Raw genomic sequence first — 121,896 nt, 5'->3', positions numbered from 1 at the left:
CGTCGGTGACTCCAAATTAACGCTGCTCTGAATTAACGGACGTGCTGGCAGAGCGGGTCTAGCGGGAAGAGTTTCCAAAGTGTGAGGTGCCCACGTGTCGCTGACTCCAGCGGCGGCCGAGCTGCTGCGTGTGTCCCCGGAAAGCTAGGGGCTGGGGAGAGGTCAAAGCCCTGCTCCGCCACTGATGTCTGGGGAGCCTTGGTCAAGTCTCCTGGCCTCTCCGTGCCCCCATCATTGGCCTGCTCTCTGCCGGGGTGAGGGTGAACACGGCAAAGGCTCCGAGGTGCTGGCAATCCCAGCGGGGGGATCGGTACCACACACGATCCGAGCCAAGGAGCGGCCAGACGGCCGGCGCTCTCCTCGGCTGCAGCACAGGCTGCCTCGGCCCAGCGGGTGCACCGAAAAGGACCAGGGGAACTCTGGTTCCCACTCTGCGCCTCCTCTTGAAGTGCCCAGTGGGGTCAGGGCTGCTCAACGCCCGCCCGCTGTGTCCCCGCAGCTCCTCACTCGCTGGCCAGCAAACAGCCCCGGTTCCTCTCGTCCTGCTCCTCGCGTGGTCGCTCGCCCCAGAGCAGCCCTCGGTAGAGCCCTGGGAATCCACGGCCACGGGTGTCAGTGCCGAGCTCGCCGCTCGTTACTACGGACGCGGATGCGAATGTTGTACCCACGCATGTCTCTAGCCATCGGCCGGGGTCGCCTGCAGCAGAGGGTGTGAGAGAGACACACGGACCCTCTGCTGCCTGGACTGGGGGCTGATCCCAGGCTGGCCCTTTGCCCCTAGCAGCTAACACTGGGGTGCCCCTCGCTAGATGCCACGTTAGCTCAAGCAGTTGCTGCTGGTCCCTTTGGGGCCGAATCTTGGGATGCTCCCCTCCTGATACTGGAGGGCGCAAACCTGCCTTCCCTGGATCTCCGGAGCGCTGGGAGATCGGGGCTGGCAGAAGAACGGCCAGGCTGGGTCAGACCAAAGGTCCATCCAGCCCAGCGTCCTGTCTGCCCGCCGTGGCCAGTGCCAGGGGCCCCAGAGGGAGGGAACCGAACAGGTAACGATCAAGCGATCTCTCTCCTGCATCCATCTCCACCCGGCCTGGGACACCATTCCTGACCCATCCTGCCTAATAGCCATTGAGGGACGTAACCTCCATGGCCAGCTGATTGAGGTGAGCGGGTCCGTCCTTTCTGGGTGTCTGTCCCCCGCCCCAGCGAAACGGGGGCCCTATTGGGTTCATGAGTGGATCAAATCAGAGAATATTTGCAAACATTTGGCTGGGCATCACCGCATGCAAACACCTCCCGGGGCTGAGTTGCGTAGCCCGTCCTGGGAGGCAGGGAAGTATTAACCCCGCTTTACTGAGGGAAACTGAGGCACGGGGCAGCTTGAGTGGCGTGTCCCTGGTCACAGGAATCTGTGACAGAACCAGGGAGTCACCTCTAGGGTTGCGCCATCAGAGGTGGGGACCTTGTTTCTCCCAGGGCCCAGAAAGCTGGGCTTGGTGGTTTGTTTCATGCCCTCTCGGAGGGAGCCAGTCCAGGAGGCAGGCGCTGGGGGAGGGGACTCTTCATCTTCGCCAGCCTTGTGTGGTGCTGTCCCGGCGAATGCTGGCTCAGCGTGACGCCAGGGCCCCGCCGTGCGGCTTTCACAGGGCGTCTGTGCAGCTGACCTCATTCCATAGAGCCAACCGGCTCGCGGGGTCAGAGGTGAGCAGGGATGATCGATCCCGGCTTTAAAACGCCTTCGGCTCGTTTTGTCCAGGCCCTTCAGAAGTGCGAGGGGCTGGAAGGGGCCCCGCTCGCGCCGGGGAGGGAGAGCGACAGACGGGGCGGGGGAGAGGGGAAAGTATTGATCAGGAATTGGGGGGCTGCCGAGAAAGCTGCTCTGGCCTGCGCGGCGGCGAGCGTAAGCTCTTCACGGAGCGACACCAGAGTGTCATGGCCCATTCTCCCATCGATTGGCAGCCCCCGGCACATCTGCTGTCCCTCCTCGCCGCCGGCCGAGCTCCTTCGAGCCCACCCTGCCCTGGCTGACTTCTCGCTCTGGCCCTTCGTGGGCAGCGGTTCCCCGCAAAGTCAGACCAGAGCATTTCCACGCTCCCTGCCAAACCGACCTGCAGGAAATTCCTTCCCTGCCCTGGGCCGCCCAGCGACGAGAAAGTGGATTCTGTGTCCCACTGCAACACATGGGGCACCCCCCTGGGATCCCATCTGCAGCAGTGGCTGATCTGTGGTGCTGCAGAGGAAGGTGAAAGAAGACCCAGAATACAGCTTGCTAAATGTGCCTCTTGGGGGAGGAGGGGGATGACATTCCTTCCTGACCCCTGCAGGCGCCGGGCTGCAGCCTGAGAGTGATTATCATCATTATTTTTCTATCCCTGGTTCTGTCACAGATTCCTGTGGCCAGGGGCAAGTCACTCAAGCTGCCCCGTGCCTCAGTTTCCCTCAGTAAAGCAGGGTTAATACCTCCCTGCTTCCCAGCCCCTGGAGGTGTTTGCATGCGGTGATGCAGAGGGTACCACACAGAACAGCACAGGGGATGCTCTCACACGCCTATGGTCTCTTTTAAGATGACCCTTAGTACCAGGGAGTGGGGGACATTCCCTGGGCGGCGGGTTACCCCATCACTGCCGAGTTATTGCACCTTCCTCTCCAGCAACTGGTGCTGGGTGCTGTGTTCAGGCGAAGATGCATTGGAATTGGAAAAGGGCAACAGAAACAATGAGGCGGATGGGACGGCTTCCATATGGGGCGAGATTAAATAAGAGACTTTTCAGAGATGTCTAATGGGGATATGGTTGAGGTCTATAAAATCAGGACGGGTGTGGAGAAAATCAACAAGGAAGTGCAATTTACTCCGTCTCATAACACAAGAACTAGGAGTCATCAAATTAAATTAATAGGTAGCAGGCTTAAAACAAAAGGAAGATTTTCTTCATGCAGCGCACTGTCAACCTGTGGAACTCCTTGCCACAGGATGTTGTGAAGGTCAGGACTTTAACCGGGCTTAAAAAAGAGCTAGATAAATTCATGGAGGTTAGATCCATCAATGGCTATTAGCCAGGAGGGGAAGGAATGGTTCCCATAGCCTGTTTGTCAGAGGCTGGGAACGGGCGACAGGAGATGGAGTTCTTGGTGGTTCCCTGTTCTGTTCACGCCCTCTGAGCACTGGCCGTTGTCAGAAGAAGGGTTGAAATTGGGAGGGAACCCTGCTCTCCCCCCACCCCGTTTGAAACAGCAAATCTTTGCTAATCCCCCAGGGTGTCTGGCGGACAAAGGCTCTGCGGCCCCTAATCCCACCTCTCACTAAAGACCAGGAGATTGTCAAGCAGGGGATCAGCTAAATGATGATTTAGCTCCAAGCTAATTTGCTCTGACAGCCAAAGAGCGGCTGGCAGAATGGACCAGAGCGGTCGCGGGAGAAAGCAGCTCCCTGGATGGCCACCGTGGGCCAGCTGTGTGAGTGCGGGTGAGCAGGAACCGAGAGTGGCCCAAGTGGCTGTGGCCATGCCAGACGCGTGTGCAGCTCCAAAGGGCACCGGGGGGGGGGGGGTTGTCAAGGTATTTGGCATCCCCCCGCCCCTGCCCCCAGGTGATTGGGGGTGCATTGGTGTGTTATTGTAGGGTCACTCATGTAGGCTGGGGGCAGCTTTTCATGTCTCTCTCTCCCCAGCACATCCGGGAAGGCTGTCAGCCCTCTGCACTGTGCGGCATGAGCTCCCTGCCCCACACCCTTGCCACAGCTGGGTAAACTGAGGCACGGGGGTGTGTGGGATCGGGAGGGGAAGTGATTTGCTCGAGGTCACCCTGGGGGCCAGTGGATGAGAGCCCAGGAGTCCTTGGCTGCCCCATTCACTAGGCAACGCCACCTGCTGTCTGTTGAACGGCCGAACCAGGAAGAGGCTGGGGGAGGAGGGAGAGCATGGTGCGGTGGGGAGGGGGCAGCAGCCCAACCCCCTGCATTCTTCCACCCCTGCCCGCGTCTAATCCACAGCCTGAATGGGGAATAATGGGACCCCTGTGAGCTGAGCCCAGCTTAGACACCAGTGCAATTCCCTTTGGAGAAGAAAACCAAATCCCTCATCTGGCCTGAGACTTCCCCAAGCCCCATTGGCTGCGGCTGCCCGGGCAGAGGGGGGCACAGGCTGCTCGCTTTTAAATAGCGCAGGGCAGAGAAGTGGGGAGAAGTCTGGCTGAGGTTCCCACAGCCCTGGGGCCTCTGGCGTGGGGAGAAGAGGAGGCCGACGTCCTTCCCGGGCAGGTCGGGAGAGGTGAGCGCGCCTGCGGGGGGCCGGATTTAGCTGGGATTTCGGGGGGTCCCTGGGGTGCTGCCGTCAGCAGAGCCCCCGGGAAGCAGGCAGCCCCAGGGAGATGCGACCAGAATGAGAGCTGCCAACCCCATGCCCGGGGGCGGTGCGCGTCTCACGGGCCTGGCTCCCCTCTGCGGGGGGGAGGGTGGAAAACAAAGCAGCCCGTGTGCCGAAAGGCAAGTGAGCAGTGTGGGGGAGGTGGGTGCTCCCGGAGGGGGGGTTGGAGTGCACTGGCGAGATACAAGCATGGGGTGGGGAAAGCCAGCACGAGCCTCCCTTCCCCCACTCCGCCCTTTGACCCTGTCCACCGACCCCAGCCATGCCAGCCCTGGTCCCCACCCGTCTGCTCGTACCCTCCCTCTGACCCGCATCCCCTGCTATTCCAGCCCTCCCCCCACAGCTCGGCTGGTCCCCTTTTGTCCTGACCCACTGGGGCTCAGAGAGGCGTGCCTGCCGCTGGCCGCCGTGTGCAGTCACAAGGCGGGCGTGAAAGCTGCCAGAGCAGAACAGGTGGCGCTTGGCCCTCGCACGGCGCTGGCCTGCACAACCAGACTGGCCTCAGGGCCCGGAGGGGCAAAGGGAAGGGCAGCGTTTTCTCCACGCGGCCGTTCAACGGTAGCAGGAAGCCGGCGGGAAAATTCTGAATCGGGAAGAAAAATCAAAACGTTCAGCAGAAGGGAAATTCCAAAAAATAAAAATAAAAATGTGGATTTGGACCCAAGGGGCCGTTTCCTCTCGATAACGTGGAAACGCCGCCACGTCGTGCGTCGTATGGAAATGACAGGGAAAGCGGCCTCTGCACTGCTAGTGTCAGGCCACGTCCATGTTTTCATCTAACAGACACGTCTAAGTGCAAGTCGCCCAGACCTCCGATCGCCAGAACGGGGCTGAAACGATTCGTTTCCATGTTCCCCGGCAAAACCGTCCAATCCGAGACGTTCCCCCCTCCGTTTAGACTTTGACATCCCTGCTTTTTCGGATGGAAAATGATTCCTCCCTGGGACAGATTTTCCACCCTCCCTAATTCACGCAGGGGGGAATTTGGCCCACGGGAGGGTGGGGACTCGGGCTGCCGCTGCCTGGCCTCAAAGCTGCCACCCGTTTTGTGGTGCTGAAAATGCATCTCTCCAGCGCTGATCGCGGAGCTCAGCCGCCCTGGGTCCGTCAACCCTGCAGTGGCCCCCTGCGGCGCCGCGGCTCCGAGCCCAGGTCACCCGATTTGGGCTCCTGTGAGGGACCTAAAAACAGGCCTCGGAGCCCAGGCTCCGGCCCGGCGGGAGGTCTTACACCGGGTGGAGTTCCACAGCTGAGGAAGAAATCAGTGGGAACACAGAGAGCTGGAGCAGTTGCAAGTGTCCATTTTATTTCATAACCCAGAACTAACTAGAACCAACCGGTGTGGCTGGGCTGAGCCCTAGTGACCTAAGTCAGTTACTATAACAACAAGATCGATCTCCACAACCCAATACACCTGGGGCTCACAGACGTGCTACTGTAGGGTGAATCGGGGTGGCTGCCCCAGGCCCTGCGCTTTTGGGGGCCCCACAATGGCTACCCCAACTGTCCTATGGACGGGAGGGACTGGGGGATTATGGGGCCCCGGTGAGACAGTAGCAGGGCCCCCCCCTCACCATGTGGGTGGCGAGAGCTGGAGCAGCCCAGCAGCCTGCTTCACCCCACCATGCCCCCTCCCCCGGCCCGCTGCACCCCGCTTCCCACCACCGCAGAGAAGTGGGGCACAGCAGTGGGGGAGGGGACACAGTGGGTTGGAGCAGGCTGCCTGGCTGCTCCAGCTCTCGCCACCCCCCAGCCCCCGTAACTAGGGTTGCCAGGTGTCCGGTATTCACCCCGACAGTCTGGTATTTTTGCCTCCTGTCTGGTAAAAAAATTCAGAGAAGACCGGACACCTCAGATTTCCAGGATTTTCTGAATTTTTCCCCGGCCAGGAGGCGAAAATGCCGGGCACCTGGCAACCCTCCAAACACTCAGCGCCCGGCCCCGCCCGAACCCAGCCCCCATGCTGACCTGGCTCCCCAAGGCTTAATAAGTCCTTGGAGTCCTTTTTGTTTTTGCTCAACAACTTTGTTTTCCCCCCCCCCCCCTTTTTTCCCTTCAACAGAATTTTTTCCCCGTGTTTTTTTTTTGAGGGGGGGAGGGAGCGTTTGGTATTTTTGTTTCAACCATCTGGCAACCCCCAGACCATGTTGCTGGGGGGGCAGGGGCGGAGCTTGGGGAAGGGTGGAGTGGGGAGGGGTGGGGCCTGCATGGGGGAGGCGGTATGTTTTGGCGGAGCACAAAAAAAAAAAAAAAAAAAAAAAAGGAATGCGGGATAATAAGAACGGCGATCGCAACCCCCCCCCCCCGCTGGGACTCCCAGGCATGGCCAGGCCGGGAGGCGGGGCCACATCACCGCTGGGAGCCTGTGATTGCGCAGAAGCCTGGTGGGGGCGGACTCCCAGCTGCTCCCCCCGCCCCCGCCGCCCCCGCGCCCCGCCCCCGCCAGGCTTCCGTCCGGTGCGCAGCCGGAAAAATCAGAGAACACCGGACATCACACATCGCACACTGCACATCGCACATTGCACACCGCACACCGCACATCGCACATTGCACATCGCACATTGCACACCGCACACCGCACATCGCACACTGCACATCGCACATCGCACATCGCACACCGCACATCGCACACTGCACATCGCACATCGCACATCGCACATTGCACACCGCACACCGCACATCGCACACTGCACATCGCACATTGCACATCGCACATTGCACGTCGCACATTGCACACCGCACACCGCACATCGCACACTGCACATCGCACATTGCACATCGCACATTGCACACCGCACACCGCACATCGCACACTGCACATCGCACATTGCACATCGCACATTGCACACCGCACACCGCACACCGCACGTCGCACGTCGCACTTTGCACATCGCACATCGCACGTCGCACGTCGCACATTGCACACACATCGCACACTGCACATCGCACATTGCACGTCGCACGTCGCACATGGCACATCGCACATGGCACGTCGCACGTCGCACATCGCACATCGCACATTGCACACACATCGCACATGGCACATGGCACGTGTCCGGTATTCTCTGATTTTTTTTACCAGACAAAGAGCGCAAATACCAGACTGTCCTGTAGAATACCGGCCACCTGGCAACCCTAGCCGCGGGCTCGGCAGGCGCAGGGGCATGGTGAGGGGCCCGTGTGTGTGGCCATGTGAGGGGGTGTCTGTGGGGATGGTGGGTACAGACACCGAGTGCGAGGGGGAGGGGGAGAAAAAATGTGGGGATGCATGACCTGTCACCTGCTGGGTGACCTGGGGTAAGTCATCGCCTCACTCTGCCTCAGTTTCCCCTCCTGCCGGTTGTGCCAGCTCCCTGAGGGCGAGGCCTCTCCTCACAACCAGAATACAAAGACCAAACAACTGTGCTGCCCAAATCTTTGTGTTAGGAAATCACTAGCTTGCTCGCTCCCTCTCCCTGTGGGACACAGCCGCCCCCGGGCTGTAACCCCAGGTCCCCCCACAGCAGTAACCCCAGTTCCTCCCCCTCCGCCCCAGGCCGTAACCCCAGCTGCTCCCCCCCTGCCCAGGCCGTAACCCCAGCTGCTCCCCCCCTGCCCAGGCCGTGACCCCAGTTCCTCCCCCCCAACCCCAGGCCGTAACCCCAGCTGCTCCCCCCCTGCCCAGGCCGTGACCCCAGTTCCTCCCCCCAACCCCAGGGCGTAACCCCAGCTGCTCCCCCCCCCATGCCCAGGTGAAACCCCAGCTGCTCCCCACCTCCCTAGGAGCAGTCGAACTGCCCTCTCTACCGTGACTGTTTCTAAAGCTGCTTTTTGTTTCCCAGGATTCTGCGGGGCCCCTCCATGTACTGCCTCAGTGGGGGCGCTCCCCCCCCCGGCTCCATGACCCCCCTCTCCCTGCTCTACAGCCTGCACCAGCAGCTGGCTAGGCCCTTCCAGCTGCCGCCTGCGCTGGCCCTGCCTGCCGTGAGCGCGGGGGATGGACTGGCAGGTAGGTCGTGGGGCGAGGAGCCGGGGGGTGGGGGTGGGGGTTGGCTTGGGGGCCAGGGCCTGGCTCGGGGCTGTGCAAAGGCCATGAGTGCCTCACTCCCCACCGGGATGGGGGCCGGTGAGGCTGTGCCCCAAGGACGCTGGGCCAGGCCCCGAGGCCATGATGCCATCACATAGGGGCTATCCTGGAGGGGGTCACAGCTGTGCACTGGACAGGGAGCTCCCCCGGAGCCAGAGGGCAGGTCTCTCACTGGGCATTGGTAGGCAGCCACCAAAGCGCCACAGGCTTTGCTCTGGGGGGGCCGGGCTGGCCGCTAGACCACTGGGCGAAGACGTGCTGCTGGCCCCAGGGTCTGAGCCAGCCCAGCGGCCCGGGCCCATGCGGCGTTGCTGTGGGCTGTGAGACAGCTGCCCTGCCCCACCCCAGAGGTGGCTGCCTAGCCGTGACGGGGGCGTGGTACCCGGCATGCTGCCGTGCTTTAGATGCCCTGGGACTATGTGTCTGTGGCAAGGCAGCCCCCACCCCCAGCCGATTTCCGTTCTTTCATCCCCGTTCCTGGCTCCCCAGAGCTCCTGCTGGAAGTGCGCTACGGGCTCCCCCAGAAGCAGCGCCGGAGCCGCACGGCGTTCACCGGCCACCAGCTGGAAGCGCTTGAGAGAGCCTTCGAGAGAACCCACTATCCCGACGCGGTGACCAGGGAGCGGCTGGCTGCGCTCGTCAACCTGCCCGAGGCCCGGGTCCAGGTAACCCAGTGAGCGCCCCGCTCCCTGCCCCAGGCTACCGCTGGGCTGTGGGTGGGGGAGGGACTTGCCAGTGGCTTCCAGGCCAGCTGGGTGGGAGGGGGTCTGGCTCCTGCTGGAATTTACCCTTTTGTGCCCAGGCGAGGTGAGAGCTCTCTGCTCAGCGCCAGGGATCCCACCCATGTGCGGAATACATTTTGTGATGTGCACTGAGGCATGTGTGGATGTGCACCACCAGTAGAAACACCTGTTGGCAGCTGTGGGCTCTCTGCTAATCAGCTGTGCAGCCTTTGACTCTGCCCAAGCGCTCAGCTCACAGGAGGCCCTGAGCTGCACCCTGGCCCACATGCTTCCTGCACCCCCGGGTGCTGCTGCACCCAGTGGTACCAGAGGCAGAGGTCAGCAAGGTGCATGCTTGAGCCCTGGGTGGGGGGAGAGCCAGGCAGTGGGGGCAATCCCAGCATTCCCTCTGCCTCCCCCGCCCCATGGGGCTGGCCTGCATTTCCCCTATAGATTGTGTTGGGCAGGGACCCATGTGTCCGTCTTGCCTCTGGGTGGGTCGGTGCCACCCTCGAGGGGGCAGAGAGCCCCAGCAAGCGTGTGGGGGGGGGCACATGCCTGGTGCTGGCCAGGCTGAGTCACTGTCACCCCTTTGGCTCCTCCCCTGCCAGGTGTGGTTCAAAAACCGCCGAGCCAAGTTCCGCAAAGGCCAGCGCCAGCAGCCGGACCAGGGGGAGGCCGCGAGCCCTGGGGGGCCAGAAGGCGCCGCAGCAGCAACCTCCCTGCTGGGGCCCCGGCTGCGGCCCGTGGCCGGCACAGCGGGGGCAGAGCATCGCTGGGCCGCGGCGAAGAAGGCCCTGGGCGGCGGGGTGCTGCCTTCCCCAGCACCCGGGATCTCGCCCCCGGGTGGGACGTGCTTGGGGGCGGCACTCAACGGTGGGGGCCTCGCCGGGCAGAGGAGCGACCTGAGACGGAGCCACCTGCCAGCGCTCGCGCTCCCTTTCCCGCCCTACTGGCCGGCTGGGCAGGGTCCCCGCGCAGGAGGGACGCTCAGACTCACCTAGCTCCCACCCTGCCCCCGATCCCGGGCCCGCCCGACCTGCCTGAAACCTGGGAGCCCCCCGTCGACAGGGCTGAGCCCCAGCAGCGTTGTGGCACTTGTGTGAACACCGCCGGGGCTGGAGCCCGTCAGCTGTGGGGCAGCTGGGCTCAGAGCCCTCCAGGCTGGCAGAGGGCGGGGGCGGGCGGTTAGCAGAGACGCTCCGTGCGCCACAATAAAATGGGTTTGCCAGCCCCACCCGCCTGCCTCCCATGGTCCTTCCCGTCCCCGCGCTCGTCGGTTTCCGGCAGCCGGGCGCCAGGCCGCACGGGCGCCCCACGGCTCGGGAGGGTGGGTCCTGGGCACTGGGGTTGCTCTGGCCCCAGGGGAACAGGCACAGGCCGCTCTGGCCCTGCCGCTGGAGCATTTGTGGGCAGCCAGGCACCCTGCACTGCTGTTGGCTGGGAGGCAGGGGGGCAGCGCCTGAGCAAAGAGATGGGGGAGGCCAGAGACCCTGAAGATCCCAGAGTGGGGGGGCAGGATCTGGCCAGAGAGTTGCAGGGAGGGGAACCTGTTTGGGGGGTGGAGGGAGGAGGGAAGTTCCCCCTCCCCCTGGGGGGACGATCCTAGTTCTCCTTCGCTCCCTGCCACGCAGCTGCCGTGGGCTGGCGGCTCCAGTCCCCGGCTGGCCGGTGCCTCTGACACACGGGGCAGCAGGCCCGGTTCTCTCCACCAGGGGGTGGGCATACGCAGGTGGAGGGCTCGGCAGGTGACCCAGCGGGGGTAGCATGGAGGGAAACCAGGCAAGGCCCAGCCTGCAGTCCCGGGAGTGGAGCCCGGACAACGGTTACAGCCTCGTTACATCAACCGGTTGCCCAGAGAGACGGTCCCGGAGGAATCGTTCCTGGAGGCTCCTGGGAGCGCTGGGCCGGCAGGAGCGGGCGAAAGGGGGGGCAGCTTAGGCCAGCTGGAGTTGGCGGATGGGGGCCTGCATGCCCCTGGGAAGGCTGGGGAGGGGTGCCGAGGCCATGGCTCCATCTCGGAGCAGAGGCCGGAGGTGCGGGTGGAACCAGCATCACCAGGCCCAGGGGGAGGTGAGAGGGGCCCCCAGCCAGGGATCCCCCCATTTCTCATGATCTGTGCAGCCCCTAGGATGGGGGGCTGAAGGGGGTGAAAGCTACTCTCCGCTGGGGCCCCCTGCCCAGGGCTGTCTGAGCAGAGGCTGCGGGCTGGACCCCAGCAGGGGGTCCCCAACGCTGGGCAGGGTGTGCTGCTGGGTCTGGGGGCAGCTGGTTCCCCCTGGGACGGGTGTTGGGCCCCGCTGGCTCCTCCGTCTGAGGCTGGATGCCAGGCGCTGCCCAGGTCCCGGAGCACGGTCGCTCATCAGCCTCCGGGTGGGGCATCGGGCAGTCGCTCCAGAGCAGCTGATGTGCTGGGAGGGGGGTGAGCCGCCAGCCTTCCCTCCCCTGGCGGGTCCCCACCCACCAGACTGGGCTCCACGGGGGATGCTGCAGGGACGTGACCTCCCCCCCAATGAACCAGCCATGCCAGGTTGGGTGGCTACAGGTGGCGGAGGGACATGGGGAGGGTTTTCCGGAGAGCGGGGGACACGGCGGGGCCTGTTCCACTCATGGCTTGGTGTGTGGGGGGAGAGGGCATTGGGGGTGCAGGGTAATCACCGTGGCTAATGTGACAAGACTGACAAAGGGTGGGAGGGGAAACTAAGGCCCGGAGTGAGGAAGGGACGGGCCTCTCATCACCCTGCCAAGCAGCAGGACCAGGAAAAGGAGCCAGGCCTCCTGCGTCAGAGCCCCTCATGCAGCATCCACTAGGCAATGCTGCCTTCAGCCAGCACACTGGAGCAGGCCAGCTTCATCCCTTGAGCAAGCCGCTGTCACCATGGCTTGCATGTGCAAATGCCTGTTTGCACGTGGGTGTGTGCATGTTCTGGGCCTGCCGCCAGCAGCGGGGGAGGTGCTGGCCCCCAGATTTCAAAGGCAAACAGCTCAGGAGGGTCCGGAGTTCAGCCCACGTGTGGAAAATGTGACCCCGGGTGTTAACTGGGCTGTTCTGTCTGATTCGAAAGCCCCCTCTGGCCCCAGGGCGGGTCTCCGGGAGCTAGGACTGGGCAGATTGGGTCCGAGCAGTGCGGACTGTCTCGGCAGCCCCAAAGCACTGTTTGCACCAGGGCCGCCCGTGCAACGCACGCCCCTGCACACACAGTCAGGCCTGGCCCCCGGCTGCGATTACACCTCTCTCGGGCCCCTCAGTACCATTGTGCCACGGGCGCGGGCAGAAAGGCACTCGTCAGAGGCCATGCGGTCCTGTCCCCAGAGTTCTCGGGCACCACGGACTGGGCTGCGTGCTGAGCAGAGCCAAGACCCGCTCAAGACCTCCCCGGGGGCTCTCGGACCTGATGGGAGGCAGCCAGGTGGTGTCCCTGCTTTAACCACTAGCCCACGCTGCCTCTCCCGCTGGGACTAGAGCCCGGGCGCCCTGACAGTGGCTTGCTCCAGCCCTAGACGAGGCTGCCCGTGTGTTGTAAAAGCCCAGGTGGGATTTCTCCAGGCGGGGGCTGGTCACGGTGCGGGGGCCCTGCAGGGAGAGCGTCGGCCGGGCTGGCTAGTTCGTGATGTGCCAGCAGGGGGTGATGGTGGCCTCGGCATGAAGGAGCCCGTCTGGGCAGGTGCATCCCACCTCTGGGGCAGCGTCTCAGCCCCGTGGCCAAGCGCCCTCGCCCGTCTGGCCCCTGGCAGCAACGCCCCGTGGCACCCACCCGGCACGCGGGGGCGGTGGGCACAGGCAGAGAACCAGCCGGCTGCGTTGCTTCTCCAGCAGCGTCTCGGCGCCTCGCCCAGTTTCTCTGGCCCCCTCCGAGGGCGATGCAGCGAGTGCTGGGGTGTGACAGGCAGAGCCTGGCGTGCCGTGGTGGCTGGAGGGCGCCGGGTGGCAGGACGCCTGGTTCTCTGCTTGACTCTGCAGTTGGGTTCATCCTGGGAGCTTCCTGCCTGGGCCGCCCTGCCCCCGGGGGAAGCAGGAGCAGGGAACCCTGGTGCTCCCGAGCGCTGACGAAAGGGCCCAGGCGCTGCCAATGCTCAGTCACAGCCTGACTCCCTCTGGCAGGCTCCTCCGCACTCCACCCACGTGCCAACTAATCCTCACCCGCTGGGGTGAATCAGCTGGGCTGGAATCTCCCAGGGCCAGTTTTGCTGCCGGGGGCCAGCCGCTCCAGCCTGGAGGTTGCTGGGATTTGGGGGGTCAACTGCCCCAGAGGGGTCACGTCCGCCTGAGGAACCCGCCTTGGGCCAGGGGAGCGAGGGAACCAGGAGGGAGGAGGCAGCTGGAACGTGGCATGAGCAATGGCACAGGGATGCGGCCGGAAGACGGAGCAGCTGGCTGGGTGCCGGGGCCGGGTGTCCTGGCAGGGATTTCGCCCAGCTGGCAGGGAACTTGCCAGGCAGGTTCCTAGTGATGCGCTTATGGGTGTCGGAAGCCTGGAAGGTGCTGTCTGACTAACCCGGTCCCGGGGAGGAGAGTGGGATGGCTCAGGAGATGGGTGGAAGGGCTTCTCCACATTAGGCCAAGCAGGACTCCAGAGCCGGAGCGCGAACAGGATCGAAGGACCCGCCATCCGCTCGCAGGCGTGGGATGTGGTGAGGGCGGTAAGTAGAGGCAGAGCCTTGGAGGGGGGGCAGTGACAGCCCCAAGCCCAGGAGGGAGAGGCAGGAGGAAGCGGAGCTGGGCCTGGGGGTGGTTTCCAGCTCCAGACGTGTGGCCAGGCAGGCGCCTGGGGGGCTCAGACCCTGGACGGGCCGGAGGAGAAAGAAGAATCGGTTTGGCTCGAGCCCCGGCCCAAACCTGCAAAGCTGGAGTTGGCAGCGGCAGAGCAGGGCTGGGGGCGACGGGAACGGCTCACGAGTGGCACAGGCCGGGTCAGGCTCCCCCTTCGGGTCCGGTCCCCTCTGTCTGACGAGCCCCAGGGATTTGGACGTGGGTCAGTCACCGGGCTGCAGGCTGACAAGGGCTGGTCCCTCGGCTGCCGCGTGAGTGACTCCAGCTGGCCAGGCCGGGCCTGTACCACGCACCCCCCATGTGCACGCACCTTTGGGGGCAGCCCCAGGCTGAAATCCTCGCTCCAGAGCCGGCGTAGGGAGTTCTAATCAGCGGCACAGCTGCCCCGGCAGCACCTCGTAGCCCAGCTCCTAATCCACCCGCACAGTCAGCAAAACTACCCTCCCCCGGGAGACTGTCGCAGTGACAACAATCGTGTGGCCACTGGGGGGGGGGGAGCGCTGAGGTGGCCCCCACACCCAAATCCCTGGGGCTCGTCCGACATCGCTGGCCGAGTGACAAGAGATCTCGCAAGTTTCGACCCTCCCTTGCCGTTTAGCTCCTGCTCGTTGCCCCGGCTGGGCTGCGTGGCCCGGCTGTGGTGGAGATACCTCCTGCACCGACAGAAGGGGGTTTCCAGCCCCCTGGCCCCAATGGCTACATCGGCAGCAGCTTTTCTCTCTCCCCGAGGGGTTCGGTTGACCCAGCTCCAGGGCTCCGGATGCGAAATCTGTCCCAGCCCTGAGCGCCGTAGCTAGGTCAGTCCAGTTTTGAAGCACTGATGGGAGTGGGGGGAAGCTCTTTAAAACAGGGGGGCGTGGGAGCCCGAACTGTGGCCGTCTCCCCATGATGCCCCTACCCCCGTGCTGCCCTTTCTCCTGCACCTCCTCTTCCCCCTGCTCACTCCGCTCCATCATCTTGCCCCTCCTGCGCTGTGGCTCCCTGTTACGGTCAGGGAAAAGTGTGTGTGTGTGGGGGGGGGGGGGGGGGCAATGGCTCCCAGGCTGCCCCTGTGGGGCACCCCTCAGTGCAGACCACGTGGCTCTGTGGGGATGATTCACATCTGAGGCTGATAGACACGTGTCCTGCTGTGGCCAAGGGTGGAAGAAACTTCCCTTTTGTTGCAGGTACTGTTGTATTGCCTGTATACGGGGGAGGGGGAGAAGTAGCGGGCTGGTGCAATAAGAAATGCAAGAAATATAAAGGTGGGGTGGAAGGCAGGGGCCTGAGGGGGCAGGAGTCAGGGGCCTGAGTATGTGTGGGGGATGAAGGAGTCGGGGTTGGGGCGCTCAGGGCTCAGGGCAGGGGTGCGGAGGGGGGCAGGAATCAGTGCTGGGGAAATAGGGAGGGTAAGGGAAGATGGTCGGGTGCAATGTTCTCGCAATTTTAACCCATGTGCAGAATAAAGTTTGTTATATGCACCAACGCAGGTGCAGATGTGCACCACGACCAGAAACACAGGCTGTGGGTGCTCTGCTAATCTGCTGGGCGGCATCTGAATGTCTCCTGGGCACCCCCCTAAGCGCTCAGCTTACAGGGAAGCCTGGTTGGGTGTGGGGGTACAAGAACCAGGCTGGGGTGTGCTGGGGCTCAGAGCAGAGCACTGGGTGGGGAGGTCACTCACTCCTCTGCCCCCTCCCTGCACCAGCCAGGTGGGAGCTGGATGCTCTCCGGCAGTGACGGACGGGGAACAGCAAACCACAAACGGGGTCAGTAGCAATGGGGGGGGCTTCAGCCCCCCACCCACCCTAAAGGGCACTCAGGGTGCATGTGGCTGGGGCAGTCACTGACCAATGGGGAGCGTGCTCCAGCCGCGCCTCCTCCTGCTGCAGAGCGCCCCAGCCCTGCGTTCATTCCCTCTCTTCCACCGCTGCTGCTGCCAATCCCAGGTTCTCTGCAGCAGCACGTGCTGCCAAGACTTGCACCCCCAACCCTGCCCCCCGCTGGGATTCCCCCTGGGGGAGCCGCTATGTGTGTGTTCCTTTGTCCGGCCCACAAGATTTCTGATCCGCAGCCAGGGCTCCGCACGCAAACGCGGCAGGAGCAGGGCGAACGGCACAGATCGGCTCTGCAGAGCGGCCCACGGAGGCCCTGGGCGAGGATGCGAAGGGTCGGCTCGCGATTCGGGCACCGACTTAGTTCAGGCAGCCAGAGGCGGCTGGAGGAGGGCAGAGAGCAGGGAGCGGTGGGCAGGTGGGGACCTGGGCAGGGCCAGGACGAGGGGGAGCCAGAACAGGGCCTAGAGCAGCAGTTCCCAACCTTTTCCATTCTGACGGTTCAGGAAGACTTGGTGACCCCAAGCAATTCAAAACCGGGGGGAGGAGAGGGGCAGAGCGACAGGGAGACACTTGGCGACCCTTTAGAAATGTAATTGTGACCCATATTTGGGTCGCGACCCATAGGTTGGGAAACCCTAGCCTAGAGGAAGGGGGGTGGAGAGAGGGTGGGGCCTCAGAGGAGTGGGGCGGAGCAAGGGCAAGAATAGGTGGAAGGTGGGCGGAGCCTTGGGGAAGGGCTGTAGTGGGGGCGGGGCCTCTGGGAGAGGGAGGGTGGAGCACCCCTGGGCAAAGCTAAAAGTCTGGGCCTATGTCTTCCTCCCCCGGCACCAAAAAACCAGGAATCAGATCTACTCCCCCGGCCCCAAAATTGCGAGGGCGCTTTAAAAAATCATGAGATTTGCAGATTGTGAGTAGGAATCATAAAACCCCAGGGCTGGAAGGGACCTCAGGAGTCGAGTCCGGCCCCTGCCCAAACAGGACCAACCCAACTCAGTCAGCCCCGCCAGGGCCTTGTCAAGCTGGGGCGTAAAAACCTCTAGGGATGGAGACTCCACCTCCTCCCTAGGGAACCCAGCCCAGCGCTCCCCTCCCCACCTAGGGAAACAGTTTTTCTTAGTATCCAGCCTAGACCTCCCCCTCTGTAACTTGAGCCCATCGCTCCTCGTTCTGCATCTGTCACCACTGAGAACAGCCTCTCGCCAGCCTCTTTGGAACCCCCTTCAGGGAGCTGCAGGCTGCTCTCAAATCCCCCCTCACTCTTCTTCTGCAGACTGAACAAACCCAAATCCCTCAGCCTCTCCTCGTAGGTCATGTGCTCCAGCCCCCTCATCGTTTTGGTCGCCCCCCGCTGGACCCTCTCCATTGTGTCCACACCCTTCCTGTAGTGGGGGGCCCAGACCCAGACACAATACTCCAGAGGTGTCCTCACCAGTGCTGAATAAAGGGGACGTTAACTCCCCAGCTCTGCTAATACCCCCTGGCTCCGTCTAGACTGGCAGGATTTTCCGGAAATGCTTTTAACGGAAAAGTTTTTCCGTTAAAAGCATTTGCGGAAAAGAGCGTCTAGATTGGCACGGACGCTTTTCCACAAAAGCACTTTTTGCCAATCTAGACGCGCTTTTGCACAAAAAAGCCCCAATCGCCATTTTCGCCATCGGGGCTTTTTTGCGGAAAACAAATCTGAGCTGTCGACACTGGCCCTCTTGCACAAAAACTTTGCGCAAAAGGGACTTTTGCCCGACCGGGAGCAGCATCGTATTTCCGCAAGAAGCCCTGATTTCAGACAGTAGGAAGTCAGTGCTCTTGCGGAAATTCAAGCGGCCAGTGTAGACAGTTGGCAAGTTTTTCCGGAAAAGCGGCTGATTTTCCGGAAAAACTGGCCAGTCTAGACACAGCCCCTGTGTGGCTGTAGCCTCTCACCCTGCCTCTGTGTCCCCTCCCGCATGTCCTGTGTTGGACAGAAGCTCTCTGGGGCCTCAGGGGAGCCTGGTCCCTCCACCCTCGCCCTTTGATGTCCCAGGCTGTCATGGAGCGAGAGCAGGCCCAGGGTGTCAGCTTTCTACTCCCGCAAAGCCGAGCCCCCTTTCCGGGTGTGTGTGTGTGGGGGGGGGGGGGTGGCTCTGGGCTGAGGCATTGGGTTGGGATGGGAAGGGGTGGGATGAGGGCTGAGGGCTTTTGGAGGGGGTTCCAGGCTGGAGCCGAGGGGTGTGAAGAGGACTGGGGCAGCGGGTTGGGGTGCAGGGAGGGTGTCGGGGCTGCAAGCTCTGGGCCGTGCTTATTTCAAGCAGCTCCCGGAATCAGGGGCACGTTTCCCCCTCTGGCTCCTATGCCAGGTAGAGCCCGTGGCTCTGTGATCTGCCTCATCCACAGGCACTGCCCTCCTAGCTCCCCGTGACCTTCCAGCCAATGGGAGCTGCAGGGGCGGGCGCTGGGGTGGGGGGCGGCATGAGGAGCCCCCGGCTACCCCTGTGCATAGGAGCCGTGCGGGTGGCAGGCAGGGAGCTGTGTTCTAATGTTTGTATGTCCTGACTGGTCTGCTTGGTGCTAAGGGGCCCTTTCTCCTGGGAGAAGAGCTGGCCGGCCGGCCTCTCCCCAAGAGACTTCGTCCTAAAAAGATAAAGTCCCCCCCTCCCCGCTGCCTCCCATTTGCTCCCAGCCTGTTACTGCAGCGTCGGAGCTCGTCGCCCGTCTGCTCCCCGCCCTGCCCCGCGGGAGGTGTTACCCCTCCCGGGGACAGCAGGCAGACCGGGAAGCCAGACCTGGCAGGTGACGCGGGGAGTCTGTGTCCTAGGCCAGGGTAACCATTGGACCATCTTTCCTAGTGGGTGGAGCTATGGTTCCTCCTGCCACCCCTCCTGCATGCCCCGGACTCTGTCCAGCAACAGGACTCTGCCCCCTGCTGGAGCCAATCTCCCTCTCTGACTTTCAGTCCGCCCCCGGGAAAACCCCTCTGATTGGCTGCCAGCCCCGCTGCCCAGCTCCCGAGGGAAAGACCAGCCAATCGGAGCTGCCGTGGGAGGCAAGGCAGGGCTCCGCCTTCCCCAGTGGAACCGACTGATGTTTGGGGAATGGGGGAGGCTTCCTGACTCAGGGCAGGGCAGAGCAGGGGCAGTTCTGGCCTGACCTCACTCCCAGGCTGCAGGGCCCCAGGCAAGGCCTGGGAGTACTAGGGCGACGGGGGGGAGGGGGCAGCCAGGGTAGGAAAAGGCAGCAGGTGACACGGGGAGCAGGTGACATGCTCCAGCACCAAAGTGCTAATTCCCCGAGTGACCAGCAGGAGGCGCTGTGGCGGCGAGTCCCGGCCCATTATACCCCAATTGTGTTTCTTGCTGTTATTAGCACAACAATCACTTACTACAAAGGTATCAGGGTTTGTACAATATGTTGGGTCATGTGGGGCCTTTTGGGGTTGGCAAGACTGTGCAGATGCTAAGGCCAGGCGGGGCCCGGTGATTATCTGGTAGGACAACCTGGGCAGCCTGGGCCAAAGGCCGTCCGTGGCGAATTCCTGCTTGCACTGGAGCAGATCTGTTAGGAACACAGTGCCCACGCCATGCCGTGCCTGCTGGAAGGAGCGTGCCATAAAAATTCCTTGCCGCCCCTACACTATCCTCCCTCTAGCCACTCCTGGGACCCCTCTCCCAACCCGCCCGCCTTCCCCACTGGCCTGCCAAGCACTGGACAATGGCCAGGGGCCCTAGTGAACACAGATCACTGCTTATCACGTGGATCGCAGCTGCCTTGCTATGACCCGGTGCCATTCCCTGGCCTGTCTGCCGTAGCCAATTGCTGCCTCTTGCCTACGCTCAGAGTGGAAGCTCTTTGGGAGCAAACTTCTGTGTTTGTACAGCGCCTAGTACCTGGGGCCTGGGCCCAGCTGCAGTGCTTGCTGCTGAGTGAATAGTAAGAGCCTGGGTGAGGCAGAGGGGCTGGATCAGGACAGCTGGGCGCCTATGGCGGGAGAGGGGTGCCTGGCTGTGGGGCAGGGTTGGCTAGTGGCGCTCTACAGACGTGGCACTGAGTCAGGCTGCGCACAGTGCCCTGAGGGGCTGGCCCCCGTGGCTGCTGGCGTCAGGTGGCTGAATACAGCCGGGGAAAGTCTATTGTGTAAAGAAAAAACAACGCCCATGTCCCAGCGGAGCTGGTCTGGGTAGGGAGCGGAGGGGGGGGCGGTTCTTACTGTGTCTGTGGGGTGTTACCGCAACCTCTCGCTCTTCCTGCTCCCGCCCGGGCAGGGAACGGAGACAGTTCGGTTTGAACTTCTGGGGCCCGGTGAGCCGGGCAGGTCGTGGGAGCTGCCTCTGCGTGAGCAGCCATGCTGGGAGGAGCCCGGCACGCCCTGCCCGGCCTCCCTCCTGCGTGCCGTGGCATTTAAAGGCACTGGGGGCCAGCGGCTCCAGGTGGCTCCAGGACACGGGAGGCAGCGGGGCTGTGATACGGAGCAGGCCCCACTGAGCCCCAGGAGCCGGGTAAGAGCGGCGGGCGGGATGGCGAGGGAGTCGGTCGTGGCTCGGTTGCGATTTGCCGCCCACCAGCGGCGTAACGAGGCCTTTGGGGAATGGGGCGGCGAGATGGAGGCTGGGTCACCGGCCGTGGGGACCAGTAAGACTCCAGCACGGAGCGGCTCAACCTTCTTTTGTTCCTGGAAAATCACAGAGGGTCTTGGCAGGCCACATGCGGCTCTTCCCCAATGATGTTTTGTAGCATTGTCTGTTGGTCTGTCTCTCCGTCATCTCCACCATCCCCTCCTGTCTGTCTGTCTAATCATCCCCCGTTCCCTTCGCCGCGGTACGGCTGCTCTGTCCGGCCACCCAGCGGCACCGTCTGTGACGAGGGGCCCGTGGCGGTACCGGCGCACCCAACTTGACTTTCCTTCTGCGCGTTCCCGGGCGGGAGGCTTTGAACAGCTCCTCCCCCGCCCTGCCCAGGAGAAGTCGGCACACGCGGCCTTTCCAGACCACCGCGCCCTGGCAGGAGTCCGGTTTGTCTCGCGTGCCCCACGTCTCTGACAACCGGCCGGCTGGCAAAATGAGGCCAGGAAATCCCGGTGGTGCCGCACTTCCTTGCTTGTTTTTGCCGTCTCGTTATTAAATCCGTTGCCAGGTAAATATTGTCCTTGCGTGTCGGCGCAGGGAGCAGGAGAAGCGAGTCACGGTCTGGACGAGGCGGGAGCTCGCGCCGACGTTGCGGGTGCTTCGTATGTTGCCCGCAAGCTGGCGAATCTCTCGCTGCTGTCCCGGTGGGAGCGCCGTGTGCCCGGGCTGAGGGAGAGCCTAGGCACAGAGAGGGCTAAGCCCCCGGAAACGCCTGGCCCCCGGTGCTGGGGGCAGAGCTCTCATTGCTGGCTCTGCCACCCTTTTATCCCCCCTCGGTGCTGCCAAGTGCCAGGCCCAGAGCATCCTGCCCACAGGATGGGTCGGGGCAAGCTTGTGCTCCCGGGGGAATAGCGCAGTGGTTTGAGCATTGGCCTGCTACCCCCAGGGTTGTGAGTTCAATCCTGGAGGGGGCCATTTAGGGATGGGATGTGAGGTGAGTCTGGGATGGTGCTTGGTCCTGCTGTGAGGGCAGAGGACTGGACTTAATGACCTCTCAAGGTTCCTTCCAGCTCAGTGAGAGAGGTGTAGCCCTATACTAACCCTCCTAGGGCTGGGGCACAGGCGGCAGTGGTGGTCACTCCCCTGCTCACTGTGGTGGTGGTGGCAGGGGCCTGAGCAAACTGGCTGTGTTTCCCTGCTCCCATGAGCTGGGCAGGGTGGAGTGGGCTGCTGGGGTGCTTCAGCTCCCACCTGAGTGGGTGGGGGACCCCTGCTGCTGCCCCACACCAGTCCCTGTGCCTGACATTGTTTGGGGAAGGGGTGGAACAGAGATGTGGTGGGGCCCACAGGGGCCCACAGCATGTGGGTTGCCCCCCCCGGGCAGGTCTGGCCACGACTTTTGGCCAAAGCCATAAACCCCCAAGCCCCCAGGTGCTCCGTGTTCTTTGCAGACATGAAAGGCGCTTTGCCCTGTGGCTCGGCTCTTCCCCTCTGCGCTGAGATGCAGGCCGGCTCCCAGTTCCTGCCTCGCTGGTATTCAGGACACTTTAGATCCTACAGCTGAGGCAGGTTCCGGAGCCTCAGGGCAGCTCCCAGGGAGGGGCGGCCCGTGGGGATACAGGGCTGGCGGAGTGCCCTGCCAGGCAGTGCGGCTACTGCCCTACACTGAGAGCAGCTTCCAGTCCTAGCCCTGTGACAAGGCTGCCGGGTGACCCTGGGCATGTCACTTTGTGCCTCGGTTTCCCTCTCTGTAAGGCTGGGATTAAGATCCTGCCATCCCCTGTGAAGCCCATAGGGACTGCCTGGCGAGACGCCCTAGCGGGAGCGATGGCTTCTTCTTTGTATTTTCTGGCCCGGTGATTCAGGGAACGTGCAGGGACTTTGCAAACAGCAGGGCCGAGCGGTAACGGGAAGGGCGTGGGGTGGGCAGAAGCATCTCGGGTACGTCTGCACAGCAGCGCTAGTTCGGACTCACACGGCCTGGCCTGCCACGTGCCGGCGAGCCGGAGAACTTCGTAGCCCCCATTGCACGCGGAGGAAGGGCGGCGGGGGAAGAGCGTGCTTCCTGCCGCTTCCTGCTGCATGAACAGCGCCACACGCTCAAGGTGCCTCGACTAAGCTCAGTGAGGAGCCGCGCGACTTCATTTCTCCCGCGCCGGAGAATCCCCGGGAGTCCCTGGGTCTCTGCGCCAGTTACGGTGGGCACAGCGCGGAGATCCTGCCAGCGCCCACGCTCCCTTCCTCGTGCACCGGCGTCACCTCCTCCCCTGAGCCCCAGACTGGGCCCAAAGACACCCCGCCGCTGAGGGTTTGGTGGCAGCAGGGGAGAGCCTGCTGCCCTGTCCCCCTGCCCTGGGGCTGCTGCCGGGCTTACGGGGTCCCAACTATTTCGAGAGCCAAGCTCAGCTGTGGGTTGTCGAGGCAGCGTGTCGTGCTGGGAGGCGCTGCCCCCAGGCTGTGTTCACTCCCCAGCACGGCACGCGGGAGGGGCCTGCATCCCTCGCGGGACAGGGCTGGAGGGGACCCCATGCGTGAAATGCCCCCTCCTTGGCTCCCTGTCCCGGCTGGAGAGGGGCAGACAATGGCTGCCCGGGCTGTGCTGCCGAGACCAGGCCGAAGGGTAAAAAAGCGTCTGTCCCGGGACCCGCATTGTGTAGGACCAGGGAGCTGGGGAGCGGGAGGGGGGAACAGTTGAAAGGTTCTGGTGGGAGCCGGAGGGTAATAAGTCCCTGGCGTCGCCTCTGGCTAGGTTAACCGGGCCGCACCATCCCTGCTCGGCTCCGGGGGCAGGGCAGCTCCTTTCTCAGAGCAGGGGCAAATCTAGCGCCATGTGACTCTGGGTGGGGGGCACTTTCTAACATGACAGCAGCCCGGGCCGCGTTCACACTCCCCAGGAGCTGGTGCAGCGCCAACGGATGGAGTCAGGCCAAGCACCTGCCCTGCGACACTCACAGTCTTATTGTCACCAGGGCACAGTGAGTCGGGAAAGGGGGACGGTCCCCAAGACGAGGCCAGGCCTCTGGAAGGGTTCGTTTCAAATGTCTCTGTCGAAATGCCTTGGAGTCTCATCACTGGAGTGCTGGCACCTGTCCCAGTCACTGCTCCAACCCTACCGGCAGGGCAGCTCTGGGCCTGTTTCACAGCGGGGAAACTGAGGCACATAGCTGCGGAAGTGACTTTCCCCAAATCAACCAGGAACTGAACTCGGCTTTCCTAACTCACCAGCGTGTGCGCTGGCTGGCAGGCCAGCCCTTGTACCGTCAGACACGCGCAGCTTTGGGTGTGGGGCGCTGGACCACGCCCCCCCTTATCTCTGTGCACGCTCCTCGCTGTTACCTGGAGCTGGGGCTGGGTGGGACCAGTGGCCGGGCACCGGGGCAAGCAGCTGAGTGGGACCCGAGCATCTGGGACTGTAGGCGGCAGGGGTGCAGGGCTAGCGGCTGGGAACCTGAGCAACAGGGGCATGTGGCCGGGACGCCCCAAACCTGGGGGTGCACCAGCAACCCCCATATCCCTACTTCCTGAGCCTATGCCTACCTTTGGGGCAGGAGCTGCCTTGTGCTAGGCTTTGTGGCTACGTCTAGACTGGCATGATTTTCCGGAAATGCTTTTAAGGGAAAAGTTTTCCATTAAAAGCATTTTTGGAACAGAGCGTCTAGATTGGCACGGACGCTTTTCCGCAACAGCACTTTTTGCGGAAAAGCATCCGTGCCAATCTAGACGCGCTTTTCCGCAAAAAGGCCCCGATCGCCATTTTAGCCATCGGGGCTTTTTTGCAGAAAACAAAGCTGAGCTGTCTACACTGGCCCTTTTGCGCAAAAGTTTTGCGCAAAAGGACTTTTGCCTGAACGGGAGCAGCATCGTATTTCCGCAAGAACACTGACAATCTTACATGAGATCGTCAGTGCTTTTGCGGAAATTCAAGCGGCCAGTGTAGACAGCTGGCAAGTTTTTCCGGAAAAGTGGCTGATTTTCCAGAAAAACTGGCCAGTCTAGACGCAGCCTGTGTGTGTCTCTCTCCTGCTCAGACCCCAATTCCTAGCTGGTGCCTCTAGAGCCACCACAGTGCAATAAACAACAGCAATAATAATGCAACCTGCTGTTAGTCCTGACTGGCAGCGCGTGGGCAGCCCAGAAGGGAGGGAGCCGTAAGGCTGGATTAAAATGCTGAAATCTCTTGGCAGACCTAGGCGGGCAGGGTGGTTCGTGCACAGGAGTTGGGTGGAAAAGACAAGGAGAGGAAGTTGTGGGAGCCGGGCCCCGCGGCCGGTGGAGCAGGATGTGCTTTGTGAGGCGATTAGGAGAAGCATTTTTCAAAAGCACCTAAGTGCTTTCCCAGAATCACTTTGGCAATCAAAGGAAAGGGAGTGTGGTGTAGTGGGTAGAGCATTAGCCTAGCGCTCCAGAGACTGGGGTTATAGTCTTGGCTCTGTCGTGACCTGGATGTGTCACGTCCTGGCGCTGTACCTCAGTTTCCCCAACTTTGTAGTATAGCGACAAGGAAGATGTGGGGAGGGGATGCCCTCTTCCCCTATGAAATGAATTCCCTATGTAGAGGGGCGTGATCCAGCTTGTGAGATGGGCCACCAGACTGAGTTTAAATGTGGGCTCTCTGCCATCCATTTCCTGGGTGAGCTGGGACAAGCCTGTAGTTTTCCTCCTGCCTGTCATGCCCGTGTTGCGTGTAAGGCTCTGTGCATGTACAGCGCCTAGCACAGCAGTGCATTGACATTGTTGGGGGTCTCCCTGCACTGCTCTAGGGACCCTGTCGTGTTCGGACCCTGTGCACCGCACGCTTGCAGCAAGGGGTTGCCTGAGAAGACCGCCTTTCGTGCTGTTTGTTTTTGACACATTCCTTTCCTCCTTCCGCGGCGGCGTTGGCCTCACTCCAGGAGGTGCTTGGACTTGCTGCTCACTGTTTGATTTTTTTCCAGTTGACAGGACTAGACTAGAGCATGTCCAGCATTTTCTGCCTGACGTTCTGGCAAGCTGAGTATTGGCCTGTTCTGACGTCTGTTTCCTTAGCTCTGGTGAGCAACTGGCTTTTGTGGGACTAGCAGGGTGGTAAATTCGCAAACTGCTTCTCTGGTCAAGTGGGAGTAGCCTACATCCCATACCCGTGCCTCTGTGCAAACACCAATTCTCTCTCATAGTGACTGCCTGGGACAAGCAGTAAGCCTAACAGAAGGATGCTTGTATTTCACTCAGAACTCTGTTTGCTGCCTTATACAGCCCCCAGTACCACCCTTCTTTCTGCTAAGAACCTGGTCTTTGTTCGGAACACGGTGCTTTATACCTGGGAGAGTGCACCATCGCCGGTCAGTGTTTATTTCTACACTGATCCTAGAGACGGTAGTCAGGTTTGCAGTCCCGTTGTGCTAGGCCCGGCACAAAGCCATTGAGATAGAAGGTCCCTGCTCCAGAGAGCTGCTGTCCGACAGACCAAAGCTGTGGGGGTGAGTGTGTGTGGGAGAAAGTGACATGCTCCCAACCATTGAGCAGACCAGTGGTAGAGCTGGGAACAGAATACAGATCTCTGGAGTCACATGTGCTAACCACTGGGTGACACTGCCTCCCCAGCTTTGACTTTGACAGGTGGACATGGTGCTGAAAATCCCCACACTTTCTTTTCACTTTTTCGGGGTCCTCTTTTCAACTGTCTTGGGAACATCCCCTCTGGGATTTTGGAAGAGCCAAAGAAGAGACGGTGGCCCAGAGAATCAGTCCTGGGTGGATTTTATCCTCAGTCGGGACTTTGGCACGATGAGGCTCCTGAGTGAGCTGGTGTGGTGCAGTGTAATCTCTTTGGGGCAGAGTCTGCCTCTCGCTGTATATGTGCAGCACCTTGCACAATGGGAATCTAGCGCAGCCAAGGCCTCTGGGTGTTACTGTCCATAAGTGATGTGCTGCAGGTCTGGGTGACAGCACTCAGAACGACGGGGCCACGTTGCTGCGTCCCTGTGTTGCGCTTTAAGGAGCTTACACGTTTCCCCCCTTTATTTCCGTCCTTCCCTGCCCAGGCTGTTGTAACAAAGCTCCGTAGCTCGCACACATACTCGCTCTGTAGAGAGGCAAGACTCACTGTCTAGCAAAGGGATTTAATTGCTCTCCCATCACCATAGGATCTGAGCACGTCCGAATTCGTAATGTTTGTAACCTCCCAGTACTCCTGTGAGGCAGGACCGTGCTGTTCTGCCCCCTGTACAGGCAGGGAACTGAGCCCTAGAGAGACAAAGGAGCTGGCTGCAGGCCGTCCAGGAAGTGCATGGGACAGCAAGGACCCGAACTGAGGTGGGCACCCAATCATCTGCCATTCTTCTAAATACTGTGGCTGACTCTCCTGGTGGCTCTGGGGCTCGGGGGTTGTACTCGGAGAGGAGCCGGGAAGGTACAGTGATCAGAATCTGATGCAGTTATGAGAGAAGGCAGAACATCGCGCCCAGTTCTGGGCCCCCCATTATGGATGTGGATGCATTGGAGAGGGCAACAGAAATGATGAGGGGGCTGAGGAACATGATTTATGAGGAGCGGCTGAGGGATTTGGGCTTGTTTAATCTACAGAAGAGAAGAGTGAGGGGGGATTTGAGAGCAGCCTTCAACTCCCTGAAGGGGGTTCCGAAGAGGCTGGAGAGAGGCTGTTCTCAGTGGGGGCAGGTGGCAGAACAAGGAGCAATGGGCTCAAGTTGCAGTGGGGGAGGTCTAAGATGGATATTAGGAAAAACTATTTCTCTGGGGGGGGGGAACACTGGGCTGGGTTCCCTAGGGAGGAGGTGGAATCGCCGTCTCTAGAGGTGTTTAAGTCCCAGCTTGACAGACCCCTGGCTGGGATGATGGAGTTGGGTTGGTCCTGCTTTGGGCAGGGGCTGGACTCGATGCCTCCTGAGGTCTCTGCCAGCCCTGGGGTTCTATGATCTGGCTCTCATCATGACCGACAGACACCTAGGTGAGGGCCTGGTATTTATTACAAATACCCCTCAAATTGCACATGAGATTTGTCTCCAGCTGGCTTTGTGGCAGAGCTATCGCTGCCCTGCGAGGAGTTTTTTGATAACAGAGTTGAAGCTTCTTGCCGGCAGATTTCCTGTGATCCACAGCAGCTGTGGGTGTCCTCCAGTCTCAACGCCGAATCCCCTTTAGGCTCACCTAGCCCTGCCCAGCCCTGTGTGTCCTTCACCAGGAGCCAGGTTCCAGGTGGCCCCTCATTGAGCTTTTTCAGCTCTATCCACAGTGCTTCCGTGTCAGGTTCACGTCACATGACAGGGACAACATCAGAGATGATTCTGTGGCTTTTAAACCAAAAGACCAAGGGGGCCGTGCCCAGAGAGCACAGCCCCATCCACAGGCAGGAGAAACAGACTGGCTGCGTCTAGACTGGCATGATTTTCCAGAAATGCTTTTAACGGAAAAGTTTTCTGTTAAAAGCATTTGCAGAAAAGATCGTCTAGATTGGCACGGACGCTTTTCCGCAAGAAAGCCCCGATCGCCATTTTCGCCATCGGGGCTTTTTTGCGCAAAACAAATCTGAGCTGTCTACACTGGCCCTCTTGCGCAAAAGCTTTGCGTAAAAGGGACTTTTGCCCGAACGGGAGCAGCATCGTATTTCCGCAAGAAGCACTGATTTCAGACAGTAGGAAGTCAGTGTTCTTGTGGAAATTCAAGTGGCCAGTGTAGACAGCTGGAAAGTTTTTCTGCAATTTGCGGAAAAACTTGCCAGTCTAGACGCAGCCATCATGTCCACCTCAGTGTTTTTCAACCTTTTTTTATAAATTACCCCTTTAAAAAATATATATTATAAGTACCCCCAGTACCTACAGATTTCAGACACACCATTTTTTTTCTATCATTGCAACACATTTGTTTAAACAACTTAATTGTAACTGGGTGGGGGATGAAATTTTTGGGCCTAAAAAGTACAAAAATAATAAAGCGCTGTTAAACTGAAACCCAAAATTCAGTTTTCTCCAAATTTCAGTTGTGTTGACGTATCCCCCCCCACCCCAGACTTCTCTTGAGTACCCCTGCGGGTATTCGTACCACTGATTGAGAAACACTGGACCAGTTCTCTGCTTCTTCCCACTCCTGTAAGAAGAGGAGGTTGGACCTTTCGGCTAGAACTGATGCAGGAGGCTGAGGGAGCAAGAAGTGCAGCAGCTAGGACGACACTCTGGAGATTTAAAAGGCAAATAGTCCTTTTTTGGATGGTCCGGGCTTTGGCACGGTTTCCTTGCTCAGTTGTGACTATAGAGAGTCCTGTGAATCCGTGGATCTGATCTGTGGCTGATGATGCAGTAGCGGTGGGTCATGTTTGCGGAGGCAGATACCGTTTTGTATCTGTGCAGGGCTCTATCAATAAAAAACTTGCCATCCGGAAGTATTTTTCCAAGTGCTGCTGTGAGGAGAAGAGAGAGGAGGCAACTCCCTGCTAAGAGCCTCACCAATTACAAGCAGTGGGTATAATTGTGGAGGAAAGCAGAGTTATTATAGGAAAATCTCTGTACTGCTATTAGGTGGACGACACCAGCTAGATACCTCAAGGCCGCATAAATTGTAAGAGAGACCATCTGTGTCCCGAAAAGTGAACAGCCTGAGTGGCCAAGACAGACGAGGACTATGACCCTCACTTTGCAGGCACAAAAAAGCAAAGTGACTTAGGTTCATTTCCCAGAGTCTTAGCCCAGTGCCTTTACCCCAGAACCAATCTCCATTTCTGCCCCCACCTGCCACATGGGCGCCTCGGCTTGAAAAATGTGAGTTGTTGATGGGAAATGCAGTGAATAAGCCACGATGTTTTTTGCAGAAAGATTTTCCTGCCTGTTTTGTGATCAGGCAGCGCTGGGAGGGCTGCAGTCACCCGGGGGTTAATGCAGAGCGAGCCAGGAAGCTCTTTGCACCCGTCAGGAAGTAGCAGCTCCTTGGGGAAGGGTTGTGTAACCGGCTCCCCCAGGAAGGCGGTGGCTCCCGTTTCCCTCGGGGTGTCTGGCTGAGCATGGGGTGTGCCCTGAGCACTGAGGATTCCCGCAAACCCTCTGATTTCCTTGGCGAGGGCTGCTTTGCTGGATCAGCCGCGGTCGCAGTTGCAGCAACAACCCACCCAGCAGCTGCTAATCTGGCCCCTTGTGTCGCTGACAGCACCGTGGGGCACTTCTGGCCTCGTGCCAGGGTACCCCGTCCAATTCACCCCTCTCCCAGAGGCAATACCCCTGCAGCCCACGGAGCGCAGGACCTTGCTTCATAAGCTCGCTGTGGCATCCTCCTCCCATAGCGACTGCTGCCCTGCCTGGCTTTGGGCTTTCCCGGCCCAGTAGCGAGGCCGCTTGCTACCTAGCATCACCCCAGCCGGCTCCCCACCCGCCCCGGCTCTCCCCCCACTGCTCCCCTGGGCCTCAGGGAGTCCTTCCCTTTCCTGGGGTCTGTGGGGCCCACCACCGTCTGGGTCCCGTCCCTCCCGCTCCTTGGGGCAAGGTGCCCTGCAACGAGCCAGGGGGTTCGTGATGCTTGCTGGACCGGGGCTTGCGGTACCAGCTTTGCCCTTACTACAAATGGCTGCAGCCCTCCCCATTGTTCCCAATGGAAGGCGAAGCTCCCCCGCTGCCCACCACCAAGATGGCCACCACCAGCCCCCCGGAAGATGGCTGCATTTGCCTACTGTGTGAAGCCAGGCTGCCCTCAACGAAGATGGCCGCTCCTCCTTCGCCATGTGTGTCCCAGGCAGGAGGCAGGGCGGATGGAAAGGGGGATGCGTGCCTGTGGGGGGGAGTGGGGCGCAGGGGGAGGCGTGGGGCAGAGGTGGTAGAGAAGGAAAGTGGGGTGGGGGTGGGAAGTGGGGTGGGGGCAGGAAGGGAGAGAGGGCGGGGGGGGCTTTCAGGGAGGGAGGCAGGGCAAATGAATACAGGGAGGCGGGTCGGGGGTCAGGAAAGGGAGAGGCTATGGAGGGAAGGGGGCTTAGGGGACAGGGAGGGGGACAGAAAGCTGAGAAATGGCAGGGAGGGGGCTTGGGGGGAGAGGAGACTGAGGTTACGGGGGCCACAGGAAGACGGTGACGGATGAGAGCAGGGGACAGTGAGGGAGGGTGTTGGAGACAGGAGCACGCTGACTGCAGGAGATGTGGGGAGCGGGTCCGGAGACAGAGGGGACTGGAAGTGGGGGCAGAATTGAAAGGGTGCGGCTGGGAGGTTGGGGAGGAAGGAGGCTGATAGGGCAGGGGAATGCCAGCAGCAAGGGGAGGGTACGTGGACTCTAGAGGAGAGGCCTGACTTGTTTGGTGCATCTTGAAGGCTGGATTTTTCACCCTGAAATAATCACATGGAAACTGGGACGTGGACAGCTTCCCTCTAGGGCTACAAAAGTCACAAGGAGGGTTGCTCCTACAGTGATGTCTCAGTATTGCAGGATTGGGGCTTCCTGTGCCCCCCATTCAGTTCCGCATTGTTTTAGCTCATGTTCGTGCCTAAACGCAAGACCCTGCCTGTGTCCTGTGCCGCTTTCGCTCTGTGACATCGGCATACAAGGGTCTGTGTTTACCCATAGCTAAGTCGATCCGTTTAACAGCCAGCCCTGCAAGCCCTTGGCTCTGAGGCCTTGTCTGCCATAGAAAAATTAGTGGATGCATCTGCCAACACTGGGGTTAGTTTCAGTCCTGGGAATAAATTAAAATCTTGGTTTTAATTTAAAAAAATGGTTTCCAGCCCTCCTAGTTGCAGAGAAAAGTCTTGGACATGTGACCTGTAGGGTTGCCAGGTGTCTGGTTTTGAACCGGACAGTCCAGTATTTGAGCTTTCTGTTCGGGAAACAAAGTGAGAAAATATAAATGTCCGGTATTTTCTAGATAAGATGTAATGTAGATTGTGATGTCATGTCAAGTGTGTCCGGTATTTTTGTTGAAACCATCTGGCAACCCTAGTGACCTGAGGACAACACAAGGCTAAGAAATCCAAATCTCACCATGCTGCTGTTGCTGTCAATGGGATTGCATAGGGGCAGCTGATTAGAATTTCCCAAACATTCCTGTTAATGCCATGTAAGTTGTCACTGTTGCTTGCCTTGATGGCATTGACAGATGCAGGCTTTACTGGTGACAGCTGCAAGGATGAGCAGTGGATCAGAAATAGTCTGTAGCACAAAAGATGGGCTGAAGGAATAGGGGGATAGGAAGTCTTTTTTCTGAAATAAATAAAACCTGTCCTGCCAGATCACACCAGGCTTTACGCTCCTGCCCTCTCCCAAAGAACTATCAATCTAAGGCGAAATGTGGTGGGGAAGGGTGTAGGCAGTTATTGACGAGCATAAGGCGGTAGCAAGGACAGAGGTGGGGTTTAAAAAAGGACTCCAAGGAGGAGAGAAGCAGACAATGGGCAGATGAAGACAGGGAGACTGTGCCAGGCAGAGGGAGCAGCATGACGGGAAGCAAGAAGCAGAAATGGGAAAAGAAGTTGAAGCAGGAAGGCAAGAGGCTTGGGGAGTAGGAGAAATTCACGGATTCTTAGATTCCAAGGCCAGAAGGAACCACTGAGAGGATTCAGCCTGACCACCTGTGTAACACAGGCTGGAGAACTTCCCAAAACAATTCTTTAGAGCAGATCTTTTAGAAAAACACCCAGTCTTGCTTTCAAAATTGTCTGTGATGGAGAACTCTCCACGACTCTCAGTAAGTTATTCCAAGGGTTAATTACTCTCACGCTTTAAAAAAAGATGCCTTATTTCTAGTCTGATTTGTTAAGCTTGAATTTCCAGCTATTGACAGAGCCCTGCGAGAATGCAAAACTGGTATTTGCATCTGCAAAAATGGTCTGTGGATATCTGCAAATTTGCAGGGTTCTAAATACAAGATGTGTTTCTGCATCTTTTACAGTCAAAGCCTCCCATCCTGTCAGCATGGCCTAATTCTTTGTTCCTAGATGTACACATTACAATTAGCCACATTAAAATACATGTTGTTGGCTTGTGCTCAGTTTACCAAGCAATCTACAATGCTCTGTATCGGTCACCGGTCCTTTTAATGATTTGTCACGTTCCCAGTTTTTGTGATATCTGCAAACGTTATCAGGGATGATTTTGTGTTTTATTCCTGGTCATTAATAAAAATGTTAAGTAGCATAGGATCAAAAACTGATCCCTGCTGGACCCTGCTGCAAAAAACCTGTTCCATTATGATTCCCTATTTATAATTACATTTGGACTTCCAACATGCCAGTCATCTGAAGAAGTGGGCGGTGCCCACGAAAGCTCATGATACCATCTACACGTGTTGTTAGTCTTTAAAGTGCTACCAGACTATTTGTTGTTTTTTAAGTTTTTTCTGTTACAGACTAACTCGGGTACTCCTCTGAAACTTTTCTACATTTGGTTACTTCTCAGTAAGCCAGATTTTAATCCATTTAACGTGGGCAGTGTTAATTTTATATCTTTCTAATCTTTTAATCAAAAGAGGGTGCAAGACTAGGTCAAATGCTTTACAGAAGTCTAAGTCTGTTACATCAACATTATTACAGGTTGAACCTCTCTAGTTCTGCACTCTCTGGTCCGGCAACATCTGTGATCCGGCATGATTTTAGTTGGTTGGATGTCCACTTATCATGAGTGTGGAAAGTTTCCTGCAGTTTCGTAAAGTTTGTTTACAGCCAGCAATCCTGGCGCTCAGTGTTCTGTGCTGTTTTTTAAAGCTCCGATTTACAATTAAATGTCTTCTAAGAGCCCAGCAAGCAGGGGAAGTGTTGGTATTGCTGCTAGACAATATTGACCTCCTGTGGTTTGGCAAATTCTCTGGTTCATCATCGGTCAAGTCCCAAGGGTGCTGAACTAGAGAGGTTCAACATGTATTTTTATCATCCAGATTTGTAATTCCATTAAAATATCAAGCTAGTTAACCAGGCTTTATTTCCTATAAACCCATGTTGATTGGCATGATTATAGAACCTTCCTTTTATTCATCATTAATAAAGTCTCATATAGCCACTCCATTATCTGGCTCCCGGTCAATGTCAGACGGACAGTCCAGAAATTACCTGGGACACACCTTTAACCAATTTTAATTACGGACACAACATTAGCTTTCTTTCAGTCATGTAGAACTTCTCCGGGATACCAAGACGTATTGAAAATCAACATTAACAGTCCTTAGTCAGCACTTTTAAAAATGGTTGGATGCAAATTATCCAGACCTGCTGATTTTAAAAAGTATGACTTTAATAGCTGATATATAACATCCTCTGGAAATACTAGTGAGCTAGAAAGTGTTTTATCATGTTAAATATTTCCCATATATATGGTACACATCTGCTTTAGCTATATTGTTTTGATACATTTCCATCTAATAATGGACTAATAACAGTGTTGGGATTTTTTTTTTGTTCCTAACTTACTTAAAAAACAGCTCCTTATTATCCTTAACTCTCTGGCCACTTCTTGTGTCCCTTTGCTTCCCTTAACAATTTTCTACAATTCCTATCTTCTGATTTATATTTATTACTATCAGCTTCCCATTTCTTTTACATATATAAAAGTCTTTATAGGTGCCTTCTACTTTCCTCTACACCATGTTGGTTTTTTTAACCAATACATCCTTCTTTCTCGATCATGAGAAGTGAGACTTGAGTCTTGAGTGGAGCTGGATTATGCAAGTAGTGCTTGGGTTGTAATTTGTATTTGTAATTAACTACAATTTTTATTTATAATTGCCTGTCATTATTTTCTTGGAACCAAACTTGCCATGTATTTTTTTTTCTATAGAAATGTTTTGTGGTCTTTCTTTGCCCCTCCCCCGCTTTTTGTTTTGTCTTTGACTCGGATTTCTTTTTCCCAGCAGCAAGAACTGTGTCGCACCACGTTTCGGGTGACAGTTAATCCCAATGCATATATGTACACACACACAAATACCCCACTTCCATTTCAGTTCTGTGCCTCAAATCCTGCCAGCTGCAGGTGCTTAATTAACTGTGGTTTTTTTAAAAAAAAATTGGCAGCAGCTGGGAACATTGATAGTTCTGAGCTGCTGAGCAATCCAAGCAGAAATAATAGCACACAAATATTTTAATACAATGGGGCTCAGAAATGCTAAATGCATCATGGATACACTGTAGAGTAGAACTTTCTCTGAGCACAAAAGGCCTCTTCTGAAGAGGTGGCCATGCCCAGCTCAGGAACAGCAAGGCCCTCTTTCTGCATTCCAGTGGGAGTCAGTGAGACACAAGATCAGACCCTTTCTAGGGTGCGTTTATTTCTGGAAAAACCCATGTTTTAAACAGAAGTGCTAGTGTGGGCACTGCCATCGCACAGCCTTGGCAGGGCTGCATGCCTCCTGCTGCACCTTCAGCGGGAGCAGAGATTGGGAGGAGCCACGGGTCTCTCTCCGATCCTTTTCAGACATCCTGCGGGGGTGGACCACTAGGAGGACCGCTGGAGCTGCGTGCAGAAGCTCAGATCTGACAGCTGTGAAGAAGAGGCAGGGCTGTACTGTATACAACTCGGATTCTTTCCTGAGGCTGCTTTCTAGTGTCTGGCTTCTACTGTCCAGCACTGCACTGTGCAGGGGGTCAGACTAGAGCAGTGGTCTCCAACCTTTTTACACCCAAGATCACTTTTTAAATGACAGACCAAGCCAAGATCTAGCGCCCCGCCCCTTCCTTGAAGCCCCGCCCTCTCTCTTCTCCTCCTCTCCATCACTTGTTATCCCCAATCCTTATACTGCTACTTTTAAAAAAAATTCCCACCATTCCTCGCAGCTACTCACCTGTGCTGTTGCTCGGTGAGTAGCTGCTCCTCAAATGAGGAAATCTAATGTAAATATACTGCGCAGGCGCGCAGTTCAGAGAGGGCTCAAGAGCTACTCTTAGAGCCTCCGAGATCTACCGGTAGATCGCGATCTACTGGTTGGTGACCACGGGACTAGATGATCATAATGGTCCCTTCTGACCTTAAAGTCTATGAGTCGATGCACGGGAATCACCTAAGTTTGGGTGTTAATTCACACCTTTGGGATTTGTAGGAAAGTCTCTACATCTACATTGCATCCCTCTTGCGCAAAAGCCTATGCAAATGAAGCATGGGTTAGCCTATTGCTGTGCTTCATTTGCATAATTAATTAGGGGCCGTTTTTACGGAAGAGGCTTTTGCACAAGAGCCATTCTTCCTGAAAAAATGAGGAAGAACAGTTCTTGCGCGCGGGGGGGGGGGGGGTTTGCGTAAAAAGGAACTGCGTGGACTGCTCCTTTTAGCGCAAAAGCCTCTTGCACAAAAACGGCCCCTAATTAATTATGCAAATGAAGCATGGCAATATGCTAATCCACACTTAATTTGCATAGGCTTTTGCATAAGAGGGATGCAATGTAGACGTAGCCTCTGTCTGTGGATGCTTATTTTGAAGTGTGTCCTGTTTTGATAACAAAAGGGGTGAATTAAAACGGATTTGCTTATTTTGGTGCAAGCTTGGTGCAAGGACTCTAGCTGAGCAACAGAGCGCGGACTTCTCCCAAAGTTTGGGTGAGTTTGGCTCTAGGATTGTCAGATGTTGCCCTTCCGCAGGGGCGTTGTGAGTGTCTCTCTAAAGTGTTTTTTGCCCACGTTATGTTAGGGGCAAACTTAGCATTGAAGTAAATCGACCTGTGTTGTAATCAGAGTGAGGGGCAGAGGAGAAAAGTGGGGAGGGGGAGAGAGAGAGAGAGAAAGAAAGACTGCTGGAAAAGAAGAGAGAAAAAGAAGGACAGAAGAGAGGTGACCAAGTGGAAGGGACAAAAAATAACGACAGGGAAGACTTTTTGGAGGAATTATTAACTAATGAGATAATTAACCCTACACACCTCGCTAGCTCCTTTCAGCTAAGGATCACAAACAATAATTAAACTCCACCACATCCCTATGCGGAAGGTTTTCGGGTTACTGAGCATCCGGGCAGTGTTCTAACTGACGGAGATGTTTGCTCTCTGGGCATGGCAGACACTTGGGTGGTATTGCAGGAGGGGACAGAGTTTCTCCTAGATATTGATGGCCCCAAAGGATTTCTTGTAATCTCTTGAGACGGAAAAGATCTAGGAATTGCTACGGGCAACTGGGGCTGGACTGAGGTGGGGCTAGAAGATAATCTAGGGCGGCTCATGCTGCTGTGTGAATTTAGTGCTGTTGGCCTCCTCTTAAGTACAGGTTTGCTCACCTCATCCCAGAGAAAACTGCATCAACATTGGGCCCGATCCTGGAGCTCTTCTTTAGGTAATACCTGCTCTTTGATTTCACTGGGACTCCTGTCCCTGCAAAGTCTGAATTGCTGTAGTGAACTCATGAGCTGCAAAGCTGCAATTACCACAGGGATGTAACAGATTTTCCATCTCTTGATGCCACCTGGATGAGAAGAGGTGATCCAGAAGAGATGCTCTCATCAAATGTGAGATATTGGACTCAATGCCTTGGTAACTGGACGGAAGTCTAGGAGCTCACATGGACAGCACTTGGATCACTCAACGCTATGGAAAGTCAGCTTCTTCCAGTACAGTCTGCACATGCCTGAGAGGAACCCTGGTACTTTGGCTCTAAACATACAGGCTTCTACTTAAGCTAGCCTAGAGGTCCTGAAATTGATACTAGTCACAGGCAGTGTTCCCTGTAAGCTGTGTGCTTTTGCGGCCTCTCAGGAGACATTCCAATGCTGCCCAGCTGATTAGCAGAGCGCCCACGGCTAGATTTTTGTTTCTCCTGGTGGTGCACATTCACACCTGCTTTGGTGCACATAACAAAAATTATTCTGCACACCGATGGAAAATAATCTGCCCGTGGATGGAAAAGATTAGAGGGAACATTGCTCGCAGAACCCATTTGATTTCTACAGGCCAGCTACTGGGGCACTAGATCACCCATTTACTCAAACACAAAGCCAGCACAGTGTTTAATGGCTAAAGAGTGCAGCATGCCGAGATGCAAAAATCAATGAACTCTGGACAAGTTTGGAAGTGAACTTTGAGTCAGTTCTGAATGCCGCCTCTAGGTGACAAGGCCGTGAAAATGACTCAAGACCTCAACGAGAGAAATTAATGCTGCGGAACGAGATTTCGCCTTGCCACAAGTGGTTTTAAGCCAGCTGGACAGGCATCAGCTTACACCAGCAGAGAATTTGGCCCTGTGACTGTTTTCTTCAGAACGGCAATTAATAGGAAATGTGATGGAAGAATGTAGCGTAACAAATGGGATTGATTGCTGGCCCTCGTTGAAATGAAAAGGTATCACCTTTTAAACAGATGGAAAGAAAATACTTTTTTTATGCAACACATAATAAACCTGCTGTGGGAGACAAATGGAGGCAAGGAGTTAATTAAGAAGACTTGGACATCTGCGTGGATAACATGTATTTACACGTGCTGGGGTAATAAAGTCTAGCCACTCTGAGGCTTCAGGTCAGAAGCTGTCTGGGGTCAGGAGGAAATTACTTCACTGTGGGATGGTATTGCATTCTGGGGTATCAGCCCCTACGAGCTTACAGAACTAGGGCAGCACTGTGAAAGTGTGTTACCATCCCATGAAAAAAAAAGAGCTGTAGAAATATAAAACCAGGGTGGATAAAAATCAATGATTTTTTTAAAATAAAAAAAAATCAGAATTTTTAATTTAAATCAGTCTTTTTTCCTAAAAAAATTGATTTAAATATAATTTTAATTAAGATACATAATAGCTCAAAGATATCTCATCATGGAATAGGGATTATAAATTCTAATTCTATAGTATGGAACAGTATAATCATGTAATGTTTAGGGAAAGTTTTGTAAATGAGTTCCAATAGTTCATGGATCAGGGACTGACTCTTATGGGGTTCCAGAGGCTTCTGTACAGATTATTTAGATTAATCTTTCTATCTAGCCAATGGGACTCAGTGCTCAGTCGAAATGATACCATCAGAGTGTCAGCCGACGGTCAGGGCAGTGTGTGTGTGTGTGTGTGTATGTGTGTGTGTGTGTGTGCTGAGAAAAGGTTTAACGTCCTTGACTTTCCTGCTAGGACCGGGGTCCCATTGTGGAGGGCAGCCAACAGGCTGACAGACGCCCCAGAGTTTATAGGAAGAGCTTATTACATCTCAGATTTTAGCTGCTAGGATACAGGATCCCTTTGCAGCGGGCAGTCTAGGGAAGACTGAGAGATGCCCCAACGGATCTGTCACCTGGGAGTGACACGATCCAAAACGCCCAAGCTCTTCCTATACCTGTCCCTTATGACCGGCTGAAGTTCTTTTAAATTGTGCTTGGTTCTGTTACAGCAACTGAAGGAGTCAGGTTAAAAACTTAAACAGTTACAGGTTTATTAAAAAGCCTTATAAAAGCATATGGTTACAATGGCTATTGCTCTCTTTCTTAACTGCTAGCAAATATAGATCTTAAAAATGGTTACAAAGAAAATAAAGATAGAAACTAGAAATAATGGTACCAAGTGACAGCTTAATCTTTAAAGAGCTCTAAGTCTATGTGTGCACTTAAGACAAAGGACCACATCCAGGTACAAGTTTTACCCCTTTCTGTGCCTCTCGACTCCAGCGTGTCAGGCCAGGGCCGGTCCCTCAATTCCTAGGAAAGACGAATACGAGGTGGGCGTCCCCGTGGAACCTCGGGATGTCAAACACCTAACCCGACCAGCAAATAGATGGTAGATTGACACTCAGAGTAAATGTGCTGCTGGACCCATCTTTATACCCCTGGGGGCCCGTATCCTCTTTCTTATCTTAAGATGCCAAATTGTACTGGTCCGTTTTGTGGCGCCAGTTCTTACAAGCAAGTTTCAAATAATTTACACTTGTAAGAGAGGAAGATAGCTAAATTAGGAGTGCCGGATATTCTTTGCTGGGCGGGAGATTCCTCCCCCCGCGGATGGCTGTGTGTTCGTATCAATATGGGTTTTAGTCAAGGGCACTCCTCGGCAGCCTCTTGGTCAGCAATTGGCATATCTCTGTTTACAGCCATTCACGGTCACTGAGCCTGCATATCCAGGCAAGCAAAAATGTATGTTACAAGGGGGGTTCAGGTCTGGCTACACAGAGATGCTTAGTTATGCAGTTCTCAAACTGTGGATTTGTGTCTCCAGAGATAACATGCTTGTTAAGAGCAAAAATGGTTTTAAATAAATAAATATATAGAGGTGAGAAATAGCAGACCTCGACCCTCGTGTCCCTCTGTAAATGTGTGTACACAGAGTCAATCCCTTCTCTCTCTCTCTCTCTCTACACTGCACACTTACTTTGAAATAAGCTATGCAATTTGCATAGTGCAAATAGCGTAGCTTATTTGGAGGTAATTTGATGCAGTCAACAAAGCGCCAAATTTCTAAATGAAGCACTGTTTCTGCAAGTCCTTTAACCCTCTTGGAACGAGGGTTACAGGGACACCAGAATAGCATGCCCTTTATTTTGAAATATATTTTGAAATATATTTTGAAATAATGGGCGCGTTTAAAGACTCAGAATTGCTATTTTGGGAAACTTCCAGTATCTCAAAATAGCCCCGCTGTATAGACGCAAAAAAAAGTGCAAAGTTTCAAAAAGTTCAGTGAACAGAAGGTTGCTGGGAGGGGACGAGCTCTGAACAAGGAGAAGAAGTCTGGAGCTAAATATGAGGAGGGTGGGACAGGCAGCAGAAACTAAGAAGTGAAGCTGTTTGAGAAGCATATTCCAGAAGTCTCGAGGAGTTTCTGAGTGTAGCCTTCATTGGTTTGAGCTCTACCGCACTATTCTCTCACTGGAATGCACTTTTATGTAGAAAACCATGATTGAATCCAGTCTTCCTGACTAGTGATTTCAATCAAACTCACCCTTTGCTCTGATCGTTATTTCTTATCGTAAAGCTGTTTGGTTCCTTTGCTTTCTAGATCCTGGCTCCGCCAGCAGCATGTCCAGTCAGGCGTCACTGGCGAGCTACTTGAATGGGAATAAGAAGCCGTTAGGTCAGTACAAGGTCGTCTGTCTGGGTTGCTTGGCATGGGCCCCGGGGCAGGGTGAGTGGCATGGGAAGGCTTTTGGTGTTTCCTATCTCCTTGTACTAGGCTGGGAACAATCTAGGTTAGTGAGGAGCGGTGTTCCCTGAAAGCTGGGCGCTTGTGTGGCCGCTGAGGAGAGAGTCAAATGCTGCCTGGCTGATTGGCAGAGCACCCTCAGCCAGGTTTGTGTTCCTAGTGGAGGTGCACATCCGCCTCAGTGAACAGAAAAATTTTATTCTGCACATGGATGGAAAAAATCTGCACATAGATGGAAGATTAGCGGGAATATTGGTGAGGAGCAAACGAAACACCAGGGCTTGGGTTGCCCATTCCAGCAAGAGACTCTCACTCTGCTCCAGTTGACCCAAAGCCCTCCCCCCAACCCTGTAGCCTCTTCCAGTGGGTCCCAAGATCCTGCTTTCCCGGGAAAGCCAATCATGTCCCCAGCAAGTGCAACCACCACCAGGTGGATTTGAGCCTATGTCCTCAGGAGCTTAGCATAGCAGCCTCTACCCTCTGAGCTAAAAGCCAGCTGGCTCCCAGCCCATGCTGTAGGGGTCTCTTGGTCTTATCTGTTGCTGTGGTCTAGGTGCCACTTCATCAGACAGTGACCCACACTAGGGCTATGTCTAGACTACGGGGAAGATTCGAAAGAGGATATGCAAATTCGGTGGGAATTTGCATATCTTCCAATCTCACTTTCGAAAGCAGAGCTTTCAAAAGTGAAAGTAGTTTAGAGGCGGCTTTCTTCGGCGTCCCCCCCACCTTTGTCGGAAAGCCGCTTTTCCTCAAAAATTGGGGTTGACACGGCTTTTCAACAAAGGGGGGTTCACCAAAAAAGCCGCCTCTAAACTACTTTCCCACAGAATTTGCATATCCTCTTTCGAATCTTCCCCGTAGTCTAGACAAACCCTAGGTGTGTGGGTTACACAAGCAGTACCCAAGTGTCCTTGGGGGCCTCAGGGGGCTGCCACCAGTCCTCGTCCTGCTTCATTTCCCCATGGGCAGGAGACGCTTGCCTAGAGATTGGCTAATGGAGTTGCTGAGGGCTCATTGCTTGGCTGCTTTTCCAGATTTCACCTGGGAGGTGAAGGCCAACGACCGAGCCTATCACAAGCAGTTCAAGAAGAAAGCCGCCTTCTGCCTGACCAGGGAGAAGTACGCGGTGAGTCACCTGGCCCAGGCTTCGTTTTTGGCTGCTTGCGTCTCACTGATTTCCCATCCGGAGCCGCTTGGCCGTGGCCTGTGAGGAGGGCCGGGGCTGAGCAGGCAGGTCTCCAGAGAGGCTGACTGGAAGCGTGGCTTCCGCAAGGGCCCAGTGCAGCACGAGGAGGGTGGGACCGGCCTTGTGTTCACGAGGCACTGTCCAGAGCATATTGGCCCATTGCAATGCCTCCTAGAGGGAGCTGTGGCTTTGTGGGCTTGAGAGAGCCACGAGACTTGTGCGTGGAGTCCAGCAGGGACCTGACAGTGCTCCCTGGTAAAGGCAGGCTCCCGTCGCTCCGCTGGGCATTACACGTCCCCCTTTGCGCCTGGGCCCCTGTGTGTCTACTGCTCGGCCTGTCTCCTCAGCTCGGCAACATCTGCCTTTAGCTCTGGAGGGCCCCAGTTCAGCCTCTGGCGTCAGCCACAAGGCCAGCTGGACGGGCCCTCCCCTGAGGAAGGATGGAAGATGGGCTGATAAGCCCAGAGGCTCAAAGGTATTTAGGCTCTTGATTGCCATTGATTTCAAGGGGGTTTAGGCACCTGGGTCATGAGGAGTGAGGGGTTGATTCTTAATTGCCCTTCCCCTGTGCTCCCTGGGTGCAAAGCAGGGGTGGAATGGTCCCCCTGTGACATGGTCGGGCTTGGCATTGGTGCAAAAGATGAGGCAGGTTTGCAGAGCCGAGGTGGGGGTGAGGGTGAGGAACTCTGCTTCTATGGTACACTCTAGTCCTTAGTGGAGACTCCTGGCACCTCCTGGCCCAGTAGCCCCCCTGCAGGGCAAATCTGGCCTTTGGCTTGGAAGAAGGGGATGCCTCATCGGGATGGCCTTTGCCCTGTGAGATCCCAGTGGGTGGCAGGAAACCCTCCTTTGCCCCAACCCTACTTCTGGCCCATCCCGAGAGAGCCTACAATGTCAGTTTTTAAAATGCTCCTTCCAGGATAACGCCATCCGGACAGCCAAGTACAATGTCCTGACCTTCCTGCCGCTCAACCTCTACGAGCAGTTCCACCGCCTGGCCAACCTCTACTTCCTCTTCGTTATCCTCTTGCAGGTGAGATCTCGCTGGGGGAGGCGGGCAGGTGCTAGTCCAGCCAAGCCAGCGCCCCAAGATGGGCACAGGGTGACTCTGTAATGAAGGAGCTGTGACCACTTGGGCCAGGTCTATACTAGACCTGGAAGGTTGGCTTAGGGTACATAACACTAGCTATAGAAACAACATAGCTAGGGTTGACATATCTTAAATTGAGCTTTGTGCCGTCTCCACAGTCGGAGAAAACTCTCCAGTCGACTTCCCTTACTCCTTGTGAATTGAGGAGTACTGGTGCCCTCCGGAGTGCCCTCAGCGTTTGACTGAGCTGGTCCTTACTAGACCTGCTAAATCAAACGCCAGATGATCGATCTCCGACACCAGAAGTATAGATATGGCCTTGCGTTCAATGAGCAAGAAATAATACTCTCCTGTTAAAGTCCTTCATTTGCATTACACCAGGCTTTGCTTTGTTTGGTGAGGTACTTAATTATTGGGGTGCATGCAATGCAAATGCTTGCTCTTACGCTATAATGGACTGCTAACCCATTGGGCTTTGCATGCATCAGTTCAAATCCCATCCTTATTGCCTGTTTATGGAGGTTGGACTGGATGGTCTCTTCCAACCCTAGGCTTCTATGATAATAGGGTACAGCTAGGGGAAACCAATGCCTGCAACATCCCACCCGTTTTTCGTGGAGTTTAAACACATCCCTTTGAACTCCACTAACCTGGAAATGACCTGGCCTGGCTCCCAGGTGTGAGTGTATCAGTTCTCAGCTGATGCCTGGCCCTTGGCCACACCTGGCATGTTACTTACCAACCCCATGCTCCAGGTAGACAAGCCCTTTGCCTGATGTCCTGTGAGTGGGGGAGGAAGATCTTTAAGCTAAACTGCAATGAGCTGAACTGAAAGCAAAATAAAAGCCGCTGGGCAGGAGCCCAAAGGGCTGGGAGTCAAACTGGAGCCATGTCTGCCACATCCAGTGCGTTGATTTCCTTTTGATAGCCTGCTCCCAGACGGCCCCCGGCAATGGGCTCCCATAGGAGGCCAGGTGGGGGAGTTACCTCAACTCTGCCGCCCCTCAAGGAAGGGTCAGTGCCTTGGGCGGGGGTGACGGCTGTGTCTGGTACCCCCCCCCCCCCCAGTGATGTCGTGTTCCTCCCATTTCAGACCATTCCAGAAATCTCCACCCTGCCCTGGTTCACCCTCCTGCTGCCCCTCAGCTGCCTCCTCCTCATCAGAGGCCTGCGGGACCTGATCGATGACATTGTGAGTATCCGTTCAGTGTCCAGAGCTGGAAATCCAGGAAGGGGCCTAGGGTTGGCATGGCTGGAGAGGCCATGCCTGGGCCTATCTATCACCATCCCTTTGGAGGAGACGGAGTAACTGGCCCCTTCTCTTCTGGCCTCTCCATGATTAACCCACTCGCTTCTCCTGCTCTTCGGGGTCCCTGCCAAGGGCTGTGCTCTTAGATCCACAGACGTACCGACGGGGCCTCTTCCTCCCAGCGCACAGTGCATGCCTGCGTGGACCACGAGAGCCTCTGTCTGGGCGGACTGTCAAAATCAGATGTTGCCAGCCCAGTGCCAAATGTGAACTCCTGGCTCATGGTCACAATTTTACAGCGTCACCGATGGTCCCGTTAGACGCTCCAGTCTATCTTGCCGCCCAGGCAAACTGGACTTAGCAATAAACGGTCACTTTACGCCAAAAAATCATGAACTGTTTGGGCTGCTTCCAGTCCCAAGAGACCCGTCACTTACCTCAGATCAGTGGGTCCCCCGGAACTCACTCCAAAGACAGTGCCTGGAGCCCATCCTGTAATCAACCATCTAAACGTTTATTAACGAGGAGAGAGAAATAAGAGAGTTATTTGCTGATTTGAGCAAGCAAACATATGCCCAGAAGAATTGCAGACTAAAGGGACAGAGTTGTAGTGACCGGTCACTTCAAAGTGTCTTTCAAGCGTGGACCCACAGGGAGCCGCTGGGGATCTCTGGCTTGTTGGCGTCTTTGGTCCCATCAGCGTTCAAACAGCAAAAGAGATGGAAAATGGTCTTGGGCCTTTGTTTTATTTCCATCATCCAGCCTCCAAATCCATAGGACGAGCTTCCTTGGACGCAGCGTTGCCAAGGGCTAGTCATCAGTTCTCCATATTGCGATGTTCCTCGATGGAGCATCTCCTTTTGATAGCTCTTCTGGCTGCCCGGGGAGGAGTGGAGATGAACACTCTTCCCTCTGAGTTCGCTGGTTTAGAGCAAAACTTGTCAAAGTTATTAAGCAAAACATACGTGTTTCCTAGTAGCTCGGAATCCAGCCATTACAGATCGGATTGGGGCCTGCAGCAATGTACAGACCTTCGATAGGATTGTAACACTATTACGTAGCTCTAAGATGAACACTTAGGGTGTGTCTAGACTAGGCTCCCATGTAAATTAGTTTGCCCGCCATAGTCAATGAAGCGGGGATTTAAATAATCCCCGCGTCATAAAATAAAAATGGCCGCCGCGCTGTGTCGACAATCAGCTAATCTGGCATAGCACAGCAGTCTAGACGCGGATTGGTTGACAAGGGAAGCGTTTCATGAGGCATAAGGGAGCAGTTGACAAAGGCTTCCATGTCGACCGATCTGCATCTAGACTGCCGTGCTGGGCCGGATCAGCTGATTGTCGGCACAGCGTGGCGGCCATTTGTATTTTAATGAAGCGGGGATTATTTAAATCCCCGCTTCATTGACTATGTCGGGTAAACTAGTTTACATGGCTCCGTCGACGGAGCCACGTAGTCTAGACACACCCTTATTGTGAGTCGCACGAAGTGAACTAGTCCGACCTCCTGCTGTGCAATTGTCAGGTCTTGGCTAATGCCTGCAGCCTGGCCACGAGCTGTCACACCTTGCTGGGAGCCGGAGCTCCTGGACAGGAATGTTTTCCCTGGCGAATGGGGAAGCACCGCATGGCCTGTCTGTGTCTTTTCTCCTTTTCCTGCAGGCCCGACATCGGAGTGACTGGGTGATCAACAGCACGCCCTGCGAAATCTTGGTGGGGAAAAGGTTAGGGGCCTCAAGAAAGCTCCGGCTGGAAACTAGAGATGAAAACTCTCTTTCTGCCACCACGTTCTCCTCCCAGCTGTGCTTGAAGACGCGGCGGGTGGGGGGTGGTTCTGGGCTGTAGGCTGAGCTCAGAGGGTTCCCCCGTTTAGCAGCTGTGCTCAGGGAAGTGGTTGTGTTGCAGCTCCTCCGCACAGAGACGCCTCCCCGCAGCCTGGGGCAGGCCTCCTTTGCTCCATCCTTGGCGTTAACTCATCCCAGCCCCGCCCAGAAGTGGGATCTGAGCTCTCCACGTGACCCTCCCTCTGTCCTAAGGGAGCGTTTCCTTTCCCCGGGCCGAGTTGGATGCCCAAAGGGGGCGCTGCAGAGTGACATCCTGCCTTGAAGTTGCTCCTGTCTGGAGCAGGAAGGGCGCAGAAGGGACTGAAACGTCCCATCTGAGCCCTGGTCATTAATGGCCAATTGGCACTGCCGTCGATGACTGCCTGCTAGGCACTGGGGGGGAGGGGGGGGCTCATGGCCCCACGTTGGCAGGCTCGCCGGGGTGCAAGGATTTGGACGGGCCACAGAGACTGAGGGCCCCGGAGGTCAGGGCGAGGTGCCGGGGAGGTGGTAGTGAAACTTACTCTGAGCTGCCCTGGCCTCGTGGAGGGAGGCCTCCAGGGCTGTCGGCTCGGCACCAGTGACCCGGGCCAGCCCTCTGAGCTGCTCCTTCTTCTCTGGCAGCTTTCGCTGGCAGAAATGGCGGGACATCTGTGTCGGGGACATCGTCTGCCTGCGCAAGGACAGCGTCGTCCCGGTGAGCCTGCCCCGCCTGGTGGGCCGGGCCCCTCTCTCAGAGGTCCTGCGGGGGCGTGGGAAGGAGGGGGCCTCGGCGGGAAACCTCTCTGAGGCCCTGTCTCTTTGGGTTGCTTTGAAAGGCCGACCTGCTGCTGCTGTCCAGCTCGGAGCCCAGCAGCCTGTGCTACGTGGAGACGGCCGACATCGATGGGTAAGGAGAGGGAGGCGCTGCAGCCACCGGCTGGGACCAGAGACGCCTTGGCCAACATCCTGAAGCCTCCGTATCTGGGGGCCCGGCTGGGGGCACTTTGGGCCTGGGTTTGAGAGGTGGGGTGGGCGCTGCCCCGAGGGATTCTGAAGAGGGGCACCCCAAATTCAAAATGGGGTGTGTTGCCTCTGCAAAGCGGGGGTTACAACGTCCGTCAGCCCCCTCCCTGCGTACCCCCCCTTCTCCTGGCTAAGCAGGGGCCGTGTATCCTGCCCGGCCTCTTCCCTTTGTACGTCTTTTCCCCTGGCAGGGTGAAGGAATGGGCCCGAACCAGGCTGGGCTCAGTTGGGGAGCAGGCAAGGCTGGCCTGCCACACTTTGGCACCGGAGGCAGGGACCTCAAATGTCGCCCCCCTCCCCCCGCAGTCTGGCCCTTGAGGCGGCCGCCTCAGGTCACCTCATGGTCAGGCCAGCCCTGGGAGCAGGAGCCATACGGCAGCAGCCTCAGGGACTGTGGAACCAGCCATGTCTGCCTTACACAGGGCAGGCCGGCGTGGGACTTACGGGGGCGGGAAGAGCCAGAGAGGAGGGGCCCAGATGAGAGACGCTACCTGAGCCTGGCTGGTCTCTGGACGAGGCTCCGGGCTGGAGAGGGAGGCCCAAGCAGTAGGGCTGGCCTCCAGTGTTCCCTCTAATCACTTCCATTCATGTGTGGAATACATTGTGGCTGTGTCTACACTGGCATGAATTTCCGGAACTGCTTAAAACGGAATACTATTCCGTTTTCAGTTTTCCCGGAAAAGGAGCGTCTACATTGGCAGGCTGCTTTTCCTGAAAAGCCCTTTTTCTGGAAAAGCATCTGTGGCCAATGTAGACGCGCTTTTCCAGAAAAGAGCCCCGAGCGTCATTTTCGCGATCGGGGCTTTTTTCCGGAAAAGCCTACTGGGCTGTCTACACTGGCCCTTTTCCGGAAGAGTGTTCCGGAATAAGGACTTATGCCCGAGCGGGAGCAGAATAGTTTTTCCGGAATAGCGGCTGATTTTGTACAGTAGAGCGTCGTTGCTTTTCCGGAAATTCAAGGGCCAGTATAGACAGCTCGCAGCTTATTCCGGAAAAGCGGCTGATTTTCCGGAATAAGTGGCCCAGTGTAGACACAGCCTGTCTGTGTGCCGCAGCACGTGAGGGTATGTCTCCGCTACAGTGGCACTTCGCATTAACTCTGTAGTGTAGACATACCTGAGTGTGCACCACCAACAGGAACACAAACCCAGCTGTGCGGGAATTGCCCAGGGCCAAACAGGAACGGCTGTTGCTCAGTGTGACTGTAACTGTGCGAGTGTCTGTGCCACCGGTATCTGCAGCCTTCCCCGGCCGGCCAGCCCACCTGCAAACCTGCCCCTCAGCCCTGTGCCAGAGCCCTTCCTGGGACACCCCCGCAACCCTGGTCTCACTGTTGCAGCATCCGCAGCCTGGCCTCAGAGATGCATTGTCTCTCTGGGCCTTGGTTCCCCGTCTGTAAAATGGGAATAAGGATCCTTGCTCCCCCCTCCCCACCTCCAGGCTGTCTGGTGCATTTAGAGGGTAAGTTCTTTGGGGCAGGGACTGTGATCTCAGCTGGGGCTTTTAGATGCTACCGTAAGGCACCTGCAGCGCAGTAATTACTAGCACTTCCCTCGCCCGCTTCTCCAGCCATAGCACAATAGGGCAGTGGTTCTCAGCCAGGGGCATGTGTACCCCTGGGGGTTCATAGAGGTCTTCCAGTGGGTACATCAATGCATATTTGCCTAGTGTTACACAAGGCCACGTAAAAGGCACCAGCTAAGTCAGTACGAACTATACGACGACTTGTTAATACTGCTCTCTATGCGCTACTCTGAGATGTAAGTACAATATTCATATTCCACTGGATTTATTTGATAATGATAAGGGAAACATGAGAAAACAAGCCCTTTTTTTCAGTGATAGAGTGCTGTAACGCTGCACTGTGTGTAGAGGGGGTAGCTGGGTTAGTCTGTATCACCAAAACGAACGTGGAGTCCTGGGGCACCTTAACACATGTCATAAATGTGTTAATAAATGTAACACATGTCATACATTGAATAAGCATGTCAGTCGTTAAGGTGCCCCAGGACTCCCCGTTGCTTTGGCTTCATTTTTATGTCTGATTTTGTAAGCAAGGCGTTTTCAAGCAAGGTGAAACTTGGGATATGTGAGACAAATCCGGCTCCAGCCAGGGCCCAGGAGTCTGGAAAGATCAAGAGCCCCTGCAAGAGGGGAGTGGTCACTGCCTCCCCTGCTTTTCAGAGAACCATAGACCTGGAAGGACTCCTGAGAGGTCATCAAGTCCAGTCCCCGGCCCTCATGGCAGGACCAAGCACCATCTAGATCAGTGGTCCCCAGCACGGTGCCTGCGGGCGCCATGGCGCCCACGGGGGCATTCGTGTGCGCCCGCCAAGTGCTCGGGGCTGGCCTGGCCCTGGGCACGTGGCGCACGCATGGTGCTGGAGCCGGCCCCGGGAGCGCCGTGAATTGGCCGCCAGCGCTCTGGGCGCGCGGCGCTTGGAGGAGGCGCTGGCCCCGGGTGCGTGGCACTTGGGGGGGAGCTCCGGCCCCGGGCGTGCGGCGCTTGGAGGGGGGGAGCGCCGGCCCCAGGCGCGCGGCGCTTGGAGGGAGGGCGCGGCGGCCCTGGGTGCGTGGCACTTGGGGGTGGGGCGCTGGCCCCGGGCGCGCGGCGCTTGGGGGGAGGGAAACCGGCCTCAGGCGCGCGGCTCTTGGAGGTGGCCCCGCCCCCGGGCGCGCTGATATGGGGGGGCCCCACCCCCAGGCGCGCGGCTATGGGGGGTCCCGCCCCCTGGCGCCCAGCGGGCGAACGGCCACACCCCCTGGCGCCCGGCAACCTCCAAAGGTTGGGGACCACTGATCTAGATCAAGTGTCTGTCTAACCTGCTCTTAAAAATCTCTCATGTCCCCTCTCAGACTTCTCTCTTCCAAACTAAACAAGCCCAATTGTTTCAATCTTCCCTCCTAGCTCCTGTTCTCTAGACCTTGAATCATTCTTGTTGCTCTTCTCTGGGCCCTCTCCAATTTCTCCACATCCTTCCTGAAATGTGGTGCCCAGACCTGGACACAAGACTCCAGCTGAGGCCCAGTCAGCGCGGAGCAGGGCGGAAGAACGACTCCTCGGGTCTCGCTCGCAACACTCCTGCTAACGCAGCCCAGAGTGGCGTTAACTGGGTTTTTGTTTGCATCCGTCTCACACTCTTGATGATTATTTAGCTCGTGGCCCACTCTGATCCCGAGATCATTTCCCTTGGGACTGTTTCAGCTCTGTTCTCCTTTTCAGGGAAACCAACCTGAAGTTCAGACAGGCCCTCCTGGCCACGCACCAGGAGCTGGTGAATGAGGCGAGCATGGCTGCCTTTGACGGTGAGTATCCCACAGGAGACAGGACACGTGCTCCCCCCCCCCCCCTCCCGGACCTTCCAGCCCTGCTGGTGCTAGGAGCCGTGGGCAGGAAGAGCAAAGCTCGGCTGTGCCGGAGACAGAATCTTTTCTGCAGCTGGTGCGAGTCCAGGGGATGAGTCCCCTGGGGCCTGAGGGCTGCTCCAGACCGGCCCACCTCGCCTGCTGCAATCCAGACACCGCGCAGGGGGGATAGTTACTTAAGCACCCTGCCACCATGAAACACCCACAGCCTGTGTGTCTTCCCGGAGCAGAGCGAAAGCCCGAGAGGTGGCTGCTGTCGCGCAGGGCGAAAGGCGCGGCTGGGGGGGTGCAGATGCCACGGACAGTATAGCCCCCCCGAGAGACTAGAACTGAAAACCTGCCGACCTGCCGTGGGAGGCCAGATTCACTCCTCTTGGTGCCAGGGGGTGGGAGCTGGTGGAGCCAGGCAGTGGTCCCATTGCTGCCTGGCCTTGAGGCTGCAAGGGCTATATTGTGCAGCCCCCGCCCCGGCCAGCTCTGCACCCCGAGGGCTCCGCCTGGCTCCCTGCAGGCCCCTTCCCAGAAGAGGGGCTCTCAGAGGCTGCGGTGAAGGAACCAGCTAGATTCCAGACTAGAGAGACACAAGGGGAGGTCATGGTGGGCGTTGTGCCCCTCGGACTGCTCTGCCTGCGGTGAATTTACAGCAGCATAACCGAGATCAGACTTGGACTCCAACACGATACATTGCGTATTGGGGTCAAAACAGTCAACCCCTGCTTTGTGGGCGGCAGGCGAAAGCCCAGCTGGGGAAAGCCCCCGCCCCTTCCGCCTGAAGCCCCGCCCCTGGGGCCAAGCCCCACCCATTTCCCCCTGGACTTAGGTCTGTGTTTTCAGGAGTTGTCCTCAGCCATGTCCCCAGGTCCTTGCTCCTCATTCTTGCCCACAGCGCAGCCAAGACCGTCAATGGCTCGTGAGGGTCAGGACTCCGCGGGTTCTGTTCCCAGCTGCTCCACTCCCGGGTGGCCTCAGTGTGACCCGCGAGACAATGCCGAGGACCCCAAAGCTGGGGCTACCCCAAAGCTGGGGCTCTGCGGATGAAGGGGTTAATGCAGTGGTCCCCAACCTTTAGAGGCTCCCGGGCACCCGGGAAGTGGGGCCACTCGTGCCTGGGGCCTGCTGCCCGAGCCACGTGCCTGGGGCTGGCACCGGCGCCGCTCGAGCACCGCACACCTGAGCGCCCGCATGTGCCCCGGGGCTGGGGCCGCCTGAGCGCCGCCCACCCAGCGCCAGTGCGTGTCGCGCGCCTGGGGCCGGCGCCTCCCATGCGCCGGGGGCGGGGCCGGCCCAGGTTGTCGGTGGGTGCCCACGAATGCCCCGGCGGGCACCATGGCGCTTGCAGGCACCGCGTTGGGGACCACTGGGTTCATGTCTGACCAGTGCTTTGATGCCTAAGGCCTGCCCGTGAGATCACTGGGGCTAGCTCATGCTCCCATGTCCCAGCACCCCCCCCAACTGCCACCCCTTGGTACAGGCCCTCCTGCAGCTGGTCCCTGGGCCAGTCCCTTCTCTCCCCAGCCTGACTTTCTTCCAAAGCCCGTGCTCAGGCAGGGGTTGGGTGGAGGGGGAGGCTGTTCCCCAGAAAGCCCAGGCGTGATGCAGACCGTCCTTGCCGTCTGGGTCCCAGGGAAAGTGACCTGCGAGGAGCCCAACAGCCGCATGCACAGCTTCATCGGCACACTGGAGTGGAGGGGCCAGAAGTACTCGCTGGACAGCGAGAAGATCTTGCTGCGCGGCTGCCGGATACGCAACACCGAGGTCTGCTACGGCCTCGTCATCTATGCGGGTGAGTGCCAGCGGCTTGCGCAGCCCCCAGCGCCACCCTGCCCAGCCCCTGGAGGGGGCAGGGACAAAAGGGCAGAGAGACACAATGGGCCAGCTGGGGTAAATCAGCCCTAGCACCATTGAAATGCGTTCAGCAGAGCTCCCTTGAAGGCAGCCGGCCAAAGGCACTGCCAGGGTGTATGCTGCTCACTGGATGGGCCCGAGAGGCCTAGTTCTCTCCCGCAGTTATTTAGCTTAATTGGCTGGGGCAGCACAGAGCTGTAGATGGGTCCCTGGCTTCCTGTGAAGCCCCAACCACAGGCTGTTGCTGGAGGACTCGACTTGCTGCAAGCAGAATAGTCCCCCAGGGCTTGTCTCCACTTGCCAGGAGATCCACGCTCCAGAGATCCATCTTCCGGGGGTTGATTTAGCAGGTCTAGTAAGGACCCTCTAAATTGACTGCAGATCATGCCCCTGTTGGCTCCGGCGCTCTACCAGGTCATGAGGTGTAAGGGAAGTCGACGGGAGAGTTTCTCCCCTTGGCCTCTTGCAGTGGGGATGCCGAAATTCAACCAGGAAATTCAACCTATTGTACATCGATTCCAGGATGCTATTCTCTGAGCTGGAGATCAACTTTCCCCCTAGCGTAGACCTGGCCTCTGTTTTTAACCCCTCAGCCAAACTTCACTCCTTTTCCCACGGTGCCGGCACCCCGTTCACACACTATGCAGGTGCGTGGCTTCCACACGTGCCGAGGAGCCGCCAGAGCATTGCAAAATAGTATCCAGACCGGTTGGACGTTCCTTCCCGGTGCCTCTCCCGCGGACTGGTGGTAGCTCTTGTAACAAGAGTAACGGCAGGTGCTGTTCTCATTCATGGGAGCCGCGTTGCTGGTCATGCAAACACCTGCCCCAGGTTACTGACTGTTACATAAACATCCTCCAGCTCCCTTGAATTTTGCTTTTCAGGGAGGGCCTTAGGAAACCCAATCCATGTGTCAGCGAGGGGGTACGAGATGATTTGATCCTGGGCTACAGGTACCTACCAAGGAAGATTTCTGATAGCAGAGGGCTGCTTTTGTCTAGCAGACAAAGGTATAACAAGGCTCCGTGGCTAGTGGATGGGCGGGAATCAGTTCAGGCTAGAAATAAGGCATGTTTTTATGTCAACCGGCGGGCCTGCTGACCCCAGGGTGCCCTGGTGTCTCCATCACGGAGTCTTTAAAGCAAGAGCGGGAACTTTCCAGAACTGTGCTGCAGCTCAGGCACAAGATAGGGGCCTGAGACGGGAATTACCGGGGGAATCTATGGCCCGTGTTAGGCAGGAGACAGAAACTTCCCGCTGGCTTGACTCTGTGAAGGTTCGTCCGCCATTTGGAGAGCTCCTTAAATCCCGGCCGTAATGACAGGGGCCGAGGTGACACCTCTTGTTAATGCTTCCAGGGCCATCCCTAAAGGGGCACAGGACCTGGGGCAATCCCTCCTGCTAGGGCCCCAGGCCCCACCCCACACCCCACACCCTTCCCCAAGCCCACCTCTCGCTGCCCCACCCACCCCTGCTCCACCCCTTGTCCGAAGCCCGCTCCCCCAAGCAATGTGGCCTGGGAGATTACTTGGGGGCTGGCAGCTCCTCCATCCCCATGGTGAATGTGAGGTGGGCGAAGGGCTGACCCCTGCCGCTGCCCCACCAGGCCACCAGCCCCAAATAATCCCCAAGGTCTTGTCCATAGGCAGCCACCACGGCCCCCCCCAAAGCTCAGAGCATGGGGCAGCCACCCTGGACCGTCCTATGGCCGGGTGGCTCTAAATGCTTCTGCCCCGTCCCCTGATGTCACACAGCGATGGTGGGATTGAGGGCTCCATGGGCTCCCAGCTCTGCAGCTCTTGGTTGGGTCTCCCCGACCCTGGGGGTGAGAACGGTTCTGGCCAGTGGCAGGTGTTTACTGCAGGGTCCTCGGAAACAAGGGATTTCTCTTGACTTACACCAAAGTGCTGGGATGGGCAGACTCGAAATGCCATCGGTACCCTGGGCCAGATTTTTGTTTACATTAAGGCCCAGGCTGAACCTCTGTAGCCCGGCACCCTCGGGACCTGACCGGCGCCAAACCAGAGAATTTGCCGGACCATGGGAGGCCCATATTGTCTAGCAGCATCATCAACATTGCCCCTGCTTGCTGGGCTCTGAGAAGACCTGGAGGGGTAACTTAGAGCTAAACAACAGCCCAGAATGCTGAGAGCTAGGCCTGGTGGCTGTAAAACTTTATGGGACCGTGATAAACTTGGCCACACCCATGAGAAGTGGACTTTGACTAACTAAAATCATGCCGGACCACGGAGGTTGCCGGACCAGAGAGTGCCGGATTAGAGAGGTTCAGCCCATACACACATGCTGCTGGCAAGGGCTTCCACAGCCCTTCAATCCAAAGCTTGGCCATCCATGCGCAAGTAACACTTCTAGAGTTCCCTGTCGCTGGTGCTCGCCGATGACAGCATGAAGTGCTAAACATAGCTATGCCCAGTTTATAGATGGGGAAACCGAGGCACGAAGGTGCCTTGACTTGCTCAAGGTCACCCAGCAAGTCAGTGGCAGAGCTGGGAATGAAACTAGGAGGCCCTGCTGTGGGACGGTGGAAGGAGCTTTCCAGGAGTGGGTTCCTGTCCTGGCGGGGCACGCGTCAGGCTTTCCCCTCCGTCTGGAGAGCAAAGCGGATGCGATGCAGCCGGCATGATCCTGCAGCAGCCGAACAATTGCTGGGGCCCCGCGTTTTATTTTCCTTTCTAAAATGTCTCACCCAGGGTTTGATTCCAAAATTATGAAAAACTGCGGGAAGATCAAGATGAAGAAAACCAAGCTGGACCGCTTGATGGACAGGCTGGTGATCATCGTGAGTGTGTCCCTTCTGCAGCTGAGCTGCGACCTCGGGTCCGGTCCGGAGGGGAAGGCAGGCGGGGGGAGCGTTTATCTCCTGGGGGGAGCCAGTTCACTGCCGGGGCAGCCGTTACCATCTGAAAGCTGCTGGGCGCTTCTCAGTCTGGCCCCTAGGGCTGGACGTCAGCCTCGCCCACGGCACCGCGGCAGAGAGACCGATGCCAGAGGCAGTTCCTTCCCTCTCCTCCAGCCTCCACCGGTTCTGCGGTTGGGGCGGCCGGGACACTTGCATTGCCGGGCCTGTTCTGCGGAGGGAGGGTTTCGTTCTCAGCACCTGCTATGCTGGCCGTTTCCCATGAGGGCCAGGCCTGCCCTGGTCCTGGTGTGCTCTGCCCACCCACTCAGCTAGCAAAGAGACCAGCCCCTGACCCGGCATGGCACTCGACATTAAATGAGACCAGGTCTTGAGGAAGTCTAAATCAGCTTCGCTCCCTTGACACGAAGGGGGTGTACGCCCCCGAGAGCGCGTTGTCACGTTCCGTTGGCCCTTTGTTTAGAGCCAAAGAAAGGTCTTTGGCAGGGCTAGTGCCAGACTTTGCCGGGCCCTGGTCAAGGTGGAGGGGCTCAGCTCCAGGCACTGGAGGGGGTGGAGCCTCCGGAGGAAGGGGCGGGGCTAGGCTCCCCCCCCCATCCCTCAGTGCCACCCCAACTGTTCCACATGGGGCTCCGGTGGGAATTTAAAGGGCCCAGGGCTCCAGCTGCTGCCGCAGGAGTAGCTGGGAGCCCCTGGCTCTTTTAAATGGCCGGGGCCCGGAGCAACTGCTCCCTTTGCCCCCTCCGCAGCCCAGATTCGGGCCTGTCTGTAGCTGCTTCTAGTACTTCCCCGCTGAGACGAGCCGCGGTGGCCCCGGCCTTGGTGCTGCTGCTGCTACGTTGGCAGCTACAGACGAGCCAGCGGTGGCTTTCTGAGCACCGCTCGGCAGGTGTTTGCAACGTTCCAACCAAATGACCCTTCAGGCCGATTTACCTCCACGCTCGGCGCAACAGCGCTTCCTGGAGGGTGGCTGGCGGGAGACCCGCTCCCTCGGGGCCTTGCCGCGTGTTTACCTCGGAGATGACAGGGTCTCTGGCTAGTGACAGAGCCTCCGCGCTCTTCCACACCGTAGTGCAGCCGAAACAGGCTCCCCCCCCAGAGGGCAAGGAAGTGACTGGGCCCCAAGGTTTTGGGGGCACAGGGACAAAACCCAGTTCTCCTGGGGCCCTAACCACAGGACCAGGGGAGCTGACAGCTTGTGGGCCCCAGGGCAAAGTAGGGGGCAGGCATCTCTGCACCGCTGGAAGGGGGGGACGCTCGGCAGTCAGACCGCAGCACACCTCCCCTCCCCCACCCCTCAGAGGCTCACGGAGTGCCCGGCGCGGAGCTCCGGCAGCAGTTCAAAGGGGCCCGGGGCTCTGCCTGCTGCAGTAGCAGTGGCAGCAGCCGAGAGCTCCCGGCCCCCTTGAATCTCCGGGCCCTTTGCTCCTCCCCCCGTCAGTAGGCTGGCACATGACCATCCCCTCTCCCCTGCCTCCTGTCTGACGGACGTTCCTGTTTCAAGGCAGCGCTCGCCGTTCTCCTGTTCTAGCCACTGTGCGTCGTTGGCTCTGTGCTCCCCTCTGCTGAGTGCGTAGCTCTTAGGCGCCCCTCTGTGGACCTTGGGAGGGTCTGGGGGTGGTCACGTGGCGCCAGCTCCTTCCCCAGGTGCACTGAGAGAAGGGGCCGGCACGTGAAACGAGCTTCTCCTGGTGCTCTGCCAAACTGGCCCCGGTTGCACCTCCGCTGTGTGAGTACAGAGGGGCAGGCCTGCGCCTGAGCTCTCACAACTGGGCGGGAGCTGCCCTGGAGATGCCTTTGGTATTGTTTGTGTAATTGGATATTGTTATTTTAATTGTATGATGGAGCACTGCGGAGCCCACTCGTGCATCGGTGCACCAGGCGCTGTACAGACCTAGACCAAAAAGACAGTCTCTTCCCCCAAGAGCCGCCCGTCTACGGCCCCCCACCCCATGACAAAGCTCGAGATCTGGTTATACCAGTATAACCCCCCCCCCCCCCCCGCCCTGGTGTGGACACGTCTCTCGGTATAGCAGTGGCTCTTATGGGTTTAGTTTAAACCCCTTCCCAAGTGACCTACGGTAGTGGGAAAACAGCCCTTTTATACCGGAATAAGGGTATGTCTACACTACCACCCTAGTTCAAACTAGGGTGGTAGTGTAGACATATCCTATGTGTCCACACAGGTTGTCCCAGGTGTGACGTAGTGGGGGTACCTTGCTGGTTGCTAGGCTTGGGTTGTGAGTGACCTCCACTGGCTGCAGCACAGCCCAGCAGGGCAGGGGATGAGTCGTTATGCAAGGGGGCTAAGAACCTGTCTGACCAGTTATCTCCCAGGGAGCGGAACAATGGGAAGAAGGGGAGAGGAGCCCTGGGGGCAGGGCTGGAAGTGAGTGAGTTAGGTTTCTGAAGCAGCCTAGGCAACGGGCTGGGATTTAGGGGCCCAGGCTCCCCCATCTCAAGGGGAGGCTGAGGCATCCGAGGCCTGCCCTGGAACCAGATGACATCTGTGCTGTGCTGTATCCTGGAGAAGCAATAAACTCCCCTGTTCTACTGGCTGCTGGAGTCTGTCCGTGCCACTACGGGGGTGCAGGAGACGGGAAAACCCCAACGCGCCGTCACACCAGGATTCATGGTTTCATTGATCTTCTAGTCTGGTCCCTTCATACAGTTAATTTTCATCCAGAAATCCTTCACTCAGCGCAGAGACTTTAGTTAGTCAGTCTTTGTGGTGGGAACTGGAGAGACCCGGGGCCATTAGCGACCAAGCCCCTGCAACGGCAGGGAACTGATTAGGTGACGGACACCCAGATGATCCCAAAAGGTGACCACACTGCAGGCTTCTTGCAGAGCAAGGCGAAGACCCCCCAGACTCACCCCCAATCTGTCCTGGGGTGAAATTCCTTCCTGATATCCAATCTGGCCATCGGTCTGAGCAGGGCGTGGGAACTGGACGCACGTGCCTGGCCTCTAGGGGTAACGCTAGAGCTTTCCGTTCACACTCTGAGTTATATGCCTGTCTGCACTAATGTAACTGCCTATCCCCCCCCCCAGATCTTCGTGATGCTGGCCATTACGTCGTTCTGCCTCGCCGTGGGTGCTGGATTCTGGGCCGTGAAGTTCCACAAGGAGCACAGCTACCTCTCCGCTTTGTACGAGACCACCAGCCCCGCCGAGCAGGCCTTCTTCGCCTTCTGGGGCTTCATGATCCTGCTGAGCATTATCATCCCGATGGCCATGTACATCACGTAAGAGCCACTGGGCGGGGCCTGTGCTGCTCCGACAGGCCACTGTGTCTTAGCCTCCAGGCTCAGCCTGCCGTGGGGGCCAGGCTGCCTCTGGGTTCTCCCCCGACTCTATCGTGATTTGGAGCACGTCTCCCCTGTTTGATTATCCTTAGAAAGAAGGAGGGTGGCAGTGACATTGGCCTCGCTCACAGACCCTCTGGCGATGCTCAGAGTCGTTAATGTTAGTACCGCGCTCTGGGAGCCGCCGATGCAAGGCGCCAGGGATGCGCGTGGGAGGGCGATGTGGTCCGGAATGGTGGCCAGGCGGCGGCGATCGAGTGACGATGAAGATAATGTCTGGTCGCTACCTGATGGGCGGTGATTCAGAGGACAGGGCCGGGAGCCGAAATACGGTTCAGACACAGCCCCGGGGATGTTCAGCACTTTCCATAACTTCATTACTGACTCTTCCCCTGCCCCAGTGAAATCAATGTCCTTTCCCCCACTTTACAGAGTGGGGAAACTGAGTCCCACAGGAGGGAAGGGAGGTGCCAAGCCAGGCTGAGCATTCCTGGCTCTCATGCCTTTGCTGGTCAACATAGGAACTGGATGTGACCCTGAGGGGGTATGTCTACACTACAAAGTTAGTTCAAACTAACGGACGTTAGTTCGAACTAACTTTAATAGGTGCTACACTAGCGCTCCGCTAGTTCGAATTTGAATCGAACTAGCGGAGCGCTTAGTTCGAACTAGGTAAACCTCATTTTACGAGGACTAACGCCTAGTTCGAACTAGCTAGTTCGAACTAAGGGCTGTGTAGCCCTTTAGTTCGAACTAGTGGGAGGCTAGCCCTCCCCAGGTTTCCCTGGTGGCCACTCTGGCCAACACCAGGGAAACTCTATGCCCCCCTCCCGGCCCCGGACCCCTTAAAGGGGCACGGGCTGGCTACGGTGCCCGTGCCAGGTGCAAGCCTGCCAGCACCCAGCTAGCAGACCCTGCACCTGGCACGGCACAGAGCCACCCACCCGATGCCCCCCAGCCCTCCCCCTCTTGCCGGGACCAGGCTGGCGGCTCCCGGGAGCTTGCCCTGGACCGCAAGAGGCGGGCACCTTCCTGGGCTAGTGCGGACATCGTGGACCTCGTCCACGATCTCCGCACTAGGCACAGGAAAGTGGCTGTCTAGGGCAGGAGAGCTGCCAGCCTGGCCACCCAGGACCAGGTGTGCATGAAAATCAAGGGGGTCCACTGAGACCCCCGACACTGAGCCCTGAGCTTACAATGGCCGTCCTGGGTCAGACCAAAGGTCCATCTAGCCCAGTAGCCTGTCTGTCAACAGCGGCCAACCCTAGGGACCCTGGAGGGGATGGACCGAAGACAGTGACCAAGCCATTTGTCTCGTGCCATCCCTCTCCAGCCTTCCACAAACATTGGGCAGGGACACCACTCCTACCCTCTGGCTAATACCACTCCATGGACCCAACCTCCATGACTTTATCTCACTTCCCTTTAAACTCTGTTCTAGTTGTAGCCTTCACAGCCTCCTGCAGCAAGGAGTTCCACAGGTTAACTATTTGCTTTGGGAAGAACAACAACTTTCTCTTACTAGTTTCAAGCCTGCTACCCATTCCTTTCCTTTGGTGTCCTCTAGTCCTTCTTTATGGGAACTCAGGAAGAACTTTTCTGAATGCACCCTCTCCACCCAACCCCTGCTTTTAGAGACCTCTATCCTGTCCCCCCTCTGTCTCCTCTTTTCTAAGCTGAACAGTCCCAGTCTCTGTAGCCTTTCTTCATCTGGGACCTGTTCCCAACCCCTGATCATGTTAGTTGCCCTCCCCTCTCCCAGCCTTTCTCTTCCCCTCTCCCACCTCCTTTTCCCAGTCTCCCCCAGTTTTGTTCAATAAAGACAGAGTCAATGTTGGAAGAAACGTTATCTTTATTTTGTACATCAATAAGAAGGGGGGCTAGGGAAGGGTAAGTGGAAGGAGGTGAGGGAGGAATGGGGTACGAGCCCCCGATGGGGAGGACTGGGCTGGCTCTGCGGGCTTCTGGGGGTGGAAGCTCTCCTGCAGCCCCCCAATTACTCCCTCTCCCCAGATGGCAGCCTGCGGCAAGTGCAGCCGGGCTGATGGCCGAGTGGTGTGATGTGCCCAGTGTGGGCACTCAGGGCACTCCAAGCCAGAACTTCTTTGCAAGCGGGGCACCCCTTAGAACTGTGTGTCCGGGGTGGGGGTCGGGACCCTTTAAGCGCAGCCCTCGGCTAGCCTGAGACAGCATCTCCATGCTCTAAGTCCTCCTTTTATGCCCTGCCGGCACTGCTTCCGGCCATCCTTAAGCCCTGTTCAGAGTCCACTCAATGTGGACTTGCTAGTTCGAACTAGCAAAACGCTAGTTCGAACTAGTTTTTAGTTCTAGATGCGTTAGTTCGAACTAGCTTAGTTCGAATTAACTAATTCGAACTAAGTTAGTTCGAACTAGCGCTGTAGTGTAGACGTACCCAGGGTGGGGAGGGTGGTGTGTGATCACTGGCACGGGCTTGGGATGGGAGAGCAGTGGGGTACAGTGACGCTGCCTACCCCTCCACATCTGATCTGAGCCGCCCCTGAGTCTGGAAGGGTTTAACATCCTCCTCTGCCCAGTGCTTTGCACACTCCGTCCCCAGAGAAGCAGGGACAAAGATCTCTGGCTCCGTCTGGCCAGAGGCAGGAAGGACTGGCCGTCTCTCACTCACCCCGTGGCTTGAGATTCTCAGCCCATCTGGGAAGGCCAGCGATTGGCTTTGTCAGAAGCAGCTTCCACACCTTACCTGAACCTTCACAGGTCTGCAGTCCGTCATGAAGGGCCAGACTTTCCCAGATGCTCAGGGACACCATTCTGGCGCTCAGCACCTTCCCTTAGGGGCAGATTTTCAGGAGCGGAGCTCCCGACCTGCTCCCAACCCGGAATGCCGAACTCTCATGAAAACCCCAATTGAAGGGAGCCGCATTGTTTGGGATCCTAGTGGCTCAGAGCTCTAAGACACAGTGAAATTCCCCCAAACCCGTCATTCTGGGGCTAAAATAACCCTCATGCCTGTTGTGTGTCTCCATCCCTGGGCTCTCCTAGGTTGGAATTCATCTACATGGTGAACAGCTGTTTTATCGACTGGGACGTGGAGATGTATTACCCTGCCAATGACACGCCGGCAAAAGCCAGGAGCACCAGCCTTAATGACCAGCTGGGCCAGATCGAATACGTCTTCTCGGACAAGACGGGCACCTTAACGCAGAACATTATGACCTTCAAGAAATGTTGCATCAATGGGATCATCTATGGTACCTCTGAGTGGAAGCAGGTTTCTGTGGTTCTTGGGGGAAGTTGCTCTTGAATAGTTGTGGGATGCAAGGCCCCTGGGTTCTCTTTCTTGCGCTGCTCCAGACCAAGTCATTTAATCCAGTTCATTAATATGCACAAGGGGCTTTGATGTCCTCAGGGCCCGGGCGCTGGAGAATCCCGTGGCAGATGTGGTGGGGCAGCTGGTTGGCCGGGACAGCAGCTTTTCTTGCTGACCAGGGTTGGCTGCGTGGTGCACCCCGCCCTTAGGGTGACCGTATGATCTGTGTCAGCCAGGACAGATGCTTTTTGAAGCCCTGTCTGGGCTGTCCCGACGTTCTGGGCACAAGTGGGCGTTTGTCCCGTTTGCTGTTGCCCACTAAAGGACAAATGGAGCAGCATGGGGGGAGTCGCCAGCCCCTCATGTGAGGGGCGCAGGGCTTGGGCCAGCAGCAAAGCCAACCCTGCCTGAGGAAGGAAGGCCAGGCCTCAGGCCAGGCCACCCAGAGGTGGGGACGCTTGGGAGGACCCCACACCCTGTCTCCTTTTCCCTTTGGGGAATATGAGCACCCTAGTTGGCTCTGTCTTCTCACTCTGTTGTTGGGCCCTGACCCATGGTGGGGGTGCTTGGGGGCGACCACAGTCCGACGGATTGTTATATATTATTACAGATAATAAGTGCGCTTTATCGTCCCCTGAAGAGAGCGGCTGGGGATTGTCTGCCAATACTCAGTCACTAGAGAGGACCCAAGCCCCAAAGCTCTGCCCAGGATCCACCTCCCCCAGAGAGACGGCCGCAGGGGTGTATTTCAGACCTGACTCCCTGTCAGAGCCATCCCGAAAGCAGCCATTTTGGAACAACTGGCTGTTCTCCCTTCCGTCACAGCCGCCCTCGGCCGGCCCGGTGACACTAGGGACAGGACGTATGACCTGGATGACTGAGGGCAGGCTGCTGGAAAGCTGGCAGGCGGTGTTCCCTGGAGCTGGGCGCTGCTGCGGCCACTCAGGAGAAATTCAAATGCCGCCCAGCTGTTTAGCAGAGCACCCACAGCGAGGGTTTGCATTTCTACTGGTGGTGCACATTCACATGTGGTGCACTAAAAAATGTCTGCCGCACATGGCTGGAAAAGATGGGAGGGAACACTGGTGGCAGGCAGAGGTGTTTATTGAAAATGAGGTAGCGGATTAAGAGCTGAGTGGAGCCGGAAATATATTTTATTTCCCACAAACCTTTTTTGAGAGGAAATGAATTTTTTTTCTGCAATTCCCATATTTTTCAGGTTTTTTTTTTGAAAACTCAACAGCTTTTGGCTTTCAAGATGTTGACCAACCCCTCCTTCTCCCCCCCCCTCAATTCAACAGACACAGAAATGTCCTCAAGAAAATATCAATTTTGCCAAATCAGTGACACGTAGTGCTGAGGGGAGTTTAGCGCAGAAATGATTCCTCTTGATAAATTCCTTCTAGCCGTCTGCAGCTTTATGGTGATGCTCCAGAGTGCGTTACTGCAGTGGTTCTCAACCAGCGGTACTTGTGCCCAGTGGGAACACAGAGCTCTTCCAGGGGTTCATCAACTCCTCTTTTTACCTAGTTTCACAACAGGGGGTATAAAAGCCGTAGCAAAGTCAGTACAAACGTCAATTTCCTACACTGACTTACTTATGCTGCTCTGCATGCCATACCCTGAAATGTAAGCGCAATAGTCCAGTTGATAAATAGATGACAAAAGGGAGAAAGTAGGGGTTTGTTTACACTAGCCCCCTAGTTCGAACTAGGGGGCTAGTGTAGACATACCCCAAGCGATTATTCAGGACTAGCTGAGCCGCATCTGCATTTATTTGTATGTCTGATTTTGTAAGCGCGTCGTTTTTACGTGAGGTGAAACCTGGGGGGTTTGCAAGACGAATCAGACCCCTAAAAGGGGGGCAGTAGTCTGGAATTTTGAGAGCCACTGCATTACTGTGACTTTCCCTGCTGCACCTCACTAGTTCTTCTCAAATGTGAGCTGCAGAGGAGGGAGAGAAAAGGGGCTGTTCTTTTATGATGGAGAAAGTCCCTGAAGTTTTAAAGTTATTTTAGGCTTGTTTTTATCCTTAGAAATATCAAGATTGTCAGGTCTCGTCTCCCCAGGTATTGCTGGATGACTAGCTGGAAGCGTCTGATGGTTTGGGGAGCGTTTTCAGTTCTTAATTGAGATCACTTGCAAGGCAGGGTGCATGGAATCTTTACCCGGAGAGCGTTTCCCCTGACTGCTTATAGGACTTCTGTGTTAAAGAGTCATTGACAACAACAGAGGAGAGGAAAACCCCAAGGAGCTTTAAGGAGAGAGACTAAAAATCACTTTTGTGTCACCAGTAACTCTAACTTCTCCATGGTCTCTGTAATGTCACACTCCTTCCAGGTCTCTGGTCAGCCTTAGAGTTTCCCAGGGAAAGTAGGTCAGGCGAAGTCTGAATTTCTAATGCTAAAAATATAGAATCATAGAATCCCAGGGCGGGCAGAGACCTCAGGAGTCATCGAGTCCAGCCCCCTGCCCAAAGCAGGACCAACCCCAACTCAGTCATCCCAGCCAGGGCTCTGTCAAGCCAGGACTTAAACACCTCTAGGGATGGAGATTCCACCCCCTCCCTAGGGAACCCAGCCCAGGGCTTCCCCACCCTCCTAGGGAAATCGATTTTCCTAATATCCAACCTAGACCTCCCCCGTTGTAACTTGAGCCCATCGCTCCTTGTTCTGCCATCCGAGAACAGCCTCTTTGGAATCTCCCTCCAGGTAGCTGAAGGCTGCTCTCAAATCCCCCCTCCCTCTTCTCTTCTGCAGACTGAACAAGCCCAAATCCCTCAGCCTCTCCTCCTAGATCACGTGCTCCAGGCCCCTCATCGTTTTGGTCGCCTCCGCTGGACCCTCTCCAATGCACCATACCCTTTGTGTAATGGGGGCCCCAGAATTGGACACAAACTCCAGATGTGGCCTCCCCAGTGCCAAATATGCAAAAAACAAAGATGAAAAACAATGAGAAGTTTCACCCAACCAAAAACATCCCTTATTTTGAGCCAATTGACCCCCCCTTCCCCCGAGCCTGTCAGGCCTTCTGCATAAGGAAGCAGATAATACAATAAAAGCCACTGATTTTCATTTTGCAAAGTACCGGTTGGAGCCTGCAGGAAGGGGGCAGGGACTTGGCAGTGGGGAGCCAGGAGAGACCAAGACTCCCTCAAGGCGGGGGTGAAGGTGGGAGAAACCGGAAGGCAGGCGACAGGTCCTGGAGAAAATTGTTCTCTGACTAATGGAAGGAAGATTTGTAAAAGTGACCAGTGGTTTTGGGAGGGGGCCATGTGAGACACTTGATTTCCAGAGGATGGCGCCTCTTGTTTTCTGTTGGCCAGGTCAAGGTGTCGTCAGCTGGGCACCCAAAGTCACCGGTCGCTCCAGACCATCGCGCCACTAAGAAGGGTTCCCCGCCGGCTCTTTACTGACCGGTTTCTTTTTCATTTCAGCTGGATCTGCTGACAGCGAACACAAACCTTCGGTGCGTAACTATCCCAGGCAAACGGAAGGCCGGCACTTGCTCCCAGTTGAAGGCAATGGCCAAATGGCCATTGGTGACAACAGCAGCAGGACTGGCCCCTTATTTTGTAGCAGGTCTTTCTCAATACCTTGGTAGCAGTTTATGCCGCTCAGAATGGAGACACAAGGGGTCAGGCAGGGGCAGGTCAACAGATTCGCCATCTGCAGTCCCTTACCCCACTGCCCCGTGGGCGTTCAAAGCCGGAGTTCTGATCTGGAGGCGTTTTACAACCACTCTGCACTCAGCAGGCTCTTGAAAGCAGCGAGACATCCCGGGGCACCTTAGGGTCTGTCTACACTGCCACCCTCGTTCAAAGTAGGGTGGCTAATGTAGGCATTCGAACTTGCAAATGAAGCCTGGGATTTAAATATCCCGGGCTTCATTTGCATGTTCCCGGGCGCCGCCATTTTTAAATGCCCCGTAGTACGAACTACCTGCCCGTGGCTACACGCGGCACGGACCAGGTAGTTCGAATTAAAGCTCCTAATTCGAACTACTGTTATTCCTCCTGCAAGGACAGTGGAACATCAGGCTCAAGAGGTCTGACTCCGATCTCACTTGTGCGGGTGTAAATCCAGAGTGACTCTGCTGAAATCAGCAGAGCGGCACTGGCCTCGGGCCGACGGGGGAGGAGAGCGAGGCCCGGTCTCTGTGCAGACTTGCTGGGAGTTCCAGGTCTGATGTTGCTCCAGATTAGCTCAGCGGACCCAACGTAGTGTGCGGACGTGCCGCCGCTGCTTTAAACCGGAGGGAGATTGGGCGCGCTCCATAAGGCGGCTTCAGTCGCTGGAGTGTGGCCACCCCCACCCCTGCCCTGATTTGACGGCATCTCTTTAGTCAAGCTGGTGCAAATTCTGCGTGTACACCAGATGTGAGACCCCAGGAGTCTGAGTGTGGGGCCTTCCACTCTGTGCACGTCTATGGCTCCGGGTATGCAGCAGTTATATGTGGCAGAGCGGAGACTCCCCTGCATAGCAGCCAGCCTGACAGCCAGCGCCTCCTATGCCTGGTGTTTAGCACAGTAACCACCTGAGCCATTGTCGGCTTCCAGGGACCAGAAGGAAGCTGGGCCTGCCTCTCCCAGGCCAGCTCTGAGGATGCTCCTAGCCCCGTGTTGATCAGGACAAGAACTGTCTCCAAACACCTGCTCCGTCAGGGCTTGTGATGGTTCCAGATGGGTTGGTATTCCTGGGGAGCAGCGCGCTAGGGAAGGGGTAGCAGATTTGGGGCCCAGTCCTCCCTCCCCTGTACCTACTACAGTCGTTTACACCGGCGCTAAAGCCTCGGAAGTTGTCCCAGCTCGGAATGGCAGCATTTCGCAGCCGCTGTGCCCAGGGCTGAATGGCGACACCAGGGGCCAATTTTCAATGGAAAATCCGGCCCATGGCCGTCAATATCTTCTCATACCAACGTCGTGGTGCCTGCCGTCACACGCTGCAGTAAGGCTCCGTTTACGAGTGGTTGCTAAAGGGTCAATAAGCGATCACTAGACGTCAAGGCATGTTGCAGATGGTTATAAGCCACAGTTATAAGCAGGGCTGTCAATTGACATGCGTTTACACTTGCGATTAACGCAGTCCAGGATTATTTTTTAACGCGTTAATTGCAGGCGTTGATGCTGCGCTGTCCCTTTGAAGTGCTGCTCTGGTGTTTCAAAGGAGCAGCGCTGCATGGAGCCCGGGTCAGCTGGGGACTCCAGCTGATCCCGGGCTCCATGAAGCGCTTCCCCGTTGAAACTCAGCGGCGGCGTTTCAAAGGGGAGGTGCACGCAATGAATCGTGTGATTGATCGCAGTTACATTTTTTAATCCCTTGACAGACCTAATAAGCAAACTAATGCTTGGCTGGGCTCTAGGAAGCTTGATTAGCCAGTTACCAAAGCCATCTTTTAATCATGTTTGAATATTAATCAGGTGGTTCCTTAATTTCTTGGATAGTGTGCAGCAGAGTCTCTCACTGTAGTCAGCACAGTATGTTGCTCTTAATGGGTTGTTCACTTTCAGTCCTTTGGGTACGATGTTCATCTTTTTGCATTTATCCAAGTACATCGTACCCAAAGGACTGAAAGGGAGCAACCCATTAAGATTAACATACTGTGCTGACTACAGTGAGAGACTCTGCTACACACTATCCAAGAAATTAAGGAACCACCTGATTAGTATCTTGTACTAACACGGCTACATCTCTATTCCTATGTTTGAATGTGTTATAAACAGCTCCTGCAGAGAGGCTGAGATCCTGGGCCGTTTGGCCCACTAGAGGGGAAATGGAGAGTAGGAGACAGGGCACTAGGGGAGACAGAACCAGTTTAGGGCCTGTCTGCACTTTGGCCGGGGGCGGGAAGCAAAACCAGAGTACGTCCCCGTCGGAGACCACAGGCTGGGTGTGGCTGGCCTGTCCTGCGGCTAGCGCTGCCCTCCGGTCTAGCACGGGTGTGTCTCCTTGGGCGGGAATCCCACCCCCAGCTCCCCATGTAGACGGGCCTTAGATGTTCCCTTCCAGGGAATGGTGCTCCTGGGGGCTGAGCCGGGTTGGTCTGGCTGTTTGCCTTTGCTCCCATTAACATCCCGACCCACCCCTCTTGCAGGCGGCCGGGCTGAGCTGGAACCCGTACGCGGACAGCAAGGCGGAGTTCCACGACCCCTCGCTCCTGGAGGCTGTCCTGCGCAACGACGACCCGGTGACCAGGGAGTTCCTGCGGCTGCTGGCCCTCTGCCACACCGTCATGGTGGAGGAGAAGGAGAGTGAGTGGGGAGTGCGGCGGCGGGGGGAGAGGGGGTGTCTGTGGGGCTCCGCTCTGGCAGGGGCCTGTCCATTTGCCTGGACCTCGCCGCGCCCAGCAGCCACGTCCGAAGCCGGAGGCCGGAGCATGTAACGATGAGCCTGGGCTGCGGTCGAGAGCCCATAGGCTGGAGCAGGGCCTCGCGGGGCCTTTTGCCCTGTGCAGAATGAGGGGCGGTTGGGGAGGGGGGAGCAGCTGGCACTAATGGGCGGAGTGGAAACTCTGGGACCCAGGCCAGGACAATGGGTGGGCTTTGCCCACGTTCCTCTGATCACCCCCCTCCCAGCCCCACACACTGAGTAGAGGCCGAGCCCCGCTGGGATTTTCAGCTCAGAAGGAATCGGTTGGAGCCGGTGCTCCCTGCGCACTGATCCCACACACACGCAGTGAGGGGCGCGTCTGGGGCTTCCCCTGGATGGAGGCACCTGTGGCTTGGAAAGAACCAACCAGCCCCCTTTTTAGCAAAACCGCAGGAAACCCAACCCGGGAAGATTGTTCCCTTGCCCCCAAGGCTGCCCTGCAGGGGACAACCGGAGCTTGGGGTGCAAGGCACGTTAACAGTAGGGGGTGGTGCTGGGGCAGGTCACATCTGGGCCAGATGGTGGTGCTGGGGCAGGTCACATCTGGGCCGGATGGTGGTGCTGCGGCAGGTGACATCTGGGCTGGGGTGGTGCTGGGGCAGGTGACGTCAGTGCCAGGCAGCGGCGCTGGGGCAGGTCACATCTGGGCTGGATGGTGGTGCTGGGGCAGGTGACGTCAGTGCCAGGCAGCGGCGCTGGGGCAGGTCACATCTGGGCTGGGGTGGTGCTGGGGCAGGTGACGTCAGTGCCAGGCAGCGGCGCTGGGGCAGGTCACGTGTGGGCCGGGGTGGCGCTGGGGCAGGCCAGTTCCACACTAGGGGTGCAGACGCACCGGCCCAGTGCTGGCCGTGGGCAGGGCCGAGGGCCTGCGGGGCAGGGGCACTTCTCCGAGCAGCAGGGGCGGCACTTTGACGGGGGGCGGCACAGTGCCCGCCATGGGGCGCGCTGCTTGTCTGTGCAGGGGAGCCAGGGGACTGGCTCACTTAAAAGAGCCGAGCCAGGGAATAAGGGGGCCGGGGAGGCCGTGGGAAGCGCTGCAGCCCCACACAGCGACCCTGCCTTGCCGAGGGCGGCAGGAGCCGGCGCCGGGGGGATGAGCAGTTCGCGTGGAGCTTTGGGGCCCTGTGGCCCGGCGGCCAGGCCAGCGTCTGGCTGGGGGCCGGGCGCAAGTGTCTCTCTCTCGTCCCATTCCTTTCCAAGGCCAGCTGGTTTACCAGGCGGCTTCGCCGGACGAAGAGGCCTTGGTGACGGCAGCCAGGAACCTCGGCTACGTCTTCCTGTCCCGGACGCAGGACACCATCACGCTGAGCGAGCTGGGCACGGAGCGGACGTACGGCATGCTGGCCATGCTGGACTTCAACAGCGTCCGCAAGAGGATGTCGGTCCTGGGTGAGCCGGCCGGCCAGGGCCGGGGCTGGTTACTTGCTTCTCACCGCAGGTGGCTGCCGCCCTCAGAGACCCCCGAGCGGGAACGGCGCTTTCCAGGCCGTGCAGTGGGGGAGGGGCAAAAGGTGCCGGCCCACCAAGGACCCGCCCTGAGCGTCTCCCTTCACTGTGGCCTCCTCGGGCCTGGCCCGTGAGGATGGGGGAGGGGCGTGAGCTGGCCCAGCAAGGGCTGAAGGGGGGCAGAAAGGGGCTGCCCCACTGGAGGAGATTGGCAGGAATCAAAGGGGAGGGGTGTCCCTGAGGCCTGATCCTGCCCCTGCCCCGCCAGGGTTTATCGGGGACACTGTCGCTGCGTTGCCAATGGAGGAAAAGGCAGGGCGGTGCCTTCTGCTTGCTGCCAAGTCTCCCGAGCCCCGTGCGTTGCCCTGCCCCCCACAGCTCCCTTGGCACGGCGGGGGGCGGGGGGCGGGGGGCCGACACTTGGAGTGGCCCGGGGCTAAGCAGGCTACTTTCCCGCAGTGAGAGACCCCGAGGGGAAGATCCGGCTGTACACGAAGGGGGCCGACGTGGTGATCCTGGAGAGGCTGTGTGAAGACGAGCCGGCCCGGGCTTTCACCCAGCTGGCTCTGGATGTGAGTGCCAGGCCAGCCCCGGGAGGGCTCTTTCTCTGGGGCATGCGGCGTCCTCCCGCTGCCCATGCCCCGGGCGGGCCCCAAATCTCCGTGGAATTTGATTCAGCCTAGCGGCTCGTCCCCGCCGTAATACAAGGGCCCTTGGCAGCCTCTGCTGGTTTCTTCCTGCCTCCCCGGGGCTGGATCCTGGCCCTGCCAGTGCACCCACATTAGGGAGTCACTGGGGTGGTCACCCCGAAACTGGCAGCAGCGTCACCGGCCCTGCTGGCCGGCCGCTCGCGAGGGCTCTGGTGGTTTCCGGAGTCATGGGCCTGGCTGAGGGTCCCCCTCTGCGGGGCTGGGGAGGAAAGGCTGCAAAGGAGGCCTGCCGGCAGCCGAAAGAGAAGCCAGAGCTGCTGGGTTCTTTCTTCAAACCTCGTGGTTTGGGGCTAGCCTGACGATTTCCCGGGCCTGGCTTGGGACGGTTGGCCGGGGGTCAGGAGACGCCCCCGGCTGCAGCTGCCTGGCCAGCTGGAGGCATCAGCCCTTCCGCTGGAGCGTGGCGGTGGGGCCGGCTGGGCGTGGATCCAGCCGCCGGGTGACTCGCCTGTGCACTGTGTCCCCACAGAGCTTCGCCGAGGAGACCCTGCGCACCTTGTGCCTGGCGTGCAAGGAGGTGGCGGAGGAGGACTACGCCGAGTGGTGCAAGAAGCACCATGAGGCCAGCGTCCTGTTGGAGAACCGCGCCCAAGAGCTGGACAAGGTGTATGAGGAGATAGAGCAGGATCTCCAGGTGAGAGGGGGCTCGCCGGGGCAGGGAAGCCCTGGAGGGAGGCGGGAGGCAGGGTCTAGGGCCAGTGAGCCTCCCTGAGTGTTGATGGGGCCAGCACAGAGCTTGGGTGCAAAGGCCTCCCCTGCTCGGTGCAGGGCCACGGGGGGCCAGTGTCCTGGCTGGTGGGTGTGGCATGGGCTCTGCCCCCGGCACTGGGCTGAGAATCCTCCAGCTCCTCTCCTGGGGGCGGGTAGACCAGGACGCAGGCCCCCCCCGGGACCCTGGGTCCCCTGCGCCTCCTGCCCCAGCTGGCTCCAAACCCTCCGGCCTTCCTCTTTCTCCAGCTCCTGGGCGCCACGGCCATTGAGGATAAGCTGCAAGACGGGGTCCCGGAGACCATCCAGCTGCTCAAACAGGGGAACATTAAAGTGTGGGTGCTGACTGGAGATAAACAAGGTACGGGCCGTGTGGGGCCTCCGAGCCAGCCTGGCCCCCTCTGTCCTTGCGGGGGGCGGATCCCCCCCTCGAAGGGCCCCCGGCTGAGGTTCTTCTGCTCTGCTGGTCTCGTCTGGGGGCAACACCGCCAGCCCGTGCCATGGGCCTCTCTCCTTTTGCAGAGGGGGAAACTGAGGCAGGGGACGCAACCTGCCCTAGGTCCCCCAGCAAGGGCAGGACTGGAACCGAAGCTGCTGCTGCCCCTGCCGGGGGAGCTCTGGCAGCTGCATGGCTGGGGCCTCCTTGGCTGCCGGCCCCCCATGTAGCAGCCGCCTGGTGATTTGTGCGTTGCAGAGACAGCGGTGAACATCGGCTTCGCCTGCCACTTGCTCACCGACGACATGCAGATCCTGGAGGAGAGGGAGATCTGGTGAGCGGGTCCTGCCTGAGCGACCGGGAGGGAGCCAGCGGGGAGGGGAGCCAGGGGGGAGGGGAGCCAGGGGGGAGGCGGGGGGGAGCCAGGGGGGAGGGGAGCCAGCAGGGAGGGGAGCCAGCGGGGAGGGGAGCCAGGGGGGAGGGGAGCCAGCGGGGAGGGAGCCAGCGGGGAGGGAGCCAGCCGCCCTCAGAGCCATGCCAGGGTGTCTGCAACCTCGGCCTTGCTGGTGCAGCCCCGGTCCCGCCCCCTACCCCCCTGCTCTGCCGGTGCCCCTCACTCCCGACCCGCAGCCCCCTGCTCGCCCGGCCCTGGGTCCCCCCTTCCGCCCCCCTGCTCTGCCGGTGCCCCTCACTCCCGACCCACAGCCCCCTGCTCGCCCGGCCCTGGGTCCCCCCCTTCCCCCCTTCCGCCCCCCTGCTCTGCCGGTGCCCCTCACTCCCGACCCACAGCCCCCTGCTCGCCCGGCCCTGGGTCCCCCCTTCCGCCCCCCTGCTCTGCCGGTGCCCCTCACTCCCGACCCACAGCCCCTCTGGAGACTAAATCTGGAGATTTCCATGCAGACAATGATGAGGACAAGCAGCCCCGGGTCTCCAGACAGCCCCCAATCGCCCCTCCCCCAGGGCTGGCACGTCCGTTCCCATGGCCCGTTCAGGGCAGGGCTGCGTGGCAGCCAGGGGGCTGTTTCTGGAGATGCGGGGCAACGTGCCCACCAGGAACTGCAGCCGTCACTTGCCTGCCCCCGGGGGATCACGTACCTCGCGCTGGGGCGGGGATTTGAAGCAGCGACGCCCGGCCTGGCGCGGGAAGGTGCCGGCCCAGTTCGGGGAGCTGTGCGGGGCAGCACAAGGCTACTGCAGCGGCGGGCGTGGGCTCGCCAGCCAAGGACCAGCCCATCCCCTGCAGCTCCTGGGTCCCTGGCTAGGTCTGTCTGAGCTGGAACCTTCACCTCCAGCTCCGGTGCCGGCTGGAGGTTTGGCAGCCGATGCCCAGGGCTGCCCACCCTCTCCAGGATGTCCCCTGGCCGGCCTTGGCTTTGACCCCCCGTTCCATTGCGTCCCGGCCCCTTTCTCGCACAGTGAGATGCTGGAAGCCTATTGGGTGAGCAACAACAACCTGGGCAGCAGCGGGGAGCCCCTGTGCCCGGTGCAGCAGCAGCCAAGCGGCCTGCGCCAAGGGAAGATGGCCTTGGTCGTCACCGGGGACTTCCTGGTAGGTGACGCTTCGCTGCTCCCTCCCCTTCCCGCGTGATCCCACCGGGCCCTGCAGCGCAGCCCCCTCGGACGCCCAACACGGCAGCTGAGTCGCGGTGCCGGCCTCGGACCGTGGCAGCCTGGGAGAGAGGGTCCAGAAGGGACACGTACAGGAGAAGCTGGCGGTGGCTTTGCCCACTGGGCAGCCCATTGCGCCTTCGTTCTGAGGCTCTCAAAACGTTTGGGGAACGGGGAAAGAATTTGCCAAGTGCCCAAGGGGTTTAGAAGCAGAGATCCCTGTGGACGTCGCCAGGCCCCATGCTGCTAAATCCCTGGGGCGCTTTGGAAAATCTCACCCTTTCGCTTTGTAAGTGCTGGGCAACTCTTACTTAAAGGGGGAAACCGAGGCAGGGAAGTGCCTCTCGCTCCTTAGCCGTAACCCCATACTCATCCCCCCTCCACCAGCCGAGGGGGGTTCGGCTCAGGCCCAAGGCTGGCATGGCTTGTGTCTCTGCTCTGTCCTCAGGAGCGAGTCCTGGGCACGGGGGAGAAGGTGAGGACGGAGGAAGGTTTCTGGGCCCGGCGGGCCTGCTGCAAGGCCAGGATGCAGCCGGCGGCAGAGAGCTTGGTGGAGAAGGCCTTCGTGGACCTGGCCACCAGCTGCCAGGCCGTGATCTGCTGCCGGGTCACGCCCAAGCAGAAAGCCCTCATCGTGCAGCTGGTGAAGAGGCACCGGAAAGCCATCACGCTGGCCATCGGGGACGGCGCCAACGACGTGAACATGATCAAGAGTGAGGGCTTAGGGAGCCCTGTGTGCCCCTCCCATGAGTCACCTCCCCACCCCCCCGCCCCTGCCATCACCCTGCAGCCGTCTGTACCTTGGACACAGGCCACTGTCACTCCGGCCGGGGAGGGTCTGGCAGCAGTAGTAGGCTGTTTTCCTCTAGTGGCTGGCCACTTTGCTGGTGTGTTCTAGCCACAGGATGAATCCCTGGCTGCTCCACGTGGCACTGGCCTGCCCCTTTCGTGGCCAGTTGGGCCCAAGCTCCCCCCCGGGAGTAGGTCCCCCTGGGCCCACCATGTGTAGTGTTTCCCCTTCAGCCCTGCCCCCTCTTTCTCCCCAGCTGCTGACATTGGGGTTGGCATCAGCGGGCAGGAGGGCAGGCAGGCAGTCCAGTGCAGCAACTACGCCCTGGCTCAGTTCTGCTACCTGCAGCGGCTGCTCTTTGTCCACGGCCGCTGGTCCTACCTGCGCATCTGCAAGTTCCTCCGCTACTTCTTCTACAAGACCTTCGCCGGCATGATGGTGCAGATCTGGTTCGCCTTCTACAGCGGCTTCACGGCCCAGGTCAGGCTGTATCCCTCCCTGCGGGGCTCGGGGTGGGCGGGCACGGCACGCACCCTCTCCCTCCTGCCCTTTGCCCCTGCAGCCAGCCCCCGGAGCAGGGAGGGATGGAGGCTGGGGGCTGGACACGTGTCCGTTGTCTCTGTCCCGGTGAGGTGCCCCTTTCTGGGGCTTTGATACCCCGGACACGCTGGGGGCGGGGGCGGGAGGTAGACGGAAGGCAGTTGGCTGAGCTTCCAGCAGAGGTACCAGGGGACAACAGCTCAGCAGGGGAAAATCCATCAGCTCCTTGGGGAAGGGCCGGAACCCTCCCTGAATTCATCCCACGTGGGCTCCGAAACGTGGGCCAGTTTGTGCCCAGGCCTGGAGTTTGCTGCAGCGTCCACCATCCGCCGCAGAATTGCCCACCAGGAAGCTCAGGCGGAGGTTTGCGAGACCCAAGCTGGGATACTGCAGAAGGTCTTGCTTTTCAGCATGGCACCCAGCCTGGGAACCCGCCCTCTGGACATCAGGCTCCTTCCAGGGCCCTCAGGTTGGGTGTAAACCTTGAGCTAAGTGTCTAGTGCTTTGGGTCATGCCGAATACTCCCCTCGGGTGGACGCAGTGAGGCCTGATGAGGGTCTGGCAGTAGCTCCGAGAAATGTGGAGTCTTTTGTCCAGTCCTGGGCGCCACATTTCCGGGAAGATGTGGAGAAATTGGAGACGCTCCAGAGAAGAGCAACAAGAATGAGGAAAGGCCTAGAAAACGTGGCCTCGGAGGGAGGGCTGAAAGAACCAGATTTGTTTCATTTGGAAACGAAAAGACTGAGAGGGGGCTTGCTAGCAGCTTTCCAGTCTCCAAAGCAGGGGGGGGGACCTTTCTTGGGTGGGGGGAACTGACCCACAGAAAAATCCGTTGTGGGCCACACAAAAGTGAGAACCAAAAGACGCTCCCAGGCCTCACCGATGTGGTCCCTGGCTGAGACGTTTCACTCCCTTCGTGCTCCAGCCCCAAGAGGTGGGGAAGCAGGACTGAGGTTCAGGGTTTCCCCCGGGCCAGATTAATTCTTCTGAGGGCCCATGGCTAGTAGATTTTGGGGGACTCCCTAGGCTCTGGGGTTGGGCCAAAAATGGGGCGTTTGGTGTGCAGGAGGGAGGGTGCAGGAGCAGGGTGGGAGGTCTGGGTAGAAGGTAGGGCACAGGAACAGGCTGGGGGTGTAGGGAGTAGGCGGGACAAGGAGTTCCTGAGGGTGATGGAGGGGCGCTTACCTGCGCTGCTCCCTGGGGACACACGTGGCTCCGCGCCCCACGCTGCTCCCATTGGTGGCGATTCTAGCCAATCGGTGCAGTGTGTGACAAGCCGCCAGACGAGAGGTTCCCTGCGCTGCCATTTCCCCAGCTGGGGGGGAGGGGGGCAAGAGAGCACACGGAGCCACTTCCTCCCTGCCGGGCAGAGTCCGCAGGCCGGACTCAGCCCCAGTCTGCCCCGTGCGACCCATGAGGGTCAGGGCTCCCCCCTGCAGCGCGGGGCTGGCGATCCAGTCATGCGTGGGGGTCGTGTGCCTGGAGTGCAGGGAGAGGCCGAGCCTTGCAGGCCGGATCCAGGCAAGCTGTGAGCTGGCTCTGTCTTGCAGGCCATGGGTTCCCCACCCCGATCTAAATGGGTGTCACAAGGAGCAGGGAGGAAACCTATTCTCCTGGGCCTCTGAGGACAGGCCGAGAAGCGAGGGGCTTCAGCAAGGGACGGTTAGCTTGGACATTAGGAAAAAACTTCCCACCTGCCAGGGTGGCTGGATAAATTGCCTAGGCCAGGTCTACACTAGACCACACAGGTCGGGTTTGTGGGGGAGTAACGTGTCGAAAGCTAGTGCCCAACTTGCAGGATCCCAGGCGCTTTGGGTTTGATCTGGAGTCCGTTGGGGCTGGGATTCAGTGGGCTCTGGATCAAACTCTTTTAGGTCCCTCTGCTTGGGGGCCTGTGGGATTCGGCTTCGGTTCCTCTTGCTGTCCTCTCAGAGTAGCGATGTGCTGCTCCCCCTGGGTTCGTGCTCATTGTCTTCTCCCTTCTCCCCCGTTAGCCTCTGTATGAGCCCTGGTTCCTGGCCCTCTACAACGTCTTCTACACGGCCTACCCCGTGCTCTCCATGGGACTGACGGAACAGGTAGCGTGTGCCGCGTGGCTGCCTGCGGGCGGGAAGCCTCAATGCGTCCCCCGACCAGTGGATGTATCTGCTTGCTGCTGCGTGGCGCAGGCGGGGAGCTGCCGGCTCAGCTGTGGCACGTAGAGTCGCTGGGGCCGAGCTCTGCGGGCATGTGGCCTCCGTGTGTCCACAGTTCACTGTGTTCACTGACATGATGTTCACACGGGCTGGCACCCGCTCCCCCTCTCCGGACCCAACATGTGTGTCCCAGGGAGCCCGCTCTGCTCCCGGCTGCAGTGCACTCTGGGACTGGCCTTGTCGGTGTCCCGGAGCCACCAGGGGAATCGTGGGTTCAATTCCCTTCATCTCCCTTTCCCGGGAACTCGGCTGTTGTTCCCCAGGGCACCTCGCAGACAGGTGCCGGGGCAGCGCTCGCTGTCTCTTGTTTGAATAGCTGAGTGCGGTGCTCCTTGGGTTTTAAATGGACACACTTGTCACCGCCACGCCTGCACTAGGCCACGCTGAAGGGGAGCTGCAAAGCCCACGGCTGAGACTGGCTCAGTGCCCTCCGCTGCCATGCAAACCGAGACCGACGTTTCTTGGGTTGATTCCTTTTTCCTAAGGAGTTTTTCCGGCTTGTGGTTCTGTTCCCACAGCCCCGGGGTTCTGGCACCGGGTCTACGTGCAAAAGGGGCTGACTCACGCTCTGCTCCCTGGCCCCACCACTGCTTGGCCTTTTCCCCCAAGGCCCTGCCCACCGCTGGCTCCTCTCCGCTCTCTTCCCCCATTTGTTTCTCTCCACCTCTCCCCCATGTGAATAGTGGGGGGGAGGGGCCCCTCCGGGGAAGTGGCCCCGTGGAGAGGGGGACTCGGCGTGGAGCCCAGGCAGAGTGGGAGGATGCGGCCATGGTCCAGGCACAAAGGTCCATAAAAGATTAATCTGGCCCTGTGTTCTGATGTCAGGTTTTGCTTCCCCTGTTTTTCCCGAGATGCTCTACAGATGCATGGGAAGAAAGCAGGCCCAGTCAGGGCAAGAGCTGAAAACCTAAGCCCAGTTGATTAGGGAGGGGAATTGTGCTCAGAAGGCAGGCTAGCCAAAAGCCCTCCTAAATCCACTCCCACTGACGTCAGTGGGAGTTTGAGACTCACACCTGGACTGCATTTGATTTATGCTGCATTTAACTCAAACACCCAGCATGCTGTTGGGAGGAAAGTGCTTTATGATAAAGATTCAGCACCCCCTGCTCCTTCAGGTAGAGGCCAAGAAAACTCCCCCTCCCTGATTCTGGATCATCCTAAGAGACCTCCAGCAAAAGCAGAACTTTCTTAAAGTAAAGGCCAGGCAGAAACTCCCCTCCTTGTTCTGAAAAATGCTTTTCAGGTCTGCCGGGAATCCATCTGAGAGCAGCAAAGCAGGGCACAAACCCTTAGGAGGAGCTCACAGCCAGCCTGGTTATGGACCCTCGAAGGAAGGGCTAACCCCGGGCAGCATCTCTGGCTCAGTTTTTTCCGTCTTCCTTTCCTCCAAGCTGCTCTGTGGGACTTCGAATCCCAGCAGCGTTGGACTGGAAGGGACCTTGAGAGGTCATCTAGTCCTGTCGTCCAGGCTGAGGCAGGGCCCGGGCCACCTGCAGGCCTGGCTGTGTCTCTCTTACGTGTCTTTGACCGGACTGTGCGAATTACTTCCATGTCTCTGAACTTCTCCTCACTCCTAAGGCCTTACGCCACCCCATGTGTGAGGGGGGCTGCACCCCATCTCCCCTGTCTCCCTCAGCATGGTTCTTTTCCATCTGCGCTGGGACCCAGACTCTGCGCCCAGAGACTGCACACGCACCCCAAAATCTCATGTGGGTGGATGGTGCACCCCCCCACCTCCCGGCTCCTCCCTAATATCTTCTCCCCTCCACTTCCACCTTCATGTGGCTGGGCTCCTCCTCACCCCGGGCTCCTCAGCCAGGTGAACGGCGTGGTCGAGCAGGGTGGCTTCAGTAACGGGAGGGGGAGGGGGGGCTTCTGCGTGCGCCGAGACCCCATCTCCTTTTCTTCCCGCCGCTCGGCAGGACGTGAGCGCCAAGAGGAGCCTGCAGGTCCCCGAACTCTACAAAGTGGGCCAGAGAAACGAGCTCTTCAACTACCGGGTCTTCTGCCTGACCTTCCTCCACGGCACGGCCACCTCCCTGGGGAGCTTCTTCATCGCCCTGCTGGCCTTCAGAGACGAGGTCAGCAGCAAGGCCACCAACGACTACCAGGCCTTTGCCGTGACCGTGGCCACCTCGGCCTTCCTGTCTGTCATTGTGGAGGTGAGCCCCGAGCCCCCCGCCCCACCTCAGAGCAAGGTGGAGGGCAGAGGTAGCTGGGCAGAAGTGGCCAAGCTGGGTCTGTTCCACCCTCCTGAGGAGCAGCAGATGTAGGCCCCCAGGCGGCTGGTGAGCTTGTTGGCCTAAGAAGCAGCCCAGGTTTCCAGGCCTAGCCGCAAGGGGACCAAACAGGTGCTGTTCCCCCAGAGCCCAGGGCACACGAGGGCTGAAGCGGGCCTGGCCTGTGCTAACCGTCTGCGGCTGGATGGGTGAGGGCAGGCCGGAAAGCGCAGCCGTCCGAAGGGGGCCGGCTTGGCAGGGCTCTCGCGGGCGGCTGGCGCGAGTCGGAGAAGGGGCTGGGGCGGGCGAGGAAGAGGAGGCTGCCTGGCAGCCGGGCCCAGCGATGAGGCTCGGGGTTAGAGCTGGCAGGAACCCGGAGCCGACGCTTCGTTCCAGGGCAGTTCCCACTCGGTGGAGCCTGTTGGTTCCCGGGCTCAGTCCCGGAGCTGGCTGCAGAGTCGAGGGGCTGACAGGCTGCGGGTTCTGCTTCTTCCTGGACAGATCGTCATGGACATTAAGTTCTGGACCGTCCTGACCTTCCTGACCATCACAGGCAGCTTCCTCTTCTTCTGCTTCTTCTCCTTTTTCACCCAAAATTTCCTTGTCTTCAGAGCAGCCCCGTCCTACTTCCGCTTTCCAGGTGAGGACTCCCCCAGTATCCCATGGGGGAAGGGCTCCCGTCTGGGGCCGTTCACTCTCCCCACCCCCACCCCATTTCTCCTGAGCCCTGCCCCTTTGCCCCCTGGCTTCGCAGGGCCAGAAGCAGGGAGTTGGGGCTGGGCCCCCCCACATCCTGGGGGTGTAGGGAGTGTTTAGAGCCAGTGGGTCCCAACCGCCCGTCCGTGGACCGGTGCTGGCTATGAACTCTTGCTGGGCTGCGCACGCCGCCAGGCCGCGCCCCCAGCTGGACTCCGCTGGGGAGCACAGCCAGGTTCCCTCTAAGGTGTGCGGCTCGCACCAAGAATTTGAGGCCTGCCCACCTCCTCAGCAGTGGCTGCTCAGCTGTGGGGCCACGGTGGCAGCAAGGCAGCCACCACGCAGTCCTGGCCCTACCTTCCCCAGGGCTGGAGCTGCAGGCCACGTGGCGGGCGGCCAGTGGCTGCTCCGGTGGCTGCAGCTGGGGCCAGAGCCGGAGCTGCAGGGAAGTGAGGTGAGGGGGTCATGTTGGCAGGCAGGGCGGAGCTGACACTGGGGGGGCGCTGGGGCATCCGGGTGAGGAGCTGGCACTAGGGAGTTCTGGGGGGTGAGGCTAGTAGTGAGAAGGCTGGGGGCTGGCACCTGGGGATGGGGCTAAGATTGGGGACTGGGGGCTGGCACTGGGAGAGGTATTGGAGGGTTGGGTGCAGTGGGGCTCTGATACTGGGGTGCCTGGTGGGGGGGGCTCTAAGCCTTAAGGGTCGGGGGGCTGCTGGAGCTGAAGCCAGCTGCTTGCATCAGCTCTGGGGACCAGGACTGTTAACTAGGGATGTTAAGTATCAGTTCATTGACTAGTCGATTAACCTCCTGAATTCTTATCTGTTAGTCGACTATTTGATAGGCCCCAGGAGCGGGGCCGGCAGCCGGTGCGCTCTGGCCCCGCTCCCGAGGGGCCCCTGTATCAGAGGCAGCAGCGCAGGGTGCCAGCCGGGAGCCGGTCTGGAGGGGAGACAGTTTATAAACCAGCTCCCCTCATGGACCAGCTGCCTGTCGCCCCTCACTGCCGCCTGACACAGAGGCAGCAGCGCAGGGTGGCAGCAGCCCCTGTCCAGGGTGGGGGGCTGAGCTGCCGGACCCGGCACGAGCCGGAACTGAGCCAGGCTGCCTGCCCTAATGCAGAGCTGCAGCGGGGGCAGGTCCCAGACCCAGCATGAGCCAGGACTGAGCCGGGCTGCTGGCCAGCCTGCTAAAACTTTTATCAGCAAGGGAGGAGGGGGAATGCATGTCGTCTATAGCATTAACCTCTAGGCTTTTGCTTACATCCCTCCTAATAACATCTCATTTGCATATTTGTTATTTGCATAATGAATATGCAACGATGCAAATGTAATGTTACCAGTCCACCCACAGTTTGTGAATGGGTTTGCCTGTCGGTCCCTCGCCTGTACAGCTTGGGCCAGAGCCCTGATCCCCTTTCCTGCTGCCTCCCCATGGACCCCAGGGCTGTCTGGGGATAGCTGCTGTTGCCGCAGGCTGAAGTGTCGGCCACCGTCCCCCGGACCAGGCTCGGGGCGCACACGGAGCCATCCTGGGCTTTCCCGGGCCCCGGGAGACTCACCCTGGCCTGTGTCCTATTGACAGATGCCTCCCGGGTTGCTCTGACCGACCCGTACATCCTGTGCATCGTCCTGCTCTCCGTGGTGGTGAACACGCTCCCCGCCCTCACCGTCCGCCTGCTCCGCGCCATCACAAGCGCTGGGGCCGCTCGGGAGGTGAGTGGGCTCCAGGCGATGGGGTGGGAGGCTCGCGGCTCGGAGGGCCCTTCCCGTGTTCTCCAGGCCTGGGGCCGCTCTCACCCGCTTGCCAGGCGTGGCCGGAGCCTGCATGCGGCGGAGTCCATGAAAGGGTTGGCTGGGAGCGCTAAGGACAATCCGCACCCGCTGATGCATTGGTGGCCAGGAAGAAATGTGCCAACCCACCCGGCCTCATGCGGCAAGCTGCCCCGGGACCGGTGCATTGATCCAGGCTCCCCCGTGGCGTCACGTATGGGCCAGAACTGGAGCCTTGGCGCTGGAGGGGAGACTGAGCTCGTCCCGGGGCATCTGCCGAAGGGCCCTGCGTTCTCTTTGCTGCCAGTGTGATGCTGTCCTGTGTGGCATCACGCGGGCGCCTCAGCAACCAGATCCTGTTGTTGCTTGGAGGGGGAATCTGCCGTTTGCTCCGTGCCCGGGGCGGGACTGGGAGGGGACATTGCCAGCGACCCTCCTCGGCTGGGGCAGGCCTCCCGCTGGCCGAGCAGTGATGGCAGCTGTCTTGGGGGCGCCATGGGCTCCTGCAGGTTGGGGGGGGCCCTGCCGTCGCCTCCGGCTGTGCTGGCCTCTAGGAGGAGAGAGACTGATGCCGGTCCGCAGGGATTTGCCCCGGGACCCTGGCTGGCATTCCAGGCCCCGGTTCTGGGCTCAGGAAGTGGCCTTGTGGAGAGCGTCTGGGGTGAGCTGTGGAGCAGGGGCAGCCCGGGGGGAAGGAGAAGAAGATGCCTGGGAGCGGCACAGGCCCAGGGTGGGAGCCAGCCCCCTCCCCGAAGCTCCCCATCAGACTAGCACCCCCGTGCCTAGCCGCTGTGCCGATGCCCACGGCTGCTGTCTGAGCCAGGCTAGCAGGAGGCTGCTTCCTACCCCAGGTAGGCCCCGCCTACCCCAGGTCCGCCTGTCCCAACATGACCCCGGAGGAGGCGGGACTTAGAACCCGCAACCCTGTCCTCCCCACTCCCTATCCCCTAGGCCACACGGGAAACCAGCCCGGCCCGCGGGCCAGAGAGGCAAAGAAACTCCTCCCAGGCCAGACAGGGAGGCGGGGGCAGACCTCAGAGCTCTCTGCCTGGCGCCTTCCCGCCCGAGTCCTCTCTCTGTCCCCGCCGCGGGGTGACCGTGACCGTGCGCCCCCTTCTCTCCCTGCAGAAGGTCCGTGCCAGGGACACGCGGGTGGCCGAGAAAACGGTGGAGCTGCAGACGCACTTCCGCCGGGGCTCCTTGCTGCGGCGCTCCAGCTACGCCTTCTCCCACAAGGAGGGCTACGCCGACCTCATCACCAAGGGGGCCAGCCTGCGGATCAAGGGCTCTAGGAACCGGCCCTCGCTGGGGGCCATCAGCAGCCAGAGCTTGCAGCTGACCACGCGGGAGGACGTCATCACCACCATCCCCTCAAGCCCACGGATCTTCCTAAAGGAGGACAATTAGCGGGATCGGCAGCGTCACGCGACTTTGGGCCTTGGGCGGCCTGCTGGGTCTGGAGCCTGTGGAGCGGGAGAGCCAGCCGGGCACCGAACTCGCTGCACGGCTCCTTTAAGAGTAACAGGTTCCTATTTTCTGCCTCCTCCGCCGAGTGCCAGGGACGCCCAGTGGCCACCAGTGTTATTGGCCGGCGGGACTGATCTGCGGCTCTTGCTGCTGTATCCAGGGTCTGATCCACAGCTGCTGTGTCAGGGAGGAGCAGGGGGAAGAGCCCAGCCAGGACCAGTCGTGCTCTGAGCAGCTGCGTCTTTCCTACGCTGCGCTCAGACTTCGGGCTTACCAGGAGGACCCAGAGGCTGATGGCCTCTTCCTGCCCCAGAGACCCCTCTAGCAGCCCCTGCATTGTAACGAATGCGCGGGCGCCGCTGTGCGCCGCTGCCCTCTCCTGGAGGGACTTGGAGTTGTGCCAACTTTGGGTCATAGCCCCTCTACTGTTCCCAGGGAATCTTTCTGACCGTAGGAGACCAAGGCCTGGGTCTTTGGAGGAGGAGGATAGGGATCTTGTGTCTGTGGCGGCTGAGACTGTGCGAGCAGCCAGCGCCGCAGCTGAGCAAGCCGTGGGGGTGGCCCTGGCCTGTTCGGGTACATTCAGCGGGCTACATGAATAAAGGGCAGCGGTGCAATGACAGCACTGAGTCTGGCTTTTAATGCCACCTGGGGCCTCGCGATGAGCTCTCTGGGGCAAAGGCCACCGCTGTTCTGTGCTGGCTTGGGGGGAATGAAACATCCAGGCTGTGTCTAGACTGGCAGGTTTTCCGAAAAATCCGTCGCTTTTCCAGAAAAACTTGCCAGCTGTCTACACTGGCCGCTTGAATTTCCGCAGAAGCACTGACTTCCGACTGTCTGAAATCAGGGCTTCTTGCGGAAATACGATGCTGCTCCCGTTCGGGCAAAAGTCCCCTTTGCGCAAAAGGGCCAGTGTCGACAGCTCAGATTTGTTTTGCACAAAAAAGCCCCGATGGCGAAAATGGCAACAGGGGCTTTTTTGTGCAAAAGCGCGTCTAGATTGGCCACGGATGCTTTTGCGCAAAAAAGCGCCGCTCATCACGCAGGGCTGGGCACTCACGCCAGCCAATACCGGTACCACATGCAGCCCCAGGCTGGAAGCAGGTGGGTGATCGACCCCGGAGCTTTGGTGCAAGGGGGCTGGTGCAGCCCAGTGCGCTGGGCCGGCAAGTTGTTTTTAGCTAGTACCGTGTACTGGGAAGATTCCCTGCTGGCCAGCCCCAGCCCCTGCACCGGCTGCCCCATCTCTGTGTACAGGGACAGGCTGGGGGGGCCCTACGGCAGCCAGTGGGGCTGCCTGCCTTCTGCTCCGCACCCCACCCCCGTCCATGGGCTGCCCCATCTCTGTGTACAGGGACAGGCTGGGGGGGCCCTACGGCAGCCAGGGGGGCTGCCTGCCTTCTGCTCCCATGCCCCACCCCCCTCCACGGGCTGCCCCGTCTCGGCACAGGGCTGGGGAGAATCCCAGCAGGGTGAGGAGTAGAACACGGGCAGCTCCTGTGGCTGCTGTAGGCGTAGGGTCCAGGCAACATGGGCTGGGGACAGAGAAGCAAGTGGGAGGGGAGCGCAGCGGAGTCACAGGGGGAGGCCCTGTGCCCCTCCCAGCTGGTGTGTCCTCCCCTCCCGTACCCTGAGCACCCCCAGGAGCCAGCTCCCAAGGGAGTCACCAGCTCTTGGGGTCCAGATCTGGTCTGGCTGCCCCTCTGGAAGCTGCTGTAGCCAACCCCCAGTGGCGGGACGGGCTGCACTGTAAGGCCCTGGGCGGTCGCACTGGATCGCCCCACGGCGCCCTTCGGGCCGTACCACCTGCGCATCGCTGCATGTTGGGAATGGAGAGCAGGAGACCCCCGAGCCCTGGGAATCTCCTACCCACACCCCAACCTCCCCCCTCTGGCGAGTCAGTGACAGGGCGGGGGTCCCCATCCCGTGCAGGGTGAGCACCCCCCTCCTTCGAGCTGTCCTCTACTTCCCAAGGACTAAAATCAACAGGGTGGCCCTGATGCACACGGCAGCAGGGCCCAGTGGCTAGAGTCAAGAGGGTGGCAGGCAGCTGCTAGGGTAGGGGAAGCCAGGCCCTCCCCACCCAGGTCCCAGCCCAGGGTCCTGACAACACCAAGTGGGTTTGCCTCTGAGTCAGCAGGAACCCAGCTGCAACACACCCACTATACATGGGACTATGGCTAGTCCCTCCTCGGCTACTGCCCACCATGGCGCCTCCCTGGGTGTCTTCAGGGTCCCTAGGTTCCTCAACCCTGCACGTGCGGGGGGGGGGGGGGGGGGGGTGAGCTTAGATGGGAAGGCTGGCCCAGCGGTTAGAGCACTAGCCCCAGTCTTAAGGGGGCCAAGGTGCAATGCCCTGCTCTGCTACTGACTTCCTACTGAGGGGCTGTCACTTGGCCCCTCTGGGCCGCCGATCCCCTGGGTGACCCACGGCCGGTAGCACCGGGGGCTGGGGTCAGTTTGGGGGGCAGAGCCAGGGTTGTGATGGTTTCACTGGCAGCCCCACTGACCGGAAGCTGTTTGGGGCAGGGCTTGTCTGTGTTCAGCGCCCAGCCCTAGCAAAGCAGTGCGGGAGAAAGGAATCAATGCAACCCCCCGCCTGCACCCAGGACCCCTCTCCAAAGCCCCACACTCCCAGCACCGGCCCTTACGCGGGAGCATCCCAAATCCCAGGCTTTGATAAGCGCCGCTCGAGAGGCGGCTGGCCGGGGTGCTAGGCAGGGCCAATTTGTTTGACATGGCAGCGAGAAGAGGGAGGGGAGGTGGCAAAGCCACAGGTGAGTCAGGAGACCTGGCAGCAGTGCCAGGTGTGGGGGGACGGGGACGGGGGTGTCCCTGCCCTTGGTGTGAACGGGCCCAGAGATGAAGCTGGCAGGAAGGCCTGGTGGGGGGGGGGGGGTGCTCCTCTAGCCCGTCTCAGGGTGTGTGTGGGGGGGTCTTGCTCTGCAGCCCCCTGCTGGTGGAGCAGGCTGGGAATCTGCCCCCCCCCCAGCTTTTCCCAAACCCTGCCCCCCAGGGCCAATTCAGCCACGGGGGTGCTTGTCCCTGACAAACCTGGGCACCCCTTTTGTGCACCTCCCACAGGGCGGTGACCAGGGTGCAGGGGCTCCCTCTGCTGGTGCACGGTGTGCGTGTGTGCGTGCAGGCTCTAATTGCTGATTACTGGACCGTGTCCGTGTGGCCCCAGGGGCACATGTCAGGGCCTGCCTAGCCTCACTGGCAGCCTGGCTCATGGCCTTCCCGGCGGCCCTTGGAATTTCTTATTTCTTTTTGGTGGTTTGGCCCATCCCATCATGACTCAGGGCCCGGGGAGGCTGGGCTTAGAGCGGGGGGCCTGCCCAGTGGTTAGAGCACCAGCCCTGCACTTAGGGGGCCGAGGTTTAATTCCTTGTTCTGCTACTGACTTGCAGTGTGACCTTGGGGGGCACTTGGCCCATGTGCGGCCGTGAGGGGCAGCGTTCTCTAGCGCCAGCAACTTCAGTCTGGTCCCCCCGTCTAGGGCCAGTGAGAGGACTGGGGGGAAGCTGTATTCGTTACCAGGCTAGGCCGGGGGGCCACCCCAATTCAATGGAAGGTTAATTTTGCCCAGGGGTAAAAAGAGTCGAAGGGGTGTGCGTGTGTGTGCGTGTGCGTGTGCATGTGCGTGTGCGTGTGTGCGTGCGCGTGCGTGTGTGCGTGTGTGTGTGTGCGGGTGTGCATGTGCGCGTGCGCGTGTGCGTACGTGTGTGTGTGCATGTGCGTGTGCGTGTGTGTGTGCAGGTGTGCGTGTGTGTGTGCGTGTGCGTGCGTGTGCGTGTGTGTGTGCGGGTGTGCGTGTGCGCGTGCGCGTGTGCGTACGTGTGTGTGTGCGTGTGTGTGTGTGCGGGTGTGCGTGTGCGCGTGTGCGTACGTGTGTGTGTGCGGGTGTGCGTGTGTGCGTGTGCATATGTGTGTGTGTGCGTGTGCGTACGTGTGCGTGTGTGTGTGCGGGTGTGCGTGTGCGCGTGCGCGTGTGCATACGTGTGTGTGTGCGTGTGCGTACGTGTGCGTGTGTGTGTGCGGGTGTGCGTGTGCGTGTGCGTGGGGGGGGAGTTAAACACATACACAACACCCTTGTCTTCGAACTCCAGCTCCGCTGGTGCCCTAGGAACATCTTCCCAGGCCCATTATTCAGGCCAGTTTACAGGACGCGTCGATGTGAAAGCAGAGCCCTGAGCATTGCGCGGGCAATGACCAGCACCAGCCGAAGAGCCGCCCAGGCGCACCCTTGGGCGATGCCTTGCCTGCCTCCATCTGGCTCCAGCGCAGGGGGGCTGGCCTGGGAGTCCAGTGCGGTGCCGCGCCCGGCTGTGTGGAGCAGCCGCGAGAGCGGGCGAGAGCGACGGCGGCTTCGTCTGCCCGGCAGTGGCTTTTGCGTCGCTGCAAGTGGCGCAGGCATTTCGCTCCAAACGAAGAGCTGGGCTCCGGCTGCCCCAGCCGAGGCGCGCCGGGCTCAGAGCCGACTTCCCCATTAGGCACAGGGCCGAGGGCCCACGATACTTTTAGGGGCCCACGAAAATGTTTTAATGTCTTTGAAAATCAGAAGAAAAAAAATGAACTTTTAGGGTCGAAGAAAATGTTTTAATTTTTTTCTCACGTCAGAAAAAAACAAAACTTTTAGGGCCCACGAAAATCTATTAAATTTTTCCTAAAACAGAAAAAACAAATGTTGAAGTGTTTAAAGGAATAGCAAAATAATTTTTAATATTATTTTTTATGGAGGAAGGGGCCCACAAAGGCAATAGTGCCTAGGGCCCACGAAAGTCATAATGCAGCCCTGGCCGGGCTCTGTGTGGTGGCGCTTTGGGCGCTGTGAAATGGGCGTGCCTGTGGCGAGAGTGACGCTGGGGTCTTGGGGCCGCAGGGCGGCAGGGGGTGAATGCACCCAAAGCTCCCCCCGTAGCTGGGACAAACCTCAGCTCCACCCTTGGCTTGGCAGCACTGGAAACCAACCTTCCCGGCCGGACCGGACCCAAATACTGGCACGAGAGCTGGGATCCAGCCCTGAGCTTGCTGCTGCTCGCCGGAGGGCAGGGGAGGGGGGGCGAAGAGGCAAGAGGAACCCTGAAAATCGCTGAAGGCAATAAAATAAATGTGGTTCCTGATTCAAACAGCCCCAAGGGCCGAGTTCTTCCTGTGCCTGTTGTGCACTTGCTGGGTCATTCTGAGACTGGGGGCCTGGCCAGGACTTGGGGCGCCATTTGGACCCTTGATAGCCCAGGGTCTGGTACTATGGGATGCTAGAGAGCCTCGCAGGGCCTGTCTGTGTCCAGCTGACACAGCAAGATCCCATTTGGATTGGCCACGCTGCCGGAAGGGTCCCAGGCAGGGACCGAACCTGTAACCTCTCTAGCCAGCTCCGATGGCTGCACGAAAAGACCCAGCCTATTGGATTATGCCCAGGAGCGAACAGAAATCTCTTTTCCGGTGCTAGCCACTAGAGGGAGCAAGGAGCCCGCTGGTGTTAGTGTTTTACACCCTCCTTACACCCCACTGGGGTCTCTCTAAGCTTGAGCAGCTGGGGCAAAGCAGGGGCATAGCCATGGGTGAGACTTAGCAACTGGCCCCCACCTCACCCTGTCTCACCCCCCGTCCCTGCGCTAGCCCTGTCCCACCCGCCCACCGCATGCTCCAACCAGGGCTCACCCACTGCCCGCCTGGTGCTCCAGCTGGGACGTGGGGGGAGGGCCTCCTTATTGCCTGCTCGCCCACGTGTCCCATCCTGATACACCCCTGGGGCAAAGGTTACATTCGACTCCTAATTTGGGGGCGCTGGGCTGCAATGGGGTTGCATGTGTCTGTGTAACTATCGAGGCAAATTTGATCCCCTTATGCTTAAGCAAAGCAAAATGCTGCCGGGTTGGGGTTTAACTTGTCCGCCTTTGGTAATTTTTACAGCCCTTTGGGAACCTAAAATCAGAAGGCCGGGGGGTAGCGCAGGGGGCAGTGAAGTCTCAGACAGGAACTTCCAGATGGGGAAGAGGAGCTATTCAAACAAACACAGCTTTGGAAGGGAGATCAACCCAGATGCTTCAGGGCCTCAGCCGCCTTCTATTGCAGGGTCAGGAACTTTCTCTAGGGAGCAAGTTATCCCATTGCTGCCTCAGCCTGGGGTCTTCCCTGGAGCTGGTGGCTATGGGGAACAGGCCACAGGACTCAACGGATTCTTGTGTCATAGGATCCCAGGGCTGGCAGAAACCTCAGGAGGCATCGAGTCCAGCCCCTGCCCAAAGCAGGACCAACCCAACTCAATCATCCCAGCCAGAGCCCTGACAAGCCCAGACTTAGAAACCTCTAGGGATGGAGATTCCACCCCCTCCCTAGGGAACCCAGCCCAGGGCTTCCCCACCCTCCTAGGGAAATCGATTTTCCTAATATCCAGCCTAAACCTCCCCCACTGTAACTTGAGCCCATCGCTCCTCGTTCTGCCATCTACCACCACTGAGAACAGCCTCTCTCCAGCCTCTTTGGAACCCCCCTTCAGGTAGTTGAAGGCTGCTCTCAAATCCCCCCTCACTCTTCTCTTCTGCAGACTAAATAAGCCCAAATCCCTCAGCCTCTCCTCATAGATCAAGTGCTCCAGCCCCCTCATCATTTTGGTTGCCCTCCGCTGGACCCTCTCCCAATGCGTCCACGTCCTTTCTGCAGTGGGAGGCTAAGAACTGGATGCAATACTCCAGATGTGACCTCACCAGAGCCGGATAAAGGGGAATAATCACTTCTCTGGATCTGCTGGAAATGCTCCTCCTAATGCAGCCTAATATGCCATTAGCCTTCTTGGCTACAAGGGCCCCCTGTTGACTCATATCCAGCTTCTCATCCACTGTAACCCCCAGGTACTTTTCTGCAGAACTGCTACCCAGCCAGTCGGTCCCCAGCCTGTACCAATGCTTGGGATTCTTCCGTTCCAAGTGCAGGACTCTGCACTTGTCCTTGTTGAACCTCATCAGATTTCTTTTGGCCCAAGTGTTCCGCAGATCCCAAATGGAAGGGGTTGGATATAAAGCACCTCTGATGGGGCAAAGGAGGCTGGAAGAACTCCAGATGTGCCGTGTCAGAAGAGGACTAAAGGATTCAGCTGGTTTGCAGGTGACAAAGGTAGGTGCGGTGCGGCTAACCAGAAGCGTGTGTGTGCATGAGTGTGTGTCTGTATTTTAACTGCCCCTTTTTGTGTCCTTACTTGTGCTTATTAAAGATGAACCCTATCCGGGTGAGCCATTTGACTGCCGAATGACCCCGACTCTTGAAAACTATTGCAGCTTCTTACCAGTTTGAATTTGTCTAGCCTGAGCTCCTGGCTGTTGAGAAGCCAAAAGATCAAGCCCATGAATGTTCGTTTTAAAGAGTTATACAAACCCAAGAAAATATTGTCTCTGGCTTGCTAAACAAAATTCCCATTCAACATCCCCATGTGGCATATGCAGCCCCAAACTCCGGGCTAATGGGTTCTGGGTATGCACTGGAAATTTGGAGCATGGTTCAGATTTGCAAGATATTTAAGACCCAATTCCTCAAAGGTATTTAGAGGCTTAACTTCTATTTAAGTCAATGGGATTTAGGTGCCTAACCTATGGAAGCCCTTTTGAGGCTTTGAAACTCTGGCCGCCAATAAGACCTAAATTGCCCTCTTGTAACCACCTGCACGAGAAAGGGACTAGAATCCAAAGTGAAATGGACTCCTCTGGTGTCACCAGCCAAGAAAAAAAGAATGACTTGGCTGTTTTTCACTGCACAATAAGGCCATTTTGAGAGGGGGCTTTACATGTGTGATGAAAAACACCTGGATTATCCCTTCCCCTTGGGTGTGAAACCAGATGAGTCAGTTTCACTTGATTCTAGTCAGTTTCTTTTTCATCTCCTTGTGCATGTGGACCAAGGTCATTCCCTTATCACCCCCTCAGGATGCCGGGGCATCACCCCCCCCCAACCCAAGCATTTGAGCAAAGGGAGATCTACAGAGTTTAGGCTACACAGCTGTGTGGCTTTGACTCCAGCCAGCAGAGAGGGTAATAGCGACACATACATTAGGGCAGGAAATCATCCAAGTCTATGGCATTGAGCGGGTTTCAGAAGCTGGGGATCCAGCCCCTGGGTTTGAAGCCTCCCTTTTAAACCAGAGAGAAGAAAATGAAATCACACAAGACCCCGCAGCACCCTCCAAAGGCTGAGGAAAACTATGCGATTGGCTAACATATGTGCTCCAGGGTGAATGACTAGAAAATAATTTATTGAAGAAACAGAAAGCTGCGGAAACTTACAACACAGTCATGAACAGCAGAAGATGAACAAATAGAGATTTTTTTCCCCCCTTTAAAATCTGCCAACAGGCTGGAGTTAAGAATACCCGGTAACCTCCCCCTGCATGACTCGTCAAAGGAGCCCGGCCCCACAACTCCGAATTACACAGCACAATTTGGATAAAGTGCCTAACACATATGACGCTTTTTAATTTTTTAACCTTTGTAAATAGCTTAAACAAACAGAATTGCAAGACACAGAGGAGTACCCATTGCAGTTTGCTGCAGAATAGCCCCGATCCCATGAGATTACCAGTGACACAGTAGCACAATAAATCAATTCAATTAAACGAAAAAAGCCATTTAAAAATTAAAGAGACGCAGTCCCCTCCCCCGCACCGCCTCCCTCCAAAGTTCATGTCGTCCCTGGGTGAGCATCACCTATTGCTATAGAAAAAAGACAAGTGATTGTTTTTCGAGGTGTCTGGAATAGTCCGTTTTGGGGCTGATTTCTGGTCGATTTGGTCTTTTTCTATTTTTAAATTTCAGGGGGAATAAATCTGTTTTTAAAAATTGTTATTGATTTAAAAAAAAAAAAGCCCAAAGAAAGAAAGATGTAAGAGGAATTGGATTCCACATAGGGCCGTGTGGCTCCAGAGCTGACCCTGGCTCCCAACCCTACTTGGGGCGACTGTGACCCCGGAGACAAGGGAAAATGAGTCCTCGATTCATAGGTTCCAAGACCAGAAGGCACAACTGTGATCGTTTGGTCTGTCCCAGCCAGCACAGGCCAGACACCCTCACCCAGTCACTGCTGAGCCAAGCCCAAGGACTCAGGTAGGCAGGTAGGACTTGACTTGCTTGCCACTCACTTCTACGGCTAGAATTTGCATGGGGGTAAAAACCGATTGGGTTAATCAATGTAAACTCTCGCGTGGCCAGACACTCTGGTCCAGCTCGGGCCTATGCATTTATTGAAGCAAACTAAATCAGTTTAAAGGGATTCACAGAGCGGCTTGCCTCGGTTTCCCTAAACCGATGTAAAATCACTGTGTGGCTTTGGAGGCCGAAGAGACATAGATCACAACTACGTGTGTGGGCAGGGGCTGATCCCATGCACGTCAATGGGAACGTGTCCGACTTAAATCCGTTTTGGATCAGGCCTTCCCTGAAACGAATGGAGTCACACAGGGTTTAAACCAGGGAGGCCGCCACGAAACGTTCTGTGTTGCTTTCCTCACTCAGGCTGGCCTGGGGGCATCAGGAGCAGAGATGGAGCTCTTCTCCCACCAGAGCCTGCACAGAGAATGTGCAGGCTCTGGTGGAGCCCTGTCCCTTCAAGCCATGGGGGCGGCGTATCCTGGGGCGTTCTCCTTGGCTGCTCCGATTTCTAAGCAGGCCTCAGCAAAAGCAGGACCAAGCTCTTTGGGCTGGCAAAAGGAACCGCTCTCCTACTGCACCACTCCGAGGCCCAAGCCCTCAACATTATTCAGCCAGTGGATGTTAGGAACCTAAACAGCTGGGTGGATCTGGGCCTGCAGGATGAAGCCTCACTCCTAGGCTGTCCCCGCAGGGCAAAGGAAATGATGTTTTATAGGTGGGGAAACTGAGGCACAGCACGGCACTGCAGTGTGCCTGAGATTCTCTGCTACAAAAGAGCTCGGGCTTGCCAGTCCCTGCCCCATGTGCACGGGTCTCCCTGCTTTGGTGGGCTCTGAAGTGAAAATGCTTCCAGGTCGGCCTCCCCTGCTCCACACGGGCCAGCGATGAGCTCAGTCCCATGGCTTGAGAAGTGCTGCCATGGGAGTTCGCAGAGCTGCTGCCGTTCCAAGGGCGTGCCAGGCATGTGCCAGCGCTAGCTGGGACCAGTCCCGCCCTGCTGAGAGCAAACCGCTGCATGGGAGAGAGTGTTGGCCCCTCACAACCACCCCCAGCTGCAAGCCTGGTCCCCAAAGATGCAGCATGTGTGCCAGGCCCAGAACCAACCAACCTGTGCTTAACTTTAAGCACATTACTAGTCTCTTTACTCGCATGCTTAAATTTAGGCGCCTACTCAAATACCCTACTGATGCAAGGCACCCCGCCTTGCCGATGGGGAACGTCTTATCATAGGGAACTGGCCAGAGAACTAGCAAACTCATAGTCACAGAATGGTTGTTAGATGAGCACAACATGGGTGGAATTGAATTGGATGACTTCGAGGAAATTAGCCATTCTAATATTTACAGACAGCACAGTGGGATTAGTGCTGGCTGCTCTTAAAAAAGAAAATGGCTTTTATTTTGTTTGAGGGTTTTCATTCTTTTAAATCAAACAATTTTTTTCTTTCCTTTTTTTTTAAATGCACGTTAACTATTTGGATTTCCTTCTTCTTTTTTCTCTTTCTCGTATCTTTTTCCCCCAGTGGTACAGCTAAGAAAGAAATAAAAACAACAGCAACAAAACCCTAAGAAAATGGGATTTTGTTTCACCATTTTGAAATGAACAATTTTGAAACTAAAAAAATGGCCTTTTCGAAATGTGTCGTTGCACGTGTTTAAGGCTCTCAAAATGACATTTCCCCTCCCATACAAGAACTTTTTGACAAACTCTCATTTTTTCTATTAAAAACATTGTCACTGGGAAAAAGGTGGCCCAGATCAAAGCAGACTAGCAACTCTTACACAGACACCTCGGGGCAGATTGGGCCAGAAAGGGACAAATTAGCAATTTTGGAAGCTGGGTGATCACTAATTAAAAGCAAGCCCCCCCCCCCCCATTCCAGCTGTGGAAATAGCACTACAGTCAGCAGGTGCTGCATTAGAGCGCTGTATAGGGCAAAATCGTGTCCCCCTTCCAAGGGATGGCTTGAGGAGCAGTGGAGCTAGGATTTTACCGCTAGAATGCTACATTCCACCCCCCTTGCCATAGTATTACCAGTGATGGTTCTGGCACATTGCACCAACTGTTTGCTCTCGGAGGGGCTGGAGGGGCAGGCTAAGACTTGGCTCTCCCCATAGAGAGCATGGTCCTGCTGTAGATCTCGAAGCACCACGCAGTCTCTTTACTCCCATCTTACAATGCAGAGCTGGGGTGTGGGACAAGGAAATGACGTGCCCAGAGGTCAGTGGGCAGAGCCACCAAGACCCAAAACCCAAATCTCCTGGCTCCCAACCCAGTACCAGCACCAGGTTCAGAAATCTCTAGCGCCCCCTGCTGCATTGCACCCTCGGTGTGTAATCGTGGGTGCAATGCAGCAGGGGGCGCTAGGGGACAGATGCCCAGAGTTGGCTCAACAGGAGGCCACAGGTCAGCACCAGAATTCCACCTCGAGGAAGGATGAAAACGCCGGTCACCGGCCTTTGCTCAGCCCCACAGGGGCCAGCGCTTGCGCCTGCTCCCCACAGCTTGCACCTGCTCTTCAGGGACGGCCCTGGTTGAGCGAATTGGCGCGAGGACACCCCTAGGATTGTCGATCCCTGTACGGGAAAGTCTTTGGTTTCGTGAACGGTGGCGCCTCCAGCCATTTTGGTGACTGTCGGGGCAGGCGGCAATGCCGAGGGGAGCCCGGGGCAGACGAGCCGGGTGCCGGTGCTGGGTTGGGGTGACCGTCTCTGGCTTCGCCTGGGCAAAGAGGCCTCTTCCGTTCCAGGCACAGACAGGAACAAGGGGGGAGCAGGGCGGAGACTGGACTTGCTGCTGTGCCCAGTGTCTGCCCAGCTGAGTCCAGCCCGTCGGCTCGGCCGGGAGCAGAATGAAGGTGCGGCTTCCGGGCCCGTCCGCCAAATCCCACCTTGCCCCCGCCGCTCCGCTTTGTGGGAGCCACGTGCTCGGTGCCGTGCAAACCAGCGGAGCCCTCGCACGTAGGAGAGCTGTGAGCTTGGACCACAACGCCAAGGGGGCCCCGATTAGGCAATGCCAGGGATGCTCCCCTGCTCCAGGAGGGATGGATGGGCCGTCACAGCCACGCTGGACACCCGATTCCTGCCAGTTCAGGCTCAGAGCCCTGTGGATGGAGCCATGGACTGAGGGGGTGAGAACGTCTGGGGGAAAGCTCCTGTGTATGGAGAAGGTGCCAGTGAGGGCCGGGGGTGAGGAATCTGGGAATCTCGGCGGGAGGTTCAGCAGGGAGGTGATGCTGAAAGTCCCATTTATTTGCAAGGTGAGAGCAGGGCTGCTGGGCAAAAAAATATTTGGGGTGCCCCCCCCTTCAAGAACCCAGGCCAGGCTCTCATGCTGCAATGCAAGCGCTAGGGACGGTGCTAAGCAAAGCCCCAGGAAGGGGAAGGGGCTGTTGGGCCCCTTAGAAGAGGGGACAACAACGTTTTGCCTAACTCCTGGGCAGGGTTTCCTGTAAACTGAGCGCTTTGGACGGCCACCCGGGAGAGATTCAAATGCCCCCCAGTGGCTCAGCAGAGCACCCATTGCCGGAAGCTGTTGTTTATTTTGGTGGTGCGCATCTGCCTCAGTGCACATGACAACATTTATTCTGCACATGGATGGACAAAATTAGAGGGAACATTGGCCCTGGGCCTTTGTATGGCACAGGAGGCTGGACCAAGGCAGCAGGGCCAAGGAGAGTGTGGCTGGAGGAGATACGGTCTCGTGCTGCCTCTAGAGGGGCACTGTCTGCAAAGAAACTCTTCTGGGTAGACGCTGCCCATTGCCTGCCCCCCACTGAGTCCCAGCTGCAGGGATGGGGCTGGCTTGGGGGCGAAAGGGGCCTGCAGTGGGTGGGGGATTTAAGGGATGGCTCTTGTGGCGCTTGTGAAGCAGAAGGTAGTTTATGCTCTTTCCCTCCCCAGCTGTGGCTGTTTCCTTGTCTTTTAATGCTCCCCGAATATTCCTGCCGTCTTTGGACACGTGGGGCTGGGCGGGCAGCAGGGCCCATTTCGTGTCCCGTTCCACTGTCAGGCGCTGCCAGAGCCGATCCAGCAAAGCCCGTAGTCAGGTGCGACTCTGATGCTGCCACCCACCTGCTCAAAGTCAAGCAGGTGCGTCCGTGCTGCGCTCAGCCGGCTCGGGCACGCTTGCAGGGGTCGGAGAGAGAGCTGCTTAGAACATTCCCCCCGGGGTGCGGGTCGTCCAAAGGGAGCAGCAGCCGCACAGGGAACGCCGGTGAAATTGACTAGAAACGGAGCCCGGTTATACAGGGAATAGTCTGTAGTACGCTGCCCCAGGCACGTGAATTTCACCCTGAGGGAAGGGCACCAAAATGAGCCATCAGCTGAAATGGTGACAATTATAATTCGATGTAATGAACCAACCAACCACTTAGCTTTCATGTTTATAATTCCTGGCGTGCTTGAGTGATGAAGAGACGGCTCTTTGAGAATTGTTCCACACAAGCCGCAGTACAAGAGGCCAGGCATAGGGCCCGCAATAGCCTACAGCTGGGTAGTGAGGGAGAAGGGGATAAACCCATAGCTTAGCAGACCCTGGTTCCCATCAGGCCCTTAGGCTAGTCTCCATGTCTTGGGTCCCCATCTACCCTACCTCGCAGGGGCAGTGTGAAGCTTGTGAGGTGCTGTGGTCAGTGGCGCCACAGAAGTACCGAACCATGGTTCCCTGAAAGCTGAGCGTTTGGGTGGCCACCTAGGAGAAATTCAAATGCCGCCCAGCTGATTAGCAGAGCATCCAGCAGCGGCAACTTGTGTTTCTGCTGGTGGTGCCCATCCGCACATGCCTTGGGGCACGCTAAAAAAATATTCCGCACATGGATGGAAAAAATTAGAGGGAACACGGTCGGGAACGGGTCTAAATGGACTTAAACTGGCTCTGAGTCCATCCTCAAGCGTGGGAGTGGAACCTGGCATTGCCTGTTCCCCATAGCTTCCAAGGGGATTTGCAGTCCATGGGATCTGAGGGAGCAAATCACTTGGGTGGCTTTGAAACCTCTCACCTCATTGTGTTCCTGGCCTGGCTAGAGCCTAGCACCGGAGCCCAAGAGGCTACAGCAAAGGGGATGCGGTTGCAGCGTTCTCATTGATTTGGGCCCAGGCGAGGCTGTTTCCCTTGTCTCAGCTGGGTCTTGCGGATGGAGTTCCAGGCGTCACTGTGACTGATTGTCTCTCTCTCTCTCTCTCTTTCTCCGGCACAAAGACACTTGTGATTTGCTACTGAGCGAGCCAACAGAGCTGGTTAAAACAAACCAAGGTGACTCGAGATTACAAGGAAAAATCTTTGACAAGGAGGGATTTTTTGGAATTTGTTTTAAGGGGTGGGGAGGTCAGACGGGATGGAAGCCATGATGGCCACTGATGGATGCGCTTAGGAGCACAAGCCCCACACACGCTTACCCTGTTGGCTGGGCACTAGGATCTGCCATGTGACTCAGTCCAAATCCTCAATAAGGATTCCCCTTCCCCCCTCCCCCCGCCTCCTCACTGCGGGGGAGGGGTGTCTTCTAAACTCCCGGCGTTGTGACAACATAATTCTATCAAAAGGAAAGGAAGCGAAGAAGAAAACCAAAGAAAGAATCGTCTCCCATGAGTGCCTGACGTTGAAAAACATGATCCATGCAGAGAAGCCCTAGTCAAATGAAACCCGGTGGACAAAATACACATTGTAACCCTCCCCTCCCACCTTACCCTGAATAATTATTACATTACTTCAAGAAAGAGTATATTCTTCATGCATAAATCAAATTTTCATCTTGTCTTTTTTTTGTCTTTTTTTCTCCTTAAATTACATTAGAACACAGAACACATATAATAAATACTCTCGTAAGACATGACTCAGAGAAAAGTAACACATCCCAACGCAAAGGTATCATCAGCATTATTTTTTTTAAAAGGACTTGTTTAAATATGAAATCTGTAAACTCCACGGGTCCTTTTTTTTTTTTAAATCTTTCTCTCTCTCTTTCTCTCTCTCTCACTCTCTTTTTATCGTGAAACTAACCAGCTTTCATTTCCTTAACATTCAATATGTCTCCCATTGAACGCGTCAAAGAAATAAGAACATGCCGTCTTCTGCAAAATTATAATTTAACAGTATAAAGCTTCAAGTCACAAATTCCAAAAACTAGCTAAGTAATTTTTTTTATCACATAAACTATACATTAAATATTTTGAGGTATTTCAGAGAACATTGTCAAAGGCTTGTAAGGTCTGTGCTGCGCCTAAAAAAAGGGCTTTCCCATGCATGGAAAAATGTCTTTGGTATCAAAAGCCATGTGGGTATTGGGCAGAGGGCTGCAGGGGGAAAGACCTGGGATGGGTAAGGCCAGGGGAATGAGTTGTAGGATGGAGGGGGATTGGGGAGGTATTTGGCATGGGTGGTTGATCACCCAATGTGCCTATTTTGAAGGGCTCCTGTTGCTTTATCCTTGGGAAGACCAAGGGGAAAATCAGCTTGGACCATGTTTTCCAAAGCCGCCTTTAATGTCAACGGGAACTGACATCCAAAGCTGTTAGGTTGCTTTGAAACTATCATTGGGCTAAGAATGGAGGTTTGGAACCCTGGGCCCAGCTGAACCATACGGTGTTAGTAGAACCGTGTTTAAAAACCACCTTCTACGGCCCTTCCTAGGTTTCGATCCCCATCTAGTTTGGCCCCAGGCAGCTGGGAACCGTTTCATCCTGGCACCACATTTAACACGCTGTTTCCAGAGGGTGCCGCCATTCAAAGGAGCGTTTAAGCGTGGGGTTGACTTGGCTTGAAGTCAGTGGGATGTGAGCACCTGCTGGCGGTGCTCTCCAGACTCGACTCCTGTTTCCACCCCCCGGGGGTGGGGCTTTGGGCATCAGAGACCCGTGTGCAACTGATCCGAGCCACGAAATGAGTGAGGGCGGGACCTGCCTTGTCGCAAGTGACCAGGGGTAGCTGAGCGTTTGTGCTGCTGATCTTTGACACCACCGGGATGCGGTGGCAGGTGTGTGTGTGTGTGTGTGAGCGTTTGTGCTGCTGATCTTTGATACCACCGGGATGCGGTGGCAGGTGTGTGTGTGTGTGTGTGTGTGTGTGTGTGTGTGTGTGTGTGTGTGTGTGTGTGTGAGCGTTTGTGCAGAGGCCAGTGAGATAAATGGAAACGAGTCTCCAGTGGTATTCACACACTGCAAAATGTGGGTAATTGAATGAGGGGACCCCCCCCCCCCCCCCCGGTCATTGGTTTTCCAGGGAATATTGGACTCGTACAAATGCTCCGTGTTCGCCCTGGCAAATGTACACTCTGGGACTGGGATTACTTCCAGTTTCCATAGGACCAGAACCAAGCCACACAGGCCTCGATGCCCCATCTAGGCAATACTTCAAATGAAGGCCAAGAGCCGGCTTCTGATCTCTGTGACCCTGAAGTGAGTGGAGAATTATTCTGCATTTATGCTGGTGTCATTGGTTGACTCCTAGATTTTTCACCCAGGAGGGAGCATTACTTCATCTGACTTCTTGCCTAGCACAGCCGGATCCGGGTCTGGCCTGATCATCTCCCCCAAAAGTATAAGATGCCCAAATGACTGAGGCCCCTTTGCAAATCTGGGCTGTGATTTTTTTTGGGGGGTCTGGAGACGCTGCCGCTTTAAGAGGCAGGCAGTAAGGCCAGGGTGGGGGGCGTTACAGCTGTGGGTCCTTTACTGAGCTCAGAAATATTAGAGTAAAATGACAGCGTGGTTCTCCATCCCTGCAGCTGTCTGTATGTCTGGCCACAGTGAGGGGTTGCTGAAATGGGTCTTTGAACTCAAAGAGGCTCATGTATTTAGGCCTGGAGATCTCTAGTTTGAGACCCTCTGATAACAGCCGGCCTGTGGGCATGGCGTTACCCCAGACACAAGGGTGGGGTGGATGGCGAGGGGTGGAATGCCTTGCCCAGTCCCCACGCCACTGTAGCTCATTCTCAGACTACCTTCCGCTCCTCCCAGCTTTGGTGCCAACTTGCTGCATTTGTAAACAGTCCCGATCAGAAAAGTGGAGCTGTGGAATGGAGGAGACCCTGGCTGGCACCACTTGAGCCAGGTCTGAATTGCACGGCTCCAGCTGACGGGCTACAAGAGGGGTTTGGAGACAGCCAAAGGAACAAGGCAGAGCGTCCTGATGGAAGAAGGGGCGTGTCCCCCGTAGAGCATCCTCTGAGCTGATCTGGAGGCTCCCAGTGAATACACGGGATGGAGCTGAGCAGAGGGTTTGTCTCCTTTCTTCCCTTCCTGCCTTGGGATTTGGGAGCCTCGCCCTGGCAGCGTCTGAAGCGGCTACTCCGCAGGCTCAGCCCATGCTACAAAAAGCAGGCACAGCTCCACATCTGGCCCTAGGATTGTACCATCTTGTCCTACAGGAGGAGGAACAAGGGACTTTTTAACAGGGAAACATTTTCATCTCTTTGATATCTGCATGGTCCCAAGAGCCGATTCAGGTTGCACCAAAACAGCTTCCCTCTCCTGTAGGGCCTGTGTGAGGGGCGGTGGGCATGGCCTGGGATAAGTGAGGGGGTGCGGGGGCTGACAGCAGAGGGGTAGGGTGCGGGCAAGGGAGCTCTGGATCCTTTTAAGAGACTTGGGTATCAGGGTAGAGGGGGAGGTAAAGGAGGGAGGTTTCTGTCCATGAGGAGCTTGGAGCAGAAACATAAAAGGGGCATTTTTCTGTCCCAACACCCAAAGGCTGCAAGAATCGCCAGAATCCATCTGCTTAGAGAGCTGAGGTAATCGTGAGTCTCTAGGACAAAAGCAAAGAAGCAAAAAGATGGCCACACACCTTTGGTACAAGAAAAAGGCACTCATCTACCATGCTACCATCCTGGTCTCTCTCGCTCGCTAGGGCTGGCAAAGGGCTGCAGGGGAGGGCTCAGACAAGGAGCAGGAGGCTGGGGTGGGGATGGAGGCCAAGGGGGAAAAGGGGCTACTCATATACCTGTCGCAAAGGTAGCAGGGAAAGTGGCGTTTCCAGCACAGACCAGACAAGGGGAACAAAATCTTTGGTATCAGACGTGATTTTCAAATCACAGAAATTGAAAACTCAAGTGAGGTAGCCTTGATTCTCGGGTTCTCACTAGAAATGTCTTTGCATCCTCGGGGCCTGCGTTGCTCTATTTTTTTTTGTCCCTTCCCAAACCAAGGCCCCTTCTTGGCTTCTCAGCCCTTGAATACTCCTAGCTGGGGTTCAGGAACCTGTCACCGCTTCACAACAAGACAAGAAGAAACAACACGAGGGGAGTCTCAGCGGCAGGAGGGAGGGAAGGACGTTGGCTTTTCCGTGACTGTTTTCTTTCGGCTGGGAGAACGTGATGCGGCACCTGCCATTCGCTTTCGGTCCCTCCCGCTCTCGCGTTGGCTCACGCGGGTGATTTGGTCATAACCATCTCGACCCAACCCTCCTCACAAGCCACGTTTGGTTTGTCCCAACCTCATCTTTCTCAATGATTGCTTTGGTGTGACTGTCATAAGGCGTCCCGATACCTCTGGGGATGATTCCAAAACCAATAGGCTATTTATTGATTGGTTGGTCTATTTCTTTCCTCTCTTTTTTTCTTTCTGTCTTTTTTTCCCCTATCTCTCTATCTATATAGATCGCTGGGTATTTTCCCCTTCTTTCATTCTTTTCAACAAGGTGCCTTGCTGTTGCACAACAGACCAGTTTTCAAAGTAAAGTGAATAGAAGAAACCGTAGCGCTAGATCAAAGATGGTACTATTTTACCCGCATCAATTCAATATTGTCCCTTTTTAAAAAATTTCCCAGCATGGGATGTGACCTCCTCTTTTTTTCCCTGCCCCATTGTCACCTGCCACGCTGCCTCCTCTCCCCAAGGAGGCACCGGAGTTTTCTCCGGAGGCATACGGCAGGGTGGGGTAGTTAGTTGATAGCTGATCTCAATCCTCTTGCTTTGGGATGAATTTGTATATGGCACGAGTCACCATTGAGAGCTCAGAGGAACCAATAATTTTGAAGCTAGTACCATCTCGCTAGGATTTTGCTTTTAAGGCAGGTTGTTAATTGGCACACAAAAAAATCTGTCGTCTTTCGCAAGTTGCCGGGTTTTTTTAGGTGAGGGGTTTTGTTTTGTTTTAATTCCTCTTTGGCTTATTGTTTTTTTTTAAATTTCCCCCATATATAGACACACGCATGAAACACATATGTATGTGTGTATATATATATATATATTAAACCGATCCATATGTTTTGGTTTTCCATCGTGCACCAATGTCAGTTGCGTTGCGATTTTGGTTTTCCTTCTTTGGTAACAGAGATGGGGAAGGGGCGGAGAGGGAGGGGCCGCGGGCGGGGGAGACAGTGCGTGTGTTGGGGAGCGGGAGGAAAGACACAAAGCAGTCAAAACAGTGCTTTGCTTGGGTTTGCTTATCAACCAAAACTGAAACTGAATTCAAGTGAAGCTCCTTGCGGAGCCAGACTGGTCTCACCAATCCAGGCCCCAAGACAGACCAGCTCCTTCAGGCGTAGTCGTTCCTCTTGGGTCTTTTCCAACGATTATTTTTATACCCGATTTATGTCGCTAAAATGTGCTTCTAGACCTGCTTGAACTCTAGGTGACACAGTGCAATTCAGCTGAGCAGCCGCCTGTGCTGGCTCCCGGGTCACCGGGCTTGCAGAGCGAGGTGAGCAGGGGAGGGGGGAGCATTGTGATGGTAGCGTCTCTGCGTTTTTTCCTTGGGTGTGGAATTTCTTTGGAAGGAATCGAGGAAGAAAAGGGTCTTCTCTTGGGGTTGGGGTTGTTTGGACCTCTTTTGTGCACTTGGCGTCATGACTGGGGGCCACGGTGGATGCTCTTCAGAAAATCAAATGACCTTTCCTGGGCATGGTCTCTCGGCTGCGAGGTGGGGTGGATGGCGGGAACGGGAGACTGATCTCTTGCTCACAGCCTACAGGTCTCATCCAGATGTGCCCGGCCCCTGCGGGGAGCTACCGTTTGCGCTGGGTTAGCTCGCGTGCAATAAGCGACCCTTGTTACTACCATCTCAGTGCTTTGCTCTCCAAATCGGGGTCTTGAAAGCACTTGGCATGATCATTCACCCGTAAGCCTCCTGTCCACAAGGAAGCATTTGCAAAGCCGGGGCTGGAGCGGAGGGAAGGCGTGGCGACTCGCTCGAGGGTGTTACGTCCAGTCAGTGGGAGAGCTGGGACTAGACCCAGGAGTCCGACTGCCCATTTGCCATGCTTGCATGGCTCCGTCACACGGCCCTGCTCTTCCTGCGAGCAATAGCTCTTGAAAGGGAGCAGAGCGCCTACTCCCAAGCCTGGGCTGCTCTGGTACCTTTAAAGGCTGCGTCTCAGCGTATCCTCTCTTCGGGGGCCACGGCACCTCACCCCTGGTGTGGAAGGGCCAGATTTTAGCCCTGCGCAGGAGCCGAAAGCTGCAAGGAGGTGGCTGCTGGAGTTTGGCAAAGGGCCACAGAGCCGAACTCCCGCTGAAGTGAGATTAATGGAGGTCACATGCCTCAGCACTGCTTGCCTTCCATGCACAGGGTCTGTATGCCTCCCATCTCTCCCCTTTCTCCCTCACAGGCTGGACACGTAGCGAGTTGGGGGCTGAAAACCCCCTCCCATCTCACGTCTTACACGGGGAGGGCCAATAACGCGCGATGGGAAGCGGAGCCTGGTACCTGTGGCAGAGCATGAGGGGCGGGGGTGGAGCACAGTCTTCTCTGAGGTAAAAAGCAGGAGCCCCCATTGCCCCGCTAGCCTGGGGATCACTCACTCTCCTGGGGCGGGCGGGTTTCCTCAGAGCTCTGAAGTGCAGGAAGCTGCCCCATTCCGGATGGTTCCCCACTGAAGTGAGCTTCTTTGGGGGCTTGTATGAGGCAGTGAGACACAGGCCGAGGACGAGGTCTGCAGGGCAAGTCGCAGCATCTCCGCATGCTGGGTCTGGCGGGTTGGTTTCCCTGCAGCGCCCAAGAGCACCCACCTGGACGGCCGGGTCGGCGTGGCTTGTAGGGATCGGGAGGGTGGCGTTGTCATGAGGAAGGAGTGGTCGAGGGGTGGGGAGGGACGGCAGAGGGGCGTCATGCTTTCGAGAAAGTGCTTGTAGAAGATGAGGGAACCCCAGGGTTGGCGCCCGCATCCTCCTGCCACCGGTTCATGCACCGCCGGCGGGCGTTCATGAAGAAGTTGCTGACGGTGTTGAGCTCCAGGCCCAGCTGCTGCGAGATGGTCATCTGCATCTCCTTGGAGGGGCGCTTGTTCTCCTTGAAGATCGCGATCAGGGTGCGGCGCTGCAGGTCCGTGAAGACCAGCCGCTGTTTCTTAGGCTGCAGGTTCCTGTCTTTCTGCTGCTCCTGTTCTTTGCGTTTGCAGGCTAGACGTTCAAAAGAAAGAACACGGCCATTAATTGGGGGTGGGCCCCTGGTGCCCAGCTCTCTTCTCTCTCAAGAGCAGCGGCAGCTTCTCTCTCCCTACTTCCGCCCTCCCTCTCTGCCACTGCTCCATCTCTCTCCGCCTCTCTCTTTCCTCCATCTCTTGGGATGGAGCCACCTGCCTCAGACATGCCATGCAAATGAACACGGGGAAGCCCTTGGAGACTTGCAACTCATGGGCCACCCCCGTGTCTTCTTCCAGCAGCAGGGATGGAGTCAGAGGAAACTTGTGGCTTAATTTTGCCTCCCCAATTTGGGACCTCCTGAATACCAGGAAGTATGCGTTTCTCTCCTGCCTAGCTCACGGCACTACCGCAGAGATTCCAGCTGGCCCCATCAGACACCTTGTGTTGGTCTCCATCAGCTTCTGCTGCTCTTTGTTGGCTTCAACTGGACAATCAACGAGCCTGTAAACCACAGACCCATGGATCTGTCCCTGAACCCAGATCATAGAATCATAGAACTGTAGAGCTGGAAGAGACCTCAGAAGGTCATCAAGTCCAGCCCCCTGCTCTAGGCAGGACCAATCCCAACTCAATCAACCCGGCCAGGGCTTTGTCAAGCCAAGACTTAAACACCTCTAGGGATGGAGACTCCACTACTTCCCTAGGTAACCCCTCCCAGTGCTTCACCACCCTCCTAGGGAAATAGTTTTTCCTAATATCCAACCTGGACCTCTCCCACCACAACTTGAGACCATTGCTCCTTGTTCTGCCATCTGTCACTACTGAGAACAGCCTCTCTCCATCCTCTTTGGAACTTCCCTTCAGGAAGTTGAAGGCTGCTCTCAAATCCCCCCTCACTCTTCTCTTCCTTAGACTAAACAGACCCAAGTCCCTCAGCCTCTCCTCACAGGTCATGTGCTCCAGACCCCTCATCATTTTGGTTGCCCTCCGCTGAACCCTCTCCAGTGCGTCCACATCCTTTTTGTAGTAGGGGGCCCGGAACTGGACACAATACTCCAGATGCGGCCTCACCAGAACCGAATAAAGGGGAACAATGACATCTCTGGATCTGCTGGCAATACTCCTCTTAATGCATCCTAATATGCCATTAGCCTTCTTGGCTACAAGGGCACCCTGTTGACTCATATCCAGCTTCTCATCCACTGTAATCCCCAGGTCCTTTTCTGCAGAACTACTGCAGGTCCCAACTTGAAACAGCTGAAATTGTCTACGTGGACTTTCTGTGACGGCAGCTTGTGTTTCCTGGCCAGCACCAGTGGTTCTCAAACAAAACGAGGCAACGATCATTCAGCTCCCAAGGTGGAAGGGGCTCTTTCTCATTTCCTGTGAAACGATGCATGCAACGGGCCAGGAAGTCATCCCCAAATACCTTCACTACACTCTTCTGCTGCTGGGTTCTGACCTATCCTAAGTACTCATTGGTACGCTCCTGTCCAATGGAACCAGGCTCTGTAGTTATATCATGCCCCCTCGGCCTGAGCAATAGCTAGCTGCTATCCCCTGTGGGATCGAGCAGATTGCGAGCACTTTCGGACAGGGGCTGCCTTTTAGCTTTTTGTGGTTGCATGTCAGAGAATCCTAGAATCCCAGGGCTGGCAGAGACCCAGGAGTTCATCGAGTCCAGCCCCCTGCCCAAAGCAGGACTGACCCCAACTCAATCAACCCAGCCAGGCCCATTGCAGGGTGGGCTCCTGGGCCGTGACTGAGGCTCAGTAATAAAATAAATAATGAATAAAGCCCCATTCAAGTTTCTGCACATGGGCTGAAGAAATGACTTAAATACGTGATTTTTTTCTTTGCCCAAATGCTCAAATTTTGCTCTTTCAGGGAAAGCTTTTGCCATGCAGATCCAGGGAAGTGATTATTCCCCTTTATTCGGCACTGGGGAGGCCACATCTGGAGTATTGCGTCCAATTCTGGGACTCCCACTATAGAAAGGATGAGGATACATTGGAGTGAGTTTGGTGGAGGGCAACAAAAATGATGAGGGGACTGGAGCACATGACCTATGAGGAGAGGCTGAGGGATTTGGGCTTGTTTAGTCTGCAGAAGAGAAGAGTGAGGGGGGATTTGAGAGCAGCCTGCAACTCCCTGAAGGGGGGTCCAAAGAGGATGGAGAGAGGCTGTTCTCAGTGGTGGCAGGTGGCAGAACAAGGAGCAATTGGCTCCAGTTGCAGTGGGGGAGGTCTACATTGGGTATTAGGAAAAATTATTTCCCTAGGAGGGTGGGGAAGCGCTGGTCTGGGTTCCCTAGGGAGGTGGTGGAATCTCCATCCCGAGAGGTTTTTAATCATCCCTGGCTGGGATGATTGAGTTGGGATTGGTCCTGCCTTGGGCAGGGGGCTGGACTTGATGACTCCTGAGGTCTCTTCCCGCCCTAGGATTCTATGATTCTGAGGGTATGTCTACACTACCACCCTAGTTCGAACTAGGGTGGTTAATGTAGTCAATCGAAGTTGCAAATGAAGCCACGAGGAGTAACGGTAGTTCGAATTAGAAAGCCTAATCCGAACTATCTAGTTCGTGCCACATGTAGCTGCGGGAACGGAGTCCTAACTACCGGGGATTTAAAAATGGCGGTGCCCGGCAAGATGCAAATGAAGCCCGGGATATTTAAATCCCGGGCTTCATTTGCAACTTCGATTGACTACATTAACCACCCTAATTTGAACTAGGGAGGTAGTGTAGACATACCCTAAGAGATTTAGGAGCCTGAGAATCTGTCTATATGTCAAATGCAATGGTCCAGCCATGGTGCTTCCATGGGGACATTCATTACAGCGACAGAAGAGGCTCTTCCGGTGCTGGCGTTAACTCACCTCTCCAAGAGGCAGTAACTAGGTTGACAGAAGAATTCTGCCATCACCCTAGTGCTGTCTACACTAGGGGTTAGGTCGGCAAAACCACGTCTCTGGGGTATGTGGATTTTTCACAGCTGTGCGAGACATAGCTAGGCTGATGTGTGTTTTCAGTGCAGACAGCCCCCAGCTTGAACGCTGGAGGAAGGGAATTAAAATTCCTATTAAAAGAGAACTTTGCTGCTGAAACTCTAGGGGGGGTGACGGTTTCTAAGCACATGCAAGAAGCCCCCGAGCTGTTTGACTTGGGTTAGCCCTAGGGGATACTACCTTCTGACACCTGACTGCAACTCCCTTGTGAGGGTATGTCTACACTGCCACTCTAGTTCGAACGAGGGTGGCAGTGTAGACATACCCTGAGTGTTTGCTCACTGGCTTAAACCTTGTGAATTACAATCCTCTCTTTTTCCTAGTTAATAAATTCTTAGTTAGTTGACTCTAGAATTGGCTACAAGCATTGTCCTCGGGGTGAGATCTAAGGTGCAAATTGAGCTGGGAAAGCCTTTGGGACTGGAAGTAACCTGACTTTTTTGTGATCTGTGGTGTAAAGTGACCATCTATCACAGAGTCGAGCTTGCCTGGGGTTGCAGGGGACTGTTTATGACTCCATCTTAAGGCTGTTAGGGTATGTCTACCCTGCCACCCTAGTTCGAACTAGGGTGGCAGGGTAGACATACCCTTACAGAGCTTGAGGAGTTAGGACCACATATGTCAACAAAAATCAATGAGATTTAGGTGCCTGAATCACATAGCTGCTTTTGAAAATGTTACTGTGCATATCAGGCATGCATGGTTAGGGCTCTTTGCACTGTGATTTGTGCAGGTAGCTCATTGCAAGAGCAAAACAGATTAATTTGAAAGCCAGAAGGAACCATGATGGTCATCTCGTCTAGTCTCTTGTGTAGTGCTGGCTAGAGGATGCTACCTGATCATTCCTGCCTTGAGGTCAATAGCTTGTGACTGAGCTCGAGAATAATTTTTAAATGATATATCCACACTGTATTGAAAGCCTCCAGATGGGGGAGAATCCATCACTCCCCAGGGTAAGTTGCTCTGGTGGCTAATTACCTTTCCTGTTACAAAAATGGCTTTTTGTTTCCACTTTACATGGAATTGCAGGCCAGCACGCAGCCTGTGCAAATCCTGACTTTAACATGGGGAATAGGAAAAGCGCATTTTAATTGCATGTTGGTCCCTCTTAATCACAGGGAAACCCTGTTTCTGATTCTGAATTGCTTTCTAAGTTTGTGTTTGTGTAAGAATCCTCTTTAAATTACAGTATCAAGCCACATTCTGAGGTCCTCTGCTTCCAGCCAAAGTTGGGTAGGTCTTGAGCTGTGCGAAAAATTTGTCACCGATTATTTTTCCTACCAATTTAGCCTCTTTCCCTGCTGCCTGGAATAGACACAAACAGGTTGTCATTTCCTCAGATGTATTTATTAATCAATAGATTTTAGGCTTTTTGTTTCTGTATGCATTCAGTGCTTGTGTCAGAGAGATGTGATTGGTCATATCTATCCCATGGCATAGATTCTGTCCCCTGATTGGCTGAGGGCGACAGATTTGTTTAGTTCTCGTTAGGACAGATGGTTTACAGGGACAACAGATTTGCCCAAGCAAATCTATTCAGTTGAAGCCATTTTCTCTCTGGCAATAATGCTTAACAGAGATAATGTTAATAAACACTCTTTGCAAATGGCCCTGAATCCAGATGCTCTTTCTTCGGTGGAAACAAACACCCTCCACAACAAAGATACTTTTAAGCGTCTGTGGTACCAGGTGGAGCCTGTGTCCCATCAGGTACCTGTGTCAAACAACCCGCAGATGAATGTTGTAGTGGAAAAACCTACCCTATGACCATCAGATGCTTGCAAAAAAAACAAACAAAAGAAACTTTTTATAGAAAATTTGACTTTTTTTCTAGACACCAAATTTTTAAAAAAACCCAATACAAAAAAACAAAGTAAACAAACAAACCCCCCCCCCCCCACAGATGTGCACAATCGGAACAGTGAGTGATGTGTTCACTACAATAAAATTCCCTCTTCCACCTTCATCCCCCAACCTCATCCAGTTCACTCCAAGCTATGCTTTCATCCAGGTCTCCGTTCACACTCGACAGTATTACAACCGTGGGTGAAGGTGTGCAGCAGGTCAAAGTGGTGTGTACAAAGGACTTGGTACCATGCAAAGTGCAATAACTCCTATTTCTTGCTCTGTGTGGCATTGGAGTGCCTTGGAATTGTTAACTTTGTGGAGAAAGCAAACACATAACAGGTGTGTCAAGGTGATTTACTGCCTCTTGCTACCTGTGATAGAATGACAAACCTGCCAACAATTACCACTGAGTGGTTTCCGGGCTAATAATGAATCTTCCCTAATCTCAGAGGAGGAATTAACTCGCATGGTAAATGTTGACTTTCAGTTGGTGACCACTGTATAAATGCAGCATCGTCTCCCTCTAGTGCAGCTCCAACCTCTTGCTGTGGCATAATTATCATATTTCCTGCTCTCCATTGTCTGGGCTATAGAGTTACAAATGTTAAAGTCAAAATCCTATTCCAGTCCGACCTCCTGTGTAAGTGTGTCTGCAGCACCTCTTTGCTCTTTGGCCATTTGCACTAGCAAATGTGCTGTATCACCCATATCTTTTATCTGCATATACTTCCAGCCACTGTCTGTACATGGCAGGACCTGGAGTTTCCAAAGGGATTTTTCAGTGTCCAGCATGCAGCACCTTCGAAGGGCCTGGTGTACAGAAGGCAATGGGTCAGTGAAAATCTTGAACAGCCAAGGTGACCAGGAGGTTTTGAAAGTCTGAGCTGCCTGGTATAGCTTTTATCCCCTGCTGCGTGAGGAACGGCTGCAAACATCTCCAGCTCCTTGCTACATGTGATCGCTCGGCAGTAGCTCAGTGGTTTGCATGGGAACTCCCATTTGGGCTGTGTGACATCGGCGTGCTCTCCCATAGCCAGATAATAAGCCCTAGTAACCCTGGAGTCATTCCATTGAAGCTGCTGGGATGGCCTGCAGACATGAATTTGTCTTATTACGTTTCCCATGGATTGATTAGCCTCTAGACAAGCTGCATAGGCTAAGCATAGACAGTATCTGGTATTCGGTGGTTCAAGTTTTTAAACCCATCATTTGTTATTAAACCTTCACTTATTGAGAGTAATTCTTAATAATCACGGCAATATGCAATAATTAATTACTAATAGCACGGCTAGAACACAAAGACCTCAGATACAGGGTTCTGCTTGGTTGGCTAGCAAATGAGGCTGCTGTTGAAAATAAAATATAGCACCACCCGTCTTCTTCTTTTGGGGGTGCTCATGGAACCCCCGTCTCTACGCATCCCAGGCCTTCCAGTAGATAGTGTTCCCTTCTGATTTCTTCCCTGCTCTGATCCAGCGGGTTAGGCAAAAGCCTAAAAGCAAACAGACTTGGGTTCTCATTTTGGCGCTGATACTTTTCTGCCCATGTGACCTTGGTCTTGTATCCATTTCCCATTGTAAGAACGGCCCTACAGCAATGGTCCATCTAGCCCTGTAGCCTCTCTTCTGACCATGGCCAGTGCCTCATGCTTCAGAGGGAGTAAACAGAACAGGACAATTTATAGAGTGATCCATCCCCAGTTGGCAATCCGAAGTTTAGGGAAGCCCAGAGCAAGGGGTCTCCTCCCTGACCATCTTGGCCAATAGCCATCCCTGGACCTATCTATCTCCAATAAACTGATCTAATTCTTGAACCCAGTTATACTTTTGGCCTTCACAACATCCCCTGGCAGGGAGTTATATCTACATGGAGATACCCCTATCTCATAGAACTGCAGGGGACCTTGAGAGGTCATCGAGTCCAGTCTCCTGCCTTCACGGCAGGACCAAGCACCATCCCGGACAGATTTGCCCCAGATCCCTAAATGGCCTCTCAAGGTTTGAACTCACAACCCTGGGTTTACTGTTGACAGGCTGACTGTGCCTTGTGTGAAGAAATACTTGCCCGAGGTTTGTTTTAAACCTGTGGCCTTGTAATTTCATTGGGTAACCCTGGTTCTTGTGTTATGTGAATCGGTGAACAACACTCCCCTAGTCACTGTCTCCACACCATTCATGATGCTGTAGACCTCTTGACGTGGGTGGTGAGAGAACAAACCTAGCGCTAGGAGAGGCAAGCCCCCAGCTGGGGCCCCCGAGCATGGCTGGTCCCCATCCCTCCTGGGCACAGGTAACCCACCTCTCTCCACAAGCATGGGTAGCCCACAGTCTTCTCCAGCCTTCCCAGAGCATGGGCAGCCCATAGTCCCCCCCGACCCCCGCCATGCGCACAGGCAGCCTGTGGCCCAGCCCAGCCCGGCCCCTCTGGAGCACAGACAGTCCTCAGCCTGTCCCCAGCCCTGCACTGGAGGCCTGCAGCCTGGCTCCTCTGGAGATCAGGCAACCCATGGCTCTTCCCCAGCATGGGCTGCCAGCGGCCCACCCCACAGAGCATGGGCGGCCTGGGGCCCCAGCCCTCCTGGAGCACAGGGAGGGCAGGCAGGCAGGTGGACCCAGCCCTAGGCTCCTAGCTCCGGAGAACAGGGAGAGCAGGCAGTGCAGAGTTGAAGCCAGGCAGCTCCCACACTGAATGGGGCTGGGGACAGAGTGTGAGGCGGGGCCAACCTGGCAGCCTTCCCTTGCCTCTTATACCCGCCGCCCGGGCCTCTCGCCTATACCCCCCAGCCACCTCTTTTCTAAACAGCACAGCCGTGGGCCTTGCAACCTCGCCTCCTATGGACCGTGTCCATCCGCCTAACCCTTTCTGTCGCCCTTCTGCGTACTGATCCCAACTCCGGTGTATCTCTTTGGGAAGGGACAGAGTCCTGACCCGGGGACAGAAGAATCCCAAACTCTGCTTCTAGCTAGGGACCGCCTGGCTAAGCAGCAGTTCGGCAGATCTGAGCAAAGAGCTCTGTAGTCTTAATGTACCGCTTTCATCGTGAGCCCTTCCTTTGCTCAAAAGAAGCCAAATCCTCCCTCCTGATGTGTCAACAAAAATCCCTATTGGAGTCATAAGAACGGCCAGACGGGGTCAGACCTAAGCTCCATGCAGCCCAGTGTCCTGTCTGCCCACAGTGGCCAGTGCCAGGTGTCCCAGAGGGAGGGAACAGAACAGGGAATCATCACATGACCCCTTCCCTGTCACCCGTTTCCAGCCTCTCACAAAAAGAGGCCAGGGACACCATTCCTATCCATCCTGGCTCGACAAACAATGTAAACGACTCGCCCGTAGTGAGTAGATTATACCCCGGAAGAGCTGGCACAGAGCGATCAGGACCTAACCTCCATTAGGACCTAACCTCCATGAATGTATCTAGTTCTTTATTGAACCCTGTTTAAGTCCTGGTCTTCAGAATATCCTCTGGCAAGGAGTTCCACAGGTTGACTGTGAGTGGTGTCACCAAAACTGGCATTTAATTTTTAGCTCTAATATAGCACTCTCCACCCAGAGAACTCAAAGTGCTTTACAAAGAAAGTTAGTAGCATTACCCCCATGTTATTGCTGGGGAAACTGAGGCATGGGGCAGCCTAGTTATTTTCCTAAGGCCAACCAGTGACAAGTAGCAGGGCCATGGATAGAATCAGACTCCGCTGCTTGCCTCTCCTGGGCCTGTTGGAGAAAACCACCCTGCCTTCTTTGGGATGTGGGCAGCTTATTGCACTGAAAGGGGAGGAGGAAGGCAGGAGAGACACTGCAGTGAAGCGGGTCTGTACAGAACCTCCCTGGTTCCTTATTTTATTTATTTATTTTCTGCTGATGCAGCTTAACCTGCCTCTTCCCAGTTCAATCTAATTACAGCTCCGTGCAAGAAAAAATCAATAGCAACTCTCGTCAGGTCTATTTACAGCAGCTATCTAAACTCCATGCTGATGGATCCTTTTCATATTTCTCGTCCCTCGCAGCTGCTTTCCCAAGCAGGCTTTGTCTGCCAGGAGCTGGCTGGGTGTCCCCTGTCTGGAAGGAGCTGAGTGAGCCACTGGCTGACCACCGCACCCCACAGTGAAAATGGGAATGGAAGAGCTGGGCCCCATCGGCACTGCCCATGCTGGAACAAAGCCTAGCTCTCTCACAAAGGCGGGGCCCCCCAAAATGCTGCATCCTGGGAATGGTGGGGACAGGACAGAGGTCATTGCACGAGGGGATTAAAGCTTCCTTGACAGAGGGAGAAATTGACCCGTATAGCTACTGCAGGACAAGTGATTCCAGAGCAGCTTCCAGGATGGATGTCCTATTCCAGAATCATCCCCCCTTTATTCTGCAGTAATTTGCATGTACAATGTGGAGTGACTATTTTGGGGATAAAATCGCTTTTCTTCTGGAACACAATGTCCACATGGGGAGCTGTTCTGAAGAGCTGGTGCTAAAGAGCTTGTTCTGCAGTAGCTGTTCCGGTCAATGTCCCTGGATAGACAAACCCCAGAAGATGTTTGAAGAAGGGGGCTGAGAGCGCAGGAGGAGTGCGGTGCAGAACTGCCTTGTCTGCTAGGATGGGTTTGGAGCTCTAATCTTCTCCCCGGCCATACAAGTGGGAGTGTGGACCATCTAAGTCTGTAGCAAGAGAGTGATCTTCCTGTCTGAGATGTCAATGCTTTGGGTTCAATTTCTAGCTCTACCACAGGGTCCTGAGAGCAAGCCACTTGCTCCCTTCATCTGTAAAACAGGGATATTATTACTTCTCTGGTCTCTTTTGAAGGTCAGCTCTTTGGCACAGGGAATGTAGGGGACTGCAGCAGCAATGGGCAACTCAGGCTAGCGAGTGGGCCGCAGGATTGCTGTGACCAAGGCGCTCTCCTGGGACAGGGCGGTTTTGCTAATTGCACCTGCAGACCTAGAATTTCATAGAATCCTCGAACACTAGAACTGGAAGGGAGCTCATCAAGCCCAGCCCCCTGCCCTGACAGCAGGACCAAGCCCCGTCTAGATCAGAGGTGGGGAACTTTTTTGGGGTGGGGGGCCGCTGACCCACAGAAACATCAGTCGGGGGCAGCACACAAGTGAGAAGTCCCTGACTGAGAAGGAGAAAGTCGCTCCCCACACTCCCCATGCACACCAGAGCCTAGGTGGGCCCAGGCTAGTAAGTTTCATGTGCTCCAGCCCTACAGAGAGGCCGGAGCGCCAGTGCATGCTCCCTGATGTTGAGCTTCGGGGGCCTGATCCAGGGGAGCTAGGGGCAGCATCCAGGCAAGCTGAGATTCCCCACCCCCATCTAGATCATCCTTCACAAATGTCTATCTAACCTACTCTTAAAAATGTCCAGTGTTGAAGATTCTACAACCTCCCTAGGCAATTTATTCTAGTGCTTAACCACCCTGACAGTTAAGAAGTTTTTCCTAGGGTACGTCTAGACTACATGGCTCCGTCGACGAAGCCATGTCAAATAGTTTACTCGGCACAGTCAATGAAGCAGGGATTTAAATGATCCCTGCTTCATTAAAACAAAAATGGCCGCCGCGCTGTGCCGACGATCAGCTGATCCGGCACAGCGGGGCAGTCTAGACATGCACGGTCGACAAGGGAAGCCTTTGTCAACCGTTCTGGTAAACCTCGAACACTAGAACTGGAAGGGAGCTCAGCAAGTCCAGTCGCCTGCCCTGACAGCAGGACCAAGGTTTATCGAGGTTTACCGGAGTGGTTGACAAAGGCTTCCCTTGTTGACCGCACCGCGTCTAGACTGCCCCGCTGTGCCGGATCAGCTGATCGTCAGCACAGCGCAGCGACCATTTTTGTTTTAATGAAGCGGGGATCATTTAAATCCCCGCTTCATTGACTGTGCCGAGTAAACTAGTTTACATGGCTCCATCATTTGATAAACCTGCAAGCATCTCGCCTAATGGAGCAAAATTCCTTGAATACATTATTTACTGGGAATCAGTTACTCGACTGCACTCGCCCATGGAAGCTGTGGGGAATGGGATCATTACTGTCACTGCTGCAGAGCACTATTCTAAGAGGGTATCTTTGTGCTGACACCTAAAACTCAGGTCCGGGCCCTTTGGGGTCATCAAAGTTCCCCTGCAAAGATGCAAGAAAACATGTCTACTTGTACACATGCACCTACAACACTGGTGCTCCATCCTGAGGGACGCATTTGCTTGCTAATGCAAGAATAACATCATTATAATAATTTTTAACATTGAGGTTTTACCCGGAGGGGTCTGGCCCCATTCCAGGCTGGGTAACGAATTATATTTTTCCAACCTGAAACTGAAGTTGCATACATGATTCTTCTTCACTTCCTGTCTTAGCCCTGGTTTGCACGAGGGAGTTCTTTTGAAATAACTTCTCTGATGTTGAAATAATAAGCAAAGCATCCACACTACCAAGCCCATTGTTTCAAAATAACAGGCTGGTTATTTCGAAATCTGTACTCTTGATTTTCTTGGGGAATAACACGAATTTCGAAATCGCAGGAGTGTGGACAGGCCCCGCCCCCTCTGCCCTTGGCCCTGCCCCTTCTGCCCTCAGCCCCGCCCCTCTGCACTTGGTTCCATCCCTCACACCTTATCCAGGGGCCTGTGGTGGCTGTCCGCCTCTCTGCACAATATAGTGGGGGACGAGACCTCTTCCAGTGGCCACTGGGCAGCTCAGTCACCATCCCCACTGGCCTTCTCTGACCAGCCTGGTGCTGAGCTTGGAATGTGGGAGTGGGGCCTGAGAGCCTCCAAACTCATCTCATGGGTGCCACCAAACATCCATTAGAGGAGAACAAGGTTTAGACCCTGCTGGGCTGAGCCTGGGATCAAACCAGTGACCAACTGAAACATCCAGGTCCCTGCTAAGTGCTATTGTGAGAGAGGCTCTCCCGGGGGTGAAAGCTGTGTCCATGGGTGCCTGCGGCTGTTAGCTCAGCCAGTGGGACTCTGGGGGAGGGAGCTGGACTCTGCAAACCTGCTGTGGCCGTGAGACCCCACAGAGTCCCTGAGGGACTAACTGGAAGAGCTGAAGGCTGCAGGAAGTGGGATGTCTCTGAGGGCATCAGGGCCCCGCATTATGGGTGACGATGCAGGACGCAGGGCAAGCCCAGCTTGCCTCTCCGATTCAGTTTGCAGGGCTGGTGGATAGGAAAACACCCTCTTACTTAGAGCTGGGGGCCTGTGAGACCGAGAGAGCCGTTCATGAGGCAGGAGGAGAACCGTGCAGCCCTATGATTGTGAGTCTCTTACTCTTTCCGTGCCTCAGTTTCCCATCTGGATAGTAGGAATGATAGCATGGCCCTACCTCACGAGGAGAGGTGTGAGGCAAAATGCAGTAAAGACTGCAAAGTACTCTGGTGCTGGAGAAATGGGGCTATGTAAGGACTGTAGATAGGATATTCCAGCGTGGCGCACACACACGTATCTGCACAACAATTTTCCATGGGATTTTTCTATTTGCCATATGGGAAGTATCACAACAGCCAGCGCACTAAGTGCCCCCATGACAACGAGGGGGCAACATCACAAAATGAGACTCGCATGATGCTCTCCAGTGAACTCATGCAGGAAAAGGACAAACGTCGCTGGTCATCCGTGGGCGACCACTTGTGACCATTCTGCATCTCACCACAGCCCTCAGCCCGGTAGCTTCCTAAAACTGTGCTAGGCACTAAAAATCATGGCCTGACACTGGATTTATGGCTCAGTACAACAATCTATAAGGCCCCCTTGGTTTGTTCTCTGACTGCTCACTGGCTTCTTTACCTGGAATGGTCTCTCGCGAGGTGTGTTAATGACTGATGCTAAACAACCTGTTTCCCCTTGATCTTAGCTCTGACACGCCGAGTAAGTTTCCTAGCCCTGAAGTGCTCTACATAAGCTTGTCTCTTTCACCAGCAGAAACTGGGCCAGGAAGAGATATTAGCTCACTCACCTGGTCTCCTTACTATGGCCAGGGGAGTCTGTCCACTCCAATGGGCTATATCTAGATTGCAGGCTTCTTTCAGAAGAAACTTTCTGGACGAAATCTTCCGGAAAAACTTATTTCGAAAGAGAGCGTCCACACAGCAAAAGCGCAACAAAAAAGCAATGTGTTTTTTTCGAAACATAGCGTCCACCTTGATTGGATGCTATCTCGCATTTAAGTTGTGATTACTGTGGCCTGAGTGGCCACCAGGGCACCTGTGACTTTTTCTGGAGGCCTCTTCTTTCAAAAAACCTTCCTTTTCCAAAAAAGCTTTTTTCCGAAAAAGACTTCTTCCTCATAGAAAGAGGTTTTACTGCCATTGGAAAAACCCCTCTGTTCTTTCGACTTTATGTTAAAAGAATGCAATAGCAGTGTGGACGTAAGTATAGTTTTTCTGGAAAAATGGCCATTTTCCCGGAAAAACTCTGCGGTGCAGACATACCCCAATCGTTTCCTTCTTTCCACAGAGGATTTTGCAGAGGAAAGTATTTTTTCAGAAAACCAAGAGTGACCAGAGCTTATTTTAATAGTAGCTCCCAGAGACACCACTGACGATCAGAGTCCCATTGTGCCGGATGCGAACAGATCCGTGGTAAGAACATAAGAACATAAGAACGGCCATACTGGGTCAGACCAAAGGTCCATCTAGCCCAGTAGCCTGTCTACCGACAGTGGCCAGCACCAGGTGCCCCAGAGAGGGTGGACCGAAGACAAAGATCAAGCAATATGTCTCCTGCCATCCCTCTCCAGCCTCTGACAGACAGAGGCCAAGGACACCATTTTATCCCCTGGCTAATAGCCTTTTATGGACCTAACCTCCATGAATTTATCCAGCTTCTCTTTAAACTCTATTATAGTCCTAGCCTTCACAGCCTCCTCTGGCAAGGAGTTCCACAGGTTGACTACACGCTGTGTGAAGAAGAACTTTCTTTTATTAGTTTTAAACCTGCTCCCCGTTAATTTCATTTGGTGTCCTCTAGTTCTTCTATTTAGGGAACTAATAAATAACTTTTCTTTATCAGCCCTCTCCACACCACTCATGATTTTATAGACCTCTATCATATCCCCCCTCAGTCTCCTCTTTTCTAAACTGAAAAGTCCCAGTCGCTTTAACCACTCCTCATATGGAACCCATTCCAAACCTCTCCTCATATGGTCCCTTTCCTAAAGAGTTTGTGGTCTGAATAGATGAGACAGAAAAAGGGTGGGAGGAGAAATACAGAGGAAGTAATGTGTCAAAAGTCAATGAGTAGATCCAAGCCCAAGCAAGGCCTGGGTCACATCTACCCAGGATGGTTTGACTCCTGCTAATCTAGTCCCATGCCAGTGCAGAATCACAAATTACAGCCTGGCTGCTCTTGTTCTGGTCTTGTTATAAAAGTCTATGGCAGTGATGGGCAACCTGAGCTAGTGGGTGGGTGCACACGTGGCCCTCCTCCGGCTCCGTGGGCCGCAAGACTGTTGTAACCAAGGTGATCTCTAGCATAGCTAGAATGTGCGGGGCGGAGGGGGTGCCAATTGAATTGTAGCAGCGCTGTGATTGGCTGCAGGGGGAACGTACAATTCCCACAGTCAACATTGTGTGCAATCAGCATGCAGCTCACTGCACGTGCCCTGGCTGTGCGTGCGGGCCACTTTAGTAACACTGGAAGGAAGAAAACGACTCTGATAGAAATCAGCAGAATCTGGCAACCCTGCGCACGGCCCACAGTAACCAAAATGTCTCCAGGGCCTCACTTAGATCCCTGATGTGAGGGATCGGGTTACATGGCATGTGACCCTGGGATCACAGGATGCCCACCACTGGTCAATGGTGAGCAGCCTTCCTCCAGGAAACCGGTGAATAAGCTCACCACCTTTGATTTGTCCTGCTCTGTTCAAAGACACGTATTCATCAATGGACTGCACAATGCCACAGATAGGGCCATTACATTTGTATCAAATTAATTCAGTGGAACATTGGTTGTGCAGAATAAGGCAGCAGTGTGACCTAGTAGCTAGATCACTGATTGACACTCAGGAGACCTAGGTTGTTTTCTTTTCAACCCTGTCCTATTGGGTAATCGTGGCCAGGTCACATCACCAACTCATGCCTCAGTTTCCCCCTCATCATACTGACCTCTTTGTGACGTGCTTTAAGAGCTACAGGTGAAGAGGAAGGGATATTATTAGTAAGTGCTCTGAAAGGGTACCGCACTCCTTTGGCAGTATGGAAATAGGAGAGGTGGAGTCTGGTTTTCTCCTCCCCAACAAATGTGGGAATCAGAAGCGATGCTGCATGAGAGGAGACTTGGAAACTTCAAATTTAGTTCCCCCCCCAAGGAAAAATAACGCTCCAAAATGGCCTCTATGGGGGTGACGCACATGCAGGAAGAGAAGCCAGACGGGGCCGTCTGCAGGGTGATCGTGGAGATACTCCTCCCCAGAAGTAGGAACTGGCGGCTGTCATTACAGTCTGCATGCCGGAGGGTGACACACACACTGCAAGTGAGTCCGCTGGCTAAGTGGGGGTCATTGTTACAGTCCACTTCTAGAGCAGAGCTAGTGCAGAGTCTCCCCGGCCCCGACAGGGTTGCTCTTGGGTTAGTGTCATAGAGACGGGGCTGGGGAGCATTTTCCTTGCCTTAACCTTGACATCTCAAAGCAAAATCCCCACCAAATCATTTCTAAAGGGACATAATGGAGACAATCAAGTGGCTGCTGTTCAGAAGCACCGATTATGCCTCCCCACACGAGCGCCGATCAGCATTTAACTAATACCTGATGGCTTTCTAGCCCTCCGCAGGCTGTCAGTCTGTGGTTTCTCTATTATACCCACAAAACCTCTGTTTTCTCCACCCTGGTGCTCTCTTCCTAGCCATTCATCTGCCATACAACCTGTAATTTTCTGCCCACTTTACTTAAGTGCTGGTGATTTGCTGAAGTCACAAAAGACAGGCAGAGCTTTTCAGGGCCCCCATGCTGGTTGGAAGTAAGATTAGAAAAACACGGGGGTCTCTTGCCTCTTCTCTGTCAAATCAGTGTGAACTAGCCCCGGGGGAAAATCTCCTTGGAGGTTTGGTTCGGATGAGTGGAAGCACTGGGAGGTTTATCCAAACATCTCTGTTGGGAAATCAGGCTGGGAGCCTTGTAAGATTTCTAGTATTATAGCCTGCTCAGAAATACAGCAGAACCCTGACCAGCTAGGTGACTGGTCTTTCCAAGTTGCTGGCCACTCTTCTATAAGCCAAGCACATGTGTATCATGTCACCTTAGTGGTTTAGATGACCAGAATCCTTCCGGACTGTCTCACAAGAATTGCCTTCCTGATGAGTATTTTGGTGGTTTGTTCCAACCAACATTGGCTCCTATTGCATTCTAGAAATGGGCCAGGCCAAAAACCAAGATGGGATCACCTCCCCCAGACTTTGGATCTGAGATCCAAGCTTTGTGTCTGCTCTGCATGCCCACCCGCCTTCCTGGGGCCCAGGTCTGATCCCTGAGCTGTACTGAAAGTGTGGGTCTTGCTCTCCATTTCTACATAAAATTGTAGAGTCCAAGGTTGGTTTGAGTCTCTGGTGAAGAGAGAAGCTGCAAAGGAAAAAGGACGTGTGCCCTTTTCCTCTTGATGATGTAGCAAGAAGTCCTGAACAGATTTGTTAGATGTTCTTTTTTACCTTTAAAATTTGGGTCCTGTCTCCCTGGAAGACTCTATAGAGCTAGTGACTTCAGAAGAGGCCGGGAACTGAAAGCAACTGAGGCTATGTCTACACTACAAGGTTTTTGCGCAAAAACCTTCAGAGCATCCACACCTCAAGCGCGTTTTTGCGCAAGAAAATGTACAGTAGAATGGCAGAACAGAGGGCTTTTTGCGGTGGAGGTATACCTCTTTCCATGAGGAATAATTCCTTTTTGCCCAAGAGCTCTTGCGCAAAAAGGTGTGTGTGGATGCTCAACAGGGGTTCCTTGCAGAAAAAGAGCGTAACAGAAAAAGCACATCAGCACTTTCGTGTGCAAAAGTGTCCATCAGTGTGGATGCTCTCTTGCGCAAAAGCACATCGCTTTTGCGATGCACTTTTGTAGCGTGGACACGCTTTTGCGCAAGAAGTTTTTGCAGAAGAGCTCTTCCTCAAAAAGCTTCTTGTGCAAAAAGCCTGCAGTATAGATGTAGCCTGAGAGACGAAGAGGTTCCTAGTCAGATGGATGGAAAACGTTTTAATTTAATTTTGGTTTTTTGTTAAAACATATTTCAATGCAATAACTAATTAACATTTTAAAGAAAAAGAGTCTGTGTTATCTTTACTTGAATGACAGTATGCACATTCACAATCCACATCCTCTGAGACCTCCAAGAAGTCCTCTAGCAAACCTCAGGAAGACCAGACTTCCCATCTCTAAGATTTCTAGTTAAAATCCAGGCACAAATAAATGAATCCTCAGGAATAATTTTCCCCTGGGTTTGAAAGAAAGAAAGAAAGAAAGAAAGAAAGAAAGAAAGAAAGAAAGAAAGAAAGAAAGAAAGAAAGAAAGAAAGAAAGAAAGAAAGAAAGAAAGAAAGAAAGAAAGAAAGAAAGAAAGAAAGAAAATGCAATTTGAAACTATTTCTTTTATCCCACTTACGTTGGTAAAACAATGCACATTTTGTTGAAATTGGCCCATTTTTGCAAAGATGTGCAATTTAAACAAAACCTACATTTTTGTGCAATTTAAACAATCCAAATCTATGGTCAATGGATAGACCATATGGATTTCAGTCAAAAAAAATTGACCGGTCCATGAATCCGCAATAGCCATCACTAGTAATAAACTTCCCCCTGGAGAAGAACATAGACAGTCATCCTTCACATCTGTCCAGAGAGACCCAGTAATTACTCCATATCTGGCAGCAGATACTACAGATGGATAAACAGCTCTAGTGCATGCTAACTAGCTTTCTTCATTGTCAAAAGACAGCATTGTGTTGTAATGAATTACTGAAGCCTTGTCTACACTGGCACATTCTATCGAGAAAAACTACCTTTGAAAAAAAACCCTCCACGCATCCACATTACAGCGTGACAAATATCCGGACATGGCTGTTTTTCATGACAGAAAACTTTTGCCTCTGCAAGGGACTTTTCTCTTTTCCCTTCCCTTTACTGTTGGCAAAGAGCCAACATGGACTCTGTTGTTTGTTTTGTCAAGAGAACGGGCTTCTGCCAGTATCCCACAATGCCTGCCCTGATGGCTCTGCTCAGTGTTTTGTGATCTCTGCTGCCATGCAGGCAGGTGCTCCTACCCTAATAAAGCACCAGGAAGTAACTGACAGCAGAGTTAGCAGTTCCATTTGGGGAACAAAGACCAAATCACTGGAATGCTCCTGTTCTTAATTAGGAACACAGCAGCAGGCAGACTGCTGCTGTGGGGGGA

At 56.1% G+C, this 121,896-nt stretch overlaps 2 protein-coding genes across 4 annotated transcripts; both read left to right on the top strand.

The window, feature by feature from the left end:
* The first annotated feature begins 331 nt into the window (after window positions 1–331).
* Window positions 332–10,378, top strand: LOC142819047 (retina and anterior neural fold homeobox protein 2-like). The gene is made up of 4 exons (XM_075903239.2): window positions 332–4,262; window positions 8,180–8,346; window positions 8,914–9,089; window positions 9,758–10,378. The coding sequence occupies exons 2-4, from the start codon at window positions 8,199–8,201 to the stop codon at window positions 10,148–10,150; spliced, it is 717 nt and encodes a 238-aa protein (XP_075759354.2). The 5' UTR covers window positions 332–4,262; window positions 8,180–8,198; the 3' UTR covers window positions 10,151–10,378.
* A 3,262-nt stretch (window positions 10,379–13,640) lies between these two features.
* On the top strand, window positions 13,641–82,855 carry ATP8B3 (ATPase phospholipid transporting 8B3). Of its 3 annotated transcripts, none has more exons than XM_075903242.2 (28): window positions 13,641–13,787; window positions 40,094–40,168; window positions 41,275–41,366; window positions 42,346–42,459; window positions 43,610–43,708; window positions 45,430–45,491; window positions 46,215–46,287; window positions 46,409–46,479; window positions 49,819–49,901; window positions 51,586–51,744; window positions 54,518–54,606; window positions 57,739–57,932; window positions 61,014–61,222; window positions 64,718–64,749; window positions 67,375–67,531; window positions 68,850–69,038; window positions 69,555–69,667; window positions 70,275–70,439; window positions 70,763–70,874; window positions 71,208–71,283; window positions 72,366–72,498; window positions 73,006–73,270; window positions 73,604–73,827; window positions 75,882–75,965; window positions 78,005–78,244; window positions 78,803–78,941; window positions 80,579–80,709; window positions 81,895–82,855. In XM_075903242.2, exons 2-28 carry the CDS (start codon window positions 40,114–40,116, stop codon window positions 82,171–82,173), a joined length of 3,639 nt encoding a protein of 1,212 aa, XP_075759357.2. In that variant the 5' UTR covers window positions 13,641–13,787; window positions 40,094–40,113; the 3' UTR covers window positions 82,174–82,855. The 3 variants fall into 3 exon arrangements, with proteins under 3 accessions (XP_075759357.2, XP_075759356.2, XP_075759355.2); XM_075903241.2 differs by lacking the exon at window positions 13,641–13,787 and adding an exon at window positions 19,937–20,203; XM_075903240.2 differs by lacking the exon at window positions 13,641–13,787 and adding an exon at window positions 29,852–29,966.
* Window positions 82,856–121,896: the final 39,041 nt, after the last annotated feature.

This window comes from Pelodiscus sinensis, chromosome 32 (genome assembly GCF_052426305.1).
Source record: "Pelodiscus sinensis isolate ZL-2025 chromosome 32, ASM5242630v1, whole genome shotgun sequence".
Taxonomy (NCBI): Eukaryota; Metazoa; Chordata; order Testudines; family Trionychidae; genus Pelodiscus; species Pelodiscus sinensis.
This window is presented reverse-complemented; position numbering and strand designations above follow the sequence as displayed.

Coding starts and splice junctions, on each gene's coding strand:
- LOC142819047 (XM_075903239.2), top strand. CDS start 8,199: ATGTACTGCCTCAGTGGGGGCGCTCCCCCCCCCGGCTCCATGACCCCC. Junction 8,347..8,913: donor CGCGGGGGATGGACTGGCAG/GTAGGTCGTGGG, acceptor CTGGCTCCCCAG/AGCTCCTGCTGGAAGTGCGC. Junction 9,090..9,757: donor TGCCCGAGGCCCGGGTCCAG/GTAACCCAGTGA, acceptor CTCCCCTGCCAG/GTGTGGTTCAAAAACCGCCG.
- ATP8B3 (XM_075903240.2), top strand. CDS start 29,873: ATGGCCACCACCAGCCCCCCGGAAGATGGCTGCATTTGCCTACTGTGT. Junction 61,223..64,717: donor CATCAATGGGATCATCTATG/GTACCTCTGAGT, acceptor TTTTCATTTCAG/CTGGATCTGCTGACAGCGAA. Junction 72,499..73,005: donor TCGTCACCGGGGACTTCCTG/GTAGGTGACGCT, acceptor CTCTGTCCTCAG/GAGCGAGTCCTGGGCACGGG.